This window comes from Phocoena sinus, chromosome 15, assembly GCF_008692025.1.
Source record: "Phocoena sinus isolate mPhoSin1 chromosome 15, mPhoSin1.pri, whole genome shotgun sequence".
Classification (NCBI taxonomy): Eukaryota; Metazoa; Chordata; class Mammalia; order Artiodactyla; family Phocoenidae; genus Phocoena; species Phocoena sinus.
The window spans coordinates 58322881-58432141 of NC_045777.1; the positions used below are offsets into that span (position 1 = coordinate 58322881).

At 38.7% G+C, this 109261-nt stretch overlaps 1 protein-coding gene across 5 annotated transcripts; it reads left to right on the plus strand.

Annotated features, from left to right (window-relative positions):
* Positions 1–14762: 14762 nt before the first annotated feature.
* On the plus strand, positions 14763–90384 carry ATF7IP2 (activating transcription factor 7 interacting protein 2). Of its 5 annotated transcripts, XM_032605898.1 has the most exons (11): positions 14763–14870; positions 27436–28292; positions 29308–29432; positions 33244–33378; positions 33939–34037; positions 44483–44643; positions 63678–63748; positions 64851–64912; positions 65352–65418; positions 88149–88234; positions 88831–90384. In XM_032605898.1, exons 2-11 carry the CDS (start codon positions 27446–27448, stop codon positions 89242–89244), a joined length of 2067 nt encoding a protein of 688 aa, XP_032461789.1. In that variant the 5' UTR covers positions 14763–14870; positions 27436–27445; the 3' UTR covers positions 89245–90384. The 5 variants fall into 5 exon arrangements, 4 of the variants coding, with proteins under 4 accessions (XP_032461789.1, XP_032461791.1, XP_032461792.1 ...); XR_004345862.1 differs by lacking the exons at positions 63678–63748; positions 88831–90384 and having other exon boundaries at positions 88149–88220; XM_032605900.1 differs by lacking the exons at positions 63678–63748; positions 64851–64912; positions 65352–65418; positions 88149–88234; positions 88831–90384 and adding an exon at positions 60466–60522.
* The last annotated feature ends 18877 nt before the right edge of the window (positions 90385–109261 follow it).

The window sequence follows — 109261 nt, forward strand, 5'->3', positions numbered from 1 at the left end:
AGGAGCAGAAGCAGGGTACTGTGCATGCACCCTGCACACAGCACCACCAAGGGGGTGGGCAGACCATCCAAGCCAGCCTGACCCTGGACCAACCCCCACCCTCACCCCATATAAAGAACCAGTTCGCCCCCCCTCAGGGAGCAAGCAGAGGAAACTGTTATTTGTTTTTGCTCCCCTCTGCTGCAGCAGGAGCCCCAATAAAGCCTTGCCTGAATTTCTTGTCTGGCCTCTTATCAATTTCTATTGATTAAGGAGGCCAAGAGCCCTGGTCGGTAACAGACTGGCAACCACTTTAACATCTAGAAAGGCTAGATGCTGTAAACCAGGAATAATTTGTTCATTACATGCACTATTACATACACAGCAACGTAAAACTAAATATATGACCCTAAAGGACAATGGTTAATCTTGCCCAAGAATAAACACACTTGCTTAGACACCTTTGCATTTGCATCTCCTCTCTCCTCCCCCAAACCAATGCACAAACACACACAAGGTGTGCTCAAAGAAGTGCTTTGGTCATTCCAAACAAACAAAGCAATATTTCTTGTTAATTTGAACAGAAAGATATTTATGAAATGTGTTATTTCACTACCTCTACTTTTAATATATATCAGGCACTTCAGAACATCTAGAAAGACTATATATTTCAAAAAAGCACTTAGCATTGTCAACTATATATAGTGAGGAATGAAATGCACATATGGGACAGTGGTTTTACTATGAAAATATCTTCTCAACATGGCCGGTCTGGCATAGAAGCGTCTTCTCTTCCTCCTCACACCTTCTGCTCCATGTCCTCCAAACTACAGAACAAACATGGATGTGTGTGGCGCACGATGTGGCTTCTAGAGGTCATCTAACGATTCCATTGCAACGGGTCATTCCAGAAGACGTTCTTATGATTGTTTTAAACAAATGGTTCTGTACAAGTCATGTGATTTCGGGCAACTACTTTATAGCCAGAAGGCCTAGATGTAGCAGAAGGTTTCCTTTGAAAGGTTGGAAGTGGAGAGCAGGTTTTCCACGATCTATGTACGTTATTCTACCATTTCTGGCTTCCAGTGTCAAGTCCTGAGGGCCACCGCCCCAACCTTAGTTGTCATGCGCTCCGTTCACTTCCCGGCCCTGACAGCCTTCATCCACGTTGTTTGGGACCAATCAGTCGCGCCAGGTGCTGGATCTGTGCGACAACTTGGCCTGACGCTGAGGTGGCCAAGCTCATGCCAGCCTAGACCAGGCTTCCCTGCCCTGCTTACCCTTTCATTGGTCACCGTTGCCCTTGCCCCGCCATGCAAGCCACCCCAAGGCCACGTGTCCTCTGCAGGCTGGTGGGGATTCACTGCGGCCCAACCCAGACAGGGCAGCCTGTATGGCTGGGGCCAGGCTCAGATAGGCCTACAGCCATCAGGTCATGGTGATGGAGGGAGGAGGTATCATTGGGGGGGACGGGGGGAGGGTAGGGGGACAGTGGGGGGTGGGTGGGAGGAGCTGTGGCTCTAGGTGTTCCCAGGCTTCTTACCTGCGGTCTGCCAGAAATTGGGGCAACAGTTCAGTTTTCCCCCTTTTAAACAGCAAACAGAGCTAACATAATCAGCTGAAGTTGTTAGCACTAAATAACCTTGTGTTTCCACCTCAAAATTTCAGGTTACTCTGAATCCACAGGATCTTAGTCACGGCACTGGGGAGGTGAAAGGAAACACTAGTTTGCAACTATTACATTTTCCTAAATGTTTGGGCTACTTTGGGTTTTCTGTTATTTGCAAAACATCTGAACCGATAAAAGTCTGTCTTTTCTTCCTGGAACAACCTCCCTTTTAGACCAACTTCCCTGTGAAGCCACCATTTGGCAATTCATGTCAAAATTTGATATATAGATACCATTTAACAAAGTACTATTTTCACGTCTGGTTCCTTAATATATAGAACTAGGGAACAAGTCAGAAAGATATTCACTGCACAATGTTTATAAAAGAAAATAGGAAGGAGCATCTTGCTATGTCTTCCGGTTGGGAATTGGCTAAATAAGTTACTGTACATCTACACAACAGAATGTGGTGCAGTTTTTAAGAAGAATGAGCTGGGTCTACGCTCACGTGGAAAGAGCTTCAAGATATTATGTCTTGATGGATAAAGAGAATGGTAGGATGGGCCCATTTGTGTAATAATAAAAACTCTAAAATTGTATGTGCATATGTATAGATGTGTGTGTATGTGTAAGTATGTAGGAAAAAGGCTGTAAAGTCATAGTAGGAAGGTTAGAGTGGGAGTATGGTTATGTTTAGTTGTGAAGCGGGGATTTCAATTTTTACTGAGTAGAATATGCTTGTATATGGTTTGTGTTTCATAAGGCTGCATACAGATAATCACTGGGTAGATTTTAAAAAATCAAAATCATTTAATGGATTGGTGGTGGTGGTTTTAAAATCAGTCCATAAATGCTAGAATATTCCTCCACTTAAGAGGTAAAATTTACGGACTTCCCAGCTGTCCAGTGGTTAAGACTTCACCTTCCGATGCCGCAGGTGAAGGTTCGATCCCTGGTCGGGGAGCTAAGATCCCACAGGCCTCCCAGCCAAAAAAACAAAACGTAAAACCGAAGAAATATTGCAACAAATTCAATAAAGACTTTAAAAATGGTCCACATCCAAAAAAAAACCAAAAACTTTAAAAGAAAAAGGTAAAATTTAATATCCCCCCTCTTGAATGTGGGATGCTGCAGGTTAAGTTGTACTTTCCTGCTCAGAACTGGAATCAACTGTTTTTCTAAGAAGCTCTAGTTTCTTGGAGTGGGAAACAACACATAGACTGAACCCTGGGGGAGTCCATTACCATTAGATTGGTCATTATTTCTTGGCTTTTTCAGTGGGTAAAGTTAGAAATACACAGTTCTTTTGTTTTCAAAAGAGAAAATAGACTATGAATTCACAGTGTAAGATAAAAAGAGTTATTTGGATGAAGGTGCTTTCATGGTGTAGATGAATATGCAGTTTCCCATTCTCTTTTTTTTCAATTGCCTTTTTAAAATTTAGTCGCTAAGGACACACCATCAAATAATTTTTTTCTTTTGGTAATGAATCTTCTATTTTAGTTGGAAAGACAGAAACAATTATCCTCTCTTTTTCTAATATAGTTACTTGTCTCTGAATCATTCAAAGTAAATTGAGCTGTTGCATAACCAAAATTAGTATCTTTTTTGGTCTAGCTAAATATTTTTAAAATAATATTTTTGAGACAGAAAAGTAAAAAGGACAAAAATATTTTATAATCTCAGCCTTCAGAGGATTACTATTAATGTTTTTATAAAACATTATAAACATTACTATTAATGTTTTTATAAAACATTATAAATTATATGTATATAAATTATATGTATATATTATATGTATAAAAATTATACATATACATGTCAGAATGTTAACTGCTCATGGATTGGAAGACTCAATATTGTTAGGTGCCAATTGTCTAGGTATGCAATACAGTCAAAACCAACATCACTGCCGTTTTTTTTACGTAAAGTGACAAGTGGATTCTATAATTTATATGGAAATGAGAAGGACCTAGAATAGGCAAAACAATTAGAAAAAGAAGAACAAAGTTGGAGGATTTATACCCTCTGAATTAGAGGCCTACTATAAAGCCACGGTAATCAAAGCCATGGAATATCGGCATGAGGATAAATATATAAATCAATAGAAACAAATAGTGAGTCCAGAAATAGATATGCATATGGTTAAATTGCTTTTTGATAAATATGCCAAGTAATTCAAAGAGGGAAAGAACTGTCTTTTCAACAAATGTTACTGAAACAACAAGAAAAACAGTATGAACGAAAAAGTGAACCTTGATCCTAACTTCACACCACCTACCAAAATTAACTCAACGTTGATCTAGACCTAAATATAAAAGCTATAGCTATAAAATGCCTAAAAGAAAACATAGGTGTGAATCATCGCAAAGTTGGTTGCCAGGGTTCAGCAAACTATGGGCTGCTGACCAAATCTGAGCCACTACCTGTGTTTGTGAATAAAGTTTATACAGACATGCTCGTTCAATTATGTATCACCTATGGTTGCTTTCATACTACAGTAGCTGAACTGAGTAACTGTAACAGAGACCCTATGGCCCACAAAGCCTAAATTATTTACTTTCTGGTGAGAGAAAACGTATGCCAAGCCTTGAAGTTAAGCATATGTTTATTACGTGCCTTCCCAGGTGGAAGAAAAACATATGATCTTTGAAAGACTTTTGCACAAATGTTCAGAGCAACTTTATAGACATGATAGACAAAACTGGAAATAACCAAAATGCCCATCAGCAGGTGAATGGATAAACAAAGTGTGGTCCATCTATACAATAAAACTCTGTTCCCCATTCAAAAGGAAAAAACTACTGAACACAAAGCAACATGAATGGATCTGAAAAACGCTGTGCTGAATGAAAGATATAAAAAGCATATGCTGTATAATTCCATTTATATGAAATTCTAGAATAGGCACAACTAATATATCTTGATTAAAATCAGATCAGGAGTTTCTTGGGGCTGAGAATCAGAGGTTGCGGGTGATTACAAAGGGAACAGGGAATTTTGGGGGGTGATCTTGACCATGGTGGTAGTTACATTATGCAGAACTCATTTTTGCTTAAAACGTGTGCATTTTATTTTATGTAATTTTTATACCCATGAAGTCGATTTTAAAGTAAAAAAGAAAAAAAATTTTTTTAGATGTTTATTTATTTATTTTATTATTTATTTGGCCGCACTAGGTCTTAAGTGTGGCACGCTGGATCTTCATTGCGGCATACAGGATCTTTTTTCTTTTTTTTTTTAGTTGTTACATGCGAACTCTTAGTTGCAGCATGCGGGATCTAGTTCCCTGGCCAGGGATCAAACCTGGGCCCCCTGTATTGGGAGCATGGAGTCTTAGCCACTGGACCACCAGGGAAGTCCTGAAAAAGATTTTTAATGAATTAAACTTGAACTCATAAAATAGAAACAAATAGTAAAGCAAAGTCTCACTTTAGGACAATATTGAAATAATCTATGCAGAAATGGACCACAGGTCTGAAGCCTATTATCGACATAAGCACCTTGGAGACTAACCCTTGATCCCATTAAGTAAATGGTGAGTAATGTGCTGAGTTACCAACTGACAAGCATAAAATAATGTAAATGTGTTGGGTTGTGCTGTATAGATTTCCCATCAACACGCTAGAGACCAGAGACTTGTGATAAGCATATGGTAAACGAGCAGACATATAATTTAAGTCTTCCCTCTAGGGAGGGGCCATAAATGAATACAGACCCTCAAATCAGGAGGCGGAAAAGCATCTGTAGCCTGCAGAGTCCTCACTCTTGTTGGGCCTTATCATCCACAGCCATACAACCACTGGGGACGTCCAGGGAACCAGAACCTAGTACCTTTACCTGTTTACATATTACCACCCTGTGGATGTTTCCATAAACTTTGTTACCAGAGGGTAGGTTCTTGTTTCATTACAGAAGGTATTCAGAGATAAGACATGGAGACCAAGTAGGCAAAGCAAGCATTTATTAACAGACGGAACGCTCTCAGGAGGGAGAGTGGGCAGGCTGAGTTCCTTCTGGCAAGCTGGTTATATGGGGTGTGAAAATGACTGGGCAGAATATTCACTGAGGAGGGTTTGGGGGGTAATTTCCTAGGTTTTGTCCCAGCTCCACCTTCCCAAGGGGAGGAGGAGTTTTTGTCCTTAGTTGGTCTTGCTCGGATCTGTCATGGTGTCAGTGCATGATGGGTACTGCTCTGGTTACAATGCTAATTCCATTGAAATAAGGGCATAAAGAGCAAAAGGTTACTTTCTGATGCTAGAGATTCCCACTGTTCTTTGTTTGCCTCTAGGACCCCTGTCATCACAAGATGTATCTTTCCTGTCACATGACTCATGCCTCCCTTCTCTGCTTATATCTGGCTAACTGCCTGCTCTACAATTTTGCCATCAATGACACCTTATATTCTGTAACACTATCTGTGGGCATCTTTTAAACACACCACAGTCCCCAAATCTGATACCCATGTGGTGTGAATCCCCCAAAACTAAGCCTTTGACAAAAGTGAAATAATTTCAGAGTTGGCGGACTAAGTGCATTCTAATGTATATTATCTCTTAATATTTTAATTGCTAAACAGACACATCATCCTTTATCAAGATTAGACTTGAAACATGTATGCTTCCTTGTCTGCAAATTCATCAGAAGAGCCTAAAGTAGGGCAATGTCATGGTCATAATAGCCCTCACCAGCCTCTGTTTTCTCACAGTTCTGCAGGCTGGGAAGTCCAAGATCAAAGCACCAGAAGATTTGGTGTCTGGCAAAGTCCTGCTTCCTGGTTCATAGTTGGCTATCTTCTCACTGTATCCTTACAAAGCAGAAAGAGTGGGAGAGAGCCCTCTGGGGATTGTTATATTAATGCTCTTTATCATGTTGAGGATGTACTCTACTATTCCTAGTTTGTAAGAGTTTTTATGATGAGAGGGTGATGGCTTGTTTTTCAAATGGCTTTTCTGCATCAATTAACTGATCAAGTGGTTGGTTGTTTTTTCTGCATTCTGTAAATGTGATGCTTTACATTCATTGATTTTCTTATGTTGAACCATCTTTGCATTCCTGGGATAAATGCCAATTGGTTATGGTGTCTCATCCTTTCAATATGCTGCTAGATTTGGTTTGCTTCTATTTTGTTGAGGATTTTGCATTCACATTAATAAGGTATATTGGCCTGTAGTTTTATTTTCCTGTGCTGTCTTTAGCTGGCTTTGGTATCACAGTAATTCTAGCTTAACATGAGTTAGAACATGTTCCACATCTATCTGCGGGGAAGGGTTTAAGAAAGATTGGTGTTAATTCTTCTTTAAATAACTGGTAGAATTCATTGCTGAATCTATCTAGTCCTGGTCTTTTCTCTTTTGGGAGGTTTTTGATTATTGATTCAATTTATTTACTTCTTATAGGCCTGTTCAGATTTTCTATTTCTTCTTGAGTCAGTTTTGGTAGTTTGTGGATTTCTATGAAGTTTTCCATTTCATCTAGGTTATCTAATTTGTTGGCATACAGTTTTTCATAGTGTTCTCTTACAGTCCTTCTTATTTCTATGTGGACAAGAATGTTGCCAGTCTTATCAGTAAACAAAGGATGTTGTGACCATCAAGCCATCAGCCACTACAGGCGCCCCAGAAGGTGTACCCTGAGGGGATTTAGGATGGAGAAAAACAGGATACTGGCCCTATATATTTAAGGTGGATATCAAAGGAATAATTTCATTGAGGCCAGACTCTTGCATCTTCCCATACTTGGAAAGTGCTAAATTCATTAACCTGAGCTGATTTTTCTTTAATTAATAGTAATCTTTGGATGTTTGACAAGTTGGTTTTTTGAAAAAGCTCCTATGTATCCTGGCTCTTCCCTTACCTCTTTGGAAAAGTCCCCCGGAGCTACCTGAGAGGCTGTATCCAGGCTTAAGTCCTCAGTAAAGCTCCAAATAAAACATACTTCTCAACTTTCAGGTTGTACATTTTTTTCAGTTGACATCTATAAGGGTAGTAGTAATGTTCCCACAATCATCCCTGCCTTTAGTGAGTCTTCTCTATTTTTTCCTTGGTCAGTTTAGCTAAAGATTTGTCAATGTTGTTGATCTTTTCAAGTAACCAATTTTTTTTTACTCTGTTGATTTTCTCTATTTTTCTGTTGGTTTTCTATTCTCTATTTCCTCTATGTCTGCTCCAATTTTTATTATTCCCTTCCTTCTGCTGGCTTTTGATTAGTTTTAGGAACTTTCTCTAGTTCCTTAAGGTATACAGTTTGGTTATTTATTTAAAACATTTTCTCTCTTTTAATATAGACATTTACAGCTATAGATTTCTCTTGGAGCACTGTTTTTGCTGCCTCCCATAAGTTTTGGTATATTGTGTTTTCATTTGTCTCAAAGTATTTTCTGATTTCCCTTGTGATTTCTTCTTTGGCCCAGTGGTTGTTTAAGAACATGTTGTTTAAGTTCAACATACATCTGAATTTTCCAGTTTTCCTTCTGTTACTGATTTCTAATTTTATTCCATGTGTCCAGAGCATATACTTTCTGTGATTTTAATCTTTTTAAATGTTTTGAGACTTGTATTGTGGCCTAACATATGGTCTATCCTGGAGAATTGTTCCAGATGCACTTGAGAAAAATGTCTAGTCTGCTGTTTTGGTAGGAAATGTCCTGTATATGTCTGTTAGATCTGGTTGGTTTATACTATTGTTCAAGTCCTCTATTTCCTCATTGCTTTTCAGATTAGTTGTTCTATCCATGTTGAAAGTGAGGTAGTAAAGCCTTCAACAATTATTATAGAATTATCTGTTTCTTCCTTCAATACTGTCAATTTTTGCTTCATATATTTTTAGCTCTGTTGTTAGTGTGAATATGTTTATAATTGTTATATATTCTTTTTTTTTTGGGGGGTGGTACGCGGGCCTCTCCCTGTTGTGGCCTCTCCCGTTGCGGAGCACAGACTCCAGACGCGCAGGCCCAGCAGCCATGGCTCACGGGCCCAGCCGCTCCACAGCATGTGGGATCCTCCTGGACTGAGGCACGAACCCGTATCCCCTGCATCGGCAGGCGGATTCTCAACCACTGCACCACCAGGGAAGCCCGATATAATTGTTATATATTCTTGAAGGATTGACCCTTTTGTCAATATACAATGGCCTTCTTTTTCTCTTGCAACAGTTTTTGACTTAAAAACTATTTGTCTGACATTAGTATAGCCACCCTAACTCTCTTTTGGTTACTATTGGCATGAAATATTTATTTTTATCTTTTTCATTTTCAACTTACTTGTGTCCTTGGATCTAAAGTGAGTCTTTTTTAAAAATTTAATTAATTTATTTATTTTTGGCTGTGTTGGGTCTTTGTTGCGGTGTGCAGGCTTCTCTTGTTGCGGAGCATGGGCTCTAGGCATGCAGGCTTCAGTAGTTGTGTCATGCAGGCTCAGTAGTTGTGGTGCACAGGTTTAGTTGCTCCACAGCATGTGGGATCTTCCTGGACCAGGGCTCGAACCCATGTCTCCTGCATTGGCAGGTGGATTCTTAACCACTGCACCACCAGGGAAGTCCTAAAGTGAGTCTCTTATAGAGAGGATATAGTGAGATCATGGTTGTTGTTGTTATTTTTAATCTATTTTGTCACCCTCTTTTTTTTTTTTTTTTTGGTGGTATGTGGGCATCTCACCGCTGCGGCCTCTCCCGTTGCGGAGCACAGGCTCTGGACGCGCAGGCTCAGCGGCCATGGCTCACGGGCCCAGCTGCTCCACAGCACGTGGGATCCTCCCGGACCAGGGCACGAACCCGTGTCTCCTGCATCGGCAGGCGGACTCTCAACCACTGCGCCACCAGGGAAGCCTGTCACCCTCTTTTTAATTGGAGAGTTTAATCCATTTACATTGAAAGTAGTTATCGATAAGGAACTCCTTACTCTATTATTTTGATATTTGTTTTCTCTGTCTTTTTTTTTTTCTGGTTGTGCCTCAATTTTTCCATTACTCCCTTCTTCTTTTTTTTTTTTTAATGGTGTACCATTTTTATCCCCTTCTCATTTCCTTTTCTGTGAAAATTTTAAAAGTTATTTTCTTTGTGGTTACCTTGGGGGATTACAATTAGACTCTTACACTTATAACAATCTATTTTGTATTAATACCACTTTAACTTCAATGGTATACAGACACCCTGCTCTTTTACAGATCTTTCCCTCCCCCTGTCTGTTGTTATCACAAATTTCATCTTTACACATTGACTTTGCTTAAAGTCAACTTATTTGTAGCTGTTAATCATATCTACAAAATACCTTCACAGGAACATCTTTTATAGTGTCTGACCAAACAACTGGGTACCATAGCCTTGTCAAATTGACACATAAAATTTAACCATCACAACAATCACACCAACAAAAAATTATTCAAGATAATAATAGTTTTATCCTATAACTTAATGTTGGATTCATAATCAGCAATGTTTTAATCTTCCATTTTCCCTTAAATAAAATTTAGTTGTTCTATTTTGATTTATGCTAACAGAAATGATACCATAAATGATATGCTGAAAAATTCCTTCTGAATGAATTCATTCATTTGCTTTCATTTTATGGACTTTTAATGAGCACTTATTATGTACCAGATAATGGAAATAGGAATATATAATGATAATGAGAGGGTGGCAATGATGATTTTATTAGTAATAGTAGTTTTAAACTTTTATTAAGTACATACTATGGGTCAGGCACATCTTATTTAGTATAATACATAAAAGATCGGTCACTGATCTCAAGGTGCTCATAAGCAGTGGGAAAAGACAAATGAAAAAAGAGACAAAACACAGTATAATAAGCGTTATGGGCTTCCCTGGTGGCGCAGTGGCTGAGAGTCCGCCTGCCGATGCAGGGGACACGGGTTCGTGCCCGGGTCCGGGAAGATCCCACATGCCGTGGAGCGGCTGGGCCCATGAGCCATGGCCGCTGAGCCTGCGCGTCCGGAGCCTGTGCTCCGCAATGGGAGAGGCCACAACAGTGAGAGGCCCGAGTACCGCAAAAAAAAAAAAAAAAAAAGCGTTATGCTGTAGATAAAGATGGAACCACCTGACTTAACATAGACATTAGCCAGGTGAAGACGAGGAAAAAGACTTTTCCAAATAGTTGGAGCAACTATGCAACAAATGCAAATTCCCAAGTCTTGATTTAATATGGTATTATTATCTCGATAATAATATAGCCTCTGGAAAGGCTGGAGATCAAGGGGGCAGAAATAAGAATGGTTAGCTAGGCAGGGCTTACTTCCCTGGAAAGTTACCACAAAAGTGTTTTTTCTCTCTGCCATTGCAGGCTTCCAGACTTCTCCTATGGCTTTTGAAAAAGATCCAGTAAAGACTGGTATAAAATCAACTGTCTAACCCCAGAGTTGTTTTTCACAGTTGACAATGCTGAGAACTATATATAATCCTGAGTTCTTATGTTATAAGGTACTTTGTGGCTGCTAAAACTCCTCAATAGGTAAAGTAGTGACAATGTGTATGTGTTTTCAAGATAGGACTGTCGATGATAGGTTTGGAAAACGGTTCAATAAATTGGCATTTGGTAGTGTCAATTTTGTTAATCATATGAATAACCCTTTAGATAAAATAGTAAAAACCATTTATTGAGCACGTACTGTGTGTTCAATACTCAGCACTTAAAATGGATTTATCCATGTAATTTAACCCACACAACAATTCTAAGAGGCTACTTTTTACTCTGTGCCATGCATTATTGGTAATTTCACTTTATAGATGAGGGAACTGAGGCATGGATAAGTCTATAAGTAGGGTTCAATCATGAAAATAGAAACTGCTCCAGGTATTTCAAGCATAATGGTATTTAGGACAGAGAATTAGGTGCTTAAAAGCCTTTGGAAGGGCTGAAGGAGCTAACGTCACATTAATTTTCATTTGTGCCACTGCTTCTATGGTTGGTCCAGAGAATAGAGAAGTTGCTGCTGCTGCCACCCAAGAGCCAGAAAAGTTCAGAAAAGCACTGTTGACTGTCTACTGAGGCAGAAACTGTTAGGGAAGCAAGCCAAAGCCCAAGCAAAAAACACCGAGCAATAATTTATGTCTTTCTGCCACTTTCCAGATCTCAGGAAATACATCCCACTTGACAAAATGTAAATGAATCCAGAACACTGGTGGTAAGGGCATCTGGGAAATGTAGTTCTCAGGATTCCAGTATGCCTTGGGGAGAGCTGAGAAGGGTATGAGAATGAATGCTATTATTAGTTTTCTATTGTTGCCATAAAGTTACCACAAACTTAGTGGCTTAAAACAATACCCACTTATTATCTCACAGCTCTTTAAGTCAGAAGCCTAGTGGACTCAGCTGGGAGCACTGTTTAGGGTCTCATAAGACTGGAATCAAGGTGTCAGCCTGCCAACACTCTGGGGAAGAATCTGCTTCAAGGCTTGTTCCAGGTTGTGGGCAGAATTCATTTCTTTAGTGTGGTTTTCATGTGGTTCCTTCCATCTTCAATCCAGCACCCGTGGTTTGGGTCCCTCTTATGTATGAAATCTTTATGAATTTCCTTTCTGCTGCATCTCTCTGACCTGCTATTTTGCTTTTAGGGGTTCATGTGATTATATTGGGTTCACCTGAAAAACCCAATCTAATCCCTCCATCTTAAGGTGAGTTGATTAGTAAGCTTAATTATATTTGCAAAATCCCTTTTGCCAAAGATGTAACATAACCATGGGAGGAATACCAGGGGACAAAGATCATGGGAGTCAGAATTCTGCCTACCACAATTCTCACTGGAAGAAACTATCAAACAAAAAAATTCCAACACAAAAGGTTAAGAGATTTGCTCAAGATCATCCATGTTATTCAGCTTTATCAATTTTAATAATAATAACTACAATGTACCAAGTGTCTACTATAAGTCTGGAAATATTCAAGGAGGTGTCTCCCTACTATCCCATGTATTTTTTTAAATCAAATATAGACAATATATATATATATTTTTTGCGGTACGCGGGCCTCTCACTGTCGTGGCCTCTCCCGTTGCAGAGCACAGGCTCCGGATGCACAGGCTCAGCGGCCATGGCTCACGGGCCTAGCCACTCTGCAGCATGTGGGATCTTCCCGGACCCGGGCACGAACCCGTGTCCCCTGCATCGGCAGGCAGACTCTCAACCACTGCGCCACCAGGGAAACCCCCTAGACAATATTTTATAAGAACTATAAATGGAGTATAACCTTTAAAGATTGTAAATCACTATGTTGTACACCTGTAACATTTAATACTGTAAATCAAATATACATCAATAATAATAAATAATATAAAAATCAAATAGCAAATTGAGAGACTTCATAGTACTTCATATACTGAGTTATGAGAATTAATTTAAATAACATGGATAAGTGCTTAGTGCAGTGTCCGGGACAATTAAGAACTCAATAAACCCTTTGTTGTTATTATTCCCATTTTAGAGACAAGATCATTGTGGCTCTGAGAGGTGACCTAACTTGTCTAAGACTACATGGCTAATAAGTAACCCAGCACAATTTTGAATACAGATTGTCCAATTTCAAATGTGGAAATAAATGGGAAAAAATGCATGTAATGAACTTAATTGACATAATGCCTGGTAAATATCGATTCTTATTAAAATGGCACACAAGATACCCAATCACCCTAAATAGGCATGATATTTCTAAAGGCTACTTACTCACTATTGACTGAATTAAGTCTAAATTCCTTAGCTGGCTCCAGTTTACTTGCCTCACACTCCCTCCCACACCATCCTTCTCTCTCAGCAACCCTATACATACCCTTCAATTACATTCAAAATTGTTATTTTCTCAAGAGATCAGATTTGTGGTAAAGAGAGGTGTTGGGGGGCAGTGCTGGGCACGGAGGGAAGCAGTGGAAATCAGATGAAGCCGGTCAAAAGGTACAAACTTCCAGTTATAAGATTAATAAGTACTAGGAATGTGACATAACAACACGTTAAACACAGTTAACACTGCTGTATGTTATATGTGAACGTTAAGAGAGTAAATCCTAAGATTTCTCATTACACACAAAATTTTTGTTCTGCTTCTTTAACTTCGTATTTATATATGATGAATGTTCACTAAACTTATTGTGATAATCATTTCATGATGTATGTAAGTCAAATCATTATGCTGTACACCTTAAACTTATACAGTGCTGTATGCCAATGATATCTAGTAAAACTGGGAGAAAAAATTTTTACGAAACAAAAAAATTGTGCAGAGATTGGCAACATTTTACATTTTCCCTAGTGTTTGATGTAAAACAGCTGGATTCTCACAACTGTTTCTGCATTCAATCTGTTGCAAAAGACATGTCAATTTTCTAGAAGCTTCTGGAAAATTCCATTGAACACTTGCGACTATGAGAATGAAAAAGGCCAATAACATCTTCCTATTGTTATGAAAATAGAATGACCTTGTAGACCTCCAGGGATCCCTGGACGGTATTTTGGGAACAGACTGGGTTAGAGTAGGTTTTTCCGTTAATGACCTATTTCTAGATTGTCCGACCTTGGCTCATTTTTCTAGTAGCCAGTAGTTATAAGCAGGCAGCTCCACCCTCCATGATGAGGAGGCCTTAATCAAACTAGCTGATGGTGATATTTCCTGCACCCGGTACAGTGAGGGTACTTAACTATTCAATGAACCCAGGATAATCACCAAAAGTGTGGTTATTCGGCCACAGAGTAGCTCTCATTAGGTCTGATGCAGCCTAGCTTGGCAGATCCCTGGGTCGATTTAGGAAACTCGAGAAAACACAATGGGGCCATGACCACTCGCCTGGGTTGCAAAATTTAAGGAGTTGTCACAAACCTCTGAAAACAAGATCAATTATATTTTATTGTAGTGTTTTAATAATTCAAATGGGTTAGCCAGTGCTTGCGGACGGGCCGCCTGTTTTTGTAAATACAGTTTTTTTAATAGATTTTCGGAAAACTTTCAGTCGCTCAAAGTAGAGGCCCAGCTCAGGCGCTTGGTCGCGTAACCCGCTGGTAAGTCTAACGTCCTGACAAAGAAGCTCGGGAAGGCGAACTTTCCACACCCCTCAGCAGACTTCCACTTCCCCGCCGCGTTCTCCCCGCCCCCTTCATCCGCTCGTCTCTGATTGGCTGGGCTGCCGCAAGTGCGCGCTGCCATTGGCCGGAAGTCCATCGGGGCTGGGCGCAAGGGAAACTTACCTCAGCTGGTTCGCGAGGAAGCGTTATTGTGCTCGGCGGCAGCGGTTGTCGGCGGTTGTCGGCGGTTGTGGGGAGAGAAGCGGCTGGCGCGGCGCCTCACTAGGTACGTTGGGGCCGGGCGAGAACCCTGCGCGAGTGACAGTTGGCCGGGACGGAGGTTTCTTGCGCGCCGCGCGCCTGAGTGCCGGCCCCCGGAGGCCTCGGAGCGCCGCGCGAGCCGGGCGGTTGCGGCGGGGTTGACTCAAATGTGTCCGCGGAGTCGTTGGGGATCCGACCCGGCCGGCAAGACCACGGCGAAGGGCGAAAGGACGTGTCTCCACCCGCTGTCCGAGCGGGTGGTGGGCGGCGGCGCGGGCGAGTCGGGGCCGCGGAGGGACGTTGCCTCAGGGTTTGGTACTCGCCAAGTAAGTAAGTGGAAGCGTGGGGCCCTACCGGACTACATTTACAGACTAACGGAGAAAATGTAGTAGTCCTCCGCGCAACTTTGGGATTCCGTCGCCAAATTTCCAGGAGTTTCAGTTATAATTTATCTGAGGAAACCAGGTGCCAGAACAGTTAAGTGATCTTCATCAGGCGGTGGGGAGGCTTTCCTTGATGTGCATTTTATGCAGAAGGTACTAGAACATCAGGGAAAACAAAATTCCGAGCCTTAATGCCCACATGCCTTTTTAAAGGAAAGCGCCTGGAGCACAAACGTGTAATGTACACCTGTGGAGCTCACCAGTGTTGGGATGCTGTGATTGAAGAATGAAAACCGTGTAACGGCAGGCGTGGTTCTTTAACACAGTTTATTTTTGAGGAAGTTAAAAAGAAAAAAACCATTTCCTGCTTGTCGCCCTTCCCTCACCTACTTTCAATTTTGGCAAGTTCAAGAATGTGTCCTGTACAGAGGAAGCAATTATTTTGCTTTGTCTCTCTGATTACAACCTTGCTGTGCTTGGAAAACTGGCTTGGAAAACTGACTTCCACCTTTCCGTGATACTGTGTTGAAGATGAAGTTTCCAACATTGTAAGCCAGCATGTGTTGCTTGCTTTGTGACGAGCCGGTATTTACTGCTCTGAAGACTCATAGGTGGTCAAGACCTAGAAAAAGATGATCATACTGAGTAATTCATTAGGAATAAAATATTAAAAAATAGAAGAATTATGTGAAACCCACTTAAACGGGCTGTTACGCTAGATTGGGATTTCATACTCTTTTATTATGATTTTGTCATATATTGTAGCCAGTAAATGACTGGCGACAACTATTTGCAAAACAAGTGGGGAAGAACATTCAAGATAAAAATAATTTATATCACAGGAAAGCTATTGAAAATACAAAAATGAAGCATCTGGCTGAAGGACTGATTACATTGAGTTCAGCTCTTGTGAAGTATGTCTTCTTAGTTCGTTCATCCTTCAATACATTTTTGGAAATGTTGAGTCTGACCGTAATCAAATTAATCTACTTAACTCTCAGTCTTATCTGCAGATTTGTACAGACTACATCCTAAGATTGACTTCTGCCTCAACAGAAATGCATGATTTGCATCTTTTAAGAACTGGTGTATCTGGGTACATCTTGAATTTTCAGCTGTTTATCTTATTGAAGCTCATACTTCACCTCAACCTTCAATTCTGCTGTATTTCCTTGCTACTTAACATCTTGAATTCTGGTATGAAAATATTGCATGATCCCTGCATCTTTGCATGTGCAAATCATGTAGTTTTCTTATAGTGGGTGTGTACAGATGTATTTCATTTTATATCAAATTTTAAATAATATATCGGATACTTGTTAAAAATAAACTGATTTTAAATGCACAAGAGTACTAGTTCTCATTAAGTTGAGTGAGATTATATTAAAATACAAAGAAACATATTCTATCTTATTTTGTCTCATATCCTTACATCGTTTAAATACTTATTCTGTTCTCTAAAGCTTAATTAAACCTTGACCCATATCTTTAAAATGCATTACTATAGACTCAGGTAACTTCGTATCCTTTTTTTATCTTTACCAGTCTTAAGTAGGACAGAAAGATTGTAGTCAGGTAATATCTAGAGGGAAGTAAGCATAACTGTTTGGGTAGGGGAGATAATTGGATATAATGTGAATTTTTGAATTTCTGATTAAATTTCTAGGGATATAAGGGGTGTTTGTATACAGATCTTACTAATTTAACCATTAATTATATAGAGGCACTATATGTATCTACTAAATGTGGTATCAGTATACCTTTGAAGTTCTACTGTGTATAGTGCTGCTGATATGAAATAGCTTATGGTAAAGCTATGGCAAAAGTTGCTGAGGCCTGTTCTGGTACTCTTTATTAAGGAAAAAATAACCCTGGGTGGCTTTCCAGAGGTTCATTTTTATAAGTTGAGTATTCATTTAGGTAGCATTTAATAAAACTTCTACATGAAAAGCATCTCACTGAGGATATAAAAGTAAGACAAGTCTCTGCCCACAAATATCATGACTAAAATATGAATTTCTAATGGGAAATTCAGATAAGGAAGTAGTTCTTTTGGGGGAAGTCTTTCTCTGAAGAGATGATCTTTAAACGAGACCTTGAAGGAGTGGAGAATAAGGGAAAATGTTGGTATATGACTGTTCTGATGAATTTGAAAAAAAAGTGAATGATAGGTTTATAGGAAATTCAGAGATAAAATTTAATAGCTTCAGGAAAAAGGAAATATAAAAAAGATAATGCAGTTGTGATTCTCTGGTTATGTATTTGCTTGTAACAACTCAAGTATTGATTTAATTACAAATGTGATGAAAAGATGTATAGGGTATAGAAAAGAGCTAAATCCTCATCTGTATGTATAGGACCTTGATAGTGGCCAAAATTTGTAATTCAAGAAATACTACTGTGAATGTATTTTAAAATACTGAGATTAAAAGAGAAACAAGTTAGTTTAAAATGATTGTTACTAGGCATTGAGTGTTGACAAGCAACTACTTTATTTCACTGTGAGCATTTTATGCTGCTTAATTTTTTTTTTTTTTGGTGGTACACGGGCCTCTCACTGTTGTGGCCTCTCCCGTTGCGGAGCACAGGCTCTGGATGCGCAGGCTCAGTGGCCATGGCTCACGGGCCCAGCCGCTCCACGGCATGTGGGATCTTCCTGGACCGGGGCACAAACCCGCATCCCCTGCATCGGCAAGTGGACTCTCAACCACTGCGCCACCAGGGAAGCCCTATGCTGCTTTTATACCACTACATCGATAAAATTTTTTTAAGTAAAAGCAAAATTCTACTACCACTTAGAAGATGCTAATGCTGCTGGTCCATGGACCACATTTAGAGTAGTAAGGATTAGTTCATGCTCATTATAAGATTGTCACCTGGCATAAGTTGGTCATGTTTTGTCCTTTTGTTGACCACTATATATCCCTTAAAGGTAACATTGTTACTTCATAATATCTGATTTGTACTTGTGATATGAGATTTGAGTCTTACGATCCTGGGTTTAAATACTGGCTCTGAACTGTGTTTTTCTGAACAAGTTATACAACCTAGCTTACATTTGTTTTGGTGTAAATGTAAAATATAACAGGAATTGTGCTTTATTTAGTATTGATATGTATAATGTATTAAGGTAATATCTCAGCAACAAGCATCACTAGAGATAGAGACATTTTTTAATGAGAAAAACCAGTCCAGCACCAGGAATAGAGAAAATAAACTCAATCAGTGTGTACCCATGGCTTCAAACTATATACTGTAAGGGGGGAGAGACAGTGATTCAGTTAAAAGAAATAGACAAATAATAGTGGAATAGACAAGTTGTGGAATCATAGTGGATCACTCTGAACACACTCCTGTTTTAATAGCTGGAAGATTATAAACAACACAGCTAAGAAATTTGAACTAGTTGGCGTCGACATAGAATAACACTGTACCCAACAATGTTGGAATACAGGTTTTGCTCAAATAACACATGGAGCTTTTGAAAAAATTGGCTGTGAAACTAGCCTCAACAGATAATACAGGATGGAAATTATTCAGAGGACATTCTCTGATTACAGTGCAATTAAATTAAGCTAACCTTCAACAACAAAACTGCAACTTGGAAATCTGCAATTGCCTGGAAATAAATGTATTTCTAAATAATGCACAGATCATAGAAGGAATTATAATGGAAATTAGAAAGTATTTTGAACCAAGTAATAAGAGGGCTTATCAGAATTTGTGAGACTTGACAAAGAGACAGGACTTAGAGGAAATTTTGTAGCTTTAAATGCAAAAAAACAAAAAGGACTGAAAAAGATTTGAGTTTTATCTCAAGCTGGAACAAAAATCAAGCCTGAAGAAAATTGAATCATAAAACTAACAGGAAATGATGAAATAGAACACTGCATACAATAGAGAGTCAGGAAAGTCAGAATGTCAGTGCTTTGACAGTATTGATTAAATGGATAAATTTCTAGTAAGAGTGACCAAGAGAAAGAAAAACAAAACATGTCAGTAATATCAAGAATAAAAAGAGACAACACTACAGATCCTGCATATATTACAAATGTAATTAGAGAATATTATGAAGAACTTTATAAACTTGAAATTCTGTTAAATTTTGAAATTTTGTGTGAAAAAAACAAAATTAACAGAAAAGTAAAATATGAATGATTCCTGTATCTATTTTTAAAAATTCAATCATAATTGAAAACCTTTATCACTAAGTTAACTCCAAGCCCAGATGGCATTATGATGAATTATTTCTAACATTTAAGGAAGGAGTAATACTATTTGCAGACAGAAACTCTTCAGAGAATGGAAAAAGACTTTCCAGTTTTTTATATGAAGCCAAAATAACCCTGATTTCAAAACCTGATAAAGGAAAAGAATGACTCATCTTTCTCATAACATTGATACAAAGTCCTAAACAAAATGTTAGCAAGTTGAATACAGAAACATGAAGCAAAAAAATGGGCATATTATGACTGACTGAGGTTTCTTTCAGAAATAAGCTAGGTTTAGTATTTTAAGAGATCAACCAATATGATAGAAGTTAATTGAAAAAATGAGATTATATTATCTAAATATATATGAAAAGGATAAAATTGAAAATGCATTAATGATAAAATCTGGGAATAGAAGGGTATTTTATTAATCTAATATAGAGCATTTGTAAAACGTATAGCAAAAATCATAGTGGTGTTAGTGAAACCACACACTCCTTTCAAGATTGGTAATGAGTGAAGGATGCCTGCTAACAGCATACCCATTCATAACATACTGGAGGTTCTAACTAGTGCAATAAGAAAAATAAGGCTTAGCAAGAAAATTATGACACTACATAGAAAGTTCAAAAGAACTTACTTGGTTTAATAAGTGAATTTAATGAATTAATTGGAGATACGATCAAGAAAAAAGCACTGATTGTATTTCTGTATGATACCAGGCAGAAAAATGAAATTTTAAAGTGATGCCACATAGAAAGTATTAAAAAATGAATGCCTATGTCAGTAATGGGATAGAGGAACAAAAGACATGAAACATATAAAACAAAGTAAAATGGTAGCTAGAAATCCAGCTATACAATATTAATGTCAAGTGTGAATGGATTAAACAATCCAGTCAAATACCAGATTGTCAGACCAGAGGAAAAATAGCATCCAACTATATGCTGTCTGTAGGAGACACACATAGATTGAAAGATACAATTATGTTGAAAGTAAAAGCATAGAAAAAATCATGTGAATAGCAACTATAAGAAAACTAGGGTGGCTATACTAATTTCAGACAAAATAGACTTTAAAATAAATATTAGAGGTAAAGAGGGACATTTTGTAATAAAAGGTGCAGTCCCTTAGGAAGTTATAACAATTACAAACATGCCACTAACTAGCGCCAAAATATATGAAGCAAATATTGACAAGAATTGAACAGAGAAATAGAAAATTTCAACAATAATAGTTGGAGACTTCAATACAACACTTTCATAATGGAAAACTGGGTGAAAGATCAATTAGAAAAGACTTTAATAACGCTGTAAATCAACTAGACCTAAGAAACATCTTTTGAACACTCAACCAAACAAAAGCAGATTATATTCTTCTTAAATGTACATAGAAAAATTTCCAAAATAGACATTATGCTAGGCCATAAAACAAACCTTAACACATTTTAAAGGACTGAAACCACAACAAACTACATTCTATGACCACAGTGGAATGAAATTAGAACCTAAGAAGAAGAAATTTGAGAAATTCACAGCTATGTGGAAATTAAACAACACACTCCTAAATAATGAGTGAGTCAAAGGAGAAATCATGAGGGAAGTTAGAAAATACTTTAACATTAATGGAAATGAAGACATAACATACAAAACATTTTGGGTACAATTAAAGCTTTTCTTAGGACATTTGTTGTGATAAATGCCTATATTTAAAAAGAAGACTTCAAATCAATAAACTGACTTTTAATCTTAATGCAGAAAGAGGAAACCTAAGCAGAATGAAGGAAATGATTAGTAAAATCAAGAAAGAAAAAAATAAAATTAATAAAATCAAAAGTTGTTTTTCAAAAAGATAACAAAATTGACAAACCTTTACCTAGAGTGACCATGAAAAAGACTCAAATTACTGAAATTTGGAATGAAAGGGTGCATTACTACTGATCTTGCAGAAGTTAAAAAGATAATAAGAGACTCCTATAGAACAATTCACTTATATACTGATCAGTTTTATAGATGAACTAGACAAATTTTTTTTTTTCTTTTTGTGGTACGCAGGCCTCTCACTGTTGCGGCCTCTCCCGTTGTGGAGCACAGGCTCCGGACACGCAGGCTCAGTGGCCATGGCTCACAGGCCTAGCTGCTCCGCGGCATGTGGGAATCTTACCGGACCGGGGCACGAACCTGTGTCCCCTGCATCGGCAGGCGGACTCTCAACCACTGTGCCACCAGGGAAGCCCTAGACAAATTCTTAACAAGACCAAAATGAACAAAACTGACTCAGGAAGAAACAGAAAATCTGAAAAGCAAGTAAAGAGATTGAATTAGAACACAAAGAAAAACTCAGATGGTTTTTGTTGTTGAACTCTACCAAACGTGTAAAAATACCAATTTCTTACAAATTCTTCAGAGAAATAGAAGAGGAAGGCACACTGCCCTGATCATTCTGCGAGACCAGTATTATCCTGGTAACAAAATCAAAGACACTGTAAGAAAATGACAGAACAATATCTCTTATGAATATAGGTGCAAAAATTGTCAACAAAGTACTAGCAAGTTGAATCCGGCAACGTCATGACCATGTAGGGTTTATCCCAGGAATGCAAGGTTGGTTTCACATCCAAAAATATGTTAATGAATGTACCATATCAATAGAATAGAGAACAAAGCCATATGGTCATGTTAATGCTGAAAAGGCATATTCTGACAAAAATCCAAGGTTCCTTCATGGTAAAAAAAAAAAAACAAAATAGAAGTAGGGTTAGTTGGGAAAATTTTTTTAACCTGATAAAAGGTAACTGTGAAAAATCTACAGTTAACATTATGCATAATGATTAAAGACTGAAGGTTTTCCTCCTAAATAGGGAGCAAGACAAGGATGTCCACTATTGCCACTTCTAGTCTACATTGTACAGGAGGTTGTAGTCAGGACAATTAGGCAAGAAAATGGAATAGATTGGAAAGGAAGAAATAAAACTGTTGACAAATGACATGATCTTGTATGGAGAAAATCCTAAGGAATCTGCAAAAAGCTATTCTGAGATGAGAATAAGATCAATAGAGTTGCAGGATGCAAGATAAATATACAAAATTCTATTGTATTTCCATGTACTTGCAGTGAAAAATTTTGAAGTTTCATTAACAATAGTATCAAAAAGTGCAAAACTTTAACTCTGAAAAGTAAACATTATTGAAAGAAATTAAATGTCTAAGTAAATGGAAAGACATCCCATATTCATGGATCAGAACACTTGATAGAATGAAGGTAATTGCTCCCTAAGTTGATCTAAAGATTCAACACAATCCCTATTGAAGTGCCATCTGGCTTCTTTGCAGAAATTGTTAATCTGGTCCTAAAATTCATATAGATATTCCGAGAACTCAGAATAGCAAAAACAGTCTTGAACATTGAGGACTCACACATCCTGAATTCAAAACTTACTAGAAAGCTATAGTAATCAAGACAGTGTGGTACAGGCATAAGGCCATGCCTATATATCAGTGGGATAAAATTGAGAATCCAGAAATAAACCTTCACATTTATATAGACAATTGGTTGTTTTGGTTTTTTTTTTTTGCATTACGCGGGCCTCTCACTGTTGTGGCCTCTCCTGTTGCAGAGCACAGGCTTCGGACGCGCAGGCTCAGCGGCCATGGCTCACGGGCCTAGCTGCTCTGCGGCACGTGGGATCTTCCCAGACCGGGGCATGAACCTGTGTCCCCTGCATCGGCAGGTGGACTCGCAACTACTGCGTCACTAGGGAAGCCCTAGGTAATTGGTTTTTGATGAGAGAAACAAAACAATGAGGGAGAAGGAATGGCCTTTTCAAAAGGTGCTGGAACAGCTCTATGTCCACATGCAAAAGAATAAGTGTGGACCTTCTCCCTCACTTTATTTCTAACACACATAAAAATTAACTCCAAATGTATCCAAGAGGTAAAACAATAAAATTTTTAAACAGAGATAAATCTTCATGACCTTGGATTAGGCAGTGATTTTTTTTTTTTAGATATGACACTAAAAGCACAAGCAACAAATGAAAAAGTAAATTGGGCTTTATCAAAATTTAAAACTTTAGTTTCTCAAAGTATACCATCAAGAAATTGAAAAGACACCCACAAAATGTGAGGAAAAGTTTGGAAATCATGTCTATAGGGACTCAGATCTGGAATATATAAAGATGTCTTACAAGTCAACCATGAAAAGTCAGATAACCCAATTTTGAAGTGGACAGATGGGCTGAATAGTCATTTCCCCAAAAACAATATACCAGTGGCCAATAAGCTCATGAAATAATGCTCATCATCATTAGCCATAAGGGCAGTGCAAATTAAAATGACAGTGAAGTCATCACTCACACCAAGATGCAATACTAAAACAGACAGATGATAATGAGTATTGATGGATGAAGAGGTGCTAAAATTGGATCCCTCATACTTTCCTGGTGTGAATGTAAATTGGTCCAGACCCTTTGGAAAACAGTCTGTTTCTTAGAAGGTTAAATGTAGAGTTACTGTATGATCAGCAATTCCATCCTTGGGCATATACCCAAGAGAAATGAAAACCTGTTCACACAAAAATTTATACGTGAATGTTCATAGCATTATTTATAATAGCCAAATCTGGTTCTTTAGCAAGATGTGAATATCCAGAGTTATTCTTGAAAGTACAGTTTACCCTTGAACAACATGAGTTTGAACTATGCAGATCCACTTATGTGGGTATTTTTCAATAGTAAATATTATAGTACTACATGATCTGCAGTTGAATCTGCTGATGGAGAATTGTGGATATGAAAGCATCATAACCACATATATGAAAGGCCAACTGTAAGTTATATGTGGATTTTCAACTGCATGAAGAGTTGAACCCCAACCCCTATGTTCAGGGATCATATGTGTGTGTGTGTGTGTGTGTGTAAATATAATGTAAGAGTAAAGTAAAACCTGGGATATAAAGTTCTAAATTCAGTGAAAAGAAATCTCTTGACCTCAGTGGTTAATGAAATGTTAGCTGAAAAATGCTTTTAGGGAATGTTTAAATATACTAGGCTCCACAGAATTGTAAAGCATTTGTAGACCTTAAAAAATAGGACATTTTCAGGGCTTCCCTGGTGGCGCAGTGGTTGAGAGTCCGCCTGCCGATGCAGGGGTCGTAGGTTTGTGCCCTGGTCCAGGAGGATCCCATGTGCCGCAGAGCGGCTGGGCCCATGAGCCATGGCCGCTGAGCCTGCATGTGTGGAGCCTGTGCTCCGCAACGGGAGAGGCCATGGCGGTGAGAAGCCCGTGTACCTCAAAAAAAAAAAAAAATAGGACATTTTCATACTAAAATGACATGGAGATAAACATAAATAATAAAATGTAAAACATAACAAGTTATAAAAATCAGAGGGCATAAAACCAAATGTAAACTAAAGCTTTAATGTGTCATTTACAATAAATGTAATTGGATTAAATTCTCCTATTAAAAGACATTCATTAGTTTAAAATATTTTCAATAGGTTTTATAAGAGACATCTAAAAAAAGTTGGTGGGATGAACAGCAATATATTCAGCATGAGTTACATCACCAGATAAAATAGAATAAAAGAGACAGATTAGATTATGTTTTTACAGTTTAATAGGATGCTTTCAAACAATTACAGGCATACCTTGTTTCGTTGCACTTCTCTTTATTGTGCTTCGCAGATAGTGTGTTTTTTACAGATTGAAGGGTTGTGGCAACCCTGTGTTGAGCAAGTCTGTGGGCAGCATTTATCTAACAGCCTTTGCTCATTTGTGTCTCTGTCACATTTTGGTAATTCTTACAATATTTCAAAACTTTTCATTATTATATTGCTATGGTGATCTGTGATCAGTGGTCTTTGACATTCCTATTGGAATTGTTTTGGCATTTTTTGGACAATAAATTATTTTCAAATTAAGGTATGTACATTGTTTTTTTAGTCTATTGTACACTACACTACAGCATAAATAGCTTGTATGTGCCCTGGGAAACCAAAAACTTCATGTGAGTCACTTTATTGCAGTATTTGCAGTGTCTGGAACCTAACCTGCAGTATCTCCTAGGTATGCCAGTATACATCTGAGGGAAAGCAAAATTACATCCCTTCCTATAACTATATCCTAAAATCTAGATGGATTGAGGATGTAAATTATAAATGACAAATCTTTAAGACTTGAGAAAATGTAGATGACCTGTCTTTCTGACCTTGTGCTGCAGGACAGTACCACAATTCCAAAGACCTCTGTGAAATGTGGCTTATTTGCAGCAAAAGACTCAAGTCTAAATGTCAGGATGGTGATGCCAGTGATCCCCCAATTAGACTGAGTTGTTGCTTTTTATGCTCCCAGTAATAAATTTCACTCACCCTCACTACAACATGTAAACTATTTCTTCACCTTTTAGGCAGTTACCAGTACAGTTCACCCTTGGAATTATTCTTTTTTTAAAATTCTTTTATTTCTATAGCTCTTTTTTTTTCAGACTTCATTTTTTTAGAGTAGTTTTAGACTCACAGCAAAATTAAGAAGAAGATACAGAGATTTCTCATATATCCCCTGACCCCCACATGCATAACCTCTCCCATTATGAATATCCCCCACCAGAGTGGTATATTTGTTATAATTGATGAATCTATGGATCATTCTCTTCTTGATCTTGATTCTGATTAAATGGGTGTATTCAGTTTGTGAAAATTCTTTTAACTGAACACATGATATGTGCACTTTTCTGTAGGTACTTCAGTAAAATGTTTGGAAAAAAAAAAAAACCCAAAATAAAAAAATTAAAAATTGATCAACCTTGCTAGAGAAAAGATTTGGTTTGTCTTTGGGGAATATTACAAATACTGTATTCATGAAAAGGCTATCAAATATGTAGTCATATAGAGAAAATAGAGTTCTATTTTGTATCAGGCCCTTAATGAAAATGTGCTATTTTTCTGGATTTCCTGATTTTTATGTATACATAACAGGTTTTTGCAATTTGAGTTTGTGATATCTTTTCTTTTTCTAAATAAATATTCACTTAGCCTTCAAGTCTAACAAATCCTGGAACTGTTCCTGGTCAAATGATATAGTGAATGAAAAAACTACAGTAAATGAAAACTTTGAGTAAGAAAATAGATAAGGATAAATCAAATTATTCAGGTAGCTTTGACTGGGTTATTTGCACCTTAAAATGTCTTAGATTCTGACTTCGAGTTTAATAAGTGCTCTATAGTTTGTTAGGTAACTGGTCTATCATGTATTATATAATTTTTTTTTTTTGCTTGTATTATGCCTTTAAGTGCCTTGTAATTTGGCAGTTTTCCTTTCTTTTAAACCATTTACTTACCTATGGTTCAGATCAGGCTTGATGTGGATACTGAGAAATAAATACTAAAATATTTTTCCCTGCTATGTAGTAGATTTTTCTTAAATTAATAGAAATAATTCAAAATTAAGGATGTATTGAAACCTAACTTGGCTTTCTTATTTGAACTAGCATCACGTTGTGTATTTTAGTGCTCATTTCATACTGATGATTGTTGAGAATTACTCGTGCAGTACCATTTATTTGGAAATTTGAACATTAGGAAAGCTTTAAAAAGGTGCCACGGTATGTAGAAAATGGAACACTCCACACAAAACATTGTTTTTTGTTTTTATGAAGAAATGCAACTTAATCTTTAGATTATCTAAAGTATGGCCTACTTGGATTATTTAAATCAGAACTTAATGGTTATAGTAGTGAGGTGATATAACAAAAAGTGGCCAGATAAATTATCAGACTTAGTATCAAATAGAGGCTTACTGACAGTATAAATTTTGACTTTATATAGAGTTATAGAACAAAATTAAAATTATCAGTAACAGATGAAAATGGGTATATTTTTCAATAAAAATAATTATCTAAATCTGGAAAGATTAGTTACGGCATTATTTTAATGTTGTAAGTAAATGTTAACTTTTGTCTGCTAGAGATATTCATTTAAATATGGTATCTTAAATTCTAGGATATGAAAGATGGCAAGTCCAGATAGAAGTAAACGGAAGATTTTAAAAGCAAGAAAAACAATGCCTGCAAGTTGCCGGAAGCAAGCAGAGATCCTGAATAAGTCAAAGAATGTTGAAGCACTAGAAACAGCAGCAATTGGGAATAATGTGTCAAGTAGTAATCAGAATTCAAGTACTGATGTCATAAGTAGCAAATGTAGACATTCTGAAAATGATGCTTCCTCTTTGGACTCTATAAAAATTTCAGTATGTGCACCAAAAAGTAAAGTATTTTCTCAGAACTTAATAAAACCACTAGAAATTGTTGATTCAAAAACAAGATTAGAATACAATGAAGAACAAGTTGTGTACCCTTATGAAAAGCCAAGTAAAACAGTAGAATGTCCCAGGAAACTCTTTACACAAGACGCAAAAGATTCACAAAACACTTTTGAAAGCCATTTTGAATGTCAGGCAAGTGTAACACGATCCATTTTTGAACATGAAGAGGATTGTAATCTGAAATCCATTTGCTGTCCATCCAGTGTATTGAGTGGTGTAGTTCAGATGTCAAAGTCTACAATAACCAATACCTTGGATGATAAGAGAACTGACAAGATAGTTTCTTATTTAGAAACAAACTCCAATTCTGAGTTTCGTGATAAAAAACAAAATAACACTTTAACTTTAAATTCAGATATCCCTTTTGTGCCTGTTGATAAAATACCTAACTTGGTAAATTCAGTCATTTCTAGTAACTGTGCTGCTGACATTTTGAAAAGTGAAGAATCCTGTAGAACCTGTCATTCCAGCATTTTAAGTTGTGAAAGTACAGATGCAAAGTGGCTGTCCTCATTTGACACTGATAGTAATAACAGTAAGTGCATACTTACGTATCTCTTGGAGAAGTTAAAATAGTTACTTTGCTTTGGGCAGTTTCATAATCTCAGAAACAGTAGAGTACACATAGACAGGAAAACAGTAAATGATAATTATTTCAGAGTATCTTATTTCTGAACCATTCTTGGTGGGGAGGGGGAATGGTATCCTCTATGTCCAAAGGGAAGTAAATTCTGGCAAAGAAGGAATCAATCACTTTCCTTTGAAAGTACAACAAAATCAAAAGGTGGTTTATAGAAATTGCTTGGTTTATTTCATTTACACCTTTTCTTTTTTTTTGAAGTTTTATTAAATTAATAAGGAGGCTAGTTGAAAGGCAGAGTGGGTTTTTTAAATAGTTGAACCCATTTCTTTCCATAGAATTGGCCTGTATATCACATGCCAAGTGTAAGCGGATAGATAATAAGAATACATACGGGTTTGTGTGTAAAGTGAGAAACTCATCAAATAATTAAACCAATGAAGTTCTAGGGTTATAAAGTTATTAAAATAGCACAAGTAAATTTCATTAAAAGGGTGTTTTTGTAGGTTAATGAAATACAAGAAAAACTTGATTTACTAGGATAAATTGTATTTGTGTTCTTGTGTATGCTACAGAGTGATCATTTAACAAGGTGAATTTTAAATTGCTTAAAAATAATAGTAGGATCACCTATTAAAAATATGTAGGACTGCCTAAGTAACTCTAAAAATAATGTAAGACCACCAAGTAAGTAACTGTAAACAGAAGATCAAATGCTGTAATTTATTGTTTTTGTTAGTATTAAGTGTATATTAAATACTCTGGAAGGAAAGTATATCTGAGACCAGGACTAAAATACTCTTTTTTTTTAAGGATTAGTTTGTCAGAATCTTTTATACATTTTCTAAAAAATGCTGCTGTGGTCACATTTTAGTTTTTTAATTTGCTTAGGGGTCCCTAAATTAGAGAATTCCCCTGTTTCCTTCATTAGAAGGAGTATTTTTCTGTCTCATCTTTCCGTCTCCCCAAGGCCATAATCAAAAGAAGAGGACGTTTTCAGAAATCAAAGAAAATGTTAAGCGTGTGAAAACTTCAGAGCAAGTTAATGAAAATATTTCTCTAGCTCTGGGAAAGCAAACAGCATTGCTGGAACAGGTAAAATATTGGGCTTAAATATTTGCTTCAGAAACTTTTATTTTTGATTAGTAAAAAATGGTAAAAGTTAATTGATCTAAACAATGAGTACAGATAACTTTCATGATGCAGGGCAGGTATATGAAAACTGAATTATTAGCAGGTGGAGATATTAGAGAAAAATAATTGTTTACATCACCAAAACATCTCTAGATCCTTCAAAATGATCCTATGCAGAGTAACCTACAGAATCACATGAAGGTAGAGTGCTGTGGTAGAAAGAGAATGGGCTTTTTAGTCAATATTATGCTCAAATCTCTTCAAGTCAGACACTACATGACCTTGAGTTTTGTGAACAATTCTGTCTCTTTTGTACTGGTCATGGCGTTCTTGATCTGCAGCTATAGCTGTTTATTATCACAATTGATCACTACTTCATAGACCCAGGCAACCCGGAAGTTCATTACAAAGTCCTGCTACATTCAGGTTTACTTGCCCTAATTTCCAAGAAATTAGGGAAAGGTTTACTTACCCTAATTTACACAGATATGGTGCATTATCTGACGTTTTGCTTTTATAGCATCATTAAGTGTACTTTTCCTTTTCTTTTTGCCCCATTTCATCTCATCGTACTAGTTTCCATTAATGTCTGATCAACTCTGACTTTAAGTGTAATGAGCTTCAATTTTAGTAGGTCCTGTATCAGGACTTGTTTTGATGAGCATGTTTTGCTATTTTATTACCACTGAAATGCCACAACTAAAAGTCATTATGTGATAGATTGTCGTCAGCTATAGTGGACCAAAAAATGTCCCAATCCAAACTATCCTGCTGTTTCAGAAACAAAAACACTGTTTCTAAAACAGGCCATTATAATTACATAGTTACATGTTATATCAACATATATTCACATAATAAATGGAAACCATTGAAAGACTCATGCAGAATCAGCTTAAAAGGTGAGTCAATACTTCCCCTTTCTACTTCTTATTTTCTTCTGCAAGACCAAATGAGACATTAATAAAAAAATATGTAAATATTCTATTGTTTGCAGGGATGGGGTAGTGGAATTATGTTAAACATGGATCTAGCTTAAGAAGTTGGGGATTGCAGCTGTGTTACTCTCAGTGATTAGTAACTGATTTCAGAAATAAGTTCTGATATGGACATATAAATACAAAATTTAATCTTTGAACATTTTAATTTCACTGGCACAGAAAAATCAGGGTTTTCATTCACCACTATTATCTACCTCACAAAATACTTGGTCCAAGTTGACACAGAATATGGTCCTTGCCAGTGAGGTTGAAGGAATGCAGTTTATTTGTTATCCTCCCCCACCACTACCACCAGAAGTTTCTTACATTGTCGGGTGACAGCGTGGGTTTTAGCTAATTCCTATCTTTTATCTATCTCTCAGTAACTAGCTCTCCCTCACTTGATATTTTAATTCCTGTCTGAACAGTTAACTCTCTAAACCACATCTGTTTGTTTTTCTTGTTTGAATCCCAGCGGAATAGGGCCTCTCATTCTGACATCGTTCTTCCCAACTGAGAGAGTCCCAGAGCAGTTAACTCTTATCTTTTGAGGTTTCAGAAGGATCTTGGCCTGGTTGATTCCTAAATTACTGAAGTAGAGGGGTTTTTCTTCTGAAGTCCAAGTTGTTAACCCTACCCACCATTGCAGAAAGTTGAGGCAGATAGGGGATATATATATATATATATATATATATATATATATATATATATATATATATACACACACACACACACACACACATATACACACATAATTTCCAGTTTTTCTCCAATCTTTAGGCCACTTTGCCTACCATCTGCAAATTGTAGCTAGGACTTCATCTGATTCCATAATTTTTGACACATTACCATCTGCAGAAGATATTTATGAGGTATTTGGTGGAGGTTATTGTGTCTTCCTTCTGTATGAAGACCATAACCACTAAATGAGAACAAGTGTGTACTCTACACTAGAGGACGCATGCCTTGGAGGGCAGTTAATCCAAAGTAACCAACCAAGTTTTAAGAGTCTGCCTCCATCTGAATCACCAGGAGTACTTGTTTAAATTGTGGTGTCTTCAGCTCACTACTAATTGTTTTAAGCTTCTCTTTTCTCAGACTTACCCGATAAGAATCATTAGTGGTGCCAGGCCTCTTTCCAGGCCTCTTTTCAGGAAATTGGTGAATCAGAGTAGGTCCTAGGAATTTGTGAATTTAACAAGTATTCCATATTATTCTTCCTTACCAGGGAAGTTTGACGAACACTGTATGGCTTTTGCTTCTTAGCAAAACAGTATTTCCATATTCAAAACAGTTAAATATGTATTCCAAGATTCATCAGGGTATGAACTTCACGTATTGACCTCAGCCAGTGAACTGGCAAGCATGCAATAATCCATAAAAACCACACATGGGGACAGGTAATGGCTGTCAGTAAAAATAGTATGATTTTCTGAGCACTTATTTACATAATACATATGTTTTGAGCAGTTATTCATCAGATATTTAAAAGTTGTGAGAGTACAAATGACAATCATGTCTAATAATGTTGAGAAACCACTGTAGAAATGTTAATGAAGCATTACGGAAGAAATCGAGTAGATGATAGTGTTGAAGATCAAGAACAAAAGGGAATGAAAAGGAAAAACCTTGGGAATAATCAAATAAAATTACTGAATATGACTAATCATCTAGGTGACATCAGTATAAAGGAATTTAACATAGAAACTATGTGCTACAGTTTTGAGCACCAAGAAACAAGATATTATGGGAAGATATAAATATTACTAATAAATACCTTAAATATATCGTGACAGAATTTGTTATTAAGAGAGACTACCTAATCTGTTGTGAAAGTTGCTAAAAGGGGCATATACATTGAGCAAACACTTGCAGTGGATATTTCTGAATGTATGGCTCAGCAAAGCCATCATATCAGTAGGCATTGAGATTAATTATGCTACCTGAAAATAGGCCAACCTATTTTCTGAAAACTAGCCAGATAATGAAATTCATTAATGTTTCATGTGCTAACTACTGTAGTCTGATAGAATAGCATGCATTATGCCAGATAGCATTAGTCACATAATTGCTTTTTCACTTTAACAATAAGTCATCCCCTCCCCCTGCAAAAAAACCTGAAGGAGATTATCTTGTATATTTACTTCTTTCATTTCAATTCAGTGTTTTCCATTTTATGGAGCTCTTATGCATATTATCTTTTTATGTCCTTATGAAAATCCTATGAGCATCACTTGTTCAACATTGTATGACATCTACCCATTTGTGGACCAGGAAAATGAAGCTCAGAGATGTTGTGACTTCCCGAAGGTCATATAGCTTGTTAATGGTGGGGTCAAGGCTCAAATTTTCATAATTTCCTTTCTGTCTACTACAGATCAACCAGCCATTTTCACTGGGCTCTGGTTTTCAGATAAGTGGAGTCCCTTTTTATAGAATACTAGGTTTCAGCTGTGGTCATTAAAAAGTGTAAATGGGATATATATAGACTTTTACTATTCCTTTAATTTGTATTACGGAATTCAACCAAAACTGTAGGAAACTAAAATTAGCACTAGGAGAATAAATTTAATTTCTAACTTACCCATATATTTAAATATTAGATGTGTTCTGCTGAATTTGCTATTTAACTTTTATAAACCTTATTGACATAGTAATATAAATACATAAATAAAGTACCTTTTGTTAGTTACAGTAAATCCAGAAAAGAGCAAAGCTGTTTTTAAGAAGTAGAAAATAAAATTGCTTTTAAATTTGAAACGTGGAGTGTTTTGGTTTTTATTTTAACATTCTAGGTCAGACATTTGATTCGACAGGAGATCTGTAGTATAAATTACAAACTATTTGATAACAAACTGAAAGAATTGACTGAACGCATTGGGAAGACACAGTGCAGGAGTAAACATGAAGCAATAGCTGATGAACTCTTTGTAAGTTTCTAATTTCATTTTATTTCATTTGAGTCCTTTTAAAAAGTAGAATTTAATGATATTTTACATATTAGGAAAGGAAAACAGTAAAGGTGGACCCAAATCTGATCCCTGGCCACAACCCTGATGTGCTATACCATTGGTAATATAAGTTATTATATCTCAGCTGTATTGGCCCTTGAGAAATACTTGTAGAACCATCAGCCATTCTGTGTCAGTTCAAAATATATTCTATATTAGAGCTTGTATAACCTGTTTCAAACTTTCTTTAGGTTTTTTGTTTTGTTTTACTCTTCTAGGGTTACTTGCTAATTGGTGTTTCTACCAACATTAATTTTATTGTGGACCAATTAGAAGTTTGATTTTTTTTATCTTCTATTCTTGAACATCTTATAGTAGATCAAACCTGATTTAAATGTTTGGCTTACATAAGAATTTCTCATTTATTTGGTGGATGCCTAAGTCTCACAAAATTACATTGGCAAATATTTTTCTCTCCATCTCTATATGATATATTATTTGGTACTCTGGTTTTGTATTTATTTGTTTTTCTCTTCTAGACAAAAATAAAAAAACTTCAAAGACGTATTAGAACGGTAATGTTATCTCATAGGAACTGTGTGGAACCAAAGGTGCTATCCAGCAATACAGCTTGTAAGGTTGGTATAAACGTATAGGAGTTTTAATAACTTACTTGCCCCACATTATAAGTAGTTGGATTGTAAGAGCAGAATATACTTCCAATGAAGACATAGGTTTAAAAGACAATAAATTTATACTTAGAGTGTTCCTCTATCTCTGGAGAAGATACCCTCAGATAGCCAAAAGTAAATGCCTCCTGTATTTATTTCATAAAGTGAGTAGAGAGGTGGTTCGTGATTGCCTGTACTGCCTCCCTCCCCGCCATTTTATCATGATGAAAAATTTCAAACATAGAAAAGCTGAGAGAATTTTACAGTGAACGCTTGTATAATCAACGTCTAACTTCTACCTTTACTCTTTTAATATATTTTTGTCATGTATCTGCCAGCCTACTCATCTCCTAAGCCATGTTCATATTTGGTACAGTCATAAGTACTAACGTATTTTGTATCAAAATACACTTTGCAGTGTACACTTCCAAAATATTTCAGCATGGGTATCATTAAGTAGAGTTTAGTATCTGTTCATATTTTTTATATAAAATTTAAAATAGGGCTTCCCTGGTGGCGTGGTGGTTGAGAGTCCGCCTGCCGATGCAGGGGATGTGGGTTCGTGCCCCAGTCCGGGAGGATCCCACATGCCGCGGAGCAGCTGGGCCCGTGGGCCATGGCCGCTGAGCCTGCGCGTCCGGAGCCTGTGCTCCGCAACGGGAGAGGCCACAACAGCGAGAGGCCCACGTACCGCAAAAAAAAAAAAAAAAAAAAAAAAAAAAATTTAATCATAAGTATACATTCACTGAATTTTTTCTTATGTCTTTATTCCCTTTAGTATCATATTTGCGCTAGCCTCAATAAATCAATTGGGAAGCATTTCCTTCCCTGTTTTCTGAAAGTTTGTGCAAGATTTTTATTACTTCCTTAAATGTTTGATAGAATCCACCTCTGAAAACTATCTGGGTAAGGACCTTTCTTTGTAGGAAGACTTTTTCCTGAAAATGTAATTCTTTCATAGGTATAAAGTAATTCAGATTTTCCTATTTCATTTTGTGTATTAGTTTTGTAAGTTATCTTAGCAAGGAATTTGTCCATTTCATCTAAGTTGATGATGTTGGCATAAAGTTATTGATAAAATTCCCTTGTCCTTTTAACCTTTGTAGATCTGTAGTGATATACTCTATTTCATTTCTGATACGAGTATAATCTGTATTTCCTTTTTTCTTTCTTTATTTTTACATCTTTATTGGAGTATAATTGCTTTACAATGGTGTGTTAGTTTCTGCTTTATAACAAAGTGAATCAGTTATACATATACATATGTTCCCATATCTCTTCCCTCTTGCGTCTCCCTCCCTCCCACCCTCCCTATCCCACCCCTCCAGGTGGTCACAAAGCACCAAGCTGATCTCCCTGTGCCATGCGGCTGCTTCCCATTAGCTATCTACCTTACGTTTGATAGTGTATATATGTCCATGCCTCTCTCACGCTTTCTCACAGCTTACCCTTCCCCCTCCCCATATCCTCAAGTTCATTCTCTACTAGGTCTGTGTCTTTATTCCTGTCTTACCCCTAGGTACTTCATGACATTTTTTTCCCTTAAATTCCATATATATGTGTTAGCATACGGTATTTGTCTTTCTCTTTCTGACTTACTTCACTCTGTATGACAGACTCTAGGTCTATGCACCTCATTACAAATAGCTCAATTTCGTTTCTTTTTATGGCTGAGTAATATTCCATTGTATATATGTGCCACATCTTCTTTATCCATTCATCCGATGATGGACACTTAGGTTGTTTCCATCTCCAGGCTATTGTAAATAGAGCTGCAATGAAGATTTTGGTACATGACTCTTTTTGAATTATGTTTTTCTCAGGGTATATGCCCAGTAGTGGGATTGCTGGGTCATATGGTAGTTCTATTTGTAGTTTTTTAAGGAACCTCCATACTGTTCTCCACAGTGGCTGTATCAATTTACATTCCCACCAACAGTGTAAGAGGGTTCCCTTTTCTCCACACCCTCTCCAGCATTTATTGTTTCTAGATTTTTTGATGATGGCCATTCTGACTGGTGTGAGATGATATCTCATTGTAGTTTTGATTTACATTTCTCTAATGATTAATGAAGTTGAGCATGCTTTCATGTGTTTGTTGGCAGTCTGTATATCTTCTTTGGAGAAATGTCTATTTAGGTCTTCTGCCCATTTTTGGATTGGGTTGTTTGTTTTTTTGGTATTGAGCTGCATGAGCTACTTATAAATTTTGGAGATTAATCCTTTGTCAATTGCTTCATTTGCAATTATTTTCTCCCATTCTGAGGGTTGTCTTTTGGTCTTGTTTATGGTTTCCTTTGCTGTGCAAAAGCTTTGAAGTTTCATTAGGTCCCATTTGTTTATTTTTGTTTTTATTTGCATTTCTCTGGGAGGTGGGTCAGAAAGGATCTTGCTGTGATTTATGTCATAGAGTGTTCTGCCTATGCTTTCCTCTAAGAGTTTGATAGTTTCTGGCCTTACATTTAGGTCTTTAATCCATTTTGAGCTTATTTTCGTGTATGGTGTTAGGGAGTGATCTAATCTCTTACTTTTACATGTAGCTGTCCAGTTTTCCCAGCACCACTTATTGAAGAGGCTGTCCTTTCTCCACTGTACATTCCTGCCTCCTTTATCAAAGATAAGGTGACCATATGTGCGTGGGTTTATCTCTGGGCTTTCTATCCTGTTCCATTGATCTATCTTTCTGTTTTTGTGCCAGTACCATACTGTCTTGATTACTCTAGCTTTGTAGTATAGTCTGAAGTCAGGGAGCCTGATTCCTCCAGCTCCGTTTTTCGTTCTCAAGATTGCTTTGGCTATTCGGGGTCTTTTGTGTTTCCATACAAATTGTGAAAATTTTTTTTCTAATTCTGTGAAAAATACCAGTGATAGTTTGATAGGGATTGCATTGAATCTGTAGATTGCTTTGGGTAGTAGAGTCATTTTCACAGTGTTGATGCTTCTAATCCAAGAACATGGTATATCTCTCCATCTATTTGTATCATCTTTAATTTCTTTCATCAGTGTCATAATTTTCTGCATACAGGTCTTTTGTCTCCTTAGGTAGGTTTATTCCTAGATATTTTATTCTTTTTGTTGCAATGGTAAATGGGAGTGTTTTATTGATTTCACTTTCAGATTTTTCATCATTAGTGTATAGGAATGCCAGAGATTTCTGTGTATTAATTTTGTATCCTGCTACTTTACCACATTCATTGATTAGCTCTAGTAGTTTTCTGGTAGCATCTTTAGGATTCTCTGTGTATAGTACCATGTCATCTGCAAACATTGACAGCTTCACTTCTTCTTTTCCGATTTGGATTCCTTTTATTTCCTTTTCTTCTCTGATTGCTGTGGCTAAAACTTCCAAAACTATGTTGAATAAGAGTGGAGAGAGTGGGCAACCTTGTCTTGTTCCTGATCTTAGTGGAAATGCTTTCAGTTTTCACCATTGAGGATGATGTTGGCTGTGGGTTTGTCATATATGGCCTTTATTAAGTTGAGGAAAGTTCCCTCTATGCCTACTTTCTGCAGGGTTTTTATCATAAATTGGTGTTGAATTTTGTCGAACGCTTTCTCTGCATCTATTGAGATGACCATATAGTTTTTCTTCTTCAATTTGTTAATATGGTTTATCACATTGATTGTTTTGCGTATATTGAAGAATCCTTGCATTCCTGGAGTAAACCCCACTTGATCATGGTGTATTATCCTTTTAATGTGCTCTTGGATTCTGTGTGCTAGTATTTTGTTGAGGATTTTTGCATCTATGTTCATCAGTGATATTGGCCTGTAGTTTTCTTTCTTTGTGACATCCTTGTCTGGTTTTGGTATCACGGTGATGGTGGCCTCGTAGAATGAGTTTGGGAGTGTTCCTCCCTCTGCTATATTTTGGAAGAGTTTGAGGTTAGGTGTTAGCTCTTCTCTAAATGTTTGATAGAATTCACCTGTGAAGCCATCTGGTCCTGGGCTTTTGTTTGTTGGAAGATTTTTAATCACAGTTTCAATTTCAGTGCTTGTGATTGGTCTGTTCATATTTTCTATTTCTTCCTGATTCAGTCTTGGCAGGTTGTGCATTACTAGGTATTTGTCCATTTCTTCCAGGTTGTCCGTTTTATTGGCATAAAGTTTCTTGTAGTAATCTTTCATGATCTTTTTTATTTCTGCAGTGTCAGTTGTTACTTCTCCTTTTTCATTTCTAATTCTATTGATTTGAGTCTTCTCCCTTTATTTCTTGATGAGTCTGGCTAATGGTTTACAATTTTGTTTATCTTCTCAAAGAACCAGCTTTTAGGGGCGGACGGGAGGGAAAAAAAAAAAAAAAAAGAACCAGCTTTTAGTTTTATTGATCTTTGCTATCGTATCCTTCATTTCTTTTTCATTTATTTCTGATCTGATTTTAATGATTTCTTTCATTCTGCTAACTTTGGGGTTTTGTTGTCCTTCTTTCTCTGATTGCTTTAGGTGCAAGGTTAGGTTATTTATTCGAGATGTTTCCTGTTTCTTAAGGTAGGGTTGTATTGCTGTAAACTTCCCTCTTAGAACTGCTCTTGCTGCATCCCATAGATTTTGGGTTGTCGTGTCTCCATTGTCATTTGTTTCTAGGTACTTTTTGATTTCCTCTTTGATTTCTTCAGTGATTACTTCGTTATTAAGTAGTGTATTGTTTAGCCTCCATGTGTTTGTATTTTTTACAGATCTTTTCCTGTAATTGATACCTAGTCTCATAGCATTGTGGTGGGAAAAGATACTTGAAACACTTTCAAATTTCTTAAATTTACCAAGGCTTGACTTGTGACCCAAGATATGATCTATCCTGGAGAATATTCCATGAGCACTTGAGAAAAATGTGTATTCTGTTGTTTTTGGATGGAATGTCCTATAAATATTAATTAAGTCCATCTTGTTTAATGTATCATTTAAAGCTTGTGTTTCCTTATTTATTTTTATTTTGGATGATCTGTCCTTTGGTGAAAGTGGGGTGTTAAAATGCCCTGCTATGAATGTGTTACTGTCGATTTCCCCTTTTATGGCTGTTAGTATTTGCCTTATGTATTGAGGTGCTTCTATGTTGGGTGCATAAATATTTACAATTGTTATATCTTCTTCTTGGATTGATCCCTTGATCATTATGTAGTGTCCTTCTTTGTCTCTTCTAATAGTCTTTATTTTAAAGTCTATTTTGTCTGATATGAGAATTGCTACTCCAGCTTTCTTTTGGTTTCCATTTGCATGAAATACCTTTTTCCATCCCCTTACTTTCAGTCTGTATGTGTCTCTAGGTCTGAAGTGGGTCTCTTGTAGACAGCAAATATATGGGTCTTGTTTTTGTATCCATTCAGCCAATCTGTGTTTTTTGGTGGGAGCATTTAGTCCATTTACATTTAAGGTAATTATCGATATGTATGTTCCTATTCCCATTTTCTTAATTGTTTTGGGTTTGTTATTGTAGGTCTTTTCCTTCTCTCATGTTTCTTGCCTAGAGAAGTTCCTTTAGCAGTTGTTGTAGAGCTGGTTTGGTGGTGTTGAACTCTCTCAGCTTTTGCTTGTCTGTAAAGGTTTTAATTTCTCCATCAAATCTGAATGAGATCCTTGCTGGGTAGAGTAATCTTGGTTGCAGGTTTTTCTCCTTCATCACTTTAAATATGTCCTGCCAGTCCCTTCTGGCTTGCAGAGTTTCTGCTGAAAGATCAGCTGTTAACCTTATGGGGATTCCTTTGTGTGTTATTTGTTGTTTTTCCCTTGCTGCTTTTAATATGTTTTCTTTGTATTTAATTTTTGACAGTTTGATTAATATGTGTCTTGGCGTATTTCTCCTTGGATTTATCCTGTATGGGACTCTCTGTGCTTCCTGGACTTGATTAACTATTTCCTTTCCCATATTAGGGAAGTTTTCAACTATAATCTCTTCAAATATTTTCTCAGTCCCTTTCTTTTTCTCTTCTTCTTCTGGAACCCCTATAATTCGAATGTTGGTGCATTTAATGTTGTCCCAGAGGTCTCTGAGACTGTCCTCAGTTCTTTTCATTCTTTTTTTCTTTATTCTGCTCTGCAGTAGTTATTTCCACTATTTTATCTTCCAGATCACTTATCCGTTCTTCTGCCTCAGTTATTCTGCTGTTGATCCCATCTAGAGTGTTTTTAATTTCATTTATTGTGTTGTTCTTCTTCATTTGTTTCATCTTTAGTTCTTCTAAGTCCCTGTTAAATGTTTCTTGCATTTTGTCCATTCTATTTCCAAGATTTGGGATCATATTTACTATCATTATTTTGAAATCTTTTTCTGGTAGACTGCCTATTTCCTCTTCATTTGTTAGGTCTGGTGGGTTTTTATCTTGCTCCTTCATCTTCTGTGTGTTTTTCTGTCTTCTCATTTTGCTTATCTTACTGTGTTTGGGGTCTCCCTTTTGCAGGCTGCAGGTTTGTAGTTCCCGTTGTTTTTGGTGTCTGTCCCCAGTGGCTAAGGTTGGTTCAGTGGGTTGTGTCGGCTTCCTGGTGGAGGGGACTAGTGCGTGTGTTCTGGTGGGTGAGGCTGGTCTTGTCTTTCTGGTGGGCAGGTCCACGTCTGGTGGTGTGTTTTGGGGTGTCTGTGGACTTATTATGATTTTAGGCAGCCTGTCTGCTAATGGGTGGGGTTGTGTTCCTGTCTTGCTAGTTGTTTGGCATAGGATGTCCAGCACTGTAGCTTGCTGGTCATTGAGTGAAGCTGGATGCTGGTGTTGAGATGGAGATCTCTGGGAGATTTTTGCTGTTTGATATTATGTGGAGCTGGGAGGTCTCTTGTGGACCAGTGTCCTGAAGTTGGCTCTCCCACCTCAGAGGCACAGCATTGACTCCTGGCTGCAGCACCAAGAGCCTTTCATCCACACGGCTCAGAATAAAAGGGAGAAAAAGTAGAAAGAAAGAATTAGTAGAAGTAGAAAGAAAGAAAGAAAGGAGGGAGGGAGGGAGGGAGGAAGGAAGGAAGGAGGGAAGAAAGGAAAAAAGAAAGAAGATAAAGTAACATAAAGTAGATAAAATATAATAAAGTTCTTAAAATAAAAAATAATTATTAAGAGAAAAAAAATTTTTTTAAAAAGACGGATGGATAGAACCCTAGGACAAATGGTGGAAGCAAAGCTATACAGACAAAATCTCACACAGAAGCATACACATATACACTCACAAAAAGAGGAAAAGGGGAAAAAATCATAAATCTTGCTCTCAAAGTCCACCTCCTTAATTTGGGATGATTTGTTGTCTATTCATGTATTCCACAGATGCAGGGTACATCAAGTTGATTGTGGAGCTTTAATCCGCTGCTTCTGAGGCTTCTGGGAGAGATTTCCCTTTCTCTTCTTTGTTCGCACATCTCCCGGGGCTCAGCTTTGGATTTGACCCCGCCTCCGCGTGTGGGTCGCTGGAGGGCGTCTGTTCTTCGCTCAGACAGGATGGGGTTAAAGGAGCAGCTGATTCGGGGGCTCTGGCTCACTCAGGCTGGGGGGAGGGAGGGGTGCGGATGTGGGGCGGGTCTGTGGTGGCAGAGGCCGGCGTGACGTTGCACCAGCCTGAGGCGCGCCGTGTGTTCTCCCGGGCAAGTTGTCCCTGGATCATGGGACCCTGGCAGTGGCAGGCTGCTCAGGCTTCCCGGAAGGGGGGTGTGGATAGTAACCTGTGCTCACACACAGGCTTCTTGGTGGCGGCAGTAGCAGACTTACTGTCTCATGCCCGTCTCTGGGGTCCGCGCTTTTAGCCGCTGTTCGCGCCAGTCTCTGGAGCTCCTTTAAGCAGCGCTCTTAATCCCCTCTCCTCATGTACCAGGAAACAAAGAGGGAAGAAGTCTCTTGCCTCTTCGCTGGGTCCAGACTTTTCCCCGGACTCCCTCCCGGCTAGCCGTGGTGCACTAACCCCCTGCAGGCTGTGTTCACGCCGCCAACCCCAGCCCTCTCCTGGCGCTCCAACTGAGTCCTGAGCCTCAACTCCCAGCCCCGCCCGCCCCGGCGGGTGAGCAGACAAGCCTCTCGGCTGGTGAGTGCTGGTCGGCCCCGATCCTCTGTGCGGGAATCTCTCCGCTTTGCCCCCTGCACCCCTGTTGCTGTGCTCTCCTGCGCAGCTCCAAAACTTTCCCCCTGCACCACCCACAGTCTCCGCCCGCGAAGGGGCTTCCTAGTGTGTGGAAACCTTTCCTCCTTGACAGCTCCCTCCCACTGGTGCAGGTCCAGTCCCTATCCTTTTGTCTCTGTTTATTCTTTTTTCTTTTGCCTTACCCAGGTACGTGGGGGGGTTTCTTGCCTTTTGGGAGGTCTGAGGTCTGCCAGTGTTCAGTAGGTGTTCTTTAGGAGTTGTTCCACGTGTAGATGTATTTCTGGTGTATCTGGCTTCTGAGTAACTAGGCTTTAAAATGCTTAGGATCTGGACTCAACCTCAGCCAGTTTCTGATTAAAACTGAAGTGGCTCCTTTTTTTCTTGATCAGTCTTACTTTGGATATAATTTGTTCTTCTTCTTCTGGCTTCTTAAGAGACAAAGAGCATTAATTTTTAACCTTTTCTACTAGAAAACATTTAAAGCTATAAGTTTTCTTTTAAGCACAGCTCTTTCTAAGCACCTTCTAAGCATCTTCTTAATGCTTATATTATGTACTTTTCAGTGTAGAGAGTATAATATAATCTGTATTATATTGTATTTTTGTTTTCCATCAGTTGAAAATAAGTTCCAGTTTCCCTTATGGTATTGTTCTTTGACCCATGGGTTATTTAGAAGGATATGTTTAATTTCCACACATTTCTAGGTATCTTATTTTTATAGATATCTAATTTCATTTTGGTCAGAGAACATACTGTGTAAAATTGCAACATTGAGAGTTATTGACACTTATTTTATAGCCCAAGATATGCTTTCCCTTGGTGAATGTTTCATGTATACTTGAAAAGAATATTGGGTATAATATTCTATAAATGTCACTTCTGTGCTAATTGTGTCAAGATGGTTGATCGTGGTGAATCATGGCCCTTAAAAGATGTCCACAACCTAATCCCCAGAACCTGTGAGTATGTTACTTAATGTGCTAAAAGAAGCTTATAGATGGGAAGATTATCCTGGTAGGCTCAATAAAATCACAAGGGTCCTTATAAAAAGGAGTCAAGAAGGTTAAAGACAAGATGGAAATGGGACAATGAAAGCAGAGGCTGGATGTTTGCACTGAAGATGGAGGCAAGGGGTACAAGCCAAGGAATGCTGGCAGGTTCTAGAAGCTGGAAAAAAGGAAACAGATTTTTCCCCTGAAGCCTCCAGAAGGGATGCAGCCAGCTAGCAACTTGATCTTAATGAAACTGATTTCAAACTTCTGGCCTTCAGAAGTATGACGGAATAAATTTCTGTTGTTTTAAACCACCCAGTTTGTGGTAATTTGTTATCACAGCCTCGGAAAACTAATATAGAATGTGGTACCAGGAAGTATGGCATGCTGTTGTAACAGATACCTAAAAATGTGGAAGTGGATTTGGAATGGTAGAGGCTGGAAGAATATTAAGGCGCATGATTTTTCAAAAGCCTGGATTGCCTTGAACAGACTCTTAGTATTATAGAAATATAGATGATAAAGTCTGCAAGTGAGGGCTCAGGAGGAAATGAGGAACATTGTAGAGAAACCCTGTATAGTCTAAGAGAATACCTAAATCTTCATAAACTGTTGGTAGAAATACGGATATTTAAAAGCACTGTTGGTGAGGACTCAAAAGAGGAACATGTTATTGGAAATTGGGGAGGGGATGGGGTTCTTGTTACATAGTGGCAGGAAGCTTAGCTGAAATGTGACCTACAGTGATATGGAAAGCAGAATTTGTAAGTGATAAACTTGCATGTTTATTAGGCTGATGAGATTTTTGAGCAAAATGTTGAAGGTTTGGCTTGGTTTCTTGCTTCTTACAGTAAAATGTGAGAGAGAAGAGATAAATTGAAGGAGAAACTTTAGCAAAAAGGAACCAGGATTTGACTGGGGAAATTCTTAGCCTATCTAAAACTCATCAACTAGAAGAGCAACTTGGAAAATTGATTTATTTCTGGTCTTCACTCTTATTAGAAGTATAACAAAAGTAAAAGTTTCCTTGTTGAAGTCTAATGTTTATTCCTAAAATTTAGTATAATAGGAATAAAATGTTGTCTAAGTACTTAGGTATTTGTTTCTCCTTCTTTCCATTCAAGCTAGGAAGTTGATTTGTGCTGTCATTATTTTTATTTCTTTTGAAGTATTTTTTAAAATTCATTTTGGCAGAGTAACTGCAATCATGGTCATCCGCCATTGATATACATATAATTTAATATATGTTTTACCGTGTGTATGCAAGAATATTTTGAGAACACTTTCCAAGTGGAATTTTAACCTATCATCAATTTTGTTGGAAGAGCACAATTGGTAACCCTCCCCTCAACTGCTTTTTCCTCACCCAACTAACAGGTTGCAAATTCAGAGACTATGAATTTGGATAAGAATCCAGAGTCAGTTAATAGTCCAGAGGAAAGAAAAACTTCTGTGAACTCTGAACCTTCTAACCCTTCAGAAAAAGCAAGTGAAAAGATTAATTTGTCATGGGAACATAATGAGGCTATTTCTGAAAGGTAGGCATTTCTATAAAAATGCATAAACTTACTTATCTAAATATGTTTGTAAACACATATACTCAAGCATAAAATAGCTTAAAGCTTCATATTTATATGAATGCTATTTTTGTCCATTATGAAGAAATTGGTTCTCAAAAGCTTTTATTGTTGTTTTAACTGTACTAAATACAATTTTGAATTGGTTAGGTGATCAGGTTTTTCATTGTGATGCTTTCCATCTTTGGTATGGCAACTGGAGTGATCAACTGGATCACTCCAGTAGTTTCCACTTCTACACATGGAAGAATCAAGGCCCTATGAAACAGTGGTTTTAGAGAATTACACAGAGGAGTAAGACTTGGAGAAAAGTGTCTAAAATTAGTTCCCTGAATGTGGAAGGTAGTATCATGATAACTTCAAACTATAGTGAATAGGTTAACTTATTTGTCTGATTGATCACAAAGCAGCTGAGACACCTAATCTCCAATCTAGTCTAATAGAAGATTTGGGGCTGATAGGGAAGAAATAGTTTAGTTTAACAAGACGCTTGATTGGTGATCCTGGCCTGGATTGATGTTCAAGGATAGGGGGATGGGGACATTTTAATGAATTCTCTTGACTAGTGAGTCTCAACAGTTTTGGAGCTTTATAATATTATTTATTCTTAACATTTCACTCCCTAAAATGTCCTATGGTTTTGCTTTTATATATTAAATTATATGTCAGCTTTTAAAAAGGAAAATTTATAACTAAAAATAAGTGAATTAAATGATGGCCATTGTTTGGAGAACACCACTCTTTCCCCCAAATAACTATGCATACTCAAGGATGCTATAAAACAAAAGAGAAGCGTTACAGATCGACACCATTTACAGGAGATTCTTGGTATTTGGGAATTCACATGCAGTTCTGGCTCTTCAGAAGAAACCCTAATATTCCATGATGTTGAGGCCTGCGTTTTAGTTTTGAGCCAGGAAGCTGCTGTGAAGAAGGCACTTATTTAGTTGACAAAGGAAAGAGTCACATTTCAGTGAGTGTTTGTTGTTACCACTTATTGATGCCTGTGCTGAAACTCAAAGTGACAAAAAAGAAAAATGCTGTTGATGGAAGTGAAAACGCCGTTAAAGTAACATTTTATAGACTGATATGTTAACTTTATCAGTGGCTTATACCCATGATATGAACAATTCACCTCATGCTCTATAATGAAGGAAGAACGTGCAATTTATGAAACTGTTTCAGGCAGCACTGTCAGCCCATGGTGAGTGTGAGAATAGGTGTAACAACTGTGTAACTTGACCCTGATGGGTAGGTTCAGTGGTGAATTTTATAAAACATTTAAGAAAGAAACAATACCATTTTTAAACAAACTATCCCAAAGAATAAAAAAAGAGGGAATATTTTTCATTTTATGAGACTAGATGCTAAAATTTGGTATAACTCTGATACTTTGATAATAAAATCAATTTAAAAATTTTACAGAAATGGAAAATTACAGTTTACTTTTACCCACAAACTAGATGCAGATATCCTAAACAGAAACTAGTAAACCAAATTCAACAGTCTATAAAAGTTGAGTTTGTTCCAGGAATGCTGCAACATTGGTTTAACAATAGCAAGTCAACTTACATAATGTGCCAGGAGAAGAGTCATCATCAGCTCAAAATAGATGTAGGATTTTATAAAATACATGTTTATGATTAACAAAAAATTCTTGGCAAACTTGGGATAGGAGGTACCTTCCTTAATTTGATAAAGAGTATCTATAAAAACCCTAAAACAAATCTGATAGTGAAATATTGGAAATATTCCCTTTGAGATAAAAATAGAAGGATGCCTGCTGTTACCACTTTAAGGTTATACTGGATATCTTAGCTAATGCAAAAATGCAGAAAAACAAAAGAAAGAAAAATATAAAAGATTCAAAAAGAAGAAACAATAAATATTATTACTACTCCTAGATGATTGGGGGTATATATGTAGGAAATCCAAAGGAATTTACAGATAAATTATTAGGATTAATAAGAGTTTAGCAAGATTGCTAAACTCAAACGTATAAGAAATCAATTGTATTCCTACAAGATATAAAAAATTAGGAAATGAAAAAATTTTAAACATATTATAGTATTAAATGTATCAAGTACCTAGAAATACAATTAACGAGGCATGTAATAACTGAAGAAAATTACGAAACTTTGAGATATTGAAGAAGAATTCATTGGAGAAACGTACTATGTTTATGGTTTGGACAATACAATATTAAAAATGCTTTTACTTTTGTTCAAATTCATTTATAGAGGACAGTTTCAGTCAGTTTCCCAGTGTGTAATTTTACGGAACTTGACAAGCTGATTTCATTCGAAAATGTATATATAAATGCAATGGGTTAAGAGGCCAAGATACCCTTTAAGTAGAGAAACAGAATGGAAGGAATTTGCCATCAGATGTCAGGACATTATGAAACTGCAGTAATTAGGATAATGTGATATTGGCAAGTACTAGACAACAGAGCTGTGTAACAGAGAGTCTGGAAACCTATACCTATATGTATTATGTGATTTGTGTTGGAGATTGTATGGCAGATCAATTGGGAAATGATTGACTTTAGTAAGTTCATATTGCTGTTCATATTGTGAGAAATATAAAAGAAATTGGATCCCTGAGTCCAGTCCCTGTACATGAATCTCAAGTGAATTAAAGAACTAAATATCTAAAGGAAAATTATGAAGCTTTTAGAAGGTAACATAAAATGTCTTCATGAACTTCAGATAAGGAAAGATATCTTCAGACACAAATACCCTTGCCATAAAAGAAAAAAAAGATCAATTTTACCACATTAAAATTAGAAACTTCTTTTCTCAAAAGGCACTATAAAGATAGTGAGAAGACAGGCCATCAAGTGGGAGAAGATACTGGCAGCACATATAACCTATAGAGGACTAGTACCCAGAATATATATAAAGAACTTCAACAAATCAATGAGTAAAAGCCAGATAATGCAAAAGAAAAATGGGCAAAAGACTCGTACATCTACTTCACAAAAGAGGAATTCCAAATGGCAAATAAACATATGAAAAGGTGCTCATCTTCACTAGTAATCAGGGAAATGCAAATTAAAACCACAATGAGATACCATTTCATATCAGGTAAGGAAAAGTAAAACATTTAAAAATCTGACAATACCAGGTATTGGTGAGGTTTTGAAATAAGAGGAATTGGTTTTAGTTAATATTTTGTTGGGTGAGTAAATTGGTATAGTACGTTAGAAAAAATTTGGCATTATCTAGAAATATTGAAGATCTGAATATCCTTTGACCTAGCAGTCCTATTCCTTGGTATATACCCTAGCTAGAGACATGTTCACATGTGCAATAGGACATATCTAGAGGAATGTTTATTAGCAGCATTTTCCATAATAGCCAAAAACCAGAAGGCAAAGAAGTCCATCTACAGCTGAAAAGAAAAATAATTGCTGTAAGTCCATACGGTAGAATTTTGTACATTAATGAAAGTGAAGGAACTACAGTCACATGTAACAGTATGTTACTCCCACAAAAAACATTATTGAAAGGCAGACACAAGGAATAGTATGATTCCATTCAAATGAAGTTCAAAAATAGCCAGCAAAAAGTACATTATTTATGAATTCAAAGCTAGATGGTAAATCTAAAGAGTAAAACAAGGGGATTAGTACCACAAATGCTATTTATTGAGGAGATTTATGATTCAGGATGGAGGCACGTGGGTTTCTGAAGTGCTGATAATTTAAAATGTATTTATCTGGGGCTTCCCTGGTGGCACAGTGGTTGAGGGTCTGCCTGCTGATGCAGGGGACACGGGTTCGTGACCCGGTCCGGGAAGATCCCACATGCCGCAGAGCGGCTGGGCCCGTGAGCCATGGCCGCTGGGCCTGCGCGTCTGGAGCCTGTGCTCCACGGTGGGAGAGGCCACAGCAGTGAGAGGCCCCTGTACCGCAAAAAAAAAAAAAAAAAAAAGGTTAAAATGTATTTATCTGAGTAGTGGCTACATGGATGCTAGCTTTATAGTTATTTATTAAGCTGAACATGTATTTTTAATCCAATTTGAAAATAATTATTAATTGGAAAGTTTAGATTATGTTTAATGTAATCTTACTGATATATGTGGGCTCATAACTATAATCTTAATACTTGTTTTCTATTTGTTGCATTATTTTATGGTCCTTTTCCCTTATCTGTGTCTGTTTTTTTCTCTACTTATTTTAGCCTTCTTTTGGATTTCTTTTTCCCATTCCCCATTAGCTCATTAATTATACATCTTTCATTGTACCTTTTGAAGTTATCCTAAAGATCATGATATGGATTCTTGACTCTAACATTAGAGTCTAATATGAATTGCTACTTTTACCATTTTATAGGCAATGCTTGACCTTAGAACACTTTTAACTCCATTTAGTGCTCCCTCCCATTGTTTGTTTCATGCATTTAAGTTTTACATTATTTTAAATCTCATAAGACAATATCATTACTTTGTACAGTCATTCACTTAGAGTTACCCAAATACAGTTGTTGACTCTTGAACAACAAGGGTTTGAACTACTCGAGTCTACTCGTATACATGGATTTTTTTTCAATAAATGTAGTACTTATAAACAAATAATTTCTTTTTCACATTTTCTTTTCATTTTTGATGTCTAATGTTTGTAATACATATAACATCTATGGTATTTGTATCATTAGGACAATATTGATATAGGTACTGACAGACGATTCATCTTGTAAACAGACAGCATAAACTTATAGTATCAATAAATAGAGGACACTACTGCAACTGTATTTTCCTTATGATTTTCTTAATATTTTTTTCTACCTTTATTGTAAGAACACAGTATATAATATATATAACATACAAAGTATGTGTTAATCGACTGTTTATGTTAACAGTAAGCCTTCTAGTCAACAGTAGGCTATTACTAGTTTGGGGATGAGTCGAAAGTTATACTTGGATTTTCTGATGCCTTCATTGTGCAAGGGTCAAGTGTATTTACCCTTTCTGTTGCTCTTTATTTCTTCCGGTATTTCCATCTGGGATAATTTTTCATCTGCCTGAAGAATTCCATTTATTATTTATTTTAAAAATTCTGCTCAGGATAAACTTTGTTTTTATTTGTCTGGAAATAATTTCATTTTGTCTTTATTTTTAAAGGATATTTCAACATAGGTATTGAATTATAGGTTGGCAGTTATTTTTAGCACTTTCAAGATGTCATTACATTGTTTTCTGACTTCTGTAATTTCTGTTGAAAAGTTAGATATCCATCTTCTTGTTCCTTCTTTGAGGATGGTGTCTATTTGTCTAGCTGCTTTCAAGATAGTCTACATATTTTTGGTTTTCATCAGTATATTCTATGATGCTGGCAGTGGGGGGGGGATTAATTTATCCTAATTGGGGCTCATAGTTTTTCTTGAATCTGTGACTTCATGTCTTTCATTATCTTTGGAAAATTCTTGGCTATTATCTTTTTAGATATTGCTTCTGCACCATTCTGTCTTTTCTCCCCTTCTGGTATTCCAATTATACTCTTCTGTGTACACTCCATCTATTTTGTTCTCCATGCTTTTGTCTGGATAGTTTCTACAATTTTCTAGTTTATTCTCTCTTTAGCTGTATCCAAGTGGCTGTTAAACTCACGTATTTAGTTCTTAGTTTCAGTTTTTTTAATTTTCCAGTCTCCTCTTTTCATTGGATCCATTTTCTCTCCATTATTATAACTCTAGAGAAATCCAGGAGGCTTTATAATTGTTTCTTCTGATACCCCAAGTGTTGAAGAAATTAGTGCCACTACTAACTTTCTATGTCTATAGTCATGGTTCGATTTAGAAGTTTAAGCATTTTCTTTTTAGAATGTGAAGAAAATGGGAAAGGCAGTAACAGCTGAGCTGAGGAAGCTCATAGAAGAGAAGGCCTGTGGACCAGAACACATATTTGATGAAGGAACTTGCTTAAATAAAAAGAAAATGCTTTCATATGCAATCTTTTCCAAAGAGGAAAAGTAAGCATCAAGGTCTAAGGCACCCAAGAACAGACCACTTCACCAGTGTTGATGGAATGAAACATTAATATTGTCTGAAAAATAAGTCTTGCATTGAATTTCATGTGAAGAAATGTTTACAGAGATACAAAGGAGAAAAAAGTAGTTACCAGCCATAGTATTATAAGAAATTTTCCACTGTTTTTCATGTGCTCCTTCCTACTTGTTATTAACACTTATTTAATCTCACGTTTATGACATATCCCTCTTTAACAGATCAGGAAACCAAGTTTCCTGTCCCCCAAACACTGAGCTAGTAAATGGCAGAGCCAGGATTTAGACCTAGACAGTTTTGTCTCCAGATCCCATTATTGAACTATGTACTACATTATAACGTTACCTGGAGAATTTTAATTACTGATTTTAGACACAGAAGTTTTTCTCCAACGTAGAATACAAGTAGAAAAATAGGTGCATCTAGAAGACCACGAAAATCATCAGTGTCCTCAGTTTTCCTCCCAGATATGGTTCATTAAAAAAAGAGCCATCATTGGAAGCAGTCAGTGGAACAGTTTCATGAAAGTTACATATCATTAAATGCTCAGTGGAATTCCAATCTTTAGTGTGTAGATGTATAAATGAATTTCTCAGGATAAGCATTAGCAGCTTTACATACATACATACACAGACACATAATTTTTAAAATAAAGTTAATTGACCTATAATACCTACTGAAAACTGCACAAACAGTAAATGTATAGTTTGGTGAATTTTGACAAAGTAAACACATTTTGTAATTATCACCCAGATCAAAAAACAACACCAATGGCATCTGTTCTGCCTCATGCCAGTCACAAGTCCCACCCCTACCACACTGACTTCAGTAAACATCATCTTAACCTCTAACACCATAAGTTGTTTTCGTTTACTTTTCACCTTTATATAAATGGAATCATACTCAATGAACTCTTTGGTGTCTTGCCTCTTTTGCCCAACTTTATGTGTTAAGAGATTCATCCATGCTGTTGCTTAGCAACAATAATTTGATCATTCTCATTGCTATATAATGTCCATCATATGAATATACCACAGCTTATTCCATTCACAACTGTTGATGGACATCTGAGTTATTTGCAGATTGGGGAAATTATGATTAGTGCTGCTATGAACATTCCTTTACGTGTTTGTTGGTGAATATACATAGGTAAATTTCTGTTGGACCTTTGACTGGAAGTGGAATTGGTAGGTCATAGGATATGTGTATTTTCAGGTTTAATAGATACTACTAAATACCAAAGAAGTTGTATCAAGTTACACTCCCAATGAGAGTATATGAGGTTTTTCTTATTCTATATCCTTGTCAACACTTGGTATTATCTGCCTTTTTCACTTTAGCCACACTGGCATGTTTATAGCATCACATACAGGCATGCCTTGTTTCTTTGTGCTTTGCTTTATTTTGCTTCACAGATATTGTGGTTTTTTACAAACTGAAGGTTTATGGCAACCCTGCGTCAATTCTGTTGGCACCATTTTTCCAATAGCATTTGCTCACTTTGTGTCACAGTTTGGCAATTCTCACAGTATTTTTTTTTCCTCACAATATTTCAGACTTTTCCATTACGATTTGTCATGGTGATCTGTGATCAGTGATCTTTGATGTCACTATTGTACTTTTTGGGGGTTGCCACAAACCACACCCATATAAGACAGCAACTTAATAAATGTGTGCATTCTGACTGTTCCACTGACCTCATCTGTCTCCTTTCCTCAGGCCTCCCTACTCCCTGAGACATAACAATATTGAAATTAGGCCAGTTAATAACCTTACAATGGTCTCTAAATGTTTAAGTGAAAGAAGACCTACATGTCTCTCACTTTAAGTCAAAAGCTAGAAATTAAGCTTAGTGAGGAGGGCATGTTGAAAGCTGAGACAAGCCAAAAGCTAGGCCTTTTGCACCAAATAGTTAGCCAAGTTGTGAATGCAAAGGAAAAGTTCTTGAAGGAAATTAAAAGTGCTACTCCAGAACACGTGAATGATAAGAAAGCGAAATAGCCTTATTATTGATATAGAGAAAGTTTAAGGTCAAATCAGCCACAGCATTCCCTTAAGCCAAAGCTTAATCCAGAGCAAGGCTCTAACTCTTCAATTCTGTGAAGGCTTAGAGTGATGAGGAAGAAGCTGCAGAAAAAAAAGTTTGCAGAGGTTGGTTCATGAGGTTTAAGGTAAGAAGTCATCTCTATAACATAAAAGTGCAATGTAACGCAGCAAATACTGATGTAGAAGCTGCAGCAAGCTATTCAGAAGATCTACCAAAGATAATTAATCAAAGTGGTTACATTAAACAAAAGATTTTCAGTGTAGAAGAAATAACCTTAAATAGCAAGAAGATACCATGTAGGACTTTCATAGCTACATAGAAGTCAATACCTGGCTTCAAACTTCAAAGAACAGGCTGACTCTCTTTTTGAGGGCTAGTGCAGCTGGTGACTTTTAGGTTGAAGCCAGTACTCATTTACCATTCCAAAAATCTTAGGGCCCTTAAGAATTATGCTAAATCTGCTTTGCCTGTGCTATATAAGTAGAACAACAATGCCTGGCTGACAGCATATCCAGGCTTGGATTACTGAATATTTTACTCAACTGAATGTTTGAGACCTACTGCTCAGAAAAAAGATTCCTCTCAAAATTTACTGCTCAAAGGGGACTTCCCTGGTGGTGGAGTGGTTAAGAATCCGCCTGCCAGTGCAGGGGACACGGGTTCAATCCCTGGTCTGGGGAAGATCCCACATGCTGTGGAGCATCTAAGCTCGTGTCCCACAACTACTGAAGCCCACGTGCCTAGAGCCCAGAGCCTGTGCTCTGCAACAGAAGAAGCCACTGAAATGAGAAGACTGCACACTACAATGAAGAGTAGCCCCCACTCACCACAACTAGAGAAAGCCCACGCACAGCAACAAAGACCCAATGCAGCCAAAAATAAATAAATTTAAGAAAAAAATTTACTGCTCATTGACAATGCACCTGGCCACCCAAGAACTCTGATGGAGATATACAATGAGATTATTGTTGTTTTCATGCCTGCTAACACAGCATCCTTTCTGCAGCCCATGGGTCAAGTAATTTCAACTTTCAAGCTTATTATTTTAAGTACTTTGTAAAGCTGTTGCTGCCATAGATAGTGATTCCTTCAATGGATCTGAGCAAAGTAATTTGAAAACCTTCTGGAAAGGATTCACCATTCTAGATACATTAAGAACATTCATGGTTCATGGCAAGAGGTCAAAAGATCAACATTAACAGAAGTTTGGAAGAGGTTTACTCTAACCTTCATGGATGACTTTGAGAGGTTCAAGACTTCAGTGGAGGAAGTAACTGCAGATGTAGAAATAGCAAGAGAACTAGAATTAGAAGTGGAGCCTGAAGGTGACTGAATTGCTGTAATCTCATGATAAACTTTAACGGATGAGCAAAGAAAGTGGTTTCTTGAGATGGAATCTATTCTTGATGAAGATCCTGTGAAGACTGTTGAAGTGACGACAGAGGATTTAGAACATTACATAAACTTAGTTGATAAAGCAGTGGTTGGGTTTAAGAAGATTGACTCAAACTTTGAAAGAAGTTTTACTGTGGGTAAAATGCTATCAAACAGCATTGCATGCTTCAGAAAACCAATCACTTGTGAAAGGATGAGTTAATTCATGCAGCAAATTTCATTGTTTTATTTTAAGAAATTGCCAGAGCCACCCCAGCCGTCAGCAACCACCACCCTGATCAGTCAGCAGCCATCAGCATCAACACAAGACCATCCAGCAACAAAAAGATTACAACTTACTGAAGGCTTAGATGATGGTTAGCATTTTTAGCAATGAAATATTTTAAAATTAAGGTATGTATTGTTTTTTTAGACATAATGCTATTGCACACTTAATAGACTATAGTATACAGCACACTATAACTTTTAACTTTTAAACATAACTTTTATATGCACTGGGAAATCAAAAAATTCAAGTGATTCACTTTATTGAGATATTCGCTTAATATTGTTGTGGTCTGGAATCAAACCCGCAATATCTCTAAGATATGCCTGTATTCGTTTTAATTTGTTTCCTTCTCATAATGAAATTAAGCACTTTTTTATATTTGTTAGTCATTTGGATATCTTCTTTCATAAAGTTTCTCTAAGACTTTTGCATGTTTTTCTTTTGAGTTGCCTGTCTTAAGTTTTTTATCAGATATATTGACAACAAGTATCTTTTCCCATTCCAAGTCTTTCCACTTTCATAATAGTGCCTTTATATGTATTGACTCTTCTTAATTTCAGTGTAGTCTTTTTTTTCATAGATTGTGCTTTTCTGATGAATGTTCCATCTGGTTTTGACTATTTTCTCCATCTTTCCTCAGTATTCTTAAAACTATTCATCATAGTTTTTTGGGGTTTTTTTGTTTTGTTTTGTTTTGCGGTATGTGGGCCTCTCACTGTTGTGGCCTCTCCCATTGCGGAGCCCAGGCTCCGGACGCACAGGCTCAATGGCCATGGCTCACGGGCCCAGCCACTCCGCAGCATGTGGGATCTTCCTGGACCGGGGCACGAACCCGTGTCTCCTGCATCGGCAGGTGGACTCTCAACCACTGCACCACCAGGGAAGCCCAGTTTTTTTTTTTTTTTTTTATGTCCTTGTTTTATAACTCCAGTACCTCAATCATCTGTACATATGTTTTTATTGTTTTTCTCTGTTTCTAGTCATTTGATTCTGTCTGTTAGTATGCTTGATAGTTTCTGAAGAATTGGTGAGGCTCTGAACAATATCTTTCTATAGACGAGATTTATTCTGTTCTCTGGCAGGTAGAGTAGGGCCTGGTCACCTAATCTGCTAAGGTAATGGTATAAATTCAGGCCTGTTGTTATTTTGGTAAGTCTCCTATATCTACTTCACTCTGGCTTTTAAGATGTAGCCCTTAGTGGATTCCAGCTGAAAGCTTGGAGTGTTCACCAGGGCCTCTCCACCTTGGTGGCTTCTAAATCTTTACCTTTACCTCCTCAGCCCAAAATTCCAATGAGATTGCCAAAAATTTCACTCTGATTTTTAGTCTTTCTGCTTAATGTCTTAGACTCCTTAATAACATTATATTTGATATACTGTAGCAGCAAATAAAGATATTTAAAACATTAGAAATATAGAAATATTAAATGAAGAATTTTGAGATTGATAAGAGATTTTGACTATAGTATAATGAAAAGAATTGCTTATAGTTGTAGTTAAGCAACAAAATAAATACAGCTATTAGTCTTTCATCCACTATGACTATTATTGAATACTAGTAGAAAAAATATGTACAAAATAAACTTTGTAAGTTGTGTTAAAGGCCAAAAATGAGTAGAAGAGTAAAATATTATTGATAAAATTTAGATCTGAACGTTTTTGTTGTTAATTGAACTTAGAAATAATAGCTTTTGTCAGAATCTTTTATTGATAAATTTGATATGGAAAAAATTATTGAATTTGTTTAAAAGTGCACATGAAAAACAGTTGATTTCACAAAATGGAAATCAGTGTGTGGGAAATGTATCCTTCTGCTCATGAAGTATTAACTGCACAGGAATTGTTCTTTTGCTGTAAACAAACAGAAAACTAGACTAAAGAAAAGAAATTGTGTTTAGACATTGTTCAACAGGAAGCACACAATTATGATCCCTGTGAGAAAAGAAACAAAAGAAATGCACCCTACCATTGTGCCAGTTCTGCCTGGAGGCATTTCCCAAGTTGAAAAGCAGGGGTGGGAGGAGCCCAAACAGCCTGGTGGTCTTGGTGCCTTTAGATCAGATATTGGAGAATATGAATTATCTAGAATTTGTGAGGCAGAGCAAGAGAGGTAATTGCATAATGGTAGAGCTCTGGAGATCTGCAAAGGGAACCCCTTGAATCATTGGCTGAATACAGATCTGTATATGCAAAGCATGAAACTACAAGAGGCTGGGGCAAGAACCACTGAAAAGAAGAAGGCCATACATTTTTTGGAGGTTGCACAGGGCTGGGAACATTTTGCTTTCTCACTGGCTGTAATGAAGAGACTTAGCACGCACCAACAGGTAGAGTCCTTAGATGGGTATAGCTGTAGTGAGGCTAAATTAATTCTGGGCTAAAAGACTCCAGTGGACCTACCCCAGAAAGCTAAAAGGACTCAAAGGAGTCAGAACTAATCATGGGTAATTTAACTATATGCCAGAACAAAGTCCAGCACTCTGATAGAATGAAACATCATCCAACAGTGTGAATTTAACAATGTCTGACATCTAATAAAAATTTACCAAGCATGCAAAATATGAAAAGTAACCCATAACAAGGAGAAAACCAAAATGATAGAAACAGAATTAATATGGTTGTTGGACTTAGCAGACAACATAAAATAGCAATTATCAGTATATTATTCATATCTAACAACATAGAGGAGAATGTCAACGTGATGGAAATGGAAGATGTTAAAAGAAAGACCCAAATTGTACTTCTAGAGATGAGAAAGACAATAAAGTGAAAAGTACATTGGATAGGATTAATAACAGAATAATTACTGGCTTTTTAAAAATCAGTGAAATACCAGAAACTCTTCAGACAAAAGCATGGGGAGAAAACAGGCTAACAAAAAAATGAACAGAGCATCAGAGACTTGTAGAACAGTATCAAGTAGTCTAATATATGTATATATCATTGAAGTCATCACTAGGCAGGGGGGCAGGAAAATATATCTAAAATTTGTCCAATTCTAAACCCATAAATAGGAAGAAAGAAAGGTTAACAAAGCTAAGCAGACGCATAAAGGAAAAGCACATCATAACCAGACTGCTAAAAATCAATGGTGACAAAATCTTAAAAGCAGCCAGAGAGAAAAGACACATTACATAGAAAGGAACAAAAAATAAGATGAGAATTCTCACTGTAAACTATTCAAACTTTAGAGATGTCGAAAAGGAGACATCTCTAAAGTACTGAAATGGAGAGACATCTCTAAAATCATTAAAAGAGGAACTGTCTACAGTTTCTACAGTTCTACACTCAGTGAAAATATCTTTCAGATGTGTACAAGAAAATGGACTTTTTCATACTCAAAAAAAGTGAAAGAATACAATCAGCAGCAAAATTGCACTACAGGGAATGCTAAAGGAGTTTCTTCAGGTAGAAGGAAAAATAATATCAGATGGAAATTTGGATCTATACAAAGGTAAAGTTATGAAGGGTGCTGGAAATTATAATATGTGGATAAATATAAAATATTTTATTGTTTCTATATAGGGTATATATGTGTGTATATATCACACTATTCCTTTGTACTATGTGGTGTGTATATATATGTTATAATACTGGTTGTCTGTAGTATTTCTGTGTACAGGCAACAAACAGTTGGAATTTTAAATTAATACCATTTACAGTAATATCAGAGTATGATATTCATAGGGGTAAATTACCAAAATACATATAAGACCTAACTCCAAAACAAGATTTCTGGTCCAGCGTGTAAGGTGTCATCACTCCATACTAACAAGTAAAAGCTGAACAGACTGAAAGAACCACTCTTCTGTGATCCACCAGAGAAGTAAGGTCATAGAGCAAACTACTGACACCCAAATTGGAGAGAGAAACAGGCGGAAACAGAATCAAAAACGCCCTGGAAGTGGAGCAAAAACCTCCGTGGCAACCACTGCTGGGGTAGGGAAAACCTAAATTGTAATTGCTGGAGGCTCAGAGTAAATAAATCTCAGAGATAAAAACTCCAAGGGGGGGGGGTCCAGATAAGTGGGGGCACAATTTGTGAGTTTTACCTCTAGAGCTCTACTGATCTTTGCAGTGAATATTGAAGAAAAATCCTCTCATGCTTCCAGCAGGGGGCAAGATAAAAAGAAGCTTTTGAAATGCACCAGAGCACTCTGTTCTTAACAAGCCCTGCCATCAGGAGAAAGTATTACCAAAGATTAACCTATCTGGAGGAAAGGAAATATCTAATACCTACTCCCTCCAGCCTTCCATATGGAGGAAGAGAAATACCCAACTCTAGCCCCTCTAGCCATCCTGTCCCACCTAAGAGGGGTTTGGAGACTGGGCTGCATTAGTGAATTTCATACTCTAGGGGCACAGGCTCATTAAAAGACTGAGACCTACCCATAGGACTAGTAAGAATGCTTCCCCTTCCCCACATTTTACCACTACATTACTAAAGGCATGTTTACCATAGTTCCTTTTACCCAGTACATCATGTCTCCCTTTCAAACAAAGAAGTTACATATTAAAAACATTAAAAAAAGACATATTAAAAACCAGAAAACACACATTTGAAGAGACTGAGCAAGCATCAGAACCAGAGTCAGATATGGCAGGAAATGTTCAAATTACTAGACCAGGGAATTTTTTTAAACTATGATGAATGTGCTTTAATGGAAAAAGTAGACAAAATGCAAGAACTGTTAGGTAATGTAAGAAGAGAGATGGAAATTCTAAGAAAAAGAAATGGTTGAGATCAAAACTACTAACAGAATGAGGAAAGCCTTTGATGGGCTCATTAGTAGAATAGACATGGCTGAGGAAAGAATCACCAACCTTAAGAATATGACAATAGAAACTTCCAAAATGGCAAAGCAAAGAGAAAATAAAAGACAAAAACAACCCAGAATATCCAAAAAACTTAGGACAACTACAAAGGGAGTTATATATGCATAATGGGAATTCCAGGAAGAAAAAAGAAAGGAACAAAAGCAATATTTGAAGTAACTGTGACTAAGAATTTCTCCCAAATTAATGTTAGACACCAAGCCACAGATCCAGGAAGCTCAGAGAACACTAAGCAGGATAAATACCTAAAAGAGTACACCTAGACATATCATATTTAAACTTCAGAAAATCAAAGCTAAAATCTTGAAAGAAGCCAAGGAAAAACACCATACCTGTAGAGGAGCAAAGGTAAGACTTACATTCAACTTCTCCTTAGAAACTATGCAAACAAGAAGAAAGTAGAGTGAAATATTTAAAGTGTTGAGAGAACAAAACTTACCAACCTAAAATTCTTTACAGTGTGAAATTATCTTTCAAAGGTGAAGGAAAAAGACTTTCTCAGGCAAAACAAAAATTTAGGGTATTAGTTGCCAGTAGATCTGCCTTGGCGGGAAATGTTAAAATTCTTCACAGAGAAGGAAAATAGTATGTCAGAAAATCAGATCTACATAAAGAAAAAGGAAGATCATCAGAGAAGGAATGAGTGAAGATAAAATAGAATGTTTTATCTTTCTTATTATTAATTGATTTAACTGACAAGAGTTCAAATTAATAGCAACAATGTATTTGATTATGTATGCTTGTGTGTGTGTGTGTGTGTGTGTGTGTGTGTGTGTGCATGCATGCTGCATTCACGCACTTATATATAAGTGAAATGAATGGCAGCAATGATTGAAAAGGAACAGGAAAGAGGAATTAGGAATATTTTGTTATTATAAGGTACTTGTACTACTTGTGAAGCAGTATAGTATTATTTGACAATTGACTCGGATTAGTTGTCAATATGTATTACAAACTCTGGGGCAACCACTAAATACAGAAGTATAGTTTGCTAAGAAAGGAGAGAAAATGGAATCATGTAAAATGTAGTTTTATTCATAACTGCCAAAACTTGGAAGCAACCAGGATGTCCTTCAGTAAGTGAATGGGTAAACAAATGTGGTATAGGGTTGGCCAAAGTTTCCATCGGTTTTTAAGTAAAAATAAAAGAAACATTTTTCATATTCCACCAAGAACTTTGTTGAACAACATATTCACCATTTTGTTCCACTACCTTCTGACATTTTCAGGCAACTTCATAATTCCATCTTTCCCAAAACTTGTTACCCTTTTTGAGCAAAGAACTGTTCCAGGTGCCTTTTACAGTCTTCCAGGGAGTTGAAATTTTTCCATTAAGAGAATTTTGTAAAGAGTGAAATAAATGGAAATCCAAAGGTGCAATGTCTGGCGAATACAGCAGATGAATCAGAACTTCCCAGCCAAGCTGTAACAGTTTTTGCCTGGTCATCAAAGAAACAGCGTGGACTTGGTTACCCTGATGGAAGATTATGCATTTTCTGTTGACTAATTCCGGATGCTTTTCATCGAGTGCTGCTTTCTTTTGGTCTAATTGGGAGCAGTACTTGTTGGAATTAATCGTTTTGGTTTTCCAGAAGGAGCTCACAATAGAGGACTCCCTTCCAATCCTACCATATACACATCATCACATTCTTGGTTAAGACTGGCCTTTGTGTGGTTGGTCGTGGTTCATTTCACTTGCCCCACGATCTCTTCCATCCACATTGTTGTACAGTATCCACTTTTCATCACCCGTCACAATTTGGTTTTTAAAATGGAATGTATTTCATTATGTTTCAGTAGAGAATCGCATGTGGAAATTGCGGTCAAGAAGTTTTTTTTTGCTTACCTTATGTGGAACCCAAACATCAAGGCGATTAACATAACCAAGCTGGTGGCAAATGATTTTCAACGGCTTGATATATTTTGAGTGTGTCCACTATCTCTTGCCTGGCATAATGTTAATTGTTCTCAATTAATGTCTTGATTTGATCTCTATCAACTTCAACTGGTCTACCCAACCGTGGAGCATCGTGCAGCAAGAAAATCTCCAGCACGAAAACTTTGCAAACCACTTTTGCACGCGTTCGATCAGTCATAGCACCTTCTCCATACACTGCACAAATCTTTTTTTGGCATTTCAGTTGCAAATAATAAAGCATAATGTGCTGAAAATGTTGCTTTTTTCTTCCATCAATATCAAAATGGCTTCACATAAATTTACCAATTTTGATAAGTTTTTTTAAATGCATGCTGATATGGCAGCTGACACAATACAATCTAACAAAACTATTTTGAATGAAGTTAAAGACATCTAAGCACTACTAGAATTCATGTTACGGAAAAAACCGAACAAACGTTTTGGCCAACCCAGTACATTCAGGCAATGGAATACTGTTTAGTGCTAAAAAAAAAAAAAAAATGATCTATCAAGCTATGAAAAGACATGGAGGAAACTTAAATTGCATATTATTAAGGGAAAAAAAGCCAATCTGAGAAGGCTGTATACTGTATGATTTCAACTATATGACATTCTAGAAAAGGCAAAACTGTGGAAATAGTAAAAAGATCAAATGTTGCCAGAGGTTGGTGGGGAGGGATGAATAGGCAGAGCACTGGGGATTTTTAGGGCAGTGAAACTATTTTTTATTATACTGTAATGGTGGCTACATGTCATTATATACTTGTCAAAATCCACAGAATATCCTAACACTAAGAGTGAATGTTATTGTAAACTATGAAGTTTGGGGGTAATGATGTTGTTAACATAGTTTCATCAGTTGTAACAACAGTACCCACTGATAAAGGATTTTGTGGGAGGTTGTGTGTGGGAGGGATAGGGGGTATATGGGAAAACGCTGTAGTCAATTTTGCTGTAAACCTAAAGCTGCTGTAAAAAAAAAACCCAGTTAATAATTTTTAAAAGTACAAAATATTGCTGTGAAAAATTAATGGAAATATAAATATATGGTGAGATATGCCATAAATCTATGGTGAGATATGCCATGTTTACAAATCAGAAAATTCATTGTTAATGTCACTTCACCCAAATTGTTTTGTATATTTAACGCACCCTTAAACAAAATCATGGCATCCTTTTCTGTAGAAAGTAACAAACTGATCATAAACTTGTATGAAATGCAAAAGACCTAGAAGGTGAAAACAGTGTTATAAGAGAACAACGTTGGAAGACATACACTACCTGAGTTCAAGACTTACTATAAAGCTATAGTAATTAAGAGAATGGTGTTGGCATAAGGATAGAAATATAAATCAATGGACAAATTAGAGAGTATATATAGAGTCCATTGGTTTTCAGCAAAGATGCCAAGGTAATTTAATGGGGAAGAGAGAGTTGTTTCAACAACTGTTGCTGGAATAACCAGAGGGGAAAAGTGAACCTCAACTCTTACACCATACACAAAAATAACTTGAAATGGATCATAGACCAAATACAAAGGCTAAAAATTAAAACATCTATAAGAAAATGGTACAACCCTGTGTGTAGAAAATTCATGTAGCAAATTAAATGGGCTTACTGAAATTTGTGTCAAGGTTTTCTTAACAAAAATTCTGATTTTAAATGTCACATTCAAAAAAGTGGAGTCGGGGTCAAATGGGAGCAAAAGACAGTCTCATGACTCAGAATATTCTGTAACCATAATCAGCATCCTTTATCATCATTGCATAGTAAATATTGCTACTATAGTGATACAGAGTAGTGGCAGAATTAATTTTTTAATATCTTTATTTTTTATAGTTCTACATCAGTAACAAAGTTTTAATCAGTTTCTTTTATACATTGTTTCATTTTCAAGAAGGCAAGTATATGTGCTAGAGTGACTTTTGTATATTTTGTACATTTATATATGTTGAATACTTATAGTTCATACATTTGGATTTATTGTAAATGGATTTCTATTAGTTTTTTTTAATAAATTTATTTATTTTTGGCTGCATTGGGTCTTTTGCTGCTGTGCGCGGGCTTTCTCTAGTTGCAGCGAGTGGGGGCTACTCTTCGTTGCAGTGCACGGGCTTCTCATTACAGTAGCTTCTCTTGTTGTGGAGCACAGGCTCTAGGTGCGCAGGCTTCAGTAGTTGTGGCACATGGGCTTAGTTACTCCGTGGCATGTGGAATCTTCCCGGACCAGGGCTCGAACCTGTGTCCCCTGCATTGGCAGGTGGATTCTTAACCACTGCGCCACCAGGGAAGCCCTCTACTAAGTGTTAAGGGTCTGTGTTTATTGTATATCATGAACTTTCGGTCATATAAATAATTGGCTATACACAGGGTTTCTTGGGTACTTGGTTTTATCATTTTCATTCCACATCCTCCCCATTGTTAGATTAAAACATATCAGTTATGAAATGTTAAATTAGAAGAATTAAAACCATTGATTGCACATCTCAGCATAATCACGTTTATTTTATTTATTTATTTCAGTAAAGATGATATCATGTTGATTTCTGTGGAAAGTCGTAATTTGACAACTCCAATTACATCAGATCCAACAGGTATCTTAAAATATGACCTATCAAATCAGAAAGCCTCAAATCAGTATTTGTTTAAAATAGAGAATTGAATATTATCTTTTAATAAAATAAAAGTTTTAATTCTACTCTCAAAAATGTTTAATTTATATCTGTGATTAATATTACCTGAATAAATCAGTGATTGCTTAATAAAATTGAGGTTTCTTGTTAACTTTGTGTTTATCAATTTATGGCCTTTTGTTTCTTTACTGTGTTTAATGGCTTTGTAAATTATAAAACTACTTACCTTTCATATCCGTTATTTGTACTTGTTTACTCTGGTCTTGTTGCTGATAGTGATGGTTTATTTTTTGTTTGTCTTTTGTTTTATCGAGTTGTAGTCTACTAGTTTGTCTAATCTTTAGTATCTTTGATTTTTTTAAACTTTTATAAATAATGCTTCTGTTACTCTTTAGAGTTTCTCATTACACTTAATGTAAAAATCTTTAACCTTAGATTTCCAATAAATTTCCTTTCCCTTAAAATAGCTATCTTTTTTGCCTAATTTCTCCTTCAAAATTCCCCATTTCCTTTTCATTTTTAATATACATTAGAGAGTTTAATTTGCATCTTAATTTCAGAAAGCTTTGTCTGCACTTACATAGCTACTTAATTGCCACTATGATTTGGGCTGTTAACATTGTAAATCAAATAGTTAAGGGATATTAAGCATTTATCTGAGGCTTTTACTGGTTCTGTGAAGAATCCTCCTCAGCCATCTCAGGTGGTCTAGTCTAAAGATACTATGAATAAAAAAATGTGTAAATTTCCAAGTTACTTTCTCAAATGCTATAGTGGTTTACAGATAGATACTCAAAAAAGAGTTACTAATATAGCTGTAAAGTTACAGAAGGAAAAAATCTTTTGAACCAAAATTAGAGTTTGCTTTTTTTTGGACTGGTTCATTGGTCTTTGGAATAAGTAAAGTCGATTGAATTACATTTTTGAGTTACAACCATGATTATATAATGGTTAATTAGCATCCCCATTATTATTGTTTCAGCATTCACATATTATAAAGTCCATAAATATTTAATAGTTAATAAACTTGTCAAATGTTCATATTTTAATAATTTTCTTTCAGATACTGGAAAAATTACATCAGGAAATTCTCACAATTCACCTGATGCTGAAACTGAAGCTACGGTAGGTATTAAATATTGTCTCTGAATATTGTTTATTTGAATACGTTAGTTCTAGGAACTTTAGTGTTGCTACATGTTGGATGACTCATCTTTGTCATTCATTCTTTGGGAGATTCATTCTCTGAGAAATTAATGTCTCCTAGTTAGAGTGACCAGGTTTCAGTCCAGCTTAAACGTTAAAAAGCAAACAGCTAATGATAAACATATTTCACAACCATATTTATTACCAAATTAACTCATTTAGACTCTGCTTAGTTATATTCACAGAAACCATATAGTATTTCACGAGCTTCTCTTTCATAGTAGAGTTAAATTAAGCTGTGAGACTTATAGAATGTTCAATCTCTAGCTTCTAAATAGTAATTTTAAATGATATGTGTTTTATTTTTAAAAAACATTTTCTGTTGAGGCAAAATCTTATTTTTTTAACAACTTTTCAGGCTAAAGAGAAGAAACTTGATTCTGTGATTGATCTAACGAAAGAAGGCCTGTCACACTGCAACACAGGTAAAGGATTTGTCTTTTTCAAGAAAGAGGGAAGGGTAACAACTCAAAATACATTTGACCCATTTATGAAGTTTTTTTTTGTGTGTTAGTGTGTGTATTTAGTAGCTCTATGCAGTTTCATCACGTGTAGATTTATGTAACTGCCACCACACTCAAATTATACAGCTGTTCTATCACTACAAGGTTCCCTCATGCTATCCCTTTATAGGATTTTTTTAAAGAGTTTGTTCCCAGTCCCTAAACCCTGGCAACCACTAATCTGTTCCTCACTGTTATAATTATATGTTGTTTCATGGATGTTATATAAATGTGATATAATATGTATCCTTCTGATATTGGCTTCTTTCCCTTAGCTTAATTTCCCCCAAGGGTCATCCAAGTTGTTTAGTAACTATTCCTTTTTATCCATGGTGTGGATGTGTAATGGTTTATCCATTCACTCACTGAAAGACATCTGGGTTGCTTGGGACTATTAGAAATCTCTTTTCTACCTGTGAGACACACCTTTTTTCCTTAACCATAGCAATACTGGCTGTGAGAGGATGCTAGGGCATAACATGAAAATGCAGAGGGAGAGTGACAGCAGTGCCCTCTTTCTCAGATTTAAACAAAAAGAAGTAAAATAGAGTCTTCTGGGGCTGGTAATCAATCATAAGGTTTCATCTCTTAATTGCACTTGAATGTTTATGGTACTCTTGATGAAATATTTGATTCCACTTATTAGCGTTAGTAAATTAATATTTAAAATGGAGATTACTACAGGAACTATATAGTCCAGTTCATTCTCCGATCTCAACTGTGGATCCAAACAAAGGTTGGAACCATTGGAATCTTTAGGCACCCCATGATAGAATCAAAAAACCCTTCAGTTTCCAATTTCATGAAGATTAGAATGAATTAAAAAATGAAATTGGAGTCCGTAATGAAGTAACAATTATGATTAACAATTTTAACATTAATTTTAACAATTAAGATTACTAAATATTTTTTAAACTACACAATACAGTATTCGAGTTGCAGTAAAATAAAAACACAGATTCATTCAGTGCTTGATAAAATAAGGTATACCTGTAATGGGGTTGAGGGGGGCTTCACTTTGAAATCGAGCAGTTGGAAAGATAAATCATGCCAATTCATGATGCTAACTCATGATAATGTGAATGTGAATCTGTCTTGTAAAATGTTCAGTTCTGAATAAGGGTATAGTTAGTTAGTCAGATGAAACTTGGACCATTTCTCATATTCCCAGGCTTGATGAATGGTATCACCAACTCATCCAGTTTCTCAAGCCAGAAGTAAGAGTCAGTTTTGACTCATAGATATGCCTCATTCCACTATGTAGTCAGCTTTCAAGCTCATCAGTTGTCTCCCGAAAAGCTAACAGATGTAGTCCATATATTTCCTTATTCCAGAATTCTATCATCTGTAGTCTATTGCCATAACTTAATAACTAATATTTCTGTCCTAATATACTGCTTTTAATGAATCTTCTAAGTTGCCACTAAAATATTATTTCCTGTATCCAAATCTGGTTATGTTTTTGTCTTTAGGGTAAAATCCAAATCTTTAACAAGATATACAAAATTCTTAATGACTTAAACCCTGAAAACGTTTCTAGATTTATCTTCTACAGATTCCTTACCTCTTCTTTGATAGCTTCTCAGTAGGTAGTGCTTCTTCTCTCCTTGCCATCACCACATATCCTGTTCTCTTTGCCAGGAATGCTCTCCCCTCTGTACCTCCCCAGGCTTGTCTGATGACCCCACTTCTCATCCTTCAATATTCAGTTTAGACACTTGTGACAAACTGTTCTGGCAGAAATTGTCATCTTTGCTCTCCTTACCCTTGGTATTTTGTGCATGCCTATATTATACCTTTATTTCATTGTTTCTGTACATATCTGTTTTCCTAAAAGGACTTGAAATTCGTTTCAGCAGCATTAATGTTTTTATTAATCTGTATGTTTTCATCGTTTTAGCACAGTGCTTGGCACACAACATACGTTCCCAAAAAAAGGGTTGAATTAATGCAGATTTTCCACTAAATAGTTTTAAAAGAAATGTAAGTTTATATACTGCGAATGGGAGTGTAAATTAATCTTTCTGGAAGACATTCTGTCAATATCAAAACTTTACAAATATGCAAGCCTTGTGACTCAATTCTTTGAATAGTTACCTGAAGAAAATAAAGTATAGGGGAAATATGAAAATGTTCATTGCAGTGCTATTCATGAAATATAAAACTTTGGAAACCCTTAAAGTTCTAGGAATAAGGAATTAATTACAAAAATTACATTTATATCGTACAACCATATTCAACCATTAAAAATAATGTTGAGGAAGTATATGTATTGATGTAAACATGTTAATAATATAACAAGAGAAAAAAGTTATAAAAGTTTATATGTAGAGTCATGGTGGAGTAAGTGGGCTCAGACTTAACTTTTCTTCAGTAAACAAGTAGAAAACTAAACAAGATATAAGAAAAAATTTTTTAGATATTGCAGTACAGGACTACAGTCCCTGAGAGGAGGGAAATGCATGAGATGAGCCCTATGGGCTGCCCCAGCTTTCTTCCTAGATTGTGGTGCACTGATGGAGATCCCAAGCAGAGAATGGCTGTCTTGCTGAGGTAAAGAGAGATTGGCATTCAGAGAGGCTGAGGCAACTGGAATGAGGGGAAGAGTACTATCAGATGAGGAAGCCACTTGGAGAAAGAGCTCCAAGAGGTTAGCATAGGAGTCCTTTTGAGTCTTTGCTGAAATATTAAGTCACACATGCAGAGTGAAATTGCATGAGTCTGGGCAGAGAATGACCAAGGACCTTTACACTAAACAATTTCCAGAGCTCAAACAGCAGTGGGAAATGTTTCAGGTCTGACCAGCCATTGTGGTAGATTCTTACTGAATATACGGGTGTAAACTCATCTTAGAGCAAAGGCAACTCTAGCATTGCCCTAATAAAACTGAACTCAGAATTCAACTCACAACCATGTAAAATTCATAATATCCATAGTCCAATTTTAAAAAGTCACTCGAGATATGAGGAAGAAAAATGGAATCCATAACCAGGAGAAAAATCACTCAAAAGAAACAAACTTAGAAATGACAGTTGACAGAATTAACAGACAAGGACCTTAAAAGAACTGATAGAAGTACACTCAGAGATTTAAAGGAAAACATGAACATAATAAGAGAAATAAAAGATATAAAAGAGAACCAAATGAAATAAAGATACTTGAAGTTAAGTGAATGGAATAAATATTATTATATTAATAAATATTAATTAATTAAATATTAATAAATATATTTAATAAATATTATTAAACACCAGAGAAAGAAAAACAAATTGGTATACTGGAAGAAACAGTACATGACTGTATAATTTGGAAAGAAACTATACAAATTAAAGAAAGAATATAAAAAGAAAAGAAAAAAGACTGGGAAAAAGGAATCAGACCTTTAGTAAACTGTGGGACAATATCAAGTGGTCTAACATACATGTATGGTCAAAAGTTTTACAAATTTAATGAAAAGTACAAGCCCACCATAACCAAGAACTTCAGTGCTCTGCAGGCAGGATAAATACAAAGAAAACCACATCAAGGAACATCATAATCAGTTCCTGAAAACCAGTGATTAACAGCAACAACTTTAGAGCAATCAGAAAGACACCATATATATAAGATATATAGGGAAGAACAAAGAATGCACAGTTACCTCAATTGGAACTATGCAAAACAAATCAAATGGCATTATTAAAAGGCTGGGGGAAAATAATTGTCAACCTAGAATTCTATATCCAGCTAATATAACTTACAAACATGAAAGCAAAATTAAGACTTCTGTTTATTAAGATAAACAAAAGTTGTTGCCAGCAGACCTTCACTGTCAAAAATAAAGGAAGTTCTTCAAGCAAAGGGAAAATATAAGATGGAAAGTGGATCTACACAGAGGAATGTAGCAGTATGTTTTGGAGTTTATAATTTATGTAGAAGCTAATGTATGCCAACAGTAGTGTGAAAGATGGTCAGAGGAATGGAAGTATGCTGGCTGTAAGGGTGTTACATTGTGAGTAGTATAATGTTATTTAAGGTTAGACTATACGTTATTAAAGATACTAGATACATACATGTGGCAGTGCCTAGAGCAATATTTTTTTAAGTGCAAGTATGGCTGATAGACCAATAGTGGAGGTAGAATGGAATTTTTAAAATACTCAATCCAAGAGAAGGTGCAAAGAACAAATGACACTAAATAGAGAACAAATTACAGGATGGTAGATTTAAACCCAACCATATTGATAGTTAGAATAAGTATAGAGGGTCTAAACACTCCATTAAAAAGCACACATTGTTGGACTGGGTAACAAAACAACACCCAACTATGTGACAACTACATGATGTATGTTAAATATAAATATATGGATAGGTTAAAATTAAAGGGATGTAAGAAGATAAGCCATGCAAAAACATACAAACAGGGCTTCCCTGGTGGCGCAGTGGTTGAGGGTCCGCCTGCCGATGCAGGGGACACGGGTTCGTGCCCTGGTCCGGGAAGATCCCACGTGCCGTGGAGTGGCTGGGCCCGTGAGCCATGGCCACTGAGCCTGCGCGTCCGGAGCCTGTGCTCCTCAGCGGGAGGGGCCACAACAGTGAGGGGCCTGCGTACCGCAAAAAACAAAAAGAAGCATACAAACACTAATCATAAGAAAGCTAGAGTGACTATATTATTATCAGATAGACTTCAGAACAAGGAATATTACCAGGGATAAAGAAGGCTGTTTCGTAACAGTAAAGCGATCATTTCATCAGAAAGACACACTAAACCTACGTTTATGCATATAATAGTAGAACTTCAAAATTCCTGATATAAAAACTGATCGGACTGAAATTGTAAGTAGACAATTATAATTGGAGGTTCCAACACTGCCTTCTCAGTAATTGATATAATACGTAGTCAGTAAAGTTTTGGAAGCCTGGGCAATACTATCAACCAACTTAACCTACTTGACATTTATAGAACACTCAAACCCAGCCACAGAAGAATACACATTCATTTTAAGTGCATATGAAACATATCAGGTTCTGGACCATAAAACTAGTCTCAGTATATGTAAAAGTTTAGAGAACATACTCTGTATGATTACAGATACAATTAAATTAGTAATAGAAAGCTAGTTGGGAAATCCCTAGATATTTGGAAGCTAAAGATTACATTTCTAGATAACCCATGAGTCAAAGAAGAAATCAAAAGGAAGGTTTAAAAATATTTTGAACTGGGGCTTCTCTGGTGGCGCAGTGGTTGAGAGTCCGCCTGCTGATGCAGGGGACACGGGTTCATGCCCTGGTCCGGGAAGATCCCACATGCCGTGGAGCGGCTGGGCCCATGAGCCATGGCCGCTGAGCCTGCGTGTCCGGAGCCTGTGCTCCACAACGGGAGAGGCCACAGCAGTGAGAGGCCTGCGTACCGCAAAAAAAAAAAAATTTTGAACTGAATGAAAATGAAAACACAGCATATCAAAATCTGAGGAATGCAGCTAAAGCAGTGCTTAGAAGGAAATTGCTAGCATTAAATGTTTATAGTAGGAAAAATGGAAAGTCTAAAATGAATAAGATTCTACATTAAAAAGAGCAAATTAAACCCAAAGCAAGTAGATGACACTTCACTAGAGAAGATATGGGGATGGCAAATAAACACAAGACATCCTCAACATTGTTATTCATTACGGAAGTTAAGACCACAATGAGATACCACAACACATCCACTAAAATGGCTAAAATGAAAACAACTGAAAATATACAAAGTGTTGGTGAGGATGTGGAGTGACCTGGAATTCTCATGTTTTGCTGGTAGGAGTGTAAAATGGTGAAATCACTTTGGAAGTGGTCTGGCAGTTTCTCAAAACATTAGCTATACTCTTAGCAAATGACACTATTATTTCACCTTTAGGTATTTATCCAAGACAAATGAAAACCTACATCTACACAAAGACTTTTACACAAATATTCATAGCAACTTTATTCATAATAGCACTGAACTATAAACAGTCCAAATGTCCATCAATAGATAAATAGGTTGTGGCATATGTATCTCTACAGCTAAGTACTACTTACTCAACAATAAAAATGAACAAAATATTATTATATGCAACAACATTGATGAATCTCAGAAACAAAATGTTGGGCAAAAGAATTGTACATACTGTGTGATTTGCTTTATGTCAAATTCTAGAAAAGGCCAATCTATAGTGACAACAGACCTGTGATTTCATGGGGCCAGCGGTGAGAGGGATTGAGAATGTTACCAAAACCAAGTTCATACTGCTCGCTGCACAACAGGCCAATAAATCAAGAGATGAATTGTTGGGTCAAGGGATGGCGACAGCAAACCGAGAAGATGGTGGACTAGTGTCCCAAAGAACCATCTTCTCCAAATTAGAATTCAGGCTTCTTTTATACTAAAAGAGGAAGGGTATGTGGTTGGTTGCTACAAACTTCTTGGGGCTGGAATCCTTTGTTGTTGGCAGCTAGCTGTCTAGTAGGTCATTTCACAATGTTGCTATAAACTTCCAACAAGACAAATGTTATTCTCTGTTCTACAACTTTTTACCTCTATTTAAATGGATAAGTGTTATACCTTTTAAGGTCAGGGCCTTGAGAAAGAGCTATCCTATATATTTCAGGCTACCGGCAACATTTTTAACTTGTAGCAAAATCAATAGAATACAAAGGTTAAAGTAAAAGAAACAGATCCAATGTGGAGTCAGATTTGTTCTTCCATATTACCAGAAGGGACACTATTTGGGGTAATCAAAACATTCTGTCTTGATTTTGGTGGTGGTTTCACAACTGTAAATTTGTCAAAACCCAAAGAATGGCACATTTAAAATGGGTATATTTTGGGGACTTCCCTGGTGGTCCAGTGGTTAAGACTTCAACTTCCAATGCAGGGGGTGTGGGTTCGATCTCTGGTTGGGGAGCTAAGATCCCACATGCCTTGTGGCCAAAAAACCAAAACATAAAACAGAAGCAATATTGTAACAAATTCAATAAAGACTTTAAAAATGGTCCACATCACGGAAGCAACCTAAGTATCCATCGACAAATGAATGGATAAAGAAGATGTGGCACATATATACAATGGAATATTACTCAGCCATAAAAAGAAATGAAATTGAGTTATTTGTAGTGAGGTGGATGGACCTAGAGTCTCATACAGAGTGAAGTAAGTCAGAAACAGAAAAACAAATGCCGTATGCTAACACATATATATGGAATCTAAAAGAAACCAAAAAATGGTTCTGAAGAAATTGGAGCAAGACAGGAATAAAAATGCAGATGTAGAGAATGAACTTGAGACATGTTGAGGGGGAAGGGTAAGCTGGGACAAAGTGAGAGAGTGGCATGGACATATATACGCTACCAAATGTAAAATAGCTAGCTAGTGGGAAGCAGCCACATAGCACAGGGAGATCAGCTTGGTGCTTTGTGTCCACCTAGAGGGCTGGGATAGGGAGGGTGGGAGGGAGACACAAGAGGGAGGAGATATGGGGATATATGTATATGTATAGCTGACTCACGTTGTTATACAGTAGAAACTAACACACCATTGTAAAGCAATTATACTCCAATAAAGATGTTAAAAAAAAAAAGGTCCACACCAAAAAAATCTAAAAAAATAAAATGGGTACATTTTATTGTATGTAAGTTATATCTGAATAGTTAATTTTTAAATACAAACTTTAAAAATCATGTCTATCATATAAATATTTACATAAGTGAACGTGCGTCTACATGTGCATATACATGCAGCAAAGGATCTGAAAGTTCAAACACCAAAGGGGTAAGTTGAGACCAGAGGCCACAATTCTCACCTAGCAGTTTAATGAGGAGGAACTTTAAAATAATTGGGTACTGGCTCCTGTTGCTTTGAGAATACAAAGTGCTAAAGTAACCATTACTGGACTTCCCTGGTGGCGCAGTGATTAAGAATCCACCTGCCAATGCTGGGGACACGGGTTCAATCCCTGGTCCAGGAAGATCCCACATTGCCGCGGAGCAACTAAGCCTGTGCGCCACAACTACTGAGCCTGTGTTCTAGAGCCCGTGTGTCGCAACTACTGAGCCCACGTGCTGCAGCTACTGAAGCCTGCACACCTACAGCCTGTGCTTCACAACAAGAGAAGCCACCGTAATGAGAAGCCCACGCACCACAGCAAAGAGGAGCCCCCACTTGCTGCAACTAGAGAAAGCCCATGCGCAGCAGCCAAGACCCAACACAGCCAAAAAAATAAAATAAATTTTTTAAAAGTAACTGTTACTCATTTTTATATATAGATAGGGGTAAAAGCTGCAGAGTATTTACAAGACATTGACATTGGTGACACAAAGGATCTAAACATAAGCTGGTTTGGGGTAAAAATCCTGTTTTGTCTCTTATCATAAAGTTGAGTTTCTGTCTTAGCCTGTTTTAATTTGCCAAGGGCTTGTTGACTTACTACCTTGAAAGAAGGAATGTTAGTTATGGGAAGTTATATCTATTAGAATTTCTTTTTGTATGAAACTGTTCACTTGAAAATTTAAAGGAGGTTATTTGTATCAGCTCTTGTGCATTGATTAACCTGCAGATTATGATTTCACAAATTTAGTTCTAATTAACAAACCAGTTATAAAAAGGGTGTATAGATTCTCCTACAATTTGTAATTTTTAAAATTTATTTCTTATACAGCAGGTTCTTATTAGTTATGTTTTATACATATTAGTGTATATATGTCAATCCCAATCTCCCAGTTCATCCCACCACACCCCCCCACTTTCCCCCCTTGGTGTCCATAGGTTTGTTCTCTACATCTGTGTCTCTATTTCTGCCTTGAAAACAGGTTTATCTGCACCATTTTTCTAGATTCCACATATATGCGTTAATATATGATATTTGTTTTTCTCTTTCTGACTTACTTCACTCTGTATGACAGTCTCTAGGTCCATCCATGTCTCTACAAATGAACCAATTCCATTCCTTTTTATGGCTGGGTAATATTCCATTGTATATATGTGCCACATCTTCCTTATCCATTCATCTGTCGATGGACACTTAGGTTGCTTCCATGTTCTGGCTATAGTAAATAGAGCTGCAATGGACATTGTGGTACATGACTCTTTTTTTTTTTTGCAGTACACGGGCCTCTCACTGTTGTGGCCTCTCCCACTGCGGAGCAACATGACTCTTTTTGAATTATGGTTTTCTCAGGGTATGTGTCCAGTAGTGGGATTGCTGGGTCATATGGTAGTTCTATTTTTAGTTTTTTAAGGAACCTCCATACTGTTCTCCATAGTGGCTCTATCAATTTACATTCCTACCAACAGTGCAAGAGGGTGCCCTTTTCTCCTCACCCTCTCCAGCATTTGTTGTTTGTGGATTTTCTGATGACGCCCTTTCTAACTGGTGGAGGTGATACCTCACTGTAATTTTAATTTGCAGTTCTCTAATGATTAGTGATGTTGAGCAGCTTTTCATGTGCCTCTTGGCCATCTGTATGTCTTCTTTGGAGAGATGTCTATTTAGGTCTTCTGCCCATTTTTTTATTGGGTTGTTTGTTTTTTTAACATTGAGCTGCATGAGCTGTTTATATATTTGAGATTAATCCTTCATCCGTTGGTTCATTTTCAAATATTTTCTCCTATTCTGAGGGTTGTCTTTTCGTTTTGTTTATACTTCCCTTTGCTGTGCAAAAGCTTTTACGTTTCATTAGGTCCCATTTATTTATGTTTGTTTTTATTTCCATTACTCTAGGAAGTGGGTCAAAAAAGATCTTGCTGTGATTTATGTCAAAGAGTGTTCTTCCTATGTTTTCTCTAAGAGTTTTAATAGTGTCCAGTCTTACATTTAGGTCTTTAATCCATTTTGAGTTTATTTTTGTGTATGGTGTTAGGGAATGTTCTAATTTCATTCTTTTACATGTAGCTGTCCAGTTTTCCCAGCACCACTTATTGAAGAGGCTATCTTTTCTCAATTGTGTATCCTTGCCTCCTTTATCATAGATTAGTTGACCATAGGTGCATGGGTTTATCTCTGGGCTTTCTATCCTGTTCCATTGAACTGTATTTCTGTTTTTGTGCCAGTACCATATTGTCTTGATTACTGTAGCTTTGTAGTATAATCTGAAGTCAGGGAGTCTGATTCCTCCTGCTCCATTTTATTCCCTCAAGACTGCTTTGGGTATCCAGGGTCCTTTGTGTCTCCATACGTATTTTAAGATTTTTTGTTCTAGTTCTGTAAAAAATGTCACTGGTAATTTGATAGGGATTGCATTGATTCTGTAGATTGCTTTGAGTAGTATAGTCATTTTCACACTACTGATTCTTCCAATCCAAGCACATGGTATAGCTCTCCATCTGTTTGTGTTATCCTAGATTTCTTTCATCAGTGTCTTATAGTTTTGTGAGTACAGGTCTTTTACCTCCTTAGGTAGGTTTATTCCTAGGTATTTTATTCTTTTTGTTGCAGTGGTAAATGAGATTGTTTCCTTAATTTCTCTGTCTGATCTCTTGTTGTTAGTCTATAGGAATGCAAGTGACTTCTTTGCATTAATTTTGTATCCTGCAACTTTACCGAATTCATTGATTAGCTCTAGTAGTTTTCTGGTGGCATCGTTAGGATTCTCTATGTTAGTATCATGTCATCTGCAAGCAGTGACAGTTTTACTTTTTTCTTCCAATTTGTATTCCTTTTATTTCTTTTTCTTCTCTGATTGCTGTGTCTAGGACTTCGAAAACTATGTTGAATAATAGTGGCGAGAGTGGACATACATTTGTTGTTCCTCATCTTAGAGGAAATGCTTTCAGTTTTTCACCATTGAGAATGATGTTTGCTATGGGTTTGTTGTATATGGCCTTTATTATGTTGAGTTTCCCTCTATGCCCACTTTCTGGAGAGTTTTTATCATAAATGGGTGTTGAATTTTGTCAAAAGCTTTTTCTGCATCTATTGAGATCATATGGTTTTTATTCAATTTTTTAATATGGTGTATCACACTGATTGATATGCCTATATTGAAGAATCCTTGTATCCCTGTGACAAATCCCACTTGATCATGGTGTGTGATCCTTTTAACTTGTTGTTGGATCCTGTTTGCTAGTATTTTGTTGAGGATTTTTGCATCTATATCCATCAGTGATATTGGTCTGTAATTTTCTTTTTTTGTAGTATCTCTGGTTTTGGTATCAGAGTGATGGTGGCCTTGTAGAATAACTTTGGGAGTGTTCCTTCCCCTGCAGTTTTTTGGAAGAGTTTGAGAAGGATGGGTCTTAGCTCTTCTCTAAATGTTTGATAGAATTCACCTGTGAAGCCATCTGGTCCTGGACAGTCCTGGACTTTGGTTTGTTGGAAGATTTTTAATCACAGTTTCAATTTCATTACTTGTGATTGGTCCGTTCATATTTTCTATTTCTTCCTGGTTCAGTCGTAGAAGGTTATATCTTTCTAAGAATTTGTCCATTTCTTCCACGTTGTCCATTTTAATGGCATAGAGTTGCTTGTAGTAGTCGCTTATGATGCTTTATATTTCTGCTATGTCCATTGTAACTTCTCCTTTTTCATTTCTAATTTTATTTTATTTTATTTTTTTACATCTTTATTGGAGTATAATTGCTTTACAGTGGTGTGTTAGTTTCTGCTTTATAACAAAGTGAATCAGTTATACATATGTTCCCATATCTTTTCCCTCTTGCATCTCCCTCCCTCCCACCCTCCCTATCCCACCCCTCCAGGCAGTCACAAATCACAAAGCTGATCTCCCTGTGCTATGCGGCTGCTTCCCACTAGCTATCTACCTTACAGTTGGCAGTGTATATATGTCCATGCCTCTCTCTCGCTTTGTCAGAGCTTACCTTTCCCCCTTCCCATATCCTCAAGTCCATTCTCTAGTAGGTCTGTGTCTTTATACCTGTCTTACCCCAGGTTCTTCATGACTTTTTTTTTCTTAAATTCCATACATATGTGTTAGCATACAGTATTTGTCTTTCTCTTTCTGGCTTACTTCACTCTGTATGACAGACTCTAGGTCTATCCACCTCATTACACATAGCTCAATTTTGTTTCCTTTTATGGCTGAGTAATATTCCATTGTATATATGTGCCACATCTTCTTTATCCATTCATCCGATGATGGACACTTAGGTTGTTTCCATCTCCGGGCTATTGTAAATAGAGCTGCAGTGAACATTTTGGTACATGACTCTTTTTGAATTATGGTTTTCTCAGGGTATATGCCCAGTAGTGGGATTGCTGGGTCATATGGTAGTTCTATTTGTAGTTTTTTAAGGAACCTCCATAGTGGCTGTACCAATTCACATTCCCACCAGCAGTGCAAGAGTGTTCCCTTTTCTCCACACCCTCTCCAGCATTTATTGTTTCTAGATTTTTTGATGATGGCCATTCTGACTGGTGTGAGATGATATCTCATTGTAGTTTTGATTTGCATTTCTCTAATGATTAATGATGTTGAGCATTCTTTCATGTGTTTGTTGGCAGTCTGTATATCTTCTATGGAGAAATGTCTATTTAGGTCTTCTACCCATTTTTGGATTGGGTTGTTTGTTTTTTTGGTATTGAGCTGCATGAGCTGCTTATAAATTTTGGAGATTAATCCTTTGTCAATTGCTTCATTTGCAAATATTTTCTCCCATTCTGAGGTTGTCTTTTGGTCTTGTTTATGGTTTCCTTTGTTGTGCAAAAGCTTTGAAGTTTCATTAGGTCCCATTTGTTTATTTTTGTTTTTATTTGCATTTCTCTGGGAGGTGGGTCAGAAAGGATCTTGCTGTGATTTATGTCATAGAGTGTCCTGCCTATGTTTTCCTCTAAGAGTTTGATAGTTTCTGGCCTTACATTTAGGTCTTTAATCCATTTTGAGCTTATTTTCGTGTATGGTGTTAGGGAGTGATCTAATCTCATACTTTTACATGTAGCTGTCCAGTTTTCCCAGCACCACTTATTGAAGAGGCTGTCCTTTCTCCACTGTACATTCCTGCCTCCTTTATCAAAGATAAGGTGACCATATGTGCGTGGGTTTATCTCTGGGCTTTCTATCCTGTTCCATTGATCTATCTTTCTGTTTTTGTGCCAGTACCATACTGTCTTGATTACTCTAGCTTTGTAGTATAGTCTGAAGTCAGGGAGCCTGATTCCTCCAGCTCCGTTTTTCGTTCTCAAGATTGCTTTGGCTATTCGGGGTCTTTTGTGTTTCCATACAAATTGTGAAATTTTTTGTTCTAGTTCTGTGAAAAATGCCAGTGGTAGTTTGATAGGGATTGCATTGAATCTGTAGATTGCTTTGGGTAGTAGAGTCATTTTCACAATGTTGATTCTTCCAATCCAAGAACATGGTATATCTCTCCATCTATTTGTATCATCTTTAATTTCTTTCATCAGTGTCTTATAATTTTCTGCATATAGGTCTTTTGTCTCCTTAGGTAGGCTTATTCCTAGATATTTTATTCTATTTGTTGCAATGGTAAATGGGAGTGTCTTCTTGATTTCACTCTCAGATTTTTCATCCTTAGTGTATAGGAATGCCAGAGATTTCTGTGCATTAATTTTGTATCCTGCTACTTAACCAAATTCATTGATTAGCTCTCGTAGTTTTCTGGTAGCATCTTTAGGATTCTCTATGTATAGTATCATGTCATCTGCAAACAGTGACAGTTTCACTTCTTCTTTTCCAATTTGGATTCCTTTTATTTCCTTTTCTTCTCTGATTGCTGTGGCTAAAACTTCCAAAACTATGTTGAATAAGAGTGGTGAGAGTGGGCAACCTTGTCTTGTTCCTGATCTTACTGGAAATGCCTTCAGTTTTTCACCATTGAGGACAATGTTGGCTGTGGGTTTGTCATATATGGCCTTTATTATGTTGAGGAAAGTTCCCTCTATGCCTACATTCTGCAGGGTTTTTATCATAAATGGGTATTGAATTTTGTCAAAAGCTTTCTCTGCATCTATTGAGATGATCATATGGTTTTTCTCCTTCAATTTGTTAATATGGTGTATCACATTGATTGATTTGCGTATATTGAAGAATCCTTGCATTCCTGGAATAAACCCCACTTGATCATGGTGTATGATCCGTTTAATGTGCTCTTGGATTCTGTTTGCTAGTATTTTGTTGAGGATTTTTGCATCTATGTTCATCAGTGATATTGGCCTGTAGTTTTCTTTCTTTGTGACATCCTTGTCTGGTTTTGGTATCAAGGTGATGGTGGCCTCGTAGAATGAGTTTGGGAGTGTTCCTCCCTCTGCTATATTTTGGAAGAGTTTGAGAAGGATAGGTGTTAGCTCTTCTCTAAATGTTTGAGAGAATTCGCCTGTGAAGCCATCTGGTCCTGGGCTTTGTTTGTTGGAAGATTTTTAATCACAGTTTCAATTTCAGTGCTTGTGATTGGTCTGTTCATATTTTCTATTTCTTCCTGATTCAGTCTTGGCAGGTTGTGCATTTTTAAGAATTTTTCCGTTTCTTCCAGGTTGTCCATTTTATTGGCATAGAGTCGCTTGTAGTAATCTTTCATGATCTTTTTTATTTCTGCAGTTACTTCTTCTTTTTCATTTCTAATTCTATTGATTTGAGTCTTCTCCCTTTTTTTCTTGATGAGTCTGGCTAATGGTTTATCAATTTTGTTTATCTTCTCAAAGAACCAGCTTTTAGTTTTATTGATCTTTGCTATTGTTTCCTTCATTTCTTTCTGATCTGATTTTAATGATTTCTTTCCTTCTACTAACTTTGGGGTTTTGTTGTTCTTCGTTCTCTGATTGCTTTAGATGCAAGGTTAGGTTGTTTATTCGAGATGTTTCCTGTTTCTTAAGGTAGGATTGTATTGCTATAATCTTCCCTCTTAGAACTGCTTTTGCTGCATCCCATAGATTTTGGGTCGTCGTGTCTCCATTGTCATTTTTTTCTAGGTATTTTTTTATTTCCTCTTTGATTTCTTCAGTGATCACTTCGTTATTAAGTAGTGTATTGTTTAGCCTCCATGTGTTTGTATTTTTTATAGATCTTTTCCTGTAATTGATATCTAGTCTCATATCGTTGTGGTCAGAAAAGATACTTGATACGATTTCAATTTTCTTAAATTTACCAAGGCTTAATTTGTGACCCAAGATATGATCTCTCCTGGAGAATGTTCCATGAGCACTTGAGAAAAATGTGTATTCTGTTGTTTTTGGATGGAATGTCCTATAAATATCAATTAAGTCCATCTTGTTTAATGTATCATTTAAAGCTTGTGTTTCCTTATTTATTTTCATTTTGGATGATCTGTCCATTGGTGAAAGTGGGGTGTTAAAATCCCCTACTATGAATGTGTTACTGTCGATTTCCCCTTTTATGGCTGTTAGTATTTGCCTTATGTATTGAGGTGCTTCTATGTTGGGTGCATAAATATTTAAAATTGTTATAACTTTTTCTTGGATTGATCCCTTGATCATTATGTAGTGTCCTTCTTTGTCTCTTCTAATAGTCTTTATTTTAAAGTCTATTTTGTCTGATATGAGAATTGCTACTCCAGCTTTCTTTTGGTTTCCATTTGCATGAAATATCTTTTTCCATCCCCTTACTTTTAGTCTATGTGTCTCTAGGTCTGATGTGGGTCTCTTGTAGACAGCAAATACATGGGTCTTGTTTTTGTATCCATTCAGGCAACCTGTGTCTTTTGGTGGGAGCATTTAGTCCATTTACATTTAAGGTAATTATTGATATGTATGTTCCTATTCCCATTTTCTTAATTGTTTTTGGTTTGTTATTGTAGGTCTTTTCCTTCTCTCATGTTTCTTGCCTAGAGAAGTTCCTTTAGCAGTTGTTGTAGAGCTGGTTTGGTGGTGTTGAACTCTCTCAGCTTTTGCTTGTCTGTAAAGGTTTTAATTTCTCCATCAAATCTGAATGAGATCCTTGCTGGGTAGAGTAATCTTGGTTGCAGGTTTTTCTCCTTCATCACTTTAAATATGTCCTGCCAGTCCCTTCTGGCTTGCAGAGTTTCTGCTGAAAGATCAGCTGTTAACCTTATGGGGATTCCCTTGTGTGTTATTTGTTGTTTTTCCCTTGCTGCTTTTAATATGTTTTCTTTGTATTTAATTTTTGACAGTTTGATTAATATGTGTCTTGACATATTTCTCCTTGGATTTATCCTGTATGGGACTCTCTGTGCTTCCTGGACTTGATTAACTATTTCCTTTCTCATATTAGGGAAGTTTTCAACTATAATCTCTTCAAATATTTTCTCAGTCCCTTTCTTTTTCTCTTCTTCTGGAACCCCTATAATTCGAATGTTGGTGCGTTTAATGTTGTCCCAGAGGTCTCGGAGACTGTCCTCAGTTCTTTTCATTCTTTTTTCTTTATTCTGCTCTGCAGTAGTTATTTCCACTATTTTATCTTCCAGGTCACTTATCCGTTCTTCTGCCTCAGTTATTCTGATATTGATCCCATCTAGAGTGTTTTTAATTTCATTTATTGTGTTGTTCATTGTTGCTTGTTTCATCTTTAGTTCTTCTAGGTCCTTTTTAAATGTTTCTTGCATTTTGTCCATTCTATTTCCAAGATTGGGGATCATCTTTACTATCATTATTCTGAATTCTTTTTCTGGTAAACTGCCTATTTCCTCTTCATTTGTTAGGTCTGGTGGGTTTTTATCTTGCTCCTTCATCTTCTGTGTGTTTTTCTGTCTTCTCATTTTGCTTATCTTACTGTGTTTGGGGTCTCCTTTTTGCAGGCTGCAGGTTCATAGTTCCCGTTGTTTTTGGTGTCTGTCCCCAGTGGCTAAGGTTGGTTCAGTGGGTTGTGTCGGCTTCCTGGTGGAGGGGACTAGTGCCTGTGTTCTGGTGGATGAGGCTGGATCTTGTCTTTCTGGTGGGCAGGTCCACGTCTGGTGGTGTGTTTTGGGGTGTCTGTGGATATATTATGAATTTAGGCAGCCTGTCTGCTAATGGGTGGGGTTGTGTTCCTGTCTTGCTAGTTGTTTGGCATAGGATGTCCAGCACTGTAGCTTGCTGGTCATTGAGTGAAGCTGGGTGCTGGCATTGAGATGGAGATCTCTGGGAGATTTTTGCCGTTTGATATTCTGTGGAGCTGGGAGGTCTCTTGTGTACCAGTGTCCTGAAGTTGGCTCTCCCACCTCAGAGGCACAGCACTGACTCCTGGCTGCAGCACCAAGAGCCTTTCATTCACACGGCTCAGAATAAAAGGGAGAAAAAGTAGAAAGAAAGAATTAGTAGAAGTAGAAAGAAAGGAAGAAAGGAGGGAGGGAGGGAGGAAGGAAGGAGGGAAGGAAGGAATAAAGAAAAAATAACAAAGTAAGATAAAATATAATAAAGTTATTAAAGTAAAATATAATAATTAAGAGAAAAAAATTTTTAAAAAAAAGACGGACGGATAGAACCCTAGGACAAATGGTGGAAGCAAAGCTATACAGACAAAATCTCACACAGAAGCATACACATATACACTCACAAAAAGAGGAAAAGGGGAAAAAATCATAAATCTTGCTCTCAAAGTCCACCTCCTTAATTTGGGATGATTTGTTGTCTATTCATGTATTCCACAGATGCAGGGTACATCAAGTTGATTGTGGAGCTTTAATCCGCTGCTTCTGAGGCTGCTGGGAGAGATTTCCCTTTCTCTTCTTTGTTCGCACAGCTCCCAGGGGCTCAGCTTTGGATTTGGCCCCGCCTCTGGATGTAGGTCGACGGAGGGCGTCTGTTCTTCGCTCAGACAGGACGGGGTTAAAGGAGCAGCTGATTCGGGGGCTCTGGCTCACTCAGGCCAGGGGGAGGGAGGTCCACGGAGTGTGGGGGGAACCTGTGGCGGCAGAGGCCGGCGTGACGTTGCACCAGCCTGAGGTGAGCCGTGCGTTCTGCCGGGGGAGTTGTCCCTGGATCCCGGAACCCTGGCAGTGGTGGGCTGCACAGGCTCCCCGGAAGGGGGGAGTGGATAGTGACCTGTGCTCGCACACAGTTTTCTTGGTGGTGGCAGCAGCAGCCTTAGCGTCTCATGCCTGCCTCTGGGGTCCGTGCTTTTAGCCGTGGCTCGCGCCCATCTCTGGAGCTCCTTTAAACAGCGCTCTTAATCCCCTCTCCTCGTGTACCAGGAAAGAAAGAGGGAAGAAAAAGTCTCTTGCCTCTTCGGCAGGTCCAGACTTTTCCCAGAATCCCTCCCAGCTAGCCATGGTGCACTAACCCCCTGCAGGCTGTGTTCACGCCGCCAACCCCAGCCCTCTCCCTGGGCTCTGACCGAAGCCCGAGCCTCAGCTCCCAACCCCGCCTGTCCCAGCAGGTGAGCAGACAAGCCTCTCGGGCTGGTGAGTGCCGGTCGGCCCTGATCCTCTGTGTGGGAAGCTCTCTGCTTTGTCCCCCGCACGCCTGTTGCTGTGCTCTCCTCCGCGGCTCTGACGCTTTCCCCCTCCGCCACCCGCAGTCCGCCCAAGAAGGGGCTTCCTAGTGTGTGGAAACCTTTCCTCCTTGACAGCTCCCTCCCACTGGTGCAGGTCCAGTCCCTATCCTTTGGTCTCTGTTTATTCTTTATCTTTTGCCCTACCCAGGTACCTGGGGGGTTTCTTGCCTTTTGGGAGGTCTGAGTTCTTCTGCCAGCGTTTAGTAGGTGTTCTGTAGGAGTTATTCCACGTGTAGATGTATTTCTGGTGTATCTGTGGGAAGAAGGTGATCTCCGCGTCTTACTCGTCCGCCATCTTCCCGGAAGCCTCTCTAATTTTATTGATTTGAGTCCTCTTCCTCTTTTTCTTGTTGAGTCTGGCTAAAGGTTTATCAATTTTATTTATCTTCTCAAAGAACCAGCTTTTAGTTTTATTGATCTTTGCTATTGTTTTCTTTGTTTCTATCTCATTTATTTCTGCTCTGATCCTTATGATTTCTTTCCTTCTACTAATTTTGTGTTTTGTTCGTTCTTTCTGTAGATCCTTTAGGTGTAAGGTTAGATTGTTTGAGATTTTTCTTGTTTCGTGAGGAAGGATTGTATAGCTATCAACTTCCCTCTTAGAACTGCTTTTGCTGCATCCCATAGGTTTTGGATCGTCATGTTTTCATTGTCATTTGTCTCTGGGTATTTTTTGATTTCCTCTTTGATTTCTTCAGTGATCTCTTGGTTATTTAGTAATGTATTGTTTTTCCTCCATGTGTTTGTGTTTTTTTACATTTTTTCCCTGTAATTTATTTCTAATCTCAAAGCATTGTGGTTGGAAAAGGTGTTTGATATGATTTCAATTTTCTTAAATTTACTGAGCCTTGATTTGTGACCCAAGATGTGATCTATCCTAGAGAATGTTCCGTGTGCACTTGAGAAGAAAGTGTAATCTGCTGTTTTTGGATGGAATGTCCTATAAGTATCAATTAAATCTATCTGGTCTAATGTGTCATTTAAAGCTTGTGTTTCCTTATTAATTTTCTGTCTCGATTATTTGTCCATTGGTGTAAGTGAGGTGTTGAAGTCCCCTACTATTATTGTGTAACTGTCGATTTCCTCTTTTATAGATATTAACAGTTGCCTTATGTATTGAGGTGCTCCTATGTTGGGTACATATATATTTAAAATTGTTATATCTTCTTCCTGGATTGATCCCTTGATTGTTATGTAGTGTCCTTCCTTGTCTCTTGTAACATTCTTTATTTTAAAGTCTGTTTTATCTGATACGAGTATTGCTACTCCATCTTTCTTTTGATTTCCATTTACATGGAATATCTTTTCCTATCCCCTCACTTTCAGTCTGTATGTGTCCGTGGGTCTGAAGTGAGTCTCTTGTAGACAGCATATATATGGGTCTTGTTTTTGTATCCATTCAGTGAGCCTGTGTCTTTTGGTTGGAGCATTTAATCCATTCACGTTTAAGGTAATTATTGATATGTATGTTCCTATTATCATTTTCTTAATTGTTATGGGTTTGTTTCTGTAGGTCATTTTTTTCTTTTGTGTTTCCCACTTAGAGAAGTTCCTTTAGCATTTGTTGTAGAGCTGGTTTGGTGGTGCTGAATTCTCTTAGCTTTTGCTTGTCTGTAAAATTTTTGATTTCTCCATCAAACCTAAAGAGATCCTTGCCGGGTAGAGTAATTTTGGTTGTAGGTTCTTCCCTTTCATCGCTTTAAATATATCATGCCACTCCCTTCTGGCTTGTAGAGTTTCTGCTGAGAAATCAGCTGTTATCCTTATGGGAGTTCCCTTGTATTTTACTTGTCATTTTTCCCTTGTTGCTTTCAGTAAGTTTTGTCTTTAGTTTTTGTCAGTTTGATTGCTTTGTGTCTCAGCATGTTTCTCCTTGGGTCTATCCTGCCTGGGACTCTGTGCTTCCTGGACTTGGCTGGCTATTTCCTTTCCTATGTGAGGGAAGTTTTTGACTGTAATCTCTTCAAACAGTTTCTCTGGTCCTTTCTATCTTCTCCTTCTGGGACCCCTATAATGTGAATGTTGGTGCATTTAATGTTGTCCCAGAGGTCTCTTAAGCTGTCTTCATTTCTTTTCATTCTCTTCTTTATTTTGTTCCATGGCGGTGAATGCCACCATTCGTCTCCCAGGTCGCTTATCTGTTCTGCCTCAGTTATTCTGCTATTGATTCTTTCTAGTTCATTTTTCATTTCAGTTATTGTATTGTTCATCTCTGTTTGTTTGTTCTTTAATTCTTCTAGATGTTTGTTCTTTAATTCTTCTAGGTCTTTATTAAACATTTCTTGCATCTTCTCGATCTTTGCCTCCATTCTTTTTCTGAGGTCCTGGATCATCTTCATTATCATTATTCTGAATTCCTTTTCTGGAAGGTTGCCTATTTCCACTTCATTTAGTCCTTTTTCTGGGGTTTTATCTTGTTTCTTCATCTGGTACATAGTCCTCTGCCTTTTCGTTTTGTCTTTCTGTGAATATGGTTTTCGTTCCACAGGCTGCAGAATTGTAATTCTTCTTGCTTTTGCTGTCTGCCCTCTGGTGGATGAGGCTATCTAAGAGGCTTGTGCAAGCTTCCTGATGGAAGGGACTGGTGATGGGTAGAGCTGAGTGTTGCTCTGTTGGGCAGAGCTCAGTAAAACTTTAATCTGCTTGACTGCTGATGGGTGGGGCTGGGTTCCCTCACTGTTGGTTGTTTGGCCTGAGGCGACCCAGCACTGGAGCCTACCCGGCTCTTTGGTGGAGCTAATGGTGGACTCTGGGAGGGCTCACGCCAAGGAGTATTTCCCAGAACTTCTGCCGCCAGTGTCCTTGTCCCCACGGTGAGCCACAGCCACCCCTCCCCCCCCCCGCCTCTGCAGGAGACCCTCCAACACTAGCAGGTAGGTCTGGTTCAGTCTCCTGTGGGGTCACTGCTCCTTCCCCTGGGTCCCGATGTGCACACTACTTTGTGTGTGCCCTGCAAGAGTGGAGTCTCTGTTTCCCCCAGTCCTGCCGAATTCTGCAATCAAACCCCACTAGCCATCAAAGTGTGATTCTCTAGGAATTCCTCCCCCCATTGCCAGACCCCCAGGTTGGGAAGCTGGACATGGGGCTCAGACCCTTCACTCCAGTGGGTGGTCTCCTGTGGTATAATTGTTCTCCAGTTTGTGAGTCACCACCCAGCGGTTATGAGATTTGATTTTATTGTGATTGCGCCCCTCCTACCATCTCATTGTGGCTTCTCCTTTGTCTTTGGATGTGGGGTGTCTTTTTTGGTGAGTTCTAGTGTCTTCCTGTCAATGAGTGTTCAGCAGTTAGCTGTGATTCTGCTGCTCTCGAAAGAGGGAGTGAGCACGCACCCTTTTACTCTGCCATTTTGAACCAATCTCTCATGCATCGATTCTCTTACAATTAAAAGCGTAAAATCATTACCTTTACAAAAACATATTTTAACACCAGTAAATAAAGCGATTAATAAGTTATCTTTGAAACAGTATAGAATCTTAATTATCTTTGTCAGTTAAAAGAAAAATACAAATAAAAAATTTTATTGGGGGAGATTCTTAAAGTACGTTAAACAGTTATATCACTGCACACACAGTGGATTAAAAATGATTTTTGCTGCTTATTAGATATGTTCAAACTTCTGAAATTTTTAGCTGTCTGGTCCTATTACTTTCCAACATGGAGGCACTTTTCTTACTATCCCCATGATACTTTCCCCAGTTGTCCTCAAACCATTCTTGCGCCTACTAAACTTTCTTTCTCTCCCTCACACCCACATTTTCTCTGTTTTCCTCCTTTTCTTTCTTCTAACCATCTCTCTTTCTTCCATTCTCTCTTCTGTCTGTCTCTGCTCTCTCCCCCTCCCTTTCAGCAGTCCACAATTGATATCTAATTCTCTCTAGTCTACTATGGGATACCTCCAACCCCAGCCTGCATGAGTTTTAGTTTGAATTCCCAGGCCTTGTTTGTATCACACATTCTTATAGGGTTGTAAACAGTTCTGTGTTTGCAAACATCCTTGTTGACCTAACAGAGCAAAACCTGCCTCTAAGACTGCGAAGCAGGAATCCCTCTACCATGGGTAATTTTTCCTAGTTCCCAGTTGCATCATGACATTAGTGTTTACCTTGAGGAATTTTTGTCACATGAAAGAAAAATTCTCTATATTTGATACCTTTGCATATCAAAAGCTATCTTATTTCACAGTTTTATAATTTTAGTTCACATTTAATTACTACCCAAGATGTAAACTACTGTTTGCTTCAAAGGCTGTGGGACTGATTATTGCAGATACATTTTACTTTTAAACCTTCTGTTGTTCACAGAAAGTCCAGTATCCATGCTTGAGTCACCTACGAAAGCTATTTCAATCTCAAAAGAGACAACCCCAGAGGCACAAAATGCAGCCCAGGTACTGATATGAAATGTTCTGTAAGGGATATTATTCATTCCAAATTGAGTGGAAGTATCCATTTTACTCATAAAGAAACATTTGGGTTACATTTCATCTTAGAAAGCACTTTAATATGCTTTTTCAAATGTGCTATTGTGAGTCTACTTATTTACTCAATTAAAATAATTTAATTTTCCAGAAGCTACAGAATTAGAACTACATTTTTTAGTCCAACAAATTGGAAAAGATTTTTAAGAATAATAACCATTGTTGATGAAGGTGGATGGAAATGGGTGTTCTCCTACACTCACACTTTTCATGTTTGGGAACACAGGTTTGGAAATGAGATGGAATATTTCTCCAGAATGTCTGGGCCCTAACCCATTCTGGATTAGTGATATTCCAGAGTGTAGAGATCTTAACTCTTAAAGAAGCTTATGCTTGAAAGAAACTGGATCCAGCCTCACGTATCCTTGAAGCATCCTTTTGTTCTTATGATTTAGATAAATGGATTGAGGAATGGGAAATATATATTGTAGAACTGCAGTTGACCACTTAAAAAAAATTGGAACCCACCAATTCAGCTTGCTAAACTTTTTATAAATGTGTTTTAGGTTCCTGAATCCTTTGAGCACCTGCCACCTCTCCCAGAACCACCAACACTACTACCCGAACTGGTAGACAAAATCCGAGACACACTTCCTCCCCAGAAGCCTGAGCTCAAAGTAAAACGGGTGCTGAGACCCAAGGGCATTGCCCTGACTTGGAACATAACCAAAATCAATCCCAAGTGTGCCCCCGTGGAAAGCTACCACCTCTTCCTGTGCCATGACATCCCTAATAATAAGCTGATCTGGAAGAAAATTGGAGAAATTAAAGCTTTACCACTCCCAATGGCCTGTACTTTATCTCAGTTTTTAGCTTCCAACAAATATTATTTTACTGTCCAGTCAAAAGACATTTTTGGGCGATATGGACCATTTTGTGATATAAAATCTATTCCTGGGTTTTCTGAAAATCTTAACTAAAAGTAAGAAAAATATTTGATAATTATATATTGTACTACATTTTTTTTTCATACTTCAGTTGTTTGTTTACAATGGTTCTCTAACCCTATTCAGTGTCTTAAAGGGCCAGTTCAGATTGTGAACCCTTTATACAGGGACAGTCCTCTTCCCTATGTTGTAAGTGGCCTCTAGTTTCATGAATTTCTGATTTACATTCAATAAATACTTCCAATGGATATGTTCTAAGACATAACACCATCATGGACCCATGTCGCTAAGCTGTGTTAGGTACAATACATTCGGTAACTATGGAGCTGCTGCTTCTATCAGAAGCCCTAGGATGCAAGCAACCACTATTTCCTCTCTTGAATATCAGCTTTTGGTGACCTGCTTGTGGTCAGTATAGGTACAGGAAAATTCAGCTCTTTGCTGAGGCCAGATCATCCTTGGGGTGCATCTACACCAAGATTTTATGAAAATATGTCTTCCCGTTCTGTTCAAATTCTAAGGGCTATTAATTTGTGCCCCTCCCTACTCCCCCCTTTTGTCTTAGGCCATGTCAATCATTTAGGGAAATAGTCTAGGTTTTCCCGAAATCTGTTTGTATACTTACATACGTAATAAAACGACTTAAACGTATGCTGTGTACACAAAAAATACAGTATCTCTTGTAAAATAAAAAATTACCCAACCTGCTATTTCAGTTGAGGAAAATGGAGTTGTCTGCCTTAGATTTAAGGATTTAATTTGCTGATTCCCTAATGAGACCCTTTGCTTATTTCCTGGCTACCGTCATTACTTACAACGTAACACTAAGGGGCTCCCATAGATGTCCTGCTTACTTCTGTCTGAGGGAACACTGATGTGAGCTGTGGCTCCTACAAGTATCCCAAGAAACTTGATGGGTGAGCAGACTGGGTTAGTGTAAGTCAGGCCCTAATGGGACAAACCGTGGATGAGTAATACTAGGACACTGAGAAAACAGAAAAATAACGGTTAGTGTGAAAGTCTGTTCAAGAGAGGCATTCTTTTCTGGTATATAGTGAAAGTTCAGGCCTCAGAGGCTCTGAGATTTAAAAAATTGAACAGGAATGGCTTTCCTTGGCATTTCGTGAATGCTGTCACATCTTCAGTCATAAATAAAGATGTTATTTTTCAGTCTCCTGTGTCTACCTTTTAAAACATTATTACTGAAAGAGCCAGATTCTGACCTGAATTTGAAGAGATGAGCTGCCTTCTGTGAGGTCCTGTTTCAGGCTCGGAGCAGTGGAGGGTGTCCTGCAGCACAGGACAAGGGCTTCACTTGAAGACAACTGCACCCTTGGGTTGGCATCAACTAGCCATTCACTCACTAAGCGAAGCCCAAAGCCAAGACTTTGGTGTGCATCAGCAGAGTGAAACTGCATCCCAACCAGCAGATCTTCTGGAATGTTGATAGGTATACAAGTCTTAAGCAAAAGAGCTCTTCACAAGAGTAGAACGAGGAGGAATGCTGATAGCAAGCAAGCATCTTACAGCTGGTGGCCCAGAAAGCATTAATGTTTCTTGCATATTGGAGGGGCAGGAGCAAGATCATCAGCTGTTACCTATCAGGGACACTAGAAGAGAACCGGCCTGAGAACAAGACCCAGGACTGTACAGTTACATAGTACAAGGTAAACACCCCACCTCCACCCAGGAAACGTTCCATGCGCTTTTGGTGGGAAACCTTTATGCCTCCTTGAAGCAACAGAACCAAACTCCTGACTGATGAGCTAAAATTGAATATATTGAGAAAAGGCTGTGGGGCGGTTCCTGGAATCAGCAGGGAGCTGAGAGACTCTGGCTTGGAAAACAGGAAAGGGGAAAAAAAGATACTTTGCAACAAATTCCCATGAGGTTTCAAACCTGAGACAGTTTTTATGCAATTTATACCCCATAATGATATGTTAAGATATTTTCTGCCCATTTTAAAGATGTGGAAACAGGTCCAGGGAGCGTAGTTGGCTTGCCCGAGTCACAGAGACCCAGCCCATTCACGTGCGGCGCCCTGGTCCTGGGTTCCGGCTATATACACAGGCTGTGCGGCCTCGTGGGGACAGTGGGCGGAACAGAAAGCCTTTCCCACTGTCCTTGCTGCCTTGTGGTTCCAGAATCAAAGCCCAGACACATACCAGATTGGCTTATCCTAGGGCATGTGTCAAAGCTGCAAGGTGAACAAGAAAGTAAACCTCTGGCATTTTCGGTCAGTGAGAGGTATACTCCGCTACTCTTGACACTCAGGGTAGGTGTAGTGGCTTTGGATGATGTCCATGTCGCTAAGCTGGAACTACCTTTCCAAGGATGTCCTTCCCTGGCTGGTTCAAGTTTAGCGTTGGTCGAGACACTGCATGCAGTTTGGAGCAGAAGCAAAACATCAGTTCTGTGTTTTATGTTCTGAAGATAGACACGGGGCATCAGAGCGTGGAGGCTTCCATGCTCTGCTGGCTCACAGACCCACAGCTCCTGCCAAGTGCCTGGCCAAGTGAAGGGCACCTCTGCGTGCTGCTCTGTGCCTTTCCGATAGGCCGTGTTTCCTGTGGCTTCGAGGCTGGAGGTAGTCACACACAGACGTGCTTCCAGTTCGTACTTGTCCGCTTCCTTCCTTCCTTCCTTCCTGACGGCCACCTGGCTGACCTCTAGCGACTCCAGACTCAACACTAGACCCAGAGGGAACACTTTGCATAGGCTTCTCCACCAGCTCTCCCACACTGGGCCAAGCCTAGCCCCTGTAATCAGTTCCAAGTTCTATAGTTTTGATGGCTTCCTCACCAAGACCACAGGGCCCCCAGACAGAGGAGGCACATCCTCACCCCGGGAATTGAGTATCAGGGCAGTAGCTTGTCCAACTGTCCTGGACACTGAATGTCTCCTATGTTGTTCTCGTGGGATAAGGAATTCACAGACAGACCCTGAGTCTGAAAGCCAGTTCCAACACTTACCGTGAGGTCGGCATCTCTCTGAGCCTCCTTTTTCTCAATGTGTAGAATGAAGGCAGTGCTGACTCCTTCCTTCTGCCTCTTTCTCCCTCTCTTTCCTTGTTTAACTGGTTCTGCTGCCTGAGCTCAAGAGCCCTGATTCAGGGTCATCGTAAGGAGTTAACGATGTAACACAGAATACCTAGGACAAAGCAAGTCCTTTATTAGTAAATGGTAGAAAGCAAAAACAAAACCTTTGCTGGGGATGGGTAAATTAGAAATACCTTGTTTCCGAGGCAACTGCTAATTTACTGGGCCAAAGGGTCAGCAGGAGATGGCATGTCACTCAGAGGTGGCCATGGAGATAGAAGAAAATTCTTCTAAAAATCATAATGTGAACACGTTTCCAATATGGAGACAGAGGCAGAGATTGGAGTGGTGCAGCCACAAGCCAAGGAACACCGGAGCCACCAGAAGCTGGAAGAGCCTCTGGAGGGAGCACAGCCCAGCCAACACCTGGATTTCAGACGTCTCTAGAGCTATGAGAAAATACACGTCTGTTGTTCTGAGCCACCAAGTTTGTGGTAATTTGTTACGACAGCCCTAGGGAAACGAACACAAGCACTCTTCCCTGGGACCATGATTTGTTCAAAACGTGGACACCTGGCCCTTACCCCATATGCTGCGGAGGTGGGGCCTCCTGTGTGTTCCTAGACACTCATGTTGGCCGGGGGGTGGTTTTATGCCCCCAACATGGAAGATGCAAAGCCTCTGTCAATCATTTCACAATGTCTTCTGTGAGGTGTGCCCGACATCGTGACATCAGATGGTGGCTTTATCTTTAACTGGTAGATGGCAGCTGTTGAAGAATAATCAGTATCAAGGCTTCAGAAAACAAAGAGCCTTATTTGGGGTCCTAAGAATTGCAATTCGGGAGTCACAGATTCAGGTAAAACCAAAAGAGTGTTCTGGGGAAGAGAGAATCAGGGGCTTATAAAGGCAAAAGCCACAAGGTTATTGTCTGGCAAGAATTATGACTGATGCAAAAAGGAAATATTTGTCTTTAAGGGATAGGCTGAAACGAGTTATTTAGGGTAAGGGTCTAATAGGTATCTTGAACTTCTGGAACATTGTGCAGATGTTCTGTATGCCCGTGTTAAGATACTAAGTGGTCAAAGGTCAGATTCCACCCGGAATGAGACGTGCGTGAATCCCACTTCCTCGACAGCCTCCTGGCTCCTTTCCGGAGACCTCTCAGCAATACTCACTCCATCTTATTTTCCTTTGACACAGCTGAAGTGGCAAATGCTCAGAGATAGACTTACATTACCTATTACCACAAATCCAGAGGATAGAGTTAAATCATTGAATTTTAAAAATCAGGAGTCCTATAGTGCAGACAAATCTAATTCGGTCAGTTCCTACCTTTCATCCTCCTGAGATTTTCTCAGGGGGAGGATGTGGCTACTTGATTTTTTTTATCTGTGTTGAAAGGGATCAAAACGTGCCACCACAAAATACGCCACTTTGGCATAAGGATTATGTTGACCTCAACGCATTTGAGAAAACCGAAGACACAGGAAGAGTTCACTTGGCTCCCCCTTTCTGCCTAAAATCAAGGCACAAATTTCCACTTGTAAAGGGGACATAAATTTCCCTCTGTAAAGGGGTTTCCCTCTCCAGTACCTGGAAGACCTGAGATGAATCTGCATAACAGACCCTATTAAGCAAACCTTTATCTGCTATATATTTCCTGGTCACCTTCCCACAATTTACCACCTCTAGGAGCCCCAAATCCCTTTCCTTTGTCGCTTCCCCATAATTTAATCACCCTTTGTTAAAGCCCTCCAGGTCTAACCACTTCTTTGGGGTTTCACGTGTTTTCTCTGAAACCTCTGTGCATGTAAGAATATTAAAATTTGTATTCCCCTTCTCCTATTAATCTGTCTTTTGTCAGTTTAATTCAGAGGCTCCATTCATAGCCCCTAGAAGGGAAGAGGAAGTTTTCTTCCTCTACAATGTGAACTGTGGGTGGTAGAACGCACCCACTGGGATCTAATCCTCCAAATACACAAGCAAAGTCTGAGACGACAGAGACCACAGGGATTACGATGGGTGGTGGGAGAGCTTAACAGATTAGCTATTTAGATGGTGGAAAAGAACAAACATTAGTTAAAACTCAGACCATCACTGGTCAACAAGCAACCACTCTTATACATAGACAATGAATTAATCATCCATATACCAGGATGTTTTTCTCAAATTTCTTTGAAAGGAAAATTTCTTACCATTTTAAAACTAGGGCCAGGGTTTTGTGAGATTGAAAGCGAGCAGGACCCTGCAGGGCCTTCCTGGTGGCAGATCCCTCTGTGTCCCCTGTTTCTTGTTTGTAGGAGAAAGGCTTCAGTCTCCTCGGCCTTCCCCAGGATCCAAAGAGCAGACTCAAGCAGTTACTAATTAGAGAAGTGAGGGAATGCAGAAACAAAGGAAAAACAGTCCAGCAAGAAAATTAATGATGGCTTAAACAATAGGTCAGCCATAAAACAGAGTCACAGGACCCCAGTTCCTCCTCAAGGGATATAGATAACAATCGGACACATATCCTCGAGTTGTTTTACAGAAACCAGCGCCTCACTGGATAGAAATTGCTGACCACAAGCATGTAGACCCCAGATTGGTTGGAGTCAGAAGACTGATGGTTAAGATTGCCCAAACACCTCCCTGTTACCTCACCACTGACCAATCAGAAGAACATCCATGGGCTGACCATGTACCCTGCAACCCTCACCCCTAACGGTGCCTTTAAAAATCCTTCACTAAAACCCATCGAAGAGCTCAGGTCTTTTGAGCATAAGCTGCCCGTTCTTGCTTGGCCCTGTGCAATGCACCACAACCTGGTGTCCGCAGGTTGGCTTTTCTGTGCGTCTGGCAAGTGAACCCGAGTTCGGTTCAGTAACGAGACGGACAACTGTTTGTCAATGCCAGTGAAATAAGACACCTCAAAGATGGCAGTAAGTTGGATCAATGAAGATGGTATCAGAAAGCATATCTGTAGATGTTATGACTGACCACAGGGGCAAAGACACCTGAAGTTTCTCTTCCTTACTTTGATAGAGGGAAGTGATGTCTGATGTATGAAGAAAATACTTCTACACTCAAGATTTATTTAAAACGATTCCTAACCCAATTATGTTTCCCTGGATTTTGGCTGTAGGGGAATATAGTAAATGCAGTTGGACAGGTTCGGATGGAATTTGGGCCAAGATAATACAAAAGGCAGATCATATTTGATTTTTGCCATATAGAGTTTTAACTATTCACATTAAAGAGAGTATTGAGTTTTGGGGGCTTCCTAAAGATCTGAGTGATCTGTGGGATGGATGTCCAGAGTGCCTGTGAAGGACACAGATGCAGCACAGCTGGTTCTGTAATGATAGCAAACAGCCAATTCTGGCCGTGGCAAACTCTGCCACCACGGAAACCACACATGGTGGTAAGGATCATGGGGAGTGTGAACTACCCACAAATTACCCCCGTCACCTCCACAGCTTGAGGTCAGTTCCTTTTGAGCTAATTGTGCTTATCTACCACTTCTCTCTCCATGAAAAAAAATTATCCCTTGGCCTGGGGATACTCACCCATGTCTTGCTCACAGACTGGGACCCATGTGCAGCAAGCAGAGATATTTGGGGTAGTTTAAGTAGTAGGATTGAGGGCCCTGTTTCAGGCCACATAGGCTCTGTATAAATGCAATTTCGTAAATTTGTGGGCAGGGGTTATTCATCTGAGCGAAACAGAGGCCAAGCTTAGGTAGGCTGGATTGTAGCCCAAGACACAGGAGAAATTCTTAGCAGCTGTGTTAAGAGGTTTACGACAAGGTAAAAGTTTGGTAAAGACATCAGCCCCGGCAACCCAAAACTCTATTGTCACCCATTGGTTAAAATTTCACAGTGAAATATTCATGTGTTCATTTATCAGGGGATCTACCAGATTCCAGACACCGTGCCAGGTGCTAACATGGAGAATAAGACTTATCACTGTCCCTGCCCTCTTGGAGCTGACCTAGTGGAGGACACAGGAGACAAATGGAAAGTACACACATGAGATTTTCAGAGAGCAATGTGATGATGTCCATATGAAAATAAGGAGGGAGATATGGTGGGGCATGATGGGGGCAGTGAGGTTATGTGAGACAGGCTGGTCAAGAAGGACTTCCTGGAAGAGGAAGCACTTAAGCTGAGGGATGATAAGGAGAAAGGCATGAGAGTGCCTGGGGGGAGGGCTTGTGCCTGACCAAGGAGCTTAACGCACATGGGGAAAGTCCTCTGAAGGAAAAGGATTTGGGTGTAAGAGGGGATCCCACAGGACAATGAAATGCAGTGCATGACCCACAGTGGAGCCTGGATTTAGAGGATATTATTTGGACCTTGGTGAACTCTGACTATGGATAATAGTGTTAAATCACCTGAAAGTGATCATCGTATTCATCGAATTGGGCTTACGTGGGAGGACAGTCTTGTTCTTAGGAGATACTGCCGACGTCCTTGGAGGCAAAGAGCCTTGATGTCTGCAGCTGACACACAAATGGCTCATAAAATATTTATACACACACACACATACAAAGAGAAAGATAAAAGCAAATGTGACAAAAATGTTCATAGTCGGTGAATCTAAGTAATGTTATTCTTGCAACACTTCTGCAGGTTGAAAATTTTCAAAATAAGCAGTAGGGGGACAAAACAATGGATCATGGACTCTTAGAGTCCACATAGGGTCAGGTGAGACTACCTTCTAGAAATCCTGATTTAGCTGGAATCTGCAGAATGGGTAGAACTCACCAGGTTAAGTGCACAGGGAAGGACATTTGCAAGAGGCAGGTGGCTCTGGACAGTCTGGTTTGGGGCCTGCGGGAGGAGGCTAGACCTCCTAGTACCTCCCAGGCCACTTGCCTCTCTCCCCTGCCTGGAGGTGGAGTCTCTCTCTCCACCTCCTTGACTCTGGGGAGATCTATGATTGCTTTGACCAATAGAATACAATGAAAGCAATGCTGGGCCAGCTCTGGGAGCCAGCCAGGCGGCTTCTACTTCCTGCCTCTTGGACACCAGCCACCACATAAGAAGTGCAACCACCCTGAGATAACCAGGCTGTGGGAAGCCCAGGCCATGAGACCCTGGAGGACAAGATGCCACATGGAGAGAGGGAGAAAGAAAGAGACAGGCCAGGGAGCACTGAGATGGCAGACCCATGAGTGAAGAAACCATCTTTGGAGCAGATCCTGGATTGCAAATGCCCCAGCTGAAGCCACATGGGGCAGACGAATAGCCCAACTGAGTCCTATCCAGATCTGGACCCACAAAACTGTGGGCAAAATAAGTTATCTTGGGCTTCCCTGGTGGCACAGTGGTTGAGAGTCCGCCTGCCGATGCAGGGGACACGGGTTCGTGCCCCGGTCCGGGAAGATCCCACATGCCGCAGAGCGGCTGGAACCGTGAGCCATGGCCGCTGAGCCTGCGCATCCGGAGCCTGTGCGTCCGGAGCCTGTGCTCCGCAACGGGAGAGGCCACAACAGTGAGAAGCCCGCGTACCGCCAAAAAAAAAAAAAAAAAAAAAAAGTTATTTTAAGCCACTAAGTTTGGGGTTTGTTTATGAGGCAACAACAGCACCTGGGACACTGCTAGAGACTGTTGTCCATGTTAAGAAGTTTGGTCATCATCTTGGGAGTAACAGAGAGCCATTGAAGCCTTCAGGCCCGATGGATGACAGGACCAGAGTGGAGCCTGTGGTCACTCTGGCTGCCACATAGAAAATGGGCTGGGGGCTGGGGTGGGGGCGATGGGTAGGGGGGAACCAGGATGACAAATTACAAGTCCATCACAATGGTCAGGGTGACACGACAACAGCTGGGACTGGGTTTGTGGAAGTGATGTCCAGAGGAAGGGGAACTGAAGAACAAATCCTTTCCAGGGAAACATCAATGCACATACCAGCCCCAGACCCCAAGGTCCAGTTATTCTGTCCCGATGCCACTAAGGAAGCCAGAATAAATGTGCACACCCTTCTTCCTCCGGGAAAAAAATAACATGGCAGAAGGAAATGTAGAATGACCACAAAAGGAATCACTGTAACGATTTCTTTGGGAATATCCGATTTGAAAAAAAAAGGGAAATTTTATCTGACCAGACCAAACCAAATTGTTTTGGTTTATGATTGGGATTGTAACTGAATATAGAAATGTATAGTATGCAGGTCAGTAGCCAAATGTTACGGCTTTGGAATGTTTGCGGTTTACTGCCGGCCTTCAACGTCACAAATTTCATCCCTACAAGACCTGAACGAACAGTTTGGAAAATTGGCCACCAGGTGGCGGTAATGCCCCTTCTCCACCTTTCTGAAACTGAAAATAAACCTGCTTTTTGTCATGTTTGGTGTTGAAACCAATCGATTGTCACAAAACTACCAAACAACATATTTGAAATATGGTGCCAGTGTAGCAAGACTTTGGCTAATATTTAGGTACAGCACAGTCCTTTCTTCCCAGACCTCCACATTGATTCTCAGTTGATTTTGAGTCTTGAGTCAAAAGTTTTAACTGGAATTGCTTCTCTAAACTTAGAGTCAGAAGCTCTTCCTTGACTTGTGTTCTCCGTTCCAGAGCTTCAGTTCCATTTAGAAACAAAAGCCCTTGCAGGTGGATTTTATCATCCTCACTTCATTTCATCAAATTGGAATTGATGTAGATTAGAGGCAGTTAGTTTAAGCTGAAAATCCAATGCAAGTCAAAAAAGACTCAGATCTCAATGAGGCTCTGGAAGCAACTTACCCTTAGTTGTCTGTGATGAAAATGTAAAGCTTTTCTGAGGGACTGGATTGAAAGTGGCAAAATGTATAGCATAAAAACGACTCACATTACCGCCCCATCTCCACTCTTCCCCTCTCCCCATGACAAGTCAAAACAGGACAAAGCTTTCCAGAACTCTGCAGCAGCATGTGGACATAGATTAAGAGAGAGCCTGGGACTTGCCTGGTGGCGCAGTGGTTAAGAATCCACCTGCCAGTGCAGGGGACGTGGGTTCGAGCCCTGGTCCGGGAAGATCCCACATGCCGCGGAGCAACTAAGCCCGTGAGCCACAACTATTGAGCCTGCACTCTAGAGCCCGCAAGCCACAACTACTGAGCCCACGTGCCACAACTACTGAAGCCCGCGCGCCTAGAGCCCGTGCTCCGCAACAAGAGAAACCACCGCAGTGAGAAGCCTGCGCACCACAACGAGTAGCCCCTGCTCGCTGCAACTAGAGAAAGCCCGTGCACAGCAACGAAGACTCAATGCAGCCAAAAATAATTTAAAAAGAAAAGAAGGCAAAATATTAGCATCTGTTTAAAAAAAGAGAGAGAGAGAGAACCTTAGTTCCCAGAGTTGTCTAGCGGACCAGAATTTCAGCAGTAGAGGGGTTTATGGGAGGGGCCTGGGGTAGCCCACAGAATTGTGCTGTAGGCTAGAGAAGGCTCAGAAAGGAGCACAGAGAATAATCAAAGGAACAGGAGCTAATGGAGAGAATAAGATGCAGCTGCTTGAGGGCTGGGTTTTCCACCCTCACAAGCCTAGGAGAGAAATGTTGATTGACTTGGCTTGGGTCACGTGCCAACAGACACCCTGATGGATCGACCTGCCCACCCGCTGGGAGGGAGAGATGATTCCAAAAGGAATTTGGGGTGTTGCTACCAGAGCAAGGGGAACTGCATATTAGGTGACCAGAAAGAAAGCAATCCGTGTCAACATGATTCACAGGTATTTTGAAAACCTGTAGACCATGAAGTGAGATTTCCTTTCTTTTTAAAATTTATCATTTTTGATTGGACTGCAGGTCACTGCATTTCCAAACCACCTCTGAGGTCTGTTTATCCTGCTCAGTGAGACAAAGAAGAGAACCAGCAGAGAAGAAAGGAAGTTCAGGTTGGATGGGCCACGACCACCTCTTAAATTGGGCTGTCTGGCCTGGTTTTCAGTGTTAAGCATCCCATGAAATACTCCTAGCTGTGATCCACCAACATCGTTTGGTCCAAATACCTGGAGAGCTCGGTAAGATGGCCGATTCCAGGGTCCCACCCCTTGAGGGTCCCACTCCACAAGTCTGGGGTGTGACCCGGGAATCTGTATTCTCAACATGCTCCCCAGGGAGTTCCAAGGCAGCAAGTCCTTGGACTAGACTTTAAGAATCAGCCCCCTACCCCACCTCTTCCCCACCAGCAAATTATAAAGACTTTTTCACATACAAGGAGACAGAAATTTAGGCTGAATTTGAAATCAGTTGAGCTGCTGGCAAAATCTGGCAAATCACACGTTTTGCTCACTGGCTCTCTGCCTCCTTTGCCAGAAAACAAGCCAAGCAAGACGGAGGCTGGAACTGGAGGCTGAGTCATCCATCCTTTAAATAAGCACTCTGGTTACTGCGTCAACTCAGCCAGGGGCAGGGAGGCTGCAGGCCACACCTTGCTAACAAGCGGAGGCAATTCTCCGAGGCTGGCTGTCTGCAGTTCACACTGAAGGCTCCAGATCCCGGCTTGGAACCCCTAGCAGCCCATCTCTCCCATTAATCCCTTGGGAAAGCCTTCCGCTCCAGCAGCTGCCCCACATGTTGGGTCCACATTTTCCTCCTCTTCCTGGAAGAGCCTGGAGGCTCCTCATCCAGGAAGCCCTTCTGATTCAGTCCCCCTGTTTCCAGCCTCTGCCCACCCTGGAGCCTTCAGCACTTCCCTGAACCACCCGCTTGAGCCTGTCTTTTTTTTTTTAAGTTGTGGTAAAAAAAAAATTATTTTTTTCATGACATAGCATGAGATTACCCTCTTAACAAAGTTTAAGTGTATGGAACTATACTGTTACTTATAAGGACTATGTTGCACAGCCTCTCTAGAACTTTCCCTCTTGCAGGACTGAAACGCTGTACCCGTTGAACAGCAACTCCCCATCCCCCCTCCCCAAGCCCCTGGCAACCATCCTTCTACTTTCTGTTCCTATGAATCTGACCACTTTAAATACCTCATGTAAGCAGTATCAGCTGATGTGGAGAAAGAAATGACAGATGAGTGGAGAAAAAAATGTGATATGTACATAGGATGGGATATTATTCAGGCACGAAGAAGAAGGAAATCCTGTCACACGCTACAACGTGGACGAACCTGGAGGACATTATGCTCAGTGAGATAAGCCAGCCCTGGGAGGTCAGATTCTGCCTGAGCCTGAGTGTCGTTCACCTGAGTTATAAGGCGGCACATTAGAATCACCTGGAGACCCTCAACAATCTCCACACCTGGCTGCTCCCCAGACCAAGGAGATGGCAACCTCTGCAGGATCCAGCCTTCAGAAGCCTCCCAAGTGATTTCAGCATGTGGCAAGGTTGAGAACCCAAGATTTGGAGTCAGAAAATCTAATTTTAATCCTCAAGTCTGCCGCTTACTTGGTAGGTGGGCTTGGCCCAGTGACTTGATGATAATAAAAGATGAATAGCCCCCACTGAGCGCTGGGTGTGGGTCCCCTGCTGTTGCTGTCACAGCTGTTCCCATTTTACAGGCAGCAGAGGCACAGAGAAATCAAGCAGCTTGCCTGAGGTCATACAGCAGGAAAATGCTGAGACCTGGTTTGAAGGCAGGCAGCCAGCTCACCGGAAAGAGTTAGCCCTGGCGTGCTGGTCTCATTGGTCCTAGTGAGATATTTCCAGACATCACACCTTATTCTGAGAACGTCTGGGGACCTTTCAGGGTCCTTTTTCTCAGGACAAAAGACCATCCACCCCAGGAGACAGAGGGTGACAAAGAGAGAAAGCGGGCTTCAGGAAAATGCAAAGCTAAGCACAACTAAGAGGACAGAGGCATGGCGACCACCTTGTTACACCCCGTTCCCCATCACCAACTCAGCGTCAGACTAGGGATGTGGATGCTTTCCTGGCCAGGCTCTCCTCTCCAGCAGCGTTCATCTCTGGACAAGGCAGCAGCACATCATGGCAATTTAACTTCCCCTTCTGGCAAAAAAGAAAAAAAAAAAAAAAGATAGCTGTTATTTAAGGGAACCCTGTGCCAAGGTCAAGTCATACCTCTCTTTCCTCACATGTGTCCAAGTCCCCCGTGAAATTACACTGTTGTCCTTCTACAAACACGGAGAGGCAAGTCTTTCCTGGTTCCTCCGGTCTCTGTTCTAGTTGATGACAAATACTGAGCTAATATGCAGTTTAAGCTTTGGGACCAGGAACATCCTGTGCTGTTCAGAGACGGGCCAGGGGCCACGGTGGGGTGGGCTGTCACTGGCTTCTCCCTGTTTCCTCTCCCAGTGGCATGACCTGCTGTGGACCCTGGTGGCCTCCTCATGGTTGCCAATCACCGTATTTCCTGGTATATAAAGCCCTACAAGTGGAGGTTCCCAGCTGGGGGCAATTTTGCCTCCCCTCCCCAGGGGACATCTGGCAATGTCTGGAGACATTTTGGGTTGTCACACTCGAGGGGTGCAGTTGGCATCTAGTGGGTGGAGGCCAGGATGCTGCTAAACATCCTACAGTGCACAGGACAGGCCCCCACAGCTGAAAACTATCTGCCCCCCCAATGTCGATGTGGTAGCGTCGAGAAACCCTGACGGATAACATGAAGCTCTTTCAAGGAAAAATTTTGAGAAAAAACGTTCACTTTTCATAATACAATTATTCAAAACGGCTTCAAAGTGGTTTTGCACTTAAAATATGTTCTTCTTCTCATGCAAGAATAGTAAATTCTACACTGACATCCAGCTGCAAACTGTAAATCCCTCTCAATGTTGTAATATTCTACTAGCTGAAAACAAGAGTACAAATTTTAAAACTGAGCTGAAAATTAATAAATTGAGCTCAATGAAAATAGCTACATAGCCATGTCTGGTAGTAATAGATTAAACTGTAAAGCAGTGAGGAATAACTCAAATTAGCTCTTATCAGCTGTCTTGTATTTGGCTGAATTGTATGTGAAAGAAAAAAATCTTTGCTACGGTGCTTCACTGCTCTGTTGTGTTGCCACACACGTCCACTAGGAGGTGGTTGTATTACCTTCTATTTCACTCCCTGGCCACTTGGCCTTTCGATGCCCGTAAAGCAAATGCATCGGAAGCAGGATAATTTTTGGACACACATGTTTTGGAGGGAGGAGTAGAGATTCATATGTCCATACATAATATACTTCTTGTTCCAGTGTTCACCTCCAAATGTAAAATGAAAACCCATCTGTACATAGGTCTGATCCCTTAAAATGATGGTTTGCAAACTTTTGTGATCATCAGAATAAACTGAAAGGCTTATAAAATTCAGATTCTGGGTCATGCCCTTAGAGATTTAACAGGTTTAAAATCTGCACTTTCACAAGTATTCCATCTGTGCCCTAAATGGTTCAAATGTTTCACACACACATGTACACACACACACTATTCTCTATTGCATGGCCCTAATTGGAAGCCTGCAGTAATAGATTACATTAATGGCCCTAATCTGTTCCCACCCTCACCTCCCCATCCCCTTCCTTGTGTTCCTCTCACTGAAGGAGGGAGTTGATTTCCCCTCCTGTGAACCTGGGTAAGATTTGTAAACTGCTTGGCCAGTAGAAGGCTGAGAAGTAATGGTATCCTAATTGCAAGCCTAGCCCTTAAGAGGCCTTATGTTTCCACTTGCTCTCCTGTGTCTCTGCCATCACATGAGACTATACCCGAGTCAGTCTGATACAGGACAGGAGACATATGAACAAGGTTGAGTTGCTTCAGCCAAGGGCATTATCAGCCAACACCCAGACCTGTGAGCACATCCAGCCAAGGTCAGCAGGGCTGCCCATCCAAACTCCAGCTGATCCCAAACACGTGAACAATGAACACTGATTGTTGTATGCCACGATGCATTGTGGCTATTTGTTACCCAGCAGTAGCTAACTCACCAGCTGCTGTCTTGCAAGCATCCACTGTCGATCAAAGGAGGTGACTTTTGGGGATCCGAGAGACCAAAGGGAAAGGCTTTGCCTCCTTGCTCTACTTAACCGTTCTTCCCATCACTTTCCCATCAATAAACTGGGCACACCAGCGTCTGCCCTATTTGGTGAGTGGTCATGAGAATCAAATTAAATGATACAATTCACATGAAGGTGCTTTGTAAACTGGAGTTCTGGGTATCTCTGGAAGCACAGTGTTCCCTACATGGTGCCAGATCCTGTATATGCATTACCTTATTTAATCCTTACAGCCGTGTATCCTAACTGGCCCTTCTGCCCAGTCCTTCCTGCTCTCAGCCGTCCTGATACAGGTCTTAGCTTAAATGTCGTTTCATCAATGAGTCCGTCCCACATGGCTTATGTTGCTCTCTTTACATGACAGTATTTCCTTCACAGATTATATCCCAACTTGTAATTTTATTTATCTTTTTTCTTGCCTATTGTCTGCTCCTCTCCCCCACTATAATGTAAGCTCCGTGAGCGCATGGGACTCATCTATCTGGTACATCTTTGTGTCTCTGGTGCCTAGCCCAATGTGTGGCACATAGTAGGTGCTCAACAAACATTGGGTGAAGGGGAGACCAATGGAGTAAGCATTACCCTGGTTTTGCAGACTAGAACATGAGGTTTTAAGAGTCTAAGTAGCTTACTCAAGCCTCTTGGCTTCTAATTGCAGAGTTGGATTGGAACTGTGGTTTACGCTGCCTCCCAGGGAGGGTTTGGTCGGTAGCAGAAGTCCTGGGTCACGGCCTTGGGTAGGGGCAAGAAAAGCATCGATCAGAACAGAAAAAGGCAAATGAAAGCTCCTGCCCCCTGGGCAATGAGTCAGAAACCTCAGCTTCTTCTTTTTTTTTCTTTTTTTTTTTTTTTGCTGTACGCGGGCCTCTCACTGTTGCGGCCTCTCCCGTCGCGGAGCACAGGCTCCGGACGCGCAGGCTCAGCGGCCATGGCTCACGGGCCCAGCCGCTCCGCGGCATGTGGGATCTTCCCGGACACGAACCCGTGTCCCCTGCATTGGCAGGCGGACTCTCAACCACTGCGCCACCAGGGAAGCCCAATCATATCTCATTTTTAAACTGGGTCACTAATGACAACGGATGCTAATCTCCAACTTACTCCAGAAATCTGAAATTTCAAAAAATCATAAATTTAGTTTTTCTTCTGAATAAATGTATTAATATAAAAAGAGTTGATTTAAGGAAAAATGTTCAGTGAATAATAGTGTAGTATGTACGTACATATGAGCAAAGAGCATGTGGATGGGATATGGATCAATAAAGTTTGGGAAGCACTAGCTTGGCTGTGGGTCAGTAGGGAACTGGGCTTCTGATGGGATTTAGCAAGCATTGGCCTTTCTGTTTGCCCAGTATCTGAGTTTCCTTCCTTCGTTTGGGGCATTCCCTTCCTTCCGAGTCTCGGTGGGCTGCAGAACTTACCTCCCACTGTAGAAACTGAAGATGCTTGCTAATCATTTCCCAGCCTCCTTTGCAGTAAAGCCATGGTCACGTGACCCAGCCTTCACCAATCAGATGCACCATGCCCGGCTCCAAATCTAAAGAAGTAGGGGTAGCACAGATGCTTTCCATAAGATCAAGTTCTTGGTGCAAGAACTTGGTGTCATGTTGTGGTGACAGCAGTGGTTTCCTCAGCAAACTGTGCTCTGTGGGGGGGATGGCTACCTGATTTCCTTTTAATGAATTCCTTTTCTATTTAAATCGACCAGTCGCTGTTGCTTGCAACTAAGAACGCTGATTTATACAGAATGTGGGTGCTACAAGCAACAGACAGGTGGCAGAGCAGAGGGCAGCTGTGACCCGCTTCCCATGCTGGGAAGCAGTGGCCCTGACATTGCTATTGCAAAACATTTGGTTTACACCAAGGTTTGGCAAACTTTCTATAAAGGGCCAGCTAGTAAATGTTTCATGCTTAGGTCATATGGTCTCTTCTGCCACTACTCAGCTCTGCCTTTGAAAGCAGCCTTGAACAATATGTAAATCAGTGGTTGTGGCTGTGTGCCAATAAAACTTTGTTTACAAAATCAGGTGGTGGGCTGGACTTGGCCCTTGGTCCATGATTTAACCCTGGTTTAAACTGTCACCTGTTTTACACCAACCATGTACCCATGGATGTTGTAAGCATCAGAAACACTTGTAGAAACACATCAGGATGTTGCCATGTTCAGCTTCTTAGAGCCTTGAGTAAGTTCCTACAAGAAAAAGTCAATCTTCGGTCAAAGATGGTCCATGTAACAACAAAAATGGAAGAAAACATGGCTTTATTGAGACTCTTTCTGCCTGAAGCCTGCAATCTAAATTGGTGGAGAATCCAATGATTTGGAGATTTGCAGGGATAAGCAAGTCAAATTCTGAAGCAGGGGCTGGTAAACTTTATTTGTAAAGGGCCAGGCAGTAAATAGTTTAACTGTTACAGGCCACGTAAGGTCTTTGTTGCATATTCCTCTTTGCATTTTTAAAAATAACTCTTAAAGAATGAAAAAGCATTCTTGGCTTGAGGGCCATAAAAAAGGCAGGGCTTTGGCTAGCAAGCCAGGAGTTTGCTACGCCCTGCTCTAGACTAAGGATCCATGGTGTAGAGGCAGAAAGCTTAGCAAAGACATATGCGATGACAGGAAAAAATATACCAAATCCTCAAGCATTCTTCACCAAAGGACCAGCCTGGGGACATAGCTTGGATTGAGGGCTTGAAGAGACAGAGTCATAAGAGAGAACAGACTTTTGGTTACCAAGGGAGAGGGGTGGGTGGGGGAGGGGTGGACTGGGAGTTGGGGATTAGCAGATGCAAATAGTATATATAGGATGGATAAACAACAAGGTCCTACCATGTAGCACATGGAACTATATTCAATATCCTGTGAGAAACCATAATGGAAAAGAATATGAAAAGGAATGTATATACATGTATAACTAAATCATTTGCTGTACAGCAGGAATTAACACAACATTGTAAATCAACTACACTTCAATAAAATAAATTAAAAAAAAAAAGACTGGGAGGCAGGAATTCTCAGGCTCGAAGATGAGGTTCACCTCGTTCATATAAGACTGTAAAGCAAAACAACCCTAGTACACTGCTACTGGATTCCTGACTGTCAAAATTCGTGTGATAATAAATGTTTGTTGTTTTAACCAAAAAAAAAGTCCAGATAAGAGCTCTGGCTGGCTTGGCCTTCCATGGCTAAAGGAACCGAGAACCTCCTGTGACTAGCCAACCCTGAGGTACTTCTAGGACCCTAGGCTTCATGCCCACAGGAAGGAGGGAAGGGCCTCCTCCCCAGCGCCCATCTTAGATACAACCCTGGAGGACTGCGGACTAGAGAGATCGTCCCTCTGAGCGGAACCAAGGGCCCTGCATTGACCAACCCCTGATCTTACTCCTGACCAGGGAAGGGAGTTCTTGGTGTTGGTACCCAGCACAAAACGTGGGCCACTGGGCATTGATGCTCATTCGTTTTCCGAAGGGGAACATTTATGGTAGGAATCCCGTTCCTTTTCCTCCATTCTATACTGGGTGCCTTTGGGAGTACATAACAACTTTTACTCATAGGTTGCTGGGCCATGAGGAGACACACTGGACCTGATGAGAGGATATTAACACATCACCAAGCGACCCTGGAGTGGTTGTGACTTCAGGGTGTATACCTCCCAGGAAGGGGTTGGTTCATTTCATGAATGTATAAGAATTTTTAAACTTCTTATAAAGTTGTGCATGGATCTAGACAGCAAAGGGACAGACTTGAGCAGATAATTTGGTTGCCCAGCTCACAGTCAATCCCCTCTTTCCTTTCCTAATAGTGTGGTTCATAAGTCTATCGCTCACTGAAGGAACCTGACCCCCAGCTCGGAGGTCAATGCTAAGCATGGTAATTTAATTACCTCTGCCAGTGATTGGGTTAAGCGTGAAACCTGGAATCCTCAAGCCAATGACACCAGGGAGAGTTTGCTAAAGGGCTTCTGGGAAATCTCTTCTTGTTCCTAAAAAAACAACTAGAAAAAAGACAGTTCCTTCTTACCTGATTAAACCAGGGGATGGATGGCAACATTTTCTACTAGCCAGAGAGTACTGAAGGCTTTGCAGACCATGTGAATTGGGTGGTAACTCTGCCACTATAGCGTGAAGGCATCCATACACAGTATCTAAACAAACAGGCGTGCCTGTGTTCCAACAAAACCTTCTTTATGGACACTGACATTTCAATTGCATATAATTTTCACGTGTCACCAACTACTATTTTTCTTGTCACTTTTTTTGGGGGGAAATTGGGACTAAAATAGGCTAGATCAGAGCAGGGACTAAGTTTATCACGAAGTACCTGACACCTAGCCCAGTGGTCATGCCATAATTTGTACACAAATATTTGGAGAATAAATATTTACAAAATCCTTGTGAGGAATTGACCCCTTTATCATTATAAATATTTATGTACCCAACATCAGAGCACCTGTATAAAGCCAATATTAACAGATGTGAAGGGAGAAATTAGACAGCAATACAGTAATAGTAGGGGACTTCCATACCCCACTTTCAACAATGGATAGATCATCTAGACAGAAAATCAATATGGAAACACTGGATTTGAGCTACACTTTAGAGCAAATGGACCTGATAGAACATTCCATCCCACAGCAGCGGAATACACTTTCTTCTCGAGTGTACATGGAACATTCTCCTGGATAAACCATATGTTACGCCACAAATATTTGGTGAATGAATGATAGGTTAATTTCCTGACTGGAAGAAATATAAAATTGAGCGCTCTGGGGTGATCACTATCCAATTGCCACATGGAAAAAAAACAAAAAATCTAGAAACACGAAGAATATGGACAGCAACCCCTGTGTGGAGACAAGGAAATGTGTGAGTTCCCGAGACAGAGAGCTTTTACTACTTTGCGCATTCCTTAGGTTAAAATGAAAGCTCTCTCTCTGGTTGAATTTTTCTTCCTTCCTCTCTTTTTTTTTTTCTGGAGAGTGCGCTATTACAATAGTCTCATTTTCATCATCACCAAACTCTTCAAAGCCAAAGTCTTATTAGATACAAACTGGAGAACAGGACCGGCTACATAACTTGCGGAGACCATCACAAAATGCAAATGTGGGGCT

Excerpts from the sequence above, each read along its gene's own strand:
- ATF7IP2 (XM_032605898.1), top strand. The coding sequence starts at position 27,446 with ATGGCAAGTCCAGATAGAAGTAAACGGAAGATTTTAAAAGCAAGAAAA. Across the intron at positions 29,433-33,243 it reads AAACAGCATTGCTGGAACAG|GTCAGACATTTGATTCGACA; the intron begins GTAAAATATTGG and ends TTAACATTCTAG. Across the intron at positions 33,379-33,938 it reads CAATAGCTGATGAACTCTTT|ACAAAAATAAAAAAACTTCA; the intron begins GTAAGTTTCTAA and ends TTTCTCTTCTAG.